We start from the raw sequence: 144,179 nt of genomic DNA, 5'->3' as shown, positions 1-144,179 counted from the left end.
GTGCTGTGGTAAATGCTTGTTTTAGCTCTTAGAGACTTTCTCTGTCTCTGCGGACCATTTAAATAGTTTATTTTTCCGTAGTAAAGAGGTGATTGGGTGGACGATCTGGGAGAACCTGGGAATAAACCGGCGATAAAAGTTGGCGAACCTGAGTACACTCTGTGCTCCCTTTATGGATGTTGGTGAGGGCCAGTTAAGGATAGCATCTACCTTGCGTGTGTCCATGCGTATGTCCGTGGTGTGAGAATAAAGCTGAGGAATTCTACCTCTGTGACATGAAACAAGCATTTCTCCAATTTGGCATATAGCCGGTGTTGCCGCAGTTTCTCCAAAACTGCCCGGACATGGTTGACGTGGTCCTCCTTTGTGGTCTAATAGATAAGATTGTCATCAATATAGACAAGAGCACAGACGTCCAACAGTTCGTGGAGCATGTCATTCATGAAAAACTGGAACACCGCCGGGGCATTACATAGTCCAAAGTGCTCAACCTGTCATGCTCACCTGGTCTCAGCAGGGTCATTGGGGCATGGTTGGAGCCCTCTGTCGACTTGGCTCCCCTGTATCAATTATCTTCTGCAGCTGCTGCAGAGTATGCTGTTGCCCCTGGGAGAAGATGAGAGGCAATGAGAATGGTGTGGCTGTGTCAAGAATTCCCTCGACCCTTTCGTGTCAAAACGTAGTGCGCAATAGTTTTCCCATGCACGCTCTCCTGTTATTTTGTAATGCTGAGCTCTCCATCCTGCTTCCTTCAGCAGGGGTGCGTAGAGTGGACATAGTTGCTTCACTGACCTGCGGAAGTGGCGATCCAGACTGGCTGCGACCAATCCATTTGGAAGGTAAGTCTTTTGTCATGATAATTGTTTGTTTATTGTAATGTCTTTGGCAGTGAGTATGCTGCCTTGATTGTACAATAATAATAATCCTTGCAATGTCTCTTCTCTTCCCAGTAGGTGTGAAGATCGGAATCATGGAGCGGATCCGGGGATTCCCTTGAGGATGATGGGGCTCTCAAATCAACATGCAAGTTGGCCATTATAATGGAATTCTAGACTCAGTTATGGCATGGCCAAGAGTTCATTATTTATAGGATTTGTAACCTGTTGTGTACTTTTTCCCTTGCAGGAGTGGTCTGGCGGAGTAGAGAAGAGTCTGGATGCTCGAAGGCCATTCCACGGTCCCAGAGGAAGATACTGTGACGATGGAGAAAAGAAGAGGAGCTCCTGCATCGCTGGACGTCTGGATCGGGTGAGGAAAGGCTCCGACTCCAATGGAGATGGAATGCAGGTAGGATGCGCGCACAGCTATGGAGCAGCTGGAATCAGGTAAGATGCGCCTTTAGCGATAGAACGGCTGGAATAAGGTAAGATGTGCCTTCCGCAATGGAGTTGCAGGATTCAGGTAAGATGGTCTTCAGCGGTGGAGTAACAGGAATCAAGGTGAGGAAGAGCGGTAAGTGTCACGCTGCAAAGCAGAATAACGCAAAGCAATGACATGTGGTTGGGCTGGCCTTAAATAGGCCTGGCCCTGATGCACGTGCCTTAGACACAGAGTGTGCAAAGCACACTTTTCTATGAGCCTGGTGCCAGAGGCACCAAGACTGGGTCCATTTGGACCATGGGGGTGAGGAAGGCCTGGGCCCTTGTCCAATTGCCATGACATAACCTGATATTCATAAAGGCCATATCTCATGCGAAAGGCCATCTTCCACTTGTCTCCTTTTTTGACTCATACTAGATGGTAGGCCCCTCGGAAGTCTAGTTTTGTATATATCTGAGTGTTTTTGACTTGATCCAAGAGCTCGGGGATAAGCGGTAACGGGTACCGTTTTTTTACTGTGATCTGTTTTAGTGCTCTCTAGTCAATGCAAGTTCTCAGGTCTCCTCCTTTCTAAGCACAAAAATGAGGGGCAAGGATACAGGGGACTTGGACGGACGAATGAAGCAATTTGCCAGATACTGATCGAGGTAGGTTTTTAGATGCTGGTTTTCCTGTTCGGTTAGGACGTAAATCCAGCTGCAGGGAACTTGAGCTCCAGGTACCAGGTCAATTTGGCAGTCATATGGTCTGTGCGGAGGTAGGGTGTTTGTTTGCTCTTTTTGAAAGAAATCTTGGTAATTCCAGTATTTAGGTGATAGTGAACTGGTGAGGCCCAGTATGGTTTCTTTCTTCGACGAACCTGGGCTGGTAAGACCTTTTAATGAGAATCCCTTGCTATAACAGGTGTCGCCACAGTCTTGGGGAAAGGTCAGAACTCGTTCATGCCAGTCAATCCTGTGGGTCTCCAGCCAGGGCATTACCAATATCATCTGGAACTGAGGAGCGCTGATGAGATCGAAGGTGATATCCTCTTGGTGACCGGCCTGACAAAAAAGCGTGACCTTCTCGGTGTAATGTGTCACTGGGCTGGATGATAGCTGAGATTCATCAACTGCTTTGATGTTTTCTGAAACCTGCTTCTGGTGGAGAGGGAGGCCTATCCGGGTAGCCAGATCTTGGTCCATGTAATTTCCCACAGCCCCACTGTCAATGTATGCCTCCAAGGCAAGTTTTTTCGACAGTTGCTTGCGGTTTACCAGGAGAACATGGATGACTAGATGTGAGTTCTGTATAGGTTCCTTTTCACCGCTCGACAAGTGGGCCCTTACGCTTGCTGGGCATTGGAGTTTCCTGAGTCCTGTTCTTCTTCTTCACCCTTGTCAGTTGCTGAACTGCTTTCCGGGGTGGTTTCTGTGCTCTGTGTTTACTTACACAAATAACAAATAACATTAAGACACAAAGAAAACACAGAGAATTGATTCAATTTATAACAACGGGATACATTTATGTATATACACACAGCTAAGCATAATGCATAACAATGCAGGCAGTTCTAATGCTATGTCTAATTTGCACCTTTTATACTTCTGGTGCAAAGCTACTATGCAATAACTATAAGCCTGTGCTGCGAGTGTGTGGTTCTAATGCAATCTAATGCAAGCTTCAATCATCCATCATCCATCACCTTCATGGGTAAATCCACACCTTCAATCCACACCATCCACACTCTCCTCTCCCAAAGCTCTGTGTGTCTGTGTATGTGTGTGTCTGTCTGTTCTTATCAATCAATTTAAGCCTAGGCCAAACCCATACTTCCCATTCTGCTGTCTTTCCAGCAAGGCCTCAATCAGTCAGTGGCAGGCCTCAAGACTGCCAACTGCCAATCTCTCTCTCTGCCTCATCGATCTCATCAAGGCCCATCAGTCTGCTGCACCAAGCACCATCTCCAGCCAACTCTCTCTGTGGCTCTCCCGATCTCTAGTGCAGTCCCCCTCTCGTGCAGTCCTCGAACTCTCTGGCCAACTCTCTCTAACTCCTTTCTCTCCAGCCCTCCTGGTAAATCAACAACTGGAACTCCCCGCAACTCTCTGGCTCTCCCGAACTCCCTCGAACTAGCTCCAGCAAACAACTTCCCGAACTCCATAGCTCTCCTCAGCTCCTCTCGATCTCTAGTGCAGTCTTCCTCTCATACAGTCTAACTCCAGCCCATTCTAGCCTCCTTGGTTATAGTCTCCAATGAGGCACAGATCTCTAAGAATGTCTGTCCCTCAGCATTTAGCAAAATGCCTGCCTGTCTGTGTTATGTGTTCCTGTCGTGTTCTTGTCGCGTGTACTTTCACGGCATGTTCTGTCACTTTGTGTGCTGTCAGCGTGACCTCATATCTTTCTGCCTTGGCCTTGCGAGTCTGTTGCAAAAGACATCATCTATTCCCTGTTTCTCCATTCACTCCACTGTAGGCTCTGTGTGCATTTACAAAAATGCTGTGTTAAGCCCCGTCCCTCTCATGCCAAAGCACTCCCTCCATCTCTCCATGTCACTCCCTTGGCGCAGCCCCCACCTTTGCAGTCTCTCTTCGAAGCACACCAGCCAAGCTGATAAGCTTCCCTTCTCGGACAAGAGTCATATTATCTCTCCCTCTCTGCCAATGTTTACGAATACTTTCTCAGTGTAACTCATAACAATTCTCCGCACTGAGTCTAGTGGCGCAGGCACATCAGAATGGATCCAAATGCCAGCCTAATGCTTTCTAGCGTTTACCACTGTTCTCGCAATGCAAACACTAACATAATGCAAAACTCATTCTAAGTGACTCAACATACATACATACATACATGACAGTCTCTTCATGTGTCTCTACAAAGCATAACAATGTGTGAATGGCTTTACATGCATTTCAAATATGACAGTGTGTGTGTGGTGCAAGCAATGCATTTTCTCTCTCAGCCTAAGTACTATATCTAATGCAAACATAGATGAACAGCAAATCATGGTGAGTATATGTTGTGTCTCTAAAACACTACATGGCACTTCAAATATGTGAAAGTACAAGTGTCATTCTATTTCAAATGGCAAAGTGCAAAGTGGCAGCATGTTTCTCTCCTAATGGTAAGCAAAATATGCATACAGTATCATTCTAAAAGCATATTGCAAATGCATACAAAGGTGACAGTCTAATATGTGATTGGGTAATGGTGTCTACTTCAGCAATATACTAATCAGAACTAAACAGAATGCAATAATGGAATGATTCAATAGCAAAGATTCTAATGACTGGGTAATGGTGTCTCTAATGATTCTCTAACAGTGAGTCTAATAATGGGTAATGGTTCTTCTACAGAGAGTCTTATGATTTCTAATAATGATAACAATTCAGGCTACTCATTTCACCCAATTCCATAGCCTTACCACAGTACAAACAAAGCTGCTGCTGTCTCCTTTTCTCCCTTTCTGCCTTGGTGAGTGGCCTCCTATTTGCATTGGCTCGGACTGATCGTGTGATTTGGTTTGATTCTCACAGGGTCGCACGTAGACCGACCACCCCTCGGCCTTGGCCCGATCCATCTTCTGATCCTGCAATTTGTGATCGAGCTGCACTGTGAGATCGATGTATTCAGCACATCTTTCCGGGGGATTTACTACTTGGGCTAATACGTCCTTAAGTTCCCCTCACAAGCCTCAGTAAAAGAGCGTAGTTCTTTTCTCCTCTGGCCAGTTAGTTTCTGCTATCAGACGATTGAAGGAAGTGATATATGTTAGTAAGTCTTTATAACCCTGCCGTAATGATAACAGTTCATTGTCCAGAGCCCACCCTTGAGTATGCCGTGCAAATAGTTTCTCCATTTCACGCTGGAAACTTCTGAAGTCTCGAAGCAAAGGATCATCCTGGTTTACCAAGGGTATTGACCAGTCCGCTGCACTACCTCCCAAATATGAAAGTACAAATGCCACTCTCGCTTGATCGTTGGGGAATGCCCCTGGTCTGCAAAAGAAATGTAGGCAACATTGATTCATAAAGATGGCATACTTATTTGGATCACCTGTGAAGTGTTCTGGTGGGGCCAGAGGAACCCCCCCAGGAAGTACCACCTTTACTGGCGTGGGCTGTGGAGGCGCAGCAGGAGGGGCATACTCCGGCAGCGGGACCTGTCCTGCCTGTGTCTGGAGCACTTGCCTTGCTAGTTCATCTGTCCGTTCCCGGTTCACAATTAGATCCCTCCTTAAGGCATTGGTTTCCTGTCTTGAGGCATGAGCTTCAGCCCGTAACTCTCCCAGCAATCAGGACAACTGGTCCATTTCAGAAGTTTCCAAAATGCCCAGACAGAGATTCGAAGAGGCTTTGCATTCTGTTATGCTCACCTGGTCTCTGCAGAGGTGTTGGGGCATGGTTACAGCCGTCCCGGGGGTGAGGTCACTCGGGTCCGACTTCGCCCTCTGCGCTTATGTGGTGACCGGTGGTAATAGGTGATGCTGTCCAGGACTGCTCCTGCATGGAGAATAGGGGGCGTGAGTATGTCAGCTTGTGCGCCTGATCCACTTCCAGACCCCTTCTCCCAAACCGTGGTACCCGTGGGATGTGCTGTCACTGGAATGCTCACCTGTTGATTAGTTTTGGCAAGCAGTCTGTGCTGCTGCTTCTGGCAGGGCCGCTTGTATGATCTGGACCGAGTTCCTTCACTGGTCCCTTGCACGTGGTAGTCCAGTCCTGCTGCGACTAAGCCACTATACTTCAGGTAAGTGCTCCTGTTTGCCTTTGTCTTTTCTCAGCTGATTTTGTTGTATTGTAAAGTTTGTTGTCTTGTATTGCTGCCCGTTCCACTTTTGATGTATGCTCTTTTGCTTTCTTCCCTTGCAGGTGATGTTGCCGGCCCGGCAGAAGCTGCAGAGCTCGAGGCGGCAGCCAGAGGGAAGGAGGAACGAAGCTGCAGTGAAACAGTAGCTGGTAAATTGTTAACTAGGGGGCATGCTGGGTTCAAATGTGTGCGGCCCTAGGACGGATGTTCTTACCTTGTCTTTCTTCTTCTTTACAGAAGTCCAAGTTTGTGGATGAGGAGTGCGGTGCTGCAGCATCGGGATCAAGATCACTGGATGTCAGAAGATGAGTCTGCAGATGAAGCACTGGTTTCCTGGAGGTGAGTATGCAGGAGAACGCCTGGTTTCAAAGGTAAGTAAACTGGTCCAAGCGGCGGTGAGCGTCACGTTGCACGCGAGTGCACAGTAACGAGAAGCACCCTTAAGGATGGAGCAATTTATATAGCTGAGCTTCTGAAGCCACACCCATCAGGTTCAGCCTGCCTGCCACACCCAACGAGTCAGCACATGAAGACCAGACCTAGGGAGCCACAACCGATGAGTCAGAACATGAGGATGTTCTCTGGAATAAAGGCTTTCAGCTCCTGAAAAGTTCTTGTAAAATAAAAGCACTCCTGCACTGAAATAAAGTAAAAGCACTCCTGCACTGAAATAAAGTGTTCCTGCTCACATCTCTATATGAGCCTGGTGCCAAAGGTGCCAGGACTGAGTCCAGCCAGGGCCCCTGTGTTTTTTTTTTATTCCAAAAGTTTTTATTATTTTAAAAACAAATAAACAATACAAACCAAGCTAGCAGCATTATTTGCAACAGTCACATGGACATCAATTAATGCACACTACTGCTCCCCCACTCCCTCCCCCCTCAAGAGCTTGTTTGCGTTTCTCATTCTGTATCTGCTGCGTGTGGCCGGGTATCGGTTCCTTCCGAAGCTGCAGAATCCATTATTGTGGCAAACAGTCCTGTTATTAACACTCTCCATGCCATCAGGTTACCCACCTCTTCCTCCCCACACTTGCTACATGCCTCCTGCCATACTACCGTTTTAGCCTCCGCCCATTTTTGCAAATCCTGCCACCATACCTCAACCCGTGGCTTGTGGCACTGCTTCCAGCCCATGGCAATCCTTCTTTTTGCAAGCACATATGCCAGGTCCCTCAGTTTCCCAACATGTTTAGTATTCCGTGGTCTGGGAAACCCTCCCAACAGGCAGGCCCAGGCCGTATCTATGCTGAGCGTGACCCCTTTATCCGCTAGTTTTTGTGCCACTTCCCCCCAAAAACCTTCGATCACTGGGCAAGACCAGTACATGTGTGTCATATCAGCGTCTTCTTTATCTCATTTTGGGCATGCTTGTCTTCCTGCATTTACAAACTTAGATATTCTATTCGGGGTCATATAGGCTCTATGCATTATGTATAGCTGTATTTGTTGCAATCTGGCGTTTCTGGACACCTTCTTGTGGTATCCCATCGGTCATCTGTGCCCCCACCTCCGCTTCCCAGTCCAGCCTCAAATGCTTCAAATCCTTCCCCACCCGGGTCATCACCATCTCATACAATCTAGAGATCTCGTGCCCTCCTTCTGATATGTCATATATTGTCCCCATAATGGCGTCTGGCTCCTCCGCCAGTACAGTCTCTGGCCAGGTTTTACGAATAATCTGCACCAGCCTCGGATACGTGACATATTGGCCTCTGTGCAAGCCTGCTTCTTCCCCCAGTTCTTCGAAATCCTTAATGACCCCCTCTTGCCATACATCTCCCAATGAGACCAGCCCGACCGGTTCTCAATAGGTCCTGATTATCATTCTTAGTTGGTTGTCTCCCCCTGCTAAGGCCACTAGCGGCACTTGTGGGGAACACGGGTACGAGTTCTCCATCAGTCGGCATACTCTACACCACATCTTCCACCCAAGCAACATCATACCCGGGCGTTCTTTCATTTCAAGTCTAGGCAACCAGATAATCTCCTTTAGATAAAATGGAGTGCAGTCCTGTCCAAACAGCCTAAGTTCAGGAGTTACCTCATCAGAAAGCCACTTGGTTACATATTGCAACTGACCAGCTACATAATAGGCCTCGAAATTTGGCAGTTTAATGCCCCCTCTATCATAGAAGTTCTGCAGCTTCCATAGTGCCACTCTATTGCGAGTGCCATGCCATGGGAAGTCTCTGCACATGCTATTCAGTTTGACAAAAAACTTTTTGGGTATCAAGTACGGTACATTACTGAAGAAATGTAACAGCCTGGGCAGGACCACCATTTTGAGCATCGCCCCCCGTCCCATCATCGCCAGCGGCAACTTCTCCCAAAACTTCATACTTGTTTGAATTTTTCCGGACAGTTCTGCATACCTTCCCATAACCTCTACAATATATTGAAGATTTTCCTCCGGATATTTCAGATATAGTAGCAGATCGTCAGCATACAAGGTTATTAGATGTTTCACTCCCTCTACCTCAATACCTATCATGTCATATTGTTGCCTGAGGTACACTGCCAGGGGCTCCAGGGCTAGAATGTATAACATTGGGGACCAGGGGCACCCTTGTCTGATGCCCCTACTAAGTTGCCATCTCTCGGATATCACTGATCCTGTGCGCACCCTGGCCAATGGTTCACTGTATAGTAATTTTGCCCACCTAACATAGCCCGGCCCCATCCCGTACTCCCTCAGGGCCTCATGCAACCATGGCCACCTCACGGAGTCAAAAGCCTTGACTGCATCTAGGGACACTATCGCCATTTCCCCCTCGCTCCTGTTCCTCTCTTCAATCACCCAGTGAAGTCGCCTATGGTTGTGGGTTATATTTCTGCTGGGGACATAACCTGTCTGGTCCGGGTGTATCAGTTTGCTAATAACTCTACGCAGCCTATTGGCCAGGACTGCCGTCAATATTTTGCTTTCGTGGTTCAACATTGACAAAGGCCTATAGGAGCCGAAGCTATGTCCTAGCTTGTCGGGCTTAGGAAGCGGGGCAATTAACGCTTCTCTAAGCGATTCCAGTAGCCGGCCCGTCTCAAAAGACTCATTGAGCATCTCTAGCATAGGGGGGAGTACTTCCTCTCTATATGTTTTATAAAACTCGCCAGGGAATCCGTCCGCGCCCGGGGTCTTGTAGGTGGGCAGCTGCTTCACCACCTCCTCCAATTCCTCTAAGATTATCAGTGCATCCAGCTCCTCCCTTTCTTCAGCGCTGATCTTAGGTAATTCCATGTCTTTTAGAGTTTCTCTTTATCTCCTCTTGATTGGCCCCTCTTCTGTCCTCATATAGTGTCCTATAATAGTCTAGGAATGCCTCGTTGACTCTCTCTTGGGTGTCAACTACCTCCCCATTTTCTCTAGTCATCGTCCTAATCGGGGGCCTAGGGGTTTGGCACTTATATAACCACGCCAACAAGCGGCCAGTTTTATCCCCACCTGCATGTTGCCTCTCAACATACTTCTTATAGTTGAGGTTGCAGAGCCTTTCCCAAAGCTCTGCACACCGCTGCTGTAGTTCGAGTACAAGTTCCGCATCCCCTCCTGCCCTGTTGCTTTCCCGTTCCAATTCCACTTCAGCTTTCTCTAACCCCGTTAGGACCCCACCCTGTAGGCCTTTTGATTTAGCAATAGCTGCACCCCGCAATACCACCGTAAAGGCTTCTCAGAGCATGCACGCTGAGTCCACACTGCCTGTGTTTTCCTCAAAGTACTGTGTGATCGCATCCCTGATATCTTCCCTGAAGTACAGGTCCCGGAGTGCCTCCGCCTGGAGGCGCCACGTCGGTATCCGCGCTCTGGGGCGGCAGTACTGCCAGACCAGAACCAGAGGCGAGTGGTCCGACAGGACCCTCGCTTTGTAGTCTATTTGGGTGGTCTCTATCACCATGTCTTGCGTGGCAAAAAAATAATCAAGTCTCGTATGCAGTTGTTGCGGGGCTGAGTAATGCGAGTACTGTGTTTCATTAGGATGTTTCAGCCTCCAAACATCTGCCAGCCCGAAGTCGTCGAGCAGTGTCTGCAATCCCCTGGCAGCTGGGGTGGGCCTATCAATCTTATCATCGGATCTGTCTACCTTGGGGTTGAGCACACAATTAAAAATCCCCTCCCCAAATAACCGCTCCTCCCATACACGCGCCCAGATGAGTACACAGGGTTCTAAAATATGCTGCAGTATTTTGGTTGGGGGCATACGTATTTATAATGCACACCTCTCTATTCTCCACCAAAGCCTTTAATATGACCAACCTCCCCTCCGTGTCCACCACCTCTTGTGTAAGTCGGAGCGGAACGTGCGGTGCCACCCAGACCAGCACTCCCCTAGCGTAGGCAGAATACGGGGAGCCTACTACAGTACCTCTCCACTTCTTCCCCACCAGTTCCAGTTTTTGCCTGGTCAGATGTGTTTCCGGTAACAACCCAATATCAATCTTCTGTCTTTTCAAGTACATCATGACTTTGTTTCTCTTTAAGTAACTGTTGAGTCTCCCGACATTCCATGTCACGATCTTAAGGTCCCCCATAGCTCATGATTGTCCTCTTCCCTTCCGTGTAGCGAATTCGTTTTGCCCACGTGATACAGATACAGCTCTCCGCCTTTACTTGTGGCTTCTTGTACAAGCTCAAACTGCCCATAACTATGTACAAAACAACTTCCCCACTTCCCTCCCCACCCTCCACCCATCCCTTCCCCCACACCACACACCCCGACTGCTGCCAAGCTCCGTTCTCGGAACTCAGGCACCCCCACATCTAGCCCTGCAAGCACCAAACAATGGCCAGAGCTCAGTAGGGTGAAGTCGCCCTAGGTGTCCAGTCATTATCTCGAAAACAAAATGTCGAATTACAATAATGTCGAAACAATAATGTCGAAAACAAAAATGTCGAATTGTTTTTTTTTTAATTTACATGTTTTTTTTGGGGGTTCCGGTGGTAAAAAAAAAGGGGTAAAACATAAAAAAAAAATTAAAAAAGGGGGGTTGGGGGGGAACCCCCCCATTTCGAATAAAAATCAACAAAAAAAAAGAAATTCGACATTTTTGTTTTCGACTTTATTTTTTCGACATTATGACTTTCGACATATTTGTATTTGAGATTATGACTATAAACCGTTGCCCTATTGGCCACTTAACTAAGATTACTGTGGGGTAAAGAGATCCGCTCTGCAAGGCTCCCATTAATTCAATAATCATTACAGTGCTCCTAACATCTAGTATAACAGTCCGACCTTCTATACTGAAGGCCGCGCAAATGACTATATTCAAGTCCCATGGGTCCGTGCCGCGCCATCTTGTGGCACCCTCCTCGTGCATTACTTATCTCTTTCATGCTCCCTCTCCTTCCGAGCTTCAGACTACTAGGGACATCCCTGCGCATCGAGCCATCCCATGGCATCCTCCGGGGTATCAAAAAACAAAGTTTTGTGTTTATGTATAACTTTCAAATTTGCCAGATACAGCAACATGTATTTGTGGGCCGCTTCTCTCAGTCTCCGCTTTACCGACCCAAAGTTCATGCGGCTACGCTGCACAGACAGGGTGTAGTCAGGGTAGGCTGTGATGTTTGCCGCTCCTCGTATAATCGTTCCTCCCTTGCGGAAGTGTTCCAATATCCTCTCCCGGTCCTGGTAATTAAGAATTTTGGCTATCACCGGCCTAGGCGGGTTTCCTGGCGGCGGCCTCCTTGTTAGAGCCCTATGTGCCCGTTCAACCGCGAATCCTTGAGATAGGGCTCCTCCGGGTATCTCTTGCAGTAGCATGGACTCAATGAACTCCGTGGGATCGTGGCCCTCCAATCCCTCCGGCAGTCCCACGATGCAGATATTGTGTCGTCGGGCGCGTCCTTCCTCCTCCTCCGCTCTGCTCTCCAAGTTGCCCACTCTCTGTATCAGGGCATGCAATTTGGTCCTATGGGAGGCACAATCTGCAGTATTCGGGCTCACTTCCTTCTCAAGGGTCTCTGTGCGCTCTATCAAGGCCCTGACATCCTGCCGGAGTAGATTAACTTCCTCCTGCACCTCTCCGACCTTAAGGTCCAGTGCCGTTTTCAGCCCTGTGACGGCTAGTTCGAGTTTGGCTTCCCAGGCTACCTTTAAGTCTGCAATCGCAGCTAGGACTTCTTGATTAGTGCCCGCTGCCGTCATGCTGCCTGCAGGCGACTTATCCTTGCTCTTAGTATTTTCTTGACCAGTGGACGTCTTAGCGAAGTCGTCCAGGGTGGGCTGCTTCGCCTTCGGCCTCACTGTTCTATTAGATATGACCCAGAGGACCTGTATTCTGCACAAGTGACAAATGCGCACCCAGTACGCCTCTTTCGCTCGATCACCGTGCGGCCTGCTCCTTCTTTTGTTCTGGACATTGGTCGGCCATTTTGTGTCGTTTTTTGTCTCCGGCGCTCCTTGCCTTTTCCGCACAGAACTCTGCCGCCATTCCCCCTACACCTTCTAAAAGTTCGCCAAGCGTGGTCCAGTCATTCACACGTTGACATTTGTATTTTCAGCAGTCGTCGGCCCATCGTTGCGCACTTTTACGCCCGGATCATTTCAGGATCTCGGGAGCTCCTCCAGTTCACGTCCTCCTGCATGGCCCTCGTAGAAACGCCCCCCGCCAGGGCCCCTGTGTTTATGGGTCCCAGAGGGACATAAGTGAGTCAAGTGACCTATTGCCTCATCACTAGATGGTGTGGTTTTTGTGTTCTGGGGCCTGTGGGCATGACAGCCGGTCACTACATCACACATGTATGCTAAGGTTCACACCGTTCTCTGTATTGCATTAATGTCTGCAGCCTTGTTTGAACATCACCCTAGACCCACCCCTCCCTTATGCCCTTGTAATGCCACAAACATAAAATATCATTACTGCCCAGGACAACCTTGCATACACGCTCCCCACACACCCAAACATGCTTTCTTCAGTCTAACGCTACTCTCAGACAGTGCTCCTCAATCCAGTTTACCACTAGCTCACCACGTCTGTAGTGCCACACCAACCTTGGCAACAGAGGTAGACTGCCCCTCTCTGCTGGCCACTCTATTTCTCCCAGTGATAGAAGAGTTGCATCACAGCCCCACGGCTACCCCTCACCCCCCACCAGCCATCAAGTTGCATCATGTAATATATCCCAGAACACTCCATGTACCATCTCCCACAGAACCTGCCCCCCCCCACAACTGGCCAGATAGTAATGACCCGTAAATTGTAAGCATCACACCTTCTAACCTCCTCCTTCATCCCTCATGGCTACAACCCCTGCCTAAAATGATCCCCTCACAGATTGTAGTCAACTCAGCAACTAAGCTATCTCTGCTCCATCTGACCACCTTGCGCCTAGACAAGCCTGCCTTAGTCTGTCAAACTTCCCAAAGCTATATAACACAACCTTCACCATGCCCCCATACACTGCCAAAAAGGACTACCTGCCTTGCAGCCCGTACTAGTCTCCTGTAGCCCTCATCCAGCCCACAGAACATCTCTACATGAATAGCCTTCTCCAACTGTGCACTACCCCAGGGCATATACTTCCATTGTGAGCATCCCAACATCCTCCTGCACCTCCTAAACCTTGACTAGCCCTACTGCCCCCCACCCCCGTCTCTACCTCCTCCAATGCACTCTAATAAACACTAGGGGCTTCATTGCGACCCTGGCCCTGATGGATTGAAGGGGGCCGGTACAGGACCGGCTACCTTCATTTCATCAGGGCCGATTATGAGGTTCCCTTTGCGGGACCTGGATCAGACATCTGGTAAAACCAGACGTCTTTTCTGGGTCCCGTGAGGGGTAGAGGGAGGTAACAATGGGACACATGTAATGTGCCCGTTGTTACCTCCATCCCCATTCCCATTGAGCCCTATGAGGGCTCAAATGGGAATGGGGAATGGTTCCTGAAAAGAGGAATTACCGGGTCCTCCTATGTCAGAATGACCCGGTTATTCCTCATTGCAGGAACCCGGTAATGGAGCCCGGTTTGGAGGCAGCCATGGAGCAAATAGCTCCATGGCTGCCTCCAAACTTGTAATGAGGCCCCAGGTCCCTAGTAGCCCATGCTCATGATATTCATGACCTCATCACTGATGAAAAACTTGATCTCCTACCCCTCACAGGAACCTGGCGAACCCGACATCTGGCCCACTCCTATCGATAGCTATCCCACCAGGTTATTCTATGATACGATGTGATAGATCACTAAAAAAAGGCAGGGGAGTTGCCATCATCTTTAGGACACTCTCCCACTATACACCACCACATCCACCACCCCGCACAACTGTAAGCAACTCTTTGTCAAACTGACGTGCTCCTCCATGGCCTCAATCACCATTCACCTAATTTACTGACCACCAGCCCCCACCCACTCCATCGAAGATGACCTCATCCAAATCATTAGTTCCAGCCTCAAACTATCTACTCATTTCCTCCTCCTCAGCGATCTCAACCTGGTGTTCAATGACCCCACTGATACACAAGCTGCCTCCCTCTCTAACTCACTGGAAGCCCTAGGTTGCACCCAATGTATCACACAACCCAAGCATAGACTCAGCCATACCCTAGACTGGATTGTAGACCACAATAGTGACTTTAATATCCTTGCTGTCAGCCCCTGCTCATGGTCCAGCCACCATACCATTGCCTTCTTCCTACCTGCCCCTACAGCTCCCACCAAGCCAGCACCTAGTGATGCTACCATCTTGGCCCGCAGTTTGCGGAACCTCACACATGACCATCTGGCTCCCCTTCTCAACCAACCACTCCCCTTATATCCGACACTACCACCCTAGTGGAGCACTACAACACCCTGTTACACTTAGCAGTCAACCAACTAGATCCCCTAAAATACTTAAAAGTTAAACATTTTGCACACCTTAACTCATGGTTCACCCCTTGCATCCACACTATTAGAACCAACAAAGAGCAGCTGAAGCCACATGGCGGAAAGAACCCACCACCATTAGGAAGGCCCTCCTCACAAAGATTTCCCATCACAAAAAAAAGCCATCCTAACTTCCAAAGCGGCAATCTACAACGAGAGAATCTCTAAAACTACTTCAAGCCCCTTTGAGCTCTTCTCCATCCTCAAGAAATTAGAGACCCGCATCCCACCTCCCCTTGCCTTTCTCAAAGAGGATACATGGTGCAAAAGCATCTACGACACTCTCATGAGAAATATAACCCAACCGCAAGGAAAAATCAAAATCAAACAAAACACCCTCCCAACCCCTGCACAATCCCCCCTGTCCCCTCCTGCCTGCCATCCCCCCTTTCGAGTTCCAACCCATCAACACCACCTGCCTAAGCCAACATCATAAAAAGCCTTAAGCCATCATGCTGCAAGGGCAACTCCTGTTCTGCCTCGCCAGTCAAAGATTGTGAAGAACCCCTACTAACCCTCATTTCTGCCATCATCAACACCTCCTTCGATCTGGCCTAGTTCCTGTCACTCTTACAGAATCCTGGGTAGCCTTGCTGCTAAAATAAACTACACTTCACCTCGCCATCCTCACCACCTACCGCCCAATTACAACGGTCCCTTTCCCCCTCAAAATCATGGACAGTGTTGCCTATCTGCAAATCCAGTCATTCCAAGAATGCCAGTCAACAGGGGGTACCGGGTAAAGAAGTAGATATGGGGGAGCAAACCTGCCTTAAATACAAATGCTACAAAAAAGAGCTCCCTGTCTCTAGAGGTTTGGTAGTTACAGTTCCTAGTGCATCAGTAATTTACCACTCTTTTGAATCCACCAATTCTATGGGAGCACACAATGCATGGAATATTCAACCAAACACTGTAAAACCCAACATCTTATGTGCAAAATACATTATATATTTAATACATACAAAGGACAAATTAAAAACATTCCAATAAAAACCATCACAAAAGTGGCTAGTGCCGAATAAAGTGTCCCATGCCTGCCACCTGTCAGGTGATTACAGAGTGCAAATGTAGTACAGAACAGTCATATAATCAAAGCACAAAATGTACAATAATAGTATAAAATGTATAAAGAGCACAAGTTTTGTAATACAAAGACCACAATTGTTGTCCACAATAGAGAGTGCCTAACTAGTATGTGACTAAAATGCCTATGTTAGATATGTCGTTATCTTAGTGTATATCACAACACTTGGTCTAGTGTTGTTCTATAACCCAACATGTTTCATTCCTCTTGGACTGAAAAATTCTGATCATTGGGGGAACATCTTCAGGGGTAGAGAACCAATATTATTGACCGAACCGGGTCTAACATGTAGTATCCTAATAACATACACCTCGATGGTAGGCAGTTTCTAACATGGAGGTTATCATCAAGTGGCTTTCCTCAGTCTTGTTTCGCTTAGTGAAATGTTAGACCTGTGTGTAATTTTCAGTAATTCATCAGTATCTACTGAAAAACTTTTTAGTGCAGCAGTCATTATATCCTTGAAGTGCATGTTGTTCAATTAATCATTTCAGGCAGTCAAATCAATGGCATGCCTCATGCAGAGGCTTGTATCTGGGAATATTGGAAACCATAAAGGATCTGTGACACTTTAGTGCATTCTGGCAAAGTATGCGCCGTAGTGAAGAGGACTCGAATGCCACCACATCTTTGGATCCCATCAATCTGGCTTCTGCCCCAAACATGGCACAGAAACAGCCTTCCTTGACCTCAAAAACCAACTTGACATCGCCAATGGCCAGGGCTCACTTTCACTCCTTTTGCTGCTTGACCCCTCTGGTGCTTTTGATCTTGTTGATCACAAGCTCCTTTGCCAAGCACTATCAACGTCAGCCCATTTCTCCTTGGACGCAACTAAATGGATGGCCTCCTTCTTTACCAACAGAACTTCCAGAGTGTTTGTGGGAAAAACCTCAGCTACCCCTGTCCCTACCTCATGTGGAGTTACCCAAGGATCATGTGTTTCCCCTACACTATACAACATGCACACCAAACACCTCTTCAACTACTTAGACGTCCTTGGCATCTCATGCCCCAACTATGCTGACTACACACAAATTATCATACCCCTTTCTGGTGACTATCCTTCCAACTCACGTCGCATCAACATTATCTATGAAACCATCCAATCCTGGATGGCTGGACATAGCCTCTTCCTCAATGAGGAGAAAACCAGGCTCCTCATTACTGGCCTACCTCCTGCATGACCAGATTGGATGACTACTACAAATCCTTCACCATTGACGGTCACAAGATATCAGTAGCTCCCTCTGTCAAAACTCTAGGTGTGTACTCCACCCTCACCATGACTCGCCAAGTCAACCGCATTGCCTCCTCATCGGTGTATGCCATCAAACTCATCAATGCAACCGCACCCTTCCTTTCCTCCCAGAACCATCTCAAAATTACCAGGGCCCTAATAGGCTCAAAAATGGACTACTGCAAATCCCTACTTTATGGAACCTCTGAAAAAACCTGCACAAACTACAAACAATTCAATTCAAAACAATGCTCTCTGAGCAGCTCTCGACATTGGAAGATGCAACCACATCTCAGAGGCTAGGAAAGCCATACACTGATTTCCTGTAAAAGACAGAATATAGTTCAAGACACTCTCAATCACCTACAAAATGTTACACTAATGAGGCACCACAATGCCTCACCGAGACAATTAAAAAACACCCCTCTACCAGGCCTATCAGAGCAGCCTACAAACATTGCCTTACCATGCCAAGATTAAACAGGAAACGAGCAGGGGGGACAAGCTTCACAGCCTGTTTGCCAGCACTCTGGAATGAGCTCCCTCCACACCTGCGAAATGAACCTTCATACTATGCCTTGTAAACAATTATGTATTCAACTATGTATTCAATTATGTAATCCTATCGTTCCCCATCCCCTCTTCTTTGTTTTTTTTTTTTCTGTAACCTGTGCCTAGATTCCTTTGGGTTATGTGCACTACTTATAAATGTACAAATAAATAAAATTAATTTGTGCTACCATTTCATTATGTAGCCCCTCATTCCACCAGCTCTACAACTCTTCACCCCTTCCTCCAATCGGTTATCTACAATAATAAAGCCTTTAAGATTCAGTTGATACGTTCTAGTATAATGTACATTATTTTCCTGCTCCTTAACATCTGTTCTTATACATTCATCTTCATCGACAGAAATTACTGAAGCTTTAACAGACTGCCCTTGAAACTGCCCTCTAACCTGACATGAGACTAGGTGCACCAAACACAGTGATTCTCTTACATTTGGATCACATGTCCTAGGTATGCCAGAAGCATGGAGAATTAGTGAGCAGATATAACAAGATCCAGCAGATTTCTCTCTACCCAACTCCTTCATATGCCCATACCAAACATGCTTGGCAGCAAACACATGCGTGTTTACAATCGTATCAAAATTTGATACATCATACATTTTCACAGATTCTATTTCCAGGTCTCTTGTTGACCATAACAATACTTCAGTAAACTCTATATCCCTAGACAATTCCTGAATATTTACAGTTGTTCTTCCTGATCCGTTAGAACAAAATGGCCTAGTGTTTATTTTACACTTGATATTTTTGTTAACACTTATGAGGCAATATAGTCATAATTTTCATCTATCTTGTACTGGCCGACTGGAGTGAAAGGAAATGTTTTCACCCATACTTAACTTAAATGTGTTTTCTTCTCCTGTGTCAATGGATGGATTCTGCTGTCTTGCCTCATGTCACTTAGGTGGAGCCAGCCCAGATTTCCCTCCACTTTAACTGCTGTCGGAGTTGCGAAAATCATCATATAGGGGTTGTGAAATCTCCTCTTACTTCACCGTCATACAAAAGTTTGAATGAAGATGCGAGCCATGAGGGACAATGGTGGATGCTTCATCTCTTCAGATACATTGTTTCTGTATTTTGTTGCAGTTGACCATTGACGAACAAACTCAATCTGTGAAGATATAAATCTGACAGCTTTGGTGAACCCCCCCATACAGAATCACATACTGACAGTATTTGAAAAAACTGTATTGGAGGACCTCAAGAAACTACCATTCAAAACCAAGAGACAGAACAATTTCTCAAAACAGGAGAGAAAAGTACTTAAAAACCTGCTAGACAACAACGATATAATCTTCAAACCTGCGGACAAGGGGGGAGCATTGGTCCTCATGAACATATCCGATTATCTCGAGGAGATACAGAGACAATTGGCAGACTCTGAAACATACAAGGAGATCCCACATGACCCGACGCCACAGATCCGTACGTTAATTCAACAAGTCCTGGACGAAGGACTAGACCATGAGGTAATCTCTGGAAAAACTTGACTATATCTGGAAAATCAACATCCAATCGTCCCGGTACTATATATTCTACCGAAAATCCATAAAAGACTGGTTAAACCACCAGGGAGGCCGATCATAGCTGCCACAAGCAGTATATTGGAACCATTAGCACAATACCTAGATCGTGTGTTACAACCACTGATCCAGAACACGGAAACCTACATACGTGACACTATGCACTTCCTGAGCAGATTGAAAAACGTCAAGTTTATGGAAGGGAGGGACACACTATTTACGATGGATGTCACATCCCTCTATACGAACATTGTACATGAAGCGGGCCTTGAAGCGGTGGAGTGGCTTTTATTATGCTCACAGAGCCCCCTAGGTGACAGACTATTCATCCTTACCCTTCTGAAACTAGTTCTAATGAATAACTTCTTCAAATTTGGTGACCAGTTTTTTTCTCCAGCTATCTGGCACAAGCATGGGAGCTACAATGGTACCTACCTATGCCAATGCATTTATGTATTACCTAGAATATGAGAACATCCTCAGCACACCTAGATGGGCACAACACCTTCTACTTTATGTTCGATACATTGACGACATCTTCGGGATTTGGTCTGGTCCAAGTGATGAGCTTACCGACTTTTTCAACATGATGAACAACATGCACCACCGCATAAAATTCACAACCTGCACAAGCAAAAGAAATATACATTTTCTTGATGTTGAGGTCTACAGTAAGAATAATTCCTTGGAAACTAAAGTCTACACCAAGACTACTGACCGCAACAGCCTCCTGATGGCCCCAAGCTTCCTCCCCAAACGCACCATCCAAAGTGTGCCATTAATTCAATTGAAGAATATAGGCAACAATCAGTAACCCTGAAGCTAAAATTCAAGAAACGTGGATATAGCCCCACTCTTATCTCGGACATTGCATCAAGAGCAGATACTATTGAGAGAGACACACTGCTTACCCCCAAACCACCTAAGCAAGGAGAAGCATTGGTGTATGTTACAACACACTCTACACAGAGCCACAAGATCAAAGGGATTATTAAAAAAAAAGTGGCCTATGTTGCAGATGGACCCAATACTACAGGCCTTGTTTAGGGAACCACCAACATTTGCATATTGCAACAACAAATCCCTACGGAACAGCTTAATCAAAGCAGATGTTCACACAGTAGATCCCCACAGGAGGGCATTCAAAGGAACACAACCATGTTTTAATTGCCAGCATTGTGGCAACATAATCACGGGCAATACTATCATGCATCCACACTCTGGGAAACCCATCACACTAAGACATTCAACCACATGTGATTCCAGAAACGTAATTTATGCACTGAAATGTCCCTGTGGTTATTATTATGTTGGCATGACCATAAGGAAGGCTAAGACTCGATGGACAGAGCACAAGTCCAACATAAGGACCAGGAATCCAAAATCACCTGCGGCCATGCATTTCTTGGAGGCCCGCCATTCCATTGCCCAACTCAAATGTGTCATCCTAGAACAGGTCACAATAGGGAACAGGGGTGGTGATCTGAACAGGAAGCTTTTACAGAGAGAAGTACTGTGGATAGATCTACTTGATTGTATTTACCCAAGAGGTATGAATCGTGAATCAGATTTTATGTGTTTTGTTTAAATAGCCTCTATGCCTCACAAGAAATTTGGGATATGTACTATGCATGGTGTATCACCAAGGAACACGAAACACTGAGGGTGTACTATATGGACTTGATATCAGTATACCCTTGGCCCTACGAAATCAATGGACACTTTTGAACGTCTGCCTTATTATGCCTCTCAATTGAAGATTAGATTTTGTCATGTGCTGCAATGTGCCAATATGCATCTCTGATTAATTGTATTTCCATCCATCATGAGTTTCACATTTCATGTCTGTTCATCATGACTCATCATTCACTGTGGTCTTCTAGACACACTTACGTTGTGGTTTCACATTAGGTACTGCACTGTTAAATCTTCATTTCTTAACATGTTTAGTAAAGTACTAAATCTAATCTATGAACCTTTATATGCTGAAGAGTTCAGGCAGATGATGTCCAATCTGAACTGTAAAAGCAAAAAGAAATATCGAGGCTGAGTACCCCAAAGGAAATGCACCAAACACGGCTATAAAGATTCACAGATCTTTATTCAAATAACTGTACAGTTTACAAAGAAACAAAGTATCAGATAGCTATCTGGCCCTCAGTACAACAGAGCGAATACCAGCCCTTTCGGTGTGAGAAGTGAGAGGTACTGGACGTCTAAACATTTACATCTTTTATACATGTTCCAATCGTAATGTCCAGCCCCTCTGCAAGTTAATAATTCTCAGTCTAGGGTTGGTGCCGAGTTCACCTCTAGTTTATCCAACTATATGTACGTGGATTATTTCCAGTTTGTACAATAACAAGTCACAATGGCAACAGTATATCTTCGGATTTAACATTAAGCCTTAGTACACGTCCTATACAATGTAGTTCAACAAGTGTTCACGTTTAGTATTTAAACAACATTGTATATGATGTATGTCCGCAGATCGGACTTGTTGGTGCGAGTAATCCTCGATCTACAGGTCAAACGTAGGACAAGATCTCATGACACGGCCCTAACATTTGGCCTACGGGCAGTTTAGACATTAACTTTTGTGCGAAGGTCAGGATGGCTAGGATACAAGCAGGAAACATGTCCACCATTTTAGAACACAGAGTGACTTTGAAATGGAAATCAAAATGGCGGATGGACCTAAAATGGTGGCTAAGTCGATCTAAGATCGGAACTTTGCAACGCGGATTTCTTTGCAGAGCGACTGGGCTTAGGCCAATATATACAATAAAGTAGGCACAATATCATATCCCGTTTAACAGAACGAGTATCAATTGTTGTACTTGGGGAATCTGTCAATTTGCTAATTCAGACATTTGCGGGTTAAGGATAAGCATGGAACAATATTGGGTCGTGGACATAACCGTACACTAATGATTAGATAGGTGCCAGATGACGAGCATGTCACAGGCTCTGCATACACTTTTCTGAATAAGACAGGGTTAGGGGCGCCCGACCGACATTGTTCGGTAGCGAGCCCCACCCCCTGTCACTAGTAATAGATCTATACTTACCGTATACTCTACATATAGCAAGGACCCCTGGGGCACCCGAGTGACAACATATTTTTTTAGTCACAACTCTGTCATGGCGGCATGGGACATTGCCATGGCAGTGGTCCCACACCAAGATGTTTGCCTTGCGACACACCGCGCATGCGCGGGTGTCACTCAGCAACCGCGAGATATACAAACCCATCGGCGCCTGTGAGACAGTTTCACTACTGCAGACGAGCAGTGGAAGCTACAGCAGGTGAGCAGTTTTTCCCTCTTTGAGCACGGATGGGTTTAATATCCAATCCGTATTATAACACAGGGCACTTACAGTTAATCACGAGCCCTGTAGAATCGTGTACTTATTTTCCCACATATGACGGCATTAACATGGCTGCATCGCAATAAATATACTAGTAACGAGTCACGTGTACTAAAACAATCTACTTTTGTTTTGGGTGACTGGCGGAATGACCACGATCGCTCCTTCTCCCGCCATGTGGCTATATGCCACGTACTGCTACTCTACCCAATACGGGTAGACAGCCTATTTTTGCAACCCCGACTAGCAAGTTTGGACCAATAGACCTTGGATCCATACACATGCACTGGCCAAGACCCCAAGGTTAGTGACACGTTGAATTAACATTCTAATAGCAGTTTAAGGCAAACATGTACTATAGTGTGACTAAGAGTCTCCTCAACCTTCATTTTTAGGCTTTAAAGAGTGACAGTACTGAAAACCGAATCGAACTTTACTAGGAACAATAGGCACCAGGCCCTGAAGACGGATCTCATCCGAAACGCGTCGGCATACACATAACACCCTGAGGAGCCTATTTGGATTAGATTCCAGACTTTTGAATATATATGGGAATGTGATTTACATCCTTGTGTGACGATAACACAACTTTGTACCTTACCACTGTAGCTCAAGTGGATTATGTATTCATTCTGTTCTGAGAATTCGTTATGTCAATGGTGTATTAGAATTGATGTTCCTCTTTTTTACTATTGTTTGTTTTGAACACTAAAACATGAAAAAAGAAACATAATCAGTGTGTTGTCTGTTATCTGGTAATACACAACTTCACATCTGTACAACTTATTGCAAAGAATTGTTTGCAACCGAAGGACTACTTAGTAACCTGGTTGAATGTGATTACTCTGATTATATAACATTACCATTTGTTCTGTGGATCATCTGTCCCAGAATACCGTTGTGAAAGTCAATATGGGATTTGTATCCCCATAAGAGTGCACCAGTGCGTCTCATGTTAGCAATTGACAGGTTCTGTTTCTTTCAACTTTGGTGAAGGCCCCAAACTACTCCCTAAAGTCGTTGCCCAGAATCTCTGCAGATTTGTGTACATCTGCTGCAGTACGTACACGGGTAATCCTACGCCCTCTGATTATTTAATATGGGGAAAGGCAATGATCCTTTCCTGGGTTATTCCTCAGATTGAACAATGCCACTGGTAGTCAAGACAGCCAATGTTTCCCCAATTCACTTGTCCTTTCTGAAGCAATGGAAATTGAGTTGCTCTTATTTTTTCAGTTCTTCCGCTTTTACTTGTAACCGCCTTGCAGTGACCACAGTGTGTCCTAAAACCCCATGGTGTGGATTCTGGGACTGCTGCTATGGGGAATGCCAGGGGCTGCTGTGTCCTGAGCTCCCTCTCCAGTCACATCTTCCCAATCCTCATCTTCCTCCTGTATTGCTACACCCATCTTGCTTCCTTCTTTTCAAATCCTAGACCTAAAGCAGCACTATTATTATCAAGGTCTTCCTGAACAACTTTGATGGACGATTTATCAAATCTTAAAAGTACTTATGCATACCTTAATTTCTCCAATCAAATCTCTCCTTCCATTCCATTCCCTTCTTCCCAGCCTTGTTGTTGTAGTCCCAATACCTCCTCTTCTCTTTGTGACACTGTTTCATTCCAATCTCTTTGCCTCTGGTTTTCAAGTTCCCTTCTCAGGCTATCTACTATTCTGGATGTTGAAGGCCCTTCCAGTCCTCTTTCATCTGTCCGACCTATTGAGAACATTGACGTTCCCTCATCTTCCGCTCTTAGTCTTTCGACTAACCTTTCAATCAGCAGCATATCCCCTCGTCATTCTCTCCAATCAGACTTATCCAGAAGCCTCCCCCTTTGGGGCATAAACCTTTCCTTTTCTTCTAGTTGTATCCTCTCTGCTAACCGGCCTGATGACGGTGTTGTTTCTCCTCAATCCCCTATTCTCAATCTTTCATAGCCCCTCTTTCTCTGAAGGTGTCAGTTCTTTCCTTCGTCTATCCATAGCCACTGGAGTAGTTGCTAGGGGCTGGATTGAAGTATCCTTCGGGGGGTGCCAAGGATAACACCCATATTGTGGTTGCGCAGAGAGACCCTCTACACATATAATGGTTGACTCCATTTCCATATTTCTGTGGGTCCTCTTTTTCTCATCAGACATGTTTCATAACTCTAAAATATGACATCACTTTTCTAAGTTAGAACACTTATACCGTGTAGCTAAAAAGGCATGCATATTTTCTAACATCCCTTTATCAAATGTCCCTTCCTCTAGCCATGATTTAAACATTTCCCCCTTAGTTTCTCATACCCATTTAGAATTTGTACTTGATGACCTGGAAAGACCTGGCACAAGTGATCAACAACTGGCACAAGTGATCAAGAGGAGTCTCCATACTTATATTACGCCGGATACAACAATCTATTTCTACCAAAACTTAACAGTTGAACCTGCGGCAAACAAATCGATCCAAAACATCAGCATGAAGCCAATTCTTTCCTCCCAATTTCTTAAAATGTCTCACTAACTTTTTCTAATCATTTACAATACACAAAAGACAGTACGTTATTACACTGCCAAATCTTCCTTATCTCTTCACCTCCTTTACAGTGTTCTCAACTACAGCACTGTCTTTTTCTAACTACAGAAAGATTCCCAACAGTACTTTGACTAATCAAGAAATGTCCCCCTAATCATTTATACACTTCCTAGTCAAACCACCATTGTCTCACTAACTTTTTCTAATCATTTACAATATACAAAAGACAGTACGTTATTACACTGCCAAATCTTCCTTATCTCTTCACCTCCTTTACAGTGTTCTCAACTACAGCACTGTCTTTTTCTAACTACAGAAAGATTCCCAACAGTACTTTGACTAATCAAGAAATTCAATTAATAAACAAAGTAAAAAAGTGGGAATAAGTATTTACATAATATAACAATTCATGTTAAGATGGATTTCTAAACTCTGACCTGGCGTGCAGATGTTTAGGAGGCCACCCTAGTTTAGTGGAACAGGGGAACCTTCTGGAAAAACTAGACCAATCTACGGTAGCTTGGAAGGCAGTCAAGACTAAGGGCCTCATTACGACCTTGGCGGAGGACCATGGCGCTATTAGCACCATGGTCCATGCCGCTAAGGTCCCAACTCCGCCATGGTGGATGGCGGAATTACCGCCCCATTCCAAGGTGAGTGTGCCGGTAATTCCCCATTCACCAATGGCCCCATCCCCATTCCCATTTTTGCCCCATAGGGCATAATGGGAATGGGGAAGGCGATAATTACGGCACCGTAAATTACGGTGCCGTAATTATTGCCAAGGTCCCTTTGCGGCATGGTTTTTAATGCCTGCAAAAAGCAGGCGTTAAAAACACCATCCCGCAAAGGGACCTTGGAATCAGGCGTTAAGGGTCAGCACCGTTTTTGGCGCCGTTAACCCCTTAAGGCCTGACTCGTAATGAGGCCCTAAGTCTCAGGAGGGGGAGAGTGTTCAGAAGCACACAAAGAGCATTCACAGTAAAACTCCACTGATTACTCTTAGACGGATGTATATAAAAAATACATGTATTATAGGCCTTTATAACTAAACACATTTAAACCACAGTAATAATAAAGCAGTTACCACACACACTTTACACTATGTAACATATATCCAAAATGGGGCCTAAAACTAATGAAAGAGGAGAAAATAACCACAACCTCCAACAGAATCGGTAAGTTCAACACAGATATCACATTAGGCAGTTCTTCGAAAGCCAATCCCTATCTTATGCAGTACAGCCCTAAGACGTGAGGAGCCTTATGCTCAAATGTACACCATGTGTTAACAACGCACAGTCATGTGTAAAGTGAAAAGCGGGGCCTCTTCAGGGAGCTGTAGCTGTTCAGGAAGGGGTTTGAGGCAATGAATAATAAAGCCCTATTCCTTGAGGAGGGTTTACCCTTGCAGATAGAGTGACTTTCGGAGTTCGGGAATAACTGGGGAGTCCAGGCTAACCCAGCTAAGGTGAGTATCTTTTCATGGATTCTCGTGCGTAAAACAGAGGCAGGTGCCAGGGGGGCACCGGTAAGTGATGCAAGTACTCCCAGACCCTCGACACAGTCCGGGCCAAACTTTGGCAGTCTATTCCAGTTCACTAATAGGTTTCACCCCTGCATTTACAGGACGCTCCCGCTCTCAGCAGCTGCGGGATGGGACGATCATCTGTGGTGGGACAGTAGTCTTTTCTCAGCTCTCGAAGAAAAGAGAAGGATAGTTCCAGTGCATCATGTGTCAGGACATGTGGGGGGGTGGTCTGCAGGCACTTACAGTGACAGTCATCACAGCGGGATGACACAGGGACCCCAAATGATCACGGTGTGGCACACTCTCGTACATCTTGACCCTGAGGAACAAGGACAATGAGTTTTGTCGAGAGACGGCCCAGGACAACAAGTATGTGATGCCCAAAGTCTTGAGTCTCAACTAGGGACGTCAGTGCTCTTATAGCTACTGCTGGTTCAATCTGGTCACTTCTGAAGAGGCTCTTTGTGAGGGTAGGCAGGAGGTGCCAAGAGTAGTTGGTTCCAATACTCCAAAGGGCTGAAGCGCCCTTGTAGGCCTTCTTGGTACAATACAAAAGCAAGGGTCTGAAGGGACAACAGTGGGGTCAGGGTGCCAAACCTTCCAGCATGTCTCCGGAGGTTCCATGAGTCTGCTCTTTCATTCAGGATACTTGGCTCCTTATTTAGTTCAGTGTGAACTTCAGGTGATCGAACTGGAATGGATGCAGAACCCCTTCTCTTATTCAAGATTCGGTCCGTGCTCAAATCTAGGAATGCCAATGGAAGATCTGATCTCTTGCATGCATGCCAGGCATGGGACAATCATGGCACATGGTGGGTCTAGTCATTCAAGCTTACCAGACATACTGGCACCAATAGTGTGGATTGGGACCGAACAGTCCCAACCCTCTTCCTGGGCACTAGCACACGTGACATACAGGAGCCCGGAAAGATGCAGTTTTTGTGGGAGGCTGCATGCCCAAATAAGGAATACCCAGGTCCGTGCTCAAATCTAGGATAGCCAATGGAAGATCTGATCTCTTGCATGCATGCCAGGCATGGGACAATCATGGCCCATGGTGGGTCTAGTCATTCAAGCTTACCAGACATACTGGCCCCAATAGTGTGGATTGGGACCGAACAGTCCCAACCCTCTTCCTGGGCACTAGCACACGTGACATACAGGAGCCCGCAAAGATGCAGTTTTTGTGGGAAGCTGCATGCCCAAATAAGGAATACCCAGGTCTCTCAACCTGGGGGATGGCAAAGGGATAAAAGAGCCAAAGGACAGAACAAAAGACATCATGGCATGGCCATTTTTGGCACTGGCAACAGGCTTGGGCCAAACGCAGTAAACAAGATATGGTCCATAAAAACAAAGTAGAAATACTTAAAAAGTAAACTGCTGCCAACAGTTTGTCATAGGCACACTTGTACAAACACTAGAAAATCCTTAGAGGGTGGCTAGGGCCATAAAAAAGGACCCCTATGCACGGTACTGTAAGGTACTTGGCACATAGATAAAAATGTACCAAGAAATGGCAACATAGTCGAAGAGTAAGGGAAACATAGTTTCCCAGTACTGACAGCCTGAAGGACGTGTCAGTTTCCCCATAACAGATTAGCAAAAGACCAGAGGAGTGCAGCTGAAGGCTGTGCACCACTGAAACAGGTCAGGTTAGGTAGCAAAACAAAAGCAAAAAGTTTGAGGATCCATAAATGGAAGGAAAATTGCACCTAAGAGAAATCTTTCCAAACACTTCACACCCGCCAAACAATCATCTCCCAAAACCACCCTATCTGACTCTTTACATACGCATCCCCAATTATAATTTCCCAATGCACAACCCTATCAAAATCCCAATTGGTTTTCTGCCAAAGTGCACTCACATAGGCTAGACGTCCTCTGAAGCTCTTCAAAGCGGGGCTCCTCTCAATCGTCCTGCACAGCTGGGCCATGGCACAATGCCTTAGGGAGCAGACAGGCCTTTAACCAACGTGGCACCTGAAACCACTCCTCTTAATGTGCACAATACCTGGTCCCCTCAGAAAAGTGCTTCAGCCAATAGATGCAGACAAGAAAACTCCCAATGTCTTGGGGGTCCTGGAGATCACGTTGGGGTCACAAAATGTCAGGGCTGACCTTGCATCTCTGCACTCTAAAATAGCTCACCTCTCAAGAAGTTTATGCATGTTGTCATTAAGCATGTTTATTTCACAATGGCCACTGGGGAGAGGCGAGACAACTCCTTGGAGATTGAACTAACCTGAGTCTCCCTGAACCACAGAACAGATAAAGTATACATACATTTCCAGACAGTTAATGCACTCCCACATTCCCTTCATGTTCCCTTACAAAGTCATCACCCACAATACAACTGTGTTAGCCCTATACAAGGAAATGTAGTCCCCACAATCTCATTGGCTGCCTTCACTTTAGCACCATCCCCTTAGACATACAATTTCATGATATTGCACATATAAGCCCAGCCCTCTTCTTGGGTTCCTCCTGCTGGACACACAACCCTAACATGAGCATACAATACAGTTTTCTTGCTAATTCCACTTGGTTACAGACTTGCAGCGCTAAACCTGGCACACATGGTTTATGTATGTGCACTTCGCACAAAGCCATTGTGAGCTAACAAAAGGCTCCTTTGATTGAGCACAAACTCTTAGTTTCTCCAAATACTCTGACACCCTGGATATTTATTCTTGGAGTCCTCTCGCACCCTTTTTTATGCGACCACCATTTCACTCCATCGGGCCTCCGGTCACATTATACTCTTTATCATATTAATCTAGTTCACCCACTCATAGCTGCGCAGTCATCTTCCAGTCACTATTCTACAATTTTAGCCGCAAACCCAGATTGACCCTGCCAGATGGCAGATGCTTCTTTGCCCACTTGAGCAGCAAATTCAAAGCTCAGATCCCTGGGCCCATTGCTCTTCATTCTATTTCATGCCTAGAAACACTTGTGAATAGGCACTTTATAAAAGATTTATTATATCCTATCATAACCACTCGCATGTTTTTGCAGCTGTGCCTCTGCCAATCGATACCTTCCCCCTTTGCCAGCAGTCTTCCGAACAAGCAAGAAATCTATTTTACAAACCCAGGCCTCAGCATACACAACCCAAATATTTGGCACCCAATCGCCCCATGTATTTCCCATGTGTGCAAGTTTATATTTATGTATGTGTGTTCAAAACTACTCCATCCCCTCATAATGGGTTTCCCATTCAAGAGCCTTTTCCTACTTTGTATGAAGCTCTAAGCTTTAAATCTCATTGTGCTAAATTGTACAATGTCCTACAAATCTAAAAGTATCATAGTAGACACAAAGTAACACTAAAAGTAACTTTTAACAAACCTTAATTAACTTTTCCAGATACATGCAAAACTGCAGTTCTTTAACAATATTGCATTCATTCTTGTCCCATCATAACATTAATATGGTGGGCGCAATGTGCGCAATGTGCACCTCTCCTTTCTACTGGGCTAAAATCCATCTTTCCCAACAATGTGATTGTGTCTCATGGAGGGATAGCCCCAAAATTGTGTTGCCTGTTTTTTCAGGGGCACAATGTAGTATTGTTCCATAGCCATATTTGGGTATGTATAAAGATTGATGATGTCAAATTTTAAAGAAGAAAGTGGGCACTTTCAAACAACTATTGCAAGCGCAAGGTGTCAAGTGAGAACTGCCTTTGATAGGGCAAGGGTGTGCAAGGATGAAGCCAGCGGACGAGCTCAGGCCTTGTGAAAGGTCATACACATTTCTTGTTTGCAGGTACAGGGCCTTCAACAGGGAGCATGGAGACACAGGGTCTGGGGTGGCCAGCTGTCCCTAGAGGCCAGACCCCTTTGAGTTGTAAATGGTGTTCTGCAAGTTGTGCGTTCCCATACACCCACCCCCATTTCAAGCACATGGTCCCGGGGGAAACTGTCTTTGATACAGTAGGGGGATAGAATTGGATGAAACAAGTGCAATAGACCCAGAACCTTGTCAAAGAACACAGAGATATGTTGATTCCAGGGAAGTGGGTCTTCAAAAGGAAGCATGGAGACACAGGTTCTGTGGTGGACATGTGGCCAATGGTCCCTAGAGGCCAGATCCCTTTGAGTTGTGCATTAATAATTGTATTCTGCGCTCGGTGCCTTCCCATCCACCAAGCCCCATTGCGAGTGCATGAGCCCAGGTGAGACCTGCCTTTGATAAGGGAGGGGGGTGGATAAGGATGAAGCAAGCGTAATAAGCCCGGCACCTTGTCAAAGGACACAAAGATATGTTGATTGCAGTGACCGGATATTCAAAGGGGAGTAAAGAGACACTAGGTCTTAGGTGGGCAATTGTCAATAGATTCAAGAACACCTTGAGTTGTACATTCACTTAGACTCTGTTGAACCTGCTGGCTCAAAACCATATCCAAACGAAAAGGCATGGAAAAAAGAATAACAGTGCATTGATAAGGGAGAAGTGCTTAGATAGAATATGATATAGTGAGAGTGATTTTGAAAATGTATTGATGGCAGTAACAATATGTGTTGATCTCAATTGTATAGCATACTATTTTTATTATTTTACTTGCTGGTGTTGTTGACTTGCACAATCGCTTTCATTCACTTGTCATCAAATTACTTCATTGCTTTTATTTCCAAAGTGTGAACATTGTTAACATTTAATAAAATAATTTTGTACACCTAAATAGGATGGAATAAAATCTAGAGTCACTGAAGCCGAGAAGTAGCATGTGAAGAAATAATGAGAATAAGAAATGCAATTGCCCTTATAATGCAAGTACTGAGTACTTTGTATTTCGACTTTAGGGTTTGTGCCTTGTTGTATGTTGTTGTTGAAACTATGAGAGAACTTTAAATTTGCACAGAAAACTACTTGAAATGAAACACACTAAATTTAAATGATGGAAAATAAACAATGAAAAATTATTACATAAATATATGTTTTATTGAAAATAAAATATGTCAATGCAATGCAAAAAAAATTATAAAACGGTTGATGGTATGTACTAACTACACATTATAATAATCTGGTAGTCGTACTGTCTGTAAAGATCCCTTGTATTGTTCAGAGAAACTAGGAAATTGTTCACGGATGGCTTGAACAACACAGGCAGTTATGACACATTGTACACAGAATCCTTGTCTTCCATGAATTCACCATGTAAATGCTAGATAGGCCACAAGCCTGTACCATCTGTGTAAAAGCGAGAGAAAAAGTTGTGTTGAATGAATCCAATAATTGCATTTATCTTGTTTGGCCTATCTTATAAAATACAAGGCATTGGTATGAATTCAAAATCATACTTTGAAAAGTAAAGTATTCACAGTCCAATCATTTTAAAATAAGGATACTATAATAATTTATTGTCCCTTTTGAAAACTAAAAAAATAATAAGATTATTTGAAAATAATTAAAATGTTATTATTGACGTGCACAATAGTAGATGGAATAGTTTGGCAAATAAAACATACAGACACAGTACTTACTCATTACTCGGAGCACAAGGGCAAACAGTTGCTATAAGTTTGTGCATCAGCACCATTAGCATTCTCAACACTTATCTTGTAAAACGGCTGTCCTGAAGTCATGCAGCTCGGTAACGCATAGTGGTGGAGGCTCTCCTTCGGCTATGGAGATCAAACTGCCAACTTTTTCTTGGCAACAACAGTTCTCCACCAAAGTTGCCATTACCTCGCATCGATGGCAGGCACCCAAAATGGAAACGTCTTGTATGCAAAGAGAGTTCCTGGGAGCAATTGTCACGACTTTCACTCGATTCACCATCTTTTCAACTACTTTCTCTCTCAACCATTTCCTGTTCAGTGTATTCAAGGTCGTAAAGGTATGGCTGAATGGATGCCATAATTATTGAGGATTGAAGAAGTAGAAAATTATCTATGGCAGAAAAATACAAAATTAGTAATTTAGGTAAAGTAATGAATTGAGGTTTTATTTTAAAATGCCATGTAAAAGAAAATGATGAGAAGAAACAGACATCTTATTGTTGTATCGTGCTTGGTGTGAATGAATGTGCTAGGGAATGCATGAGAGAATGTTGGTGCGTTTGAGAGAATGTTTGGTTGTGAGTGAAGGAATGCCTGACTTGAAGGTTCCAGAGTATGTCAGTTGGAGAGGCCTAGGCTGGATGATGGGGCCCAGTGGTTCATGCTTACCAGCTTAAGTGTAACTGGAATAAAGCTTACCTGTGGAACCTGACAGATGTGTCCAAGGTTCTTACTTTTCTACACTGGCGACAAGGATGGGTTTTGAACCCACACATGCATTCCGCCATGCCAGGCAATCAACATACCAATGGGGGCGTCGGAGAAGCTGCAAAGGGGGTTGGGGACCGACTGGAATGCCGAGGGCATTGACGTACTTGCCATCGACATGCCTTGAGCTGGAGATGAATTTTATGAAGCTGGATGCATTTGAGTAAAGAACCTCTCTGTGCATACGTGATGACAAGGTCACGCCGTGTGGAAGTGGTTTTCACAGCGTTATACCTGAAATGTTCCCAGTCAATGATATGTTATGTGTGAAAGATTCATGGAAATAAGTTTGTTACTCTCCAGTTTGCAAAAAGGGCACCCAGCAATCTTTACGTTCTATGCCGTTATCGCGACAGCAGTACAGGAAGGAAGAAATATGTGTGTCCTATTGAGCTGTAGTCATGACGAGCACCGGTGAGACCTGGTTAAAGACGTTGTGGAGTCTTATGTTAGAGGACGTGGGATTTGAATCTGCCGACATGACAATGTAATGTAACATGGAGATCTTGAAAGGAAATTGCTGCATGCATTTGGAAGTTTGGGCAAAGGTTTACATGTGTGTACGTGAGTGTAGCTATGATATGCAGTGTTTGTTTTAAAGCCTGAATTGACATTGAAAGAGGTCTCAACTTCAGTGCTGAGAATGTTTAGCATAAAGGATAATGCAACATTGCAGGAGGTTTATTAGGCAGAGCTGGTCTGCCAGCCATAGACTTTTGGAAATTCTACTGCATCGCAAGAGAAAAGTACACTTGTAAAGCTTGGAATGAGTAGAGAACATGAGAGTATGTATTAGCGTTTAACATTTGAAGAAACGTTAGCCTTATGGTTGCCCCCGCAACATGGACTTTTAGGTGCAGGATCAGCATGGACTTTTAGGTTGTGGGGCAACATGGACTTTCAGGTGTCAGGTTTCAAGTCCCCACAGTGTCTGCTAGGGTAATGCTAATGGAAGCAGGTGCAGTGTGGTATGTGTTAGGTTTGATGTGAAAATAGTCATAGGGACTAACGTGTTTGAAAATTTGCAGATTAGAGTCGATCCCAGCTATGGACATTTAGGATGTAATTCTTTTCTCGTTAAAAGTAGGGAATATAGGACCTTTGAGTAAAAATGTGTGCGTGCAAAGTATGGGTAGTTTGATCTGTTTAAGGAGGTCCAGGTCAACAGAAGTTCCCATTGGGGGACTGTTGGGACAATGCCAATTCAGGCTTCGGGTGTCAGTGTGCAAGCATAGTAGAGTATCGGTAAGGGTATTTTATTGAGGTATGGGTTGTTGCAACACCGCGCCAACTCAATTGGATCTCTCCTCTGGTGTGAGGTTTGGTCAATGGGTATTGTGTATGCATGCAGAGATAAAGTGAAGTGAGGAATGGGTGGAATCGGTACTTTGTTTACATACAGAGTTAAAGTGAGCTGAGGAATGAGTCAGATGTGTATGTGAATAAGAGGGGATGCCTTCCCATTAATTGTGACTAAGAGAGGTAGAGTATGGGTAGATGGGGCGGGGGACGCCTTCCGTAAGAATGAGTGGCTGCTGTTGGGGGCACAGCTAGTATGTTGTGGGGGATGACCTCCATCTTGATACTGAGCTGCATCTCTCATAAAAAAAGATGTCTTGTATGGTTGTTCCCTGTACGTTTCCTTTTGTGGATGTGTTTGTGAGTGAAGGAGGGAGATGTGTTGTATTGTGCTTGGTGTGAATGCAGGTGCTAGGGAATGCATGAGAGAATGTTGGTCTGTTTGAGAGTATGTTTGGTTGTGAGTGAAGTAATGCCTGACATGAAGGTTCCAGAGTATGTCAGTTGGAGAGGCCCAGCCTGGGTGATGGGACACATTGGTTCATGATTACCAGCTTAAGTGTAACTGGAATAAAGCATACCTGTGGAACCTGACAGATATGTCCAAGGAACTTACTTTTCTATATGTATAAAAACCCAAAGTGCAAAGACATCAGGAATTCGCCCAAAGTTCTCATTGGCACTTGAAAAAAAGAACTGATATAAATATACAATTTAAAATTGATTTAGTAAAGACATTTGTCAATTATGTAATAACTAGCTGGGGTACCCGGCTTTGCCTGTGTCCTGATCGAGTGGTGCCTTATGTGCCCTGGAGGAAGTTGCTCTTGTCCTCATGTCAGCAAGTCTTGCTTCAGTTTGCTCTGGTATCTCATTTGCCTGGTGGAAGTTTCTCTGTTCCACTGGTCGGCAATGTGATGCTGTTTGTTGTTGTGTTTCAGAAGCTCTTGATATTGATTTTCGCTTTGCATCAGATGGAGCTTTTCCAAGTGATGTTCGTTTTTTGTGCTGAATGTTTCAGTCTCAGCACATTTGAGAAAATGTCCAAGAAAGATTGACTGAGTGTGCTCTCTTCTCATGAATGAACTTACCTAAACTGTAACCTTGCCATTTCCCATATTTGGAGTGTAGTGATAAGAAAATCAATTTGTTTTTAATTTCCTTTTAAAATGCTTTAATAAACACCTGTATACAGTAGCAATACATTTCAAAGGAATAACCAACACATTGAACATTTTGCTTCAGACACTTTTCTAAATGTTGCCTTCTTCTAGTACCTACTTTAGTGAATTGGCGTGAGCATCAGTAAATTAGGGTGTCTATGGAGTGAATTGTATGCATCCAAACATTGACTATAATCTTGCCCCAGCCAAATAAGGAATCCATACAGAATTTGGTAGCAGTGGGTTCAACGGTGTGGATTTATATAGCCATACATACAGACATTCAGCTTTATATTTAAGATTATTGAAATTGAAAGCGCTTACTGAGTAAATTCATTTGATCTATTTAGTATAAGTGCCTTTTTCAGTTTAGTTCGTCGTACTTGTTGTGTAGCTGAACAGGGCAAAATTAAGTCATGGAGATTTGTTATGAAATAGACAGACACTAAGGCAGCAGAAACTCCAATGTTGTCTGATCAGAAAGGGTTTGTTAATACTTATTGTGGAAAGAAGCATCTTGAATTTCCATGGAGACACATCAATAGATTGTGCACAGAGGACATTCAAATGAGACGTGCTCTGGTGTTGTGACAAGGGGCCTAAGCATCTATTGATGTCAGTTTAAGGGGTAGGTGATATGATTTACTGCCTAGAGGGCACTTGAATTTAGGGCGATGGATCCATGGATAAGATTGTTACAAGAGGGTGATTTATGGCCCGTGATTTTCGAATGGGTAAATGTCTAAAATCAAACGTAAGATGCATTGGAAAATACATTCTGATCGATCGATATACGTTCAAAAAGACATACCCTATTCATTGGGCCAATAACATTGCAGAGAGAACTTTCCTTTTCATGCAATTATAACACATTTTTTTATAACTTTGGTTTGGACCTTGAGCCATTTAACTCTTACCTGTACTGCTTTTGAAAGTCTGATATCTGAATACCACAGCACCTCTGAGAGGGTGAAAGCTTTTGAGTTCAGCCAGTGCCACTGAAGGTGAACCAAAGGGCACACAACAGAAGGCCGTTTACTGTCTTGTGTATTGAGCCTCTGATTGGGTGTTTTGGGAGTCCAGCTAAAGTGCATTATGCTTCTTGCTGCTCCCTAACTCCAGACCTCAAGCAATCAATTATTTATATTTTTACTTGTAATACAATTGTGCAAAAATAGAATGCAGCCACTTCAATTCAGCTAATCGGCTAGGGGATTTAGACCTCAGCAGATTAAAGTGACCAGCTGATTATCAAACCATTGAAGCACAAGAGGCTGCTGAGAGAGAACTAAATTCCCAAGACACTGGGCCTCATCACAGGTTCGGTGGAGTGGTAAACATGCAGCGGTAACCCTATTACCACTACATTACCACTCTGTCCAATCCCGAGTTTGGATGCAAAGATGCAGATTTACCTCCAGATTTTTCCTGGAGGTAAATCTTGCCAATTTGCAGCACTATTACCATGGCGTTATTACCACCGGTGGTGATAGCGGGGATACTGCCGCATAGAGTCCTATGGATTCTAAAAACATGGGGAGTAACAGCATTGACACAACTCAAGATTCGGTGCTAATAGCGCTGGACCGAGTTGCGGTAACACTATTTGGTTGGGTGGTATCCCAGCAGATTTACCACCAGTATACTGCCCAACTCGTGATGAGGCCCGCAGTTGTTAATATGTGTACCTGAAGGTATGGGGTTTGCCCTTGGACAATCTCATAATGGATGTGGGCATAACAAGAAGCAGTTGCGTGCACCACTTTCCTAGTATTGGGAACAGTAAAATCAGCTTCAAAGCCGAATGTGCCGCATGCACCGCACTACAAAACGTCAATAAAAGAAAACACAATCACTATGATTGGTGTCTAGGAAGAGAGTAAACATAAAACAATAACTATTTCTTTCCCCAATTATGCTATTTTCTTTATAATGCTTCTACATAGTTTTTTGTCAGAGTAGACCAATCTTCCCACTTCACTCCACAATCAGTCTTCCCTGCAGTGCCAAGTTTGTCTTATTTTCCATTAGTAAATTGTCTGCAGTTCCCTGAATCCATTCACGATTGCATCCCTTCCCAGTCGCTATTCGCTGATATCCCATTATCTTCACTGCTACTCCTACCTTGGCGTGGTTCACTGCCCCCCACAGAAGCACTTTGAGCTCTTGTTCATGTCTCCTAAGGCAAGCACTTTCTATGATAAACATTCAGCGGGGACTCTATCAGCAAAATGCATTTGTGCCCTGTGTGGAATGGCACAGATTTGGGGCACTGAGACCCCCTCCTTCCATCTCAGCGTTGCTATTTATTTTATTTTAATTGAGCTGATTTTTTAGCTTTATTTTAATTTATTTGTTTCTTATTGTTCTGTATGCGACCTTGTGGCCACTCCAAAATGTTTGCCTGCCTTTTGGGCGGTTCTTTAGTGGAAATCTTGGCTCATGTTGATTGGTCAGTATGATTCTCTGATTGGCTGATGGGTTATTTTATCTGGAGTTTGAAGGAGACAGACCAGCAGAGAGCTCTCTGGTGTCAGGATATGCTCCCTCGACTGGGGAGTGGGCGGTCTTGGTGAAAGCTGCTGCTGTTGGGTGAAAGCTATGCTTCCGTTCCCACGTATACAAAAGCCAGAAACTCTTGGATATTGGCAGCTTGCCAGTAGGATTTCTAAATATCTCACCATGCATTGCCGTGAGCCTTATCCCAGGAGAAAGTAAATACCCTGCTTCTTCTCCAAATGGGTAAAAATGTCAGGGTTATACAGACAGGGAAAGGGGCGTAATTACAACACTCTAGGAGCAATGCTCTGGACGGATAGCCCTATCTGAAAGTTTTTGATGCCTCTTAGGAAACTTGTGGGGAAGGCCATGGTGGTGCAACAGGCTGAATCACTAGTGGACTAAGGTTGGACTCTTCCGGGAGTTATCTCCATTTAAGTAAAAGAGGCCCCCCCTGTTGTTCTTGGGTCCCACAGTGGTGTTGATGCACCATACCAGTAGTGTCCTGAGCAGGCCCAGCTCCAGCAATTTTCAACTGGGTGGCCCAGGTTTGTGATCAGGGGAGCAGTGGGTGGTGCAACTTCCACTGGGGATGTGTGTGTAAAAGTACCCTAAACAAAGTGTTGTAGTTTAGCCAGATTTCTCAGATCTGTAATCCAGCAAATACATGTCTTTCCGGGTCTCGAATAATCCAATCACACCCTTCAATTGATTTAGTCTGTGAGGCTGCTTTAAAGGGTGCAGAAGTCTGGATTCACACCCAAGTTGTTAGGGCCAGGAGTGGCACATTTACCCACAAGACTATTTGCATGTCTGATAAAGATGCATGTTATGAGTGCACTCTGGGGGAGATTTAAGGCAAAGGGATTCTTCATCATTGCTGACTGATGGCCCTTGGTAGGCAGGGCATGGATGTGGTAGTAATAGTAGTTTGTCATTTATATAGTGCCTTTATCCCATTAGTATGGCCTCAATGCGCTTGTGGGGGGGGGGGCGCCCTGGGGGACCCAAATCCAAGGTATGGCAAAATTGTCAGAATGATTAGAATGTGTGCACACATTTTTCCAAATAGGACATTGGGGAGGTGGCCAAGACCCAGTAAGCTACCCATGATGGTCATGCATGTGAATGGGTGCTGAGAGGTGGTTAGGCGAGTGTGCGAGTGTGAGAGACTTGTTATGTGTACAGCTAGACCAGATTTGTGTCATGGGAACTAGCTGCATTAAGATGGCAGAGATGTTGTGCTTTGTGTTTTATTCTGGTGTATGGAGGCAAATGCGTGCGGCGGGCGGCCATGCCTGCGGCTGATATCCACCAAAGTGGTGTGTAAATATGTACCTTGAGCCTCCGTTGGAACTTTGCTTTTGATGTGGCCATGGAATCAGTTTGTCCGGTCTGCTCCGAATGTATATAGTACCTTGCACTGGATAATATACTGGGGAGGCACAAACAGTTTCAAGGCCTTGGTGTCATGAATGTAAGCGTGAAATGGGGGAAGTTTGCCAGGTTTCTGGGGGGAATAGCCAGGTTTTGAGGGCCTTCCTGAAGGAGAGGCGGTCCTCTTTGTGGTGGATGCTGAGTGGAAGGGAATTCCAGAGGGTGGGAGCTTTGATGAACAGAAGAGGATGCAGCGATTACCTCAGCAGTAGTTAATGGCTGTCACTAGGGCAACACATGTTACATGTTTTTTTTAAGCTTTCTCTAAGTTGTCCTTTAAGTTTTTCTACTATTCAGTGTTTAGGCATATGACTCTGGCTGTAAACAGCCTGGTCACCACACCAGGCTTTGCTGACAAAAATTGATTATTCCAGTATCACTCAATGTGTTCAAATGAGTAATCTGCTCACTCCTTACATCCCCTTATACCTTTCAAAAGCATGTACCCTCCAGTGCCTCTTACAAAGTCTTATGCTGCCTTCATTTATCTACTGCTTTGTTTCCTTCCATTAGTTTGCTCACTACTTTGGCCTGACATTGGCCACTCATGTCAGCTTCCCACTGCTCCCATATCTCCATAAGGAACACTATTGCCAAAACATACAAAATAAAAACTCTATACTGCAGAGCCTTGAACAAGAGCCTGAAAGATGAATCCTAATTAACTATGACCTAAAACCAAAAGTTGTGAATCCTTTTTTAACATAATGCTATAGTTGAGCTATATAAAAATCAGTACAGTGCAAAAGAGAAGCAGTACATATAGTGTGGCAATACTAATTCACCTCTCATCCTTTCCCAACTTCTCCCCGCTTTCTATTCTATCCACTCCTCGTTCACCTTTGACACCCTAGTCACTTTCCATCAGCCCACCGATCACCATTGCCATTTAACAACACTCCCACCTCCACCATCCTACCACCACCATATCGTCTTGTCCTGCCTGGGGGGAATCAAGGATGATGCCTCCCCGATCGCCTCTGCCAGGGCTGAGCAGCGAGACTCCCAGTTCTTATTCTATGTCAGATGGTGAGCGCTCAACAATGCCTTGCTGAACACTGCGACTACTCCCAGCAGGCTAAAGAGGAGGTGGTTGTGGTCCCATCATCTTGTTGTGAAAGACAAACCACCCTCTCCCCCCTCCTGAATACTGAAGCAAGGAATAAAACATGTTGGTTCTTACAAAATGGTTGTATACGAATTGTTTGTTTTACAACTGTTCGAATTACAATTGACCTTGTCACAATTGACCGAATTGTGAAGGTCAATTGTAACATATATGTGGGGGGAAACCCCCCACAGCCCCCCACCCAACGCCAACCCAAAACCCATATATATATATATATATATATATATATATATATATATATATATATATATACGGTCAATTGTGAAAAGGTCAATTGTGACCCTTTAAATTCGGTCAATTGTTCATTCGAACAATTGTAAACGAACAATTTGGGTAATACCTACAAAATGACATTTTGAAGCACAAAATTGCTTTGTGTTGCAATTTTATAGCAGCTCACTTTAATTGAGTTGGGAAAGTGAGGGTGTGGGGGAGTGCTAATATGCAGGAGAGAGAGCCAGGGTGGGGAGCAGGATCATGAGGTAGACAGTGCAGGTTGAGGGGTTGGCAGCCTGTGGGTATCACTGCCGGTGGGGCCTGGCAGGGAGGAGGGGCCACTGCTCCCATGCCACTCCTCATACGTCATTGTCTGCTACCTGGTACATACTGGATAAAATATGCAATTGTTCATGACGACTTCCTTTTTGACATCTCTACTTCGATTTGCAATTGAAAGTCAGAATGTTGTTCAGAATGTTGTTCAATAAATGTGGGCTTATATTTTCCAAATTTCCATATTAAGAAGTGTGTGTGTGTGTCTCTTTGGCGGGTTCTGATCCTTGTGCTGCCAATCTATTAAACCATGAGAGAGGCTTCTGTTTAATAGCGCATACTACAAACTCAATCACTTTTAGGGGCACCTAATTTTGGCAGCTAGGGCACAGTGAGATTAAATGATTTGCCCAGGATCAGACATTTTGGTTAAGTGGTAAAGCCTGAATTTGAGTCTAGCCTGAAATGTAGGTACTTGACCACACATCCTACCGGCTCAAGTTGGTACAAATATGTGTTGAAGTTTGGTTTTGAATGCATAAAAGAATACTCCATTTAATACAGATAATTTTAAAAATGGACAAACCTTATATATTTTAAAGAAAACAGTGCCACTGCAATGGTAACTGGCAGTTTTTCAGACATGTTAAAATGATAACGCCTGACTGGGTGGGCCTTTGCAGCCATGGCGGACTTTGAGGGGAGAAAGACAGAGCAGGGACCCACAAAGCACATAATGTTTTCTGTTTGCATACAAATACTGTTAATACTTACTCAAACAGTATGATATTATCGAGTCAGTACTTAACAGTTCAACTCATGAAAAGTCTGGCTGGGCAGGCTCGGCTTTCACACAGAGATATATTCTACGTAGGTTAGAACCCCACTGGTAAGTATGCATGAGAAGATCTGGAGTTGACACATGCTTGCTATCCTTGCCTTGACATGCTCAGATAGGACTTTGTTGGAGCAATGCAGTGAAGTGCAGCTTGATTCCCTATGTGTAACAAGCAAGCTACCCATCCGGGCATGTACACTTTCACTTAGGGAGACAAACTGAAATCAACAAGCATCAACAATGCCAACAGCTTGGGCTTTTGAGTGCATTTGGGATAGGCATGTGCCAGGCACTGAGTACCTAGTCAGATGATGTCATTGTCTGGCAAACATCTGTCTAATAATTATACACAAGCCACAACTGTTGGCTTTGCAATTGCTTGTTTTAGATAAGACTCCAGTGCAAGTAACAGATGTGAGGGAACTCATATTGCTTATAAATCAACTGGATTTTTATTACAACAGGAGCTCATTTACAGAGGCAATTGAGTAATTAAACACCGAAAAGAATGTTTAGCTATAACACTAGCAGGCCCTACACAGCAGAGAGTATGGTGTTACTTGGTGATAGTGCTAGCTCAAAGAGTACTCAAGAGAGTATGTTTCAGCGGGGAGGTGCAGTTAGGAACTTGGTGGGACTGCCATAGGGATTCACATGGCAGTGGGTGGGTAAAGGGCCAAATGCACCCATACAATGGGCCTCATTACGACCCAGGCGGAGGACCATGGTGCTATTAGCACCATGGTCCATGCCAGTGTCTGCCATGGCGGAATGGGGAATTACCACCCCATTCCGAGGTTGGCGGGGCGGTAATTCCCCATGCCACCATGGCCCTTCCCCATTCCCATTTTTGCCCCATAGGGCTCAATGGGAATGGGGAAGGCGCTAAGTGCGGTGCCGCAAATTGCGGCACCGTACTTAGCACCAAGGTCCCTTTGCGGGTCCCTACTTTAACGGCTGGTAAAACCAGCCGTTAAGGTTGGGTCCCGCAAAGGGACCTCGTAATTAGGTGCTAATAGGTTAACGGTGCTGCAGCCTTTTACGGTGTCGTTAACCCATTAGCGCCTGGGTCGTAATGAGGCCCAATGTGTGTCCCACTTAACATCCCATATCCACCCTATATGCGTTCCAATGCAATTGTTATGTCTTATACCTAATAACCCAATTCAAAGTCTTGCATCAAATCACTTTTGATCCCACTACACTTTCCCCTCCAGATTTACATTTGTCATACTACAATGCTTATTTTTTCACTTATACTCAAGTAGTTAATACAGCACAACATATACTTTTGATATAATTTGTAAGTGCCCTAAGTCTGATATATGTAAGTCTCTGAGTCAGCCATAACCACTGGCATTAGATTGGTCAGCCTTCCATACCTTTGTTTGCAAATCAGCCATGGCCGTGCCACAAATGTACATTTTCTTCCTAAATTTCTATTGGTTAGATGAGAGGAATTTGCTGTTTCAATTAAGTTACTGTTTGGGAAAGGATTTTCTACGATGGATCATTGCCTACAATTAAATGTTCTTATTGCAAAGTATTGTTTGGTTAGGGTTGGGAAGATGAGTGTGGCCTTCAGTGATTTTCAAAAAAGCCTTTGATTCCATCCCAGAAATCTGATGCGAATATGCTCCTATCAGGCGTTCGAAGGAAATGTGACAAGGGCCATAGGGACAAGAAATATTACTGTAAAATGGGAGTTTCAGGGGACATATGCCATTTTTTCCTGTTTTGCAAAAATGACTCTGATTTGTGTAGCAAATGTTTACAGCCCTATTTTAGGTTATAAAATACTTGGATGCATTGTCATTTCTAATGTACTGTAGTGAATCAAGTTGTATTCATAGGTTAGATGAATGTGTTAGAAAAGCACTTTTTCAGCGGTCTAATTCTTTGTGTAGTATTTAGATTTTATGATTTGTGATGTGTTGGGGTCTGTACTTTTCTATTAAGGTGTTAAGGGAATTACAGTGTGATGTTTTTTATTCCTTGTGTGAACTGATTGTATGTGCATAATTTTATTAATGGATGAATCCGATTTGTGTTAAAGATTGATTGACTCCAGCTAACGAAATGTCATAAAAACCTCTACGAAGCAAACATAACGCCCCTGCTGAAACAACCGAGAGAGGACCTACATAGGTGGGACACCCAGGAACTATACTGGTTTGCACGCATTGCAGCACTCAAAATTACCCTGTTACTACGTCTGCTATATACGGTAAGCTTGCTTCCAATAGAGGTCCCCCCCAAGATAAGCAAAGCACTACAGGGTGATATGACTGCCTTCATATGGCACAAAGGGAAAGCTAGAATACAACGAAGAATCCTAACTAGGCCACTGTGCCTGGGGGTCCCTGAGGTGGAGAGATATGCCCTGGCCGCACAAATAGCACCAATGTTATCCTGGAAAAGAGAGGACATGTCAAAGAGATGGGTGGGAATCGAGCAAGAGGTGATCCCGATCCCATTGGGGGCTCTACACAGGTTGCGGATGGGTGATAGGGAAGCAGAGGGACGTCTGCTTAAAGCAACCAAGATCTCATTGAAAGGCTGGGACTGAGCAATGAAAAAACGGAACATCACCCCGGGGTTGGGTCCCTTCACCCCAATGGCGCACAACCTAAATTTCACACCAGGTAAACGGCTCAGTTTCTGGAAGAACTGGGGACAGGAACAAACTTTATATCTGAAGGACTTCTTTCAGGAGGGGATCCCATTGCAGTTCGAAGAGTGCAAACAGAAATTTGGGGTAGGGGAAGCACACAGATACACCTACATTCAGATCGGGCACTGGATAACGCATAAGGAATTCAAGAAAGCAGCTACTAGGGGACCGATGGGCCTGGAACTAACGTTCCACAAAGGGGACGAGGCAGGAACCATCTCCAAAATATATAAACTCCTGGACAGTGCACAATAGAGTGACTCCTTCCCATATATGGACAACTGGGCAAAAGACATAGGCAACCCCATCACCAAGAAGGAGTGGATGCAAATCTGAGTGCAGAAATCCTCCAGATGCACAGCCATTTGGGAGACCACATATAAGATTTGTTTTAGGTGGTACTTTACCCCTCATAGGTTACACAAAATGAACCCCAATTACCCACCTACATGCTGGAGAAACTGCAGAGGTAAAGGAGATCTATACCACATGTGGTGGTCCTGCCCTAAAGCGACCATGTACTAGAAGTAAGTCCTGGACCACATAAAGGATATCACAGGGAAGCAGCTGCCAGCAGCACCTAAGGTTATATTCCTGGGTACAGCGGTCGAGGACATATATGCGGCATCTGGCAACAATGCAACACCTATCACTCATCTGTTGATGGCAGCAAAGATGACCCTGGCACAAGCGTGGAAAAACCCAGAAGGCCCAATAACAGCATGCTGGTGGGTGAAAACCTGGAATATAATGGCCATGGAGAAGGTAGGGGCTCTGAAGGACGGCAAGTACCTGCATTCAGGGCAACCTGGGACCCCTTCTTCGACTATGTCAGAGATAGAGAAGCATACTTTTTTAGGCCAAACCTGTTGAGTGTGTTTCAAACCTGAGCTCTGGCAAACTGAGTACAAATGCTTTGCCTTAGTGCAGAAACCATCTAACCAGAACACAATGATCTCATTTGAAAGCAGAAAGACTGGTCCATGTCACTGGGAACCGGGAGGGGGTAGGGGGACAGGGGAAGGGTTGTTGAACGGTTGCAGATGAAGTTAAGTTAATGTTCATAGCTTTACCTAATAATTGTAAAAGCAAAGGATAACATGTGGCCTTATCAAATGATATGTGTTAAAATTATTTAAATCTTTGGCCTATACAGTCTCTGACTATGATGATATTTGAATAAATAAAGCTGGTTAAAAAAAGGGATTGATTGACAATGTGGGTAGACCTGCCCAAACTGCTAGACCAGAGTAACTAAAAATGCTTGCAGTGACTTGTGTTCCAGTGCAGAGGGGATATGGCCTTCCAATTAAGATTGAACTGCGCTGTTTGGTGGCAAACATGAGACCAATGGAGTGTCCCCTTCTGTAATGGCACAGACATACTAAAGAATTATGGAATGGAAGACTGGCCAGAGAAATTATAGTGGTAATGTTTAACTGAAAGCCTTGATACCTGGCCATTTTTATATTCACTGCGAATGCTACCGCAAGTCCTGCCGTTCATTGGGGTGCTCTATGCTAATTTATCCATAGGCATGATGTGTGTGCACCATCTTATTTGTTACCAGTCCCTGATAACAGCTGCACCATTATACAGTTAAATCCGTCCTGAGCGCGTTATGAATATCCAAAATCAAATCAAATCTGTCAACATTATGTTTTCACTTCTACACAAGTAGATGCAGCAGAATATAGGATTTTAATGTAATTTGTCGGGGTCCTCTGCTGTGTATACACCTGAAGCTGAAATCTGTGTCCAAGCATCACCTGTCATTTATTGTTTGATACAGTTAACAACCTAATAAACACACTTTAAATTAAAGATATCAGCTTGATAGGTTTGAAAGAATAGCTCACTACCTTGCAACTGAGAGGTTGGAAATGTTAGATGAACAGCGCTGTTACAGAAAGCAACACAGGATTGCAGGCAATCTGCTTGAGCAAGTGTACTACCTCACTTAGAGGTGTGAATGACCCTTCATCTCCCTGGTCATTTGTGTTTTCAAGGCTGTGGGGAATACACTATTGTCCAAAGCAGGCAAACACATCCTGTCTGGGCCTCCTACAGTGCAGCCACTCAGAATGCTAAACGCTCTGAAGTTTAGAGTGAAATCCCCCCTGCCTGCAAACCCCTCCCCCACACCCCTGGGTCTCCATGATGGTTAATGACACTAGCAAGGACTCCATTTTAAGGGGCAGGGCAAGGCCTTGTCTGGGTCTGGGTCGCCTGCTGTAGCTGCAGCTGGTCCTGAGCAGGGGTATATACAGTCTCGTAAACTGCTCAAAAGGAACCGAATGCCACTTTTTAAATGCTTTTTCTTGTGTAGATTTCGCCTTTGTTACAGTTTTTCTAGGGGAATATCTTTACATGGCTTAATTTCTCAAGGATGCAATTATAAATGTGAATTAGTAATGCTTCTCGTGTCGTGTCTGTGTGTTCCACCAACAAAGCATGTGACAGTCAATACTAAAATGCAGCAAGTTACTTGTCTGTAGCTATGTTTTTCCAGCATTGATAGCTTTCATCATTTTATCCAGCCCCCCACCCATTCTTTCCTGGACTGCGTGGTGGCTCTTGTTCACGCGAACGTCATGCAATCTAAAATGGCTGACAGACGCAGGCTTTTTTACAGCCCACCAGTCTTTTCTGGATTATCATTGTCTCCAACATCGATGTGGGCTACAAACATAAGAGTGTAAATGCACATGTCTCCAAATCTCAACCCAATTTTCGCGGATTTCTGTACACAAAAAGTTGCTGGAAGGGTTGATTAATTACAGCTTTGAAGCATGCACTAGGTAGTGAATCGACGTTAACCAAGTCTCTGAAGGGTTTTAGTGGCAGACAGCGAAAGGTACAGATAAAGAGCTAATGTGTGCACATACTGTACACACCCTGAATACATGTGTACTGGTCGCATTGAGCAGTTGTGGTTGGGAGTGGGAGTTGCTGGCCTACGTTTGTGATATAATTGCCTTTACACAAACCTTCACCTTCCTACAACGATCTGATCCCCATCTTTTAGAGAGTGACAACCTCCTTGGACTCAATGTCATCCTCCAAGCCAGCCAAATGTTCTCACAAACTTCAATTAGATAACCCTTCCAAGAAGAAAACCTATGCGGGTCATTACGAGTTTGCCGGTAGCCCCTTTTGTAATACTGGCGAGTTACTGGCAAACCCACCTTACCGTTACTGGTGTCCGATATCCCAGTATTACCGGGATATTATCAGGGCTGGCAATGGCGGTAAGCTCCCATTCACTCCATGGAATCAGTGTGCAGCAATCACTGGCACCGGTAGTACCAGTGCCAGTGATTGGGGAAAATCTTTGCCAGTAGGACCTGAGCGCACAGCAGTTCAGGCCTGCCGGTAGTTCAATGCCCCAACTGGGAAACTCCGAGTGTGACGGTCTGGTAAAAATTCTGGAGCCAGCGCTACCAGCATTTTTTCCAGCATTTTTACCGAACTGGCACAACCGTCAAGAGGCCCTATATGTAATGAACAAGCATGCATCCATGCTAATGCAAGCATTTAGCCCCACCTAACTCCCTCAATGCATCTGCAAACTCCTTTTACCCTTTCCCCATACCTGCCTAACCTCTGGGTTTAGCCGGGAGATTCTGGGTTTTCACCCTCTTCTCCAGGTCTCAGGTGGAAGATCGTCGAGTCTGCAGGTTTTGAGAGTAGTGCCATCTGCTGAAAAGCTGCAGTACTGCACACATCCAGTGTGAGGCCTGGCCTATGCCCGTTGTGAGATCCCTGAGGGAAGCCAATGCTTGTCACACTGCTTTCCCATTTAAACACCATAGAAGCAGTCGAGGAGGAAGAAAAAATAGGAGAAAAAAATCAAGGCGTAGAAACAAGAGCACAAAGACAAGGGAGGAGAAGATGAACCTTATCATAAATCTATCGAAATATGAAATTACACCAGCACTTACCACAGCTTTAAGCAAAGGACTTTCGTTTAGTCCGACATACAAAGGAGATTATTTCCAGCAACAACTTGATTTGTACAAATTTTGCAGAAAATTAAAGTTGAAAAAACACTTTGAAGAAACAACTTTTAAAAAATCTATTCATCAAAATAGTATGCCATCTAAACTCACAGTCAAAATGGTCGAAGATACAGTGGATTTACTGAATATTGAAGAAGAAGAATACTATACCCAAGAAACTTTTCTGGAGGAACAAGGTATTCAAACAGATTTAATGGAAGAAACCAGCTTAAAACCAAAATCAACATTTATGCCAACTCTATCTTCGGAAAATGTCATTGATGTATTTCATAAAACAGTCAGCAACAGTTTACGGAAAGACTATTTAAACAAAAAACACATCAAGACAAGTTATAATCTAACAAAAGAAGAAAAACAGGCAATAAAATAATTATCTAAAGACAAATCAATAATAATTAAAGCTGCAGATAAAGGAGGCAAAATTGTCCTCTTTAATAGAATTGACTATATAAGAGAAGGATTAAAACAACTGAATGTGAAAGAATGTTATGAGAAGATGAACAACAACCCTATCCCCAATTTGGAAATCTTGTGGAATGCAAAGATAAAAGCCTGGCATGAACTTAGCCTTCTAGGTGATAAGGAATCTCAAAGCTTAATCAGCAAAAATTCCATTATGGCAACAATATATTTTCTACCAAAAATCCACAAAAGCTATAAAGACTTTCCACCACTTCGACCTATCATTAATGGCATTGGCTCAATAACAGAAAGAACCTCACAATACATCGACTCCCACCTACAACCATTGGTAGCAAATTTAGCCTCATACGTTAAAGATTCAAAACATATCATTCAGCAACTAAACTCAATACCATGGGAATTAAACTACTACTTTGTTACATTGGATGTAGTTCAATTATACACAAGTATACAACATCAAAAAGGTTTGGAAAGCACAATGTTTTTTCTCAAAACTCGATCTGTTTCATTTCTTGAACAAAACAAAATGATAATTGAAATGTTACATTTTTGTTTGCACAATAACATATTCATCTTCAATAACAACATTTATAAACAACTTCAAGGAACTGCTATGGGGTCAAAATTTGCCCCTTCCTATGCAAATCTTTTTATGGATTTTTTTGAACTACAGCATGCTTGGAAACATCCTTTCTTTGAACAAAATATCAGATTTTGGGGACGCTTCATAGATGATATTTTAATAATCTGGGAAGGTAACTTACAAGATCTTGACATTTATGTTAATCATCTTAATAACAATTCTTTCAACCTGTCATTTACCAAATCAGCCAGTGCCATAAATATAGAATATTTGGATCTTGAACTTTTTGTTGAAAATTCACAAATACAAACTAAATTATTCACAAAACCTACAGCCGGAAACAGTCTTCTTCATGCAACATCCTATCATCCTAAACATACTATTCACAGTATTCCATGTGGAGAAATACTAAGAATAAAAAGAAATTGTAGCACTATTTCAACCTTTCAAGACAATCTTCATCGAATCAATCAAAAATTTTTACAGAGAGGGTATGGAATGAAAACTATCAAAAAAGCAATTACTAAAGCGGAATTGGTATCAAGAGACTCTCTATTGGAAGACAAGCCAAAATCAGTAAAGACAAATCCCAAAACTCCATTTGTCACCACATTCAGCACAAAAACTTGCAGGATCAAAAAAATACTCAGAAAGCATTGGAACATTCTTTTGACAGATTCAAGTCTACAAAAACATCTGGATAATCATCCTAACATTTGCTTTAGAAAAGCACCAACAATCAAGAATATGATTAGCCCAAGCTTCATGGGTCCACTATCCGATGAAAGGTAAATCTTTTTTCATATGGCAAACAATGGTACCTTCAAATGTGGGCACTGTAAATTATGCCCGTTCATAAAACAAGGAATTAAAGTAATCACACTACCAAATGGTGAAATAAACCATATTAATCAAATGATTAATTGCCACTCAACTTTTGTCATTTATGGAATGGAATGTATTTGCAAGAAGTTATACATTGGGAGTACTGTCAGAAAATTGAAAATAAGGATATTTGAACATATTAGAGCTATCAGAAATAAAGACTTGAGATCTCCCATCTCAGTACATGTTATTATGAACCATCCTGACTTTGATATCTCCAAATTGAGAATTTTTGGTCTAGAGAAAGTAATGTTATCTCCAAGAGGAGGAAATAAGGAAGACCTACTAAGAAAAAAGGAATGCAGATGGATTTGCAAAATGGACACATGTATTACAGGTCTGAACTGTGACACGGAAATGTATAATTGGCTTTAGATTAACTATATCGTTTATGCTGTACTTCTAATTTGGTTCATCTAACAAAAAAGTTAGAATGGAGTTGTTGGACTTATTTTAACTCATCCCAAAATGGCCGCCGGGTCGTAAATACGTGCGTGATGACGTCATCGCGTCACGTAAAATCACGTGGGCGCGGCGTGATGACGTCATCATGGCACGATCGCGGCATAAATAGTTGGAATCAGCCAAAGTTAGACATCCTTACACTTGGATGCTTATCACGGCACAGGATCAAAAATATAAAAGAAAACAAGGTAAGCGAATGAGAAGCCTGTACTCTCCCTGGATTTAGCTTTACTAGAACTTGTATTTAAACTATGACCATGTTTTCCTTTTTTATAGACTATTAACAAGAAGTATTATCTTGCCTTTTTCCTTTATTCTCCCCCTTATAGCTTTAACCTGGAACCTTTCCTAAAAATTAAATTAGGAAAAATATCCTGATGAATATTAGCGAGACTCGAGTATATAAAATTTGGAAAAACAAGCAGGATACATGCTAACAATAAGAAAATTAGAAGGGTGAGTCATTGTAGCAAATATTATATTTACTTCTTTTGAGAAAAAATATTAAGGCATTACTCAAAATGAGAATTTGGCTTTTTCTTTTTAGTACAAACACTTCCTCTCCTGAAGAACCATTGAGAGAGTCAATGGGGAAACACGTGTCGAGAGAGAGAAACATTTGAATTAGAATATATTGGTGTGAAGCAAAAACAAATGAAAAAAGTGACATCTAACAGAAATGTCTCTTTATCTGGAATGTTTTTTTGAAACCTTTTATGAAAAATAAAAATTATTAGTGTGAAAAAACACTAATAAAATTTAAAAGACTGTAAAGACTCGCCTGTATACATTTATTTAAGGGGCTAGCGCATTTGAGTCTATTTTCCCAAATTTCTTTTCTTTTTTCAATGTTACATCTGTGCAGCAGCCACACAGTATTGGGAAATTCTCATGCAGATAACCCAACATAACTACTAAGACCTATTTTTTCTACTAAGAGAAAAAGCAGTCGCCAAGGAATTACTTCTTTATCAAAGGCTTATGGCAATTAACCCTATGGGACTACAGGAGTATATATGGAGCCTGGTAAGACCAAGTGTGACTAATATATTGGAAACATAGCACAGCACGACCATGTAGAAATCATATTATAAGTCTAAGGAAAATTACAGAAGGCCTCAAGCCACAGAACACGAAACAAGATGAGCTGGCTCAAGTTGCACGAAATGCAGATCAAGCTCACAGCCAAAGTCAGTGATAAACAGTCACATTCCAAACTCCAAACGACAAGGGTACCAGCTGCAGAAAAATTAAATACATCCCCATAAATGCAGACCAAAGATCCCGATTTTGTGGTCCATAACAATTTGATGCAGCCGTACTAGACAATCAGCATTCACCCATGGTGGGAAGGCAAGCTGTTCTCAGCAGGCCAGATGGAAGGTGAAAAAAGTGTTGCAACGTGGAGATGCACTCTCATAGGCAAAGGTGGTATACTACCATATATAATTCAGACACATAGTCGTTTCACATCACCTTGAAGAGGTGCACAGAAGGCTGAGAACCGAGTCGGGTCCCAGACTTCAGGAGACCAGCTCCAGCCAATCACGAGACAGAAATCCAGGGTTGGATGGCAAGGGGCAAGGGCGAATGGTAAGTCCACTACTCTGATACAATGTAATAGATAGATTCATGGGGACAGGGTAGGTCCACCACCAAACATGCGAGGGCCAGTAGAATAAGTTATATGGGGATTACTATATGGGTTACCACTCTCAGCACCCAATCAGCAGTGGGAATAGGTTTTTGGGGAAGGGCCCAGGTGATGAGGACATCTACCAACAAAACTGGGGAGCACACATTGTAAAGTTGAGATGTACTGGAAAATCCTGATTGTCTTGTTTGATCCCTGTTGGTTTTTGTAATAAACCACAGTACTGACTTTACCAATGGCTGAGTCCTCTGTTTATTCTGGGGAAGGGTTGTTGGGCCCTTGGGAGTTGGACTATCCCCCAGATGACCTCTGGCATACCCAGGAACCTTCCCAATAGGGTGGTAGCAGAGTCAATGGTTGAGCTATTCTAATCCAGCATGAAGCCAACTATCCCACCACAGAGCCTGGAGGGCTGTGGGATGCCTGGAGGGCTGCGGGACGCCTAGCGGTTTTTGAGACAATGGAGAAAATGCAACCCATGTAAAGGCCATCAGGAGCCAGCCTGCGAAATATCCTGCCCACGGTTCGGGAGGAGTCCAGCAGACCAGACAGGTGACGTGGCAGCCTCGGGGGACACGGCAGCTGAGCAGCATCAGCAAATCACAGAGTGTAGATATTGACCCAGCCACAGAGCAACTAACTTGAAAGGGCAAGTACCAGGGGGTGCAATGGTGGTATCGAGCATTGTTGACTATCATAGAGTATTATCAAGTATTGTTTAGTATTGTCAAGGTTAGTAGGGAGAGGAGCGGAGGTAGATGTCGTTTTCTGTGGTTAGGGCACATTCGATTTCGAGGTAAAAGGTTCTGCTGAACAACCTAGACAATTGACTCGAGGGTACAGATGACAGAAGTTATGTAAATATTGGATTTCCTGTCGGTTGGGTGTTTTAGCTTGGGTCAAAGATGACAGTATCCCCGTAAGTTTCAGCTAAGGGAGCTGGCCTAGATTGCAGAAGGTGATGTGTCTGGTTAAGTCTCAAGGAGGCAGTTACTTACAAGGCGACGCTATTGGTACAGATCGAACACAAGTAAATATTGGTGTACTCAGCTAGGAGGCAGGAGACAGGAAGACAGCTGTAGGGTTTGTGTTAGGGTTGTGTGTATTTTTTGGGCAATGGGATTTGTGCGTGATGTAAGTGATTTGTAGAACTACCTTGCTTAGTGAATTGGTGATGTCACCCGTAAGTTTGTGCATAGTACTTGGAGAGCACAAGGTGTTGTTTTGCGCACAGTAGTGAGAGACTTGTAATTGATAGAGAAGGTTGTCCAGTGGCGGAGCGCAGAAGGTGCATGCACAGAATTTGTGGACAGTACTGAGGAGGCGGAGAACTGTGCAAGGGCAGTACATGGAGCACGCCTGACAGGTTGTTGTGGAGCCAGAGAGGCTCAAAGTAAATTGAAAGAATTGCCATTACACTGTGCCCCCCCAACAGCGGATTGTCGAAAACCTCCACTTGAAGTCAAGTAATAATAAACACAATGTATCAAGGGATGTTCGGGGCTGATATGCCCCTACAACACTTATGTAAGACTCTTCTGCCCTATAAGGACAAGATTTGTAAATATAGCATGTAATGGACAAAAAGTATCTAGGGTAAATTGACTAAATCATGGCCACGGTATGGATGCTTCTCCAAGGATGTGCAGCAATCACTACTAACATACTGACAGGGCACCTTTAAGGGGAAGAAGTTAGCAAACTGCACAGCAATATTCCTGTTGTGTATGATGTTCCAGGTGGGCGAGTGGGATGCCACAAGCCTTCAATGGATACTGACCCAGCAGGAGGAGCAGGGGTCAACGCCCCCACCCTCCGCTCCCCCACCCGCTCCTTCGAGCGAAATCTCCAAGGACACAGACGATGAGCAGGGGATGTACCCGCTACGGGAGCTAAAAGCAGCAGAGGGGTATTCAAACCCGATATTGAAGCCACTGCCATATATCAAGGAGGAGCGACAGAAAGGAATTTGGCAACCGATCAGCAAAAAGGGAGTGAGTAGTGAAGTGTAGAGGAGCACAAAGGAGGGGCAAGAGGGCATAGCAACAAATGAGTGGTTAGGGGGTCAGATTCCTCTAAAGCTAGAAGGGAAGACAACGGAAGAGGCAGAAGGGCTAAACAAAGAAATAGGGGGCCTTAAGAGGAGCAGTGAAGCAAGGGACTGGGCTGAAATAATGGAAGAATAAGACAGAAGGGGGAGGAAAGCAGAAGAGAGGCATGAGAGAGCACACAGAGATAGGCAAAAGGAAGAAGAGAAAAAGCAGGAGCAGCAAGAAAGGAGTTGGAAGGAGCAAGAAGAGCTTGAGAAGCAAAGGGAAGAAGATGAAAAGGAAAAGTAAGTGTTAGTGGACAGGGAACATAGGAAGTGGCAGATAGAGCAGATCATGAGAGAACACAATTGAAAGGAGGAGGAGGAGCATGCAATCAGAGACATAAGAGCATGATGTGCACTGAGCACAGGAGATATCATGAGCATGGGAGGAGGAGGTAGGCAAGCGGAGCCAGACAAGACAACACTGCTGAGCAGGACCACTACAGTATCAGACAGAATGGGAATTGGGTTCTATCGGGATAGGGATGGCATTAACTTCATCGATTCCAGAGGGAAGCCTGGGGAAGATGCGACTTCTAGGAGACTGAGCTTCATGGACTATTTTTGCAGCGATATGGAGACAGATTCATGAGAGGACGCAGGGAGAAGTGGGGACGTGAAAAGAGTCTGACCAAAGTATTGGTCTCTGGGGCAATACGCGGAAAGGAACATGACATGGGAAGGGGGAAGAAATACAGAAACGACTAAACATGAAAGGGACGATCAGATGCCACAGACCAGAGTTGCATCACACAACTCTGACAGTTTGCTCCCATATGTTGAGAGACCTAGGGACCTCCCAGGACAAAGGAAGGGGGAGACGGCTATAGCATGTTCTAACACTAGGATCAGGGGGGATCAGACAGGTGTTTGTGATTGAGTAGAGGAGTGCCAGTAGATGTATACACTGACATAAGAGACACTGACAAGTTGATTAGACTCTACATCTACAGATTTCTACATGCTCATGCTGTGCTATGTTTCCCATATATTAGTCACACGTGGTCTTACCAAACTCCATATATACTCCAGTAGTCCCATAGGGTTAATTGCCATAAGCACCTGCAAGTTTACTCAGGATATCGTGTTGCCTTGTGTTTCTGCGTTACTGCATTTGGCTAATGAGAAAAATAATAAAAGCTTTGACAGTATGTATATGTATCTGTAGGGTTTACACAGCTGCCCCTGTTGGAAAAGGTAGGGGGCGACAGCAAGATATACCATGGAAACACATTGACAAGGAAAACATGAGGTATAGGCTACCCTTGTTAACAGCGGGTGTGGGGAAATGGATATGTTAATGTTAATGTTAAAGGATATTTGTACCATGCACTATCACCCCCGGAGTGTCCCCTTGCTCTCTGGCAGATCTGGAAAGGAAAGGGGTGGGTGGTGAGTTAGTGGGAACTAGCTGGATAAGTGCAAGAGAGCACTGATGTGCTGCTGGCAGCTCCAGTTTGGTTCAGACCATTTGCTGAGCTTGGTGGTGCTTTCCGTTCGGTAGCCGTTGTGTACAGTTGTGCGAAGCTATGTGTGGTTTGTTTTGTTGTTGCAGTGTAGTGAAGGTTGTGCGGTTTGTTTTGCTTTAGGGTTGTGGTTGTGTTTAGTTAGAGTTTTAGAGGTGCATGCAGAGGGGTGAATTTGTTAGTGGGTTGGTTATTGGCCTCACTATCTAGAAGTGCTATGTGCTAAATTTTTATTTAGTATTTTTTTTATTTGTTTAGCGCGCCTGGCCAAAGAGCATCTGGGCGCATTTCTTAAAGGTTACAGTTACAAGAATTTACAGTCAAACATATACAAAACATTTCACTTATCCATTTACATACAATAGGTATTTACAAGGGTGTTCCACTGGAAAGCAAAGCATACATCATAATAACAGCGTAGGTTGTTGTGATCACTGTGTCTGGGGTTGGATCTAATGGTCTTGCTTTCCATTCCAAGTTTTAGCTTTGCTTCTGAAGGAGTGGAATGATAATTCTGATCTGAGTGGGTTAGTTAGCGAGTTCCACAGCTTTGCAGCGAGCACCGGGAAACTAAAACCCCTTGCTTTCTGAAGTCGGAACCTTCGTAATACAAGGCAATGTGGTTGGTCTGCTATATGAGGGCGATCAGAGTATTTGAATCAGTTAGACAGATATTTCGGTGCCTGATTGGCAAGTCATTTATGTGTAAGTGACAGTGATTTGAGGGTGATTCTTTGAGTGACCGATTGCCAATGTAGGCTACATCTGGTGTCAGAAATATGATGATTTCTTGGGATATTTAATGCTGCCCGGATGGCATTGATTTGTGTTACTTGTAATTTATTGGCAGTAGTAAGGAATGGTTGACAAGTGATTATGAGTTTACACAGTGCGTTGAAGAGGTTATGGCATTAGTTTGTCTTGTTCAGGATAGTGTAGAGTCTAGATATATGCCAAGGGTTTTTGTGTTATTTGATACCTTGATGGTATTGCCATCAATGATGAAAGAGTTAAAGGCTGGATCTAGTTTAGTGAGTCTTGGTTGGGATCCAAGGAGGAGTAGCTCTGTCTTAGAGCCTGTGTTGTGCCATCCAGTCCTGGATGACCAGATAGATGTTGTTTAGTGCTTTGGAATCAGCTTTGTGATCTCTAGTGATTGGGATGAGTATGTGGCTATCACCTGCATAATTAGTGTAAGTGACACCCAAATAATCAAGAAGAGGGCTTCGTAAAAACATTAAGAGTGTTGGTGATACACATGATCCTTGAGGGACCCCATACAGAACTGGTGTCTATTCTCCAAGAATGATCTGATCCAGGTGGTGGCTTTGTCAGATAAGTGGGCTGTGGATTTGAGATGTTGGCAGAGTATTTGGTGATTGACCAGATCAAATGCTGCTGTCAAATCGAGTAGTAGTAAAGGGGGGCCAACTTGCCGTTATCTTTTTGGGTTTTTAAATCAATTAAGGCCGTTTCGGTTCCATGCCTTGGTCGGAAGCCAGATTGTCTGAGGCCAAGGAGTTTATTAGATTCTAGGTAGTCCTGGATCTGCAGGTAAACTGCACTATCCAGGATTTTGAGTAAGAAGGGGATGGTAGTGACGGGCCTATACTTGGTAGGGGTGCTCGGGTCTAATTACGTTTTTTTAAGTAGGGAAGGATCCAGGCATCTTTGAGGGTGTTAGGCACGATGCCTGTGTTAAATGAGGCATTTATTAAGGCATTGATGAATGGTGCTAGTTAATTAGTGACTTCCTTAATGATGTGGGCTGGACGTGTTTCGCCCTGGCAGTTAGATGGTTTGAGTTTGAGGATGATATTTTCTAGCTCGTTGATCGAGAGTGCTGCAAAGTTAAATGGTTTTTGGGTGTGTTGAGGGAGGTCAGAGGCTATGGGGGAGTACTATACTGTGGGTCAGTGGACAAACTACTTTTTTGGCATTCATTTGGTTTGTAGAATGATGGTTTTATCTAGGAGTGCTTTTTGGATATTAGAGCACCAAATACTATCTTTGACACAGGAAACTGGGGGAACAGGAGGAGATTCTAGTTCTTTAAGTATCTTGAAGAGGTCTTTGGTATTCGACTTAGCTTGCTAGATTCAATAGATTTTTTGGCTTGGAAGATTGCCTATTTGTAATTGAGGGATGCTAGTATGATTCTGTCCTTATTTGCGGCTGATGGTAGGCTTTTCCAATGGGCTTCTGCATTTCTTTTTTCCTTACGTAGTGTTCTAAGGTGTGGTGTAAACCAAGAGTTAAGGTGTGCTTGTGGTTTGGATTCCCTTAGTTTAAGTGGGACAATGGTATGAATTGCTTTGAGTATGGTTTGATTGTACATGTCCACTAGGGCTGTATGGTCAGCGCACGACTTAGTTGCATTGTTTAGTAAGGGTAATATTAGTCGGAGCAGTTTCTCACTCGTTATTTCCCTTTTATTTCCTGATGCTAATAGGTGGTGCAATGTTCTGTTTAGAACATTTGTTGTCAGATTTGATATTGAAAGTTATCATATGGTGATCTGACCAAGCACAGGGTGTATTGGACACGATGTTGATGCTGCAGTTAAGGCATACGAGCCAATCAAGGGTTCTTCCTTTGATGTTGGTGGGTTGCATGATGCGATGTGAGAAGCCCAGTTCAGTTGTAGTGCTTGCCATGTCTAGAGCTTTATGGTCATAGGCATCTTGAAAGCCAAGATTGGGATCACCTAATAGGATGATTTGTGAGTTGGGCTTTGTGTTAGATGATAAGAGAGCGGTAATGTTTTCTGCAAAGGTGGAAACTGGACCCAATGGCCAATAGATGAGGTGCTTGGTAATGGGTTGTGTGGCTGAGATAGGCATCGTGACAGACAATAGCCCAGCTGATGGGATATGCTGATTTGGAATAGGTCTAAGGCCAAGGGAGCTTCTGGACATAAAGGCGACACCCCCGCCTTTGGATTGGTTAGAGTCTCTGTCGCATCTTGTAATGGAGTAACCGTTGGGGATGGCGAGTGAGAGTGTAAGTCCTGCAGCTGCGTGTAGCCAGATCTAAGAAATCTAGGTCATGGACTGTGATATAGTCTGTAATATTCAAAGCATGTGCAGGAAGTGACCTTGCTTTGATTAAAGCACCGTTAATGGTTGAAGCTTTGGCAAGGGAGTGATTGGTATCAGTGATTGTAAGAGGAGCCTTGGGTGGGGTATTCTTGGTAGATATGATCTTAGGAGTGTATGTGTGTTTACTAGAGATATAGTAGATTTTGGTGTTGGTAGTAGGATTGTATGAACGCAGGGCTGCACGTGGGAATCTAGTGCCTAGTCTAGAGTTCCTGATATGCAAAGTGAATGGTTGATTGGGTGTAGGTTTGGCGGCAAAGTGTTCCAACCATAGGGCTGGAGAGTTCAAATACGAGTTTGGTGGTGACGCATCAGGGGTGGGAGTGGTGCTGGTGATGGGCTGTAGGCAGGAGGGCAGGAAGGTGGAAGGAGGAATCCTCTCTTCTGGAGGGAGATTGCGGCTAGTGGTAAATGTTGTGCAGGACATATTGGGCACATTATTAAGAATCATGATGGGCTGTATTTGAAGGTCCCTGCTGAATCTGGGAAGGGTCCACGCAGATGTGAGTAGGTTGCAAGATCACAGTATTATATAGCGTATTATGTGGGGCATGCAGATACTGAAGTAGGGGCTTGGTAACAATGCAAAGAATTATGGTGTTTAGACTAGTGTAGTGTGAGGAGATGCTGGGCAATGGGTGTGTGAGGCAGTTGGTGCAGGTAGAACAGATAGCACACTCAACAGCATTTTAACTGGGGCGTGTTGCTGCTGATTGGAGTTCAAGAGGCAGCAATACAATCAAGTATGGCATATAGGGATGGGGTGGGGGAAATCTAATCAAAATAGCGCAATAAGGTGTGCCACACGCAATGCAATGGGTGCACAAAAAGATACAGTAGTTGCAGTTGAATCAAAATAATGCAATCGGGTAAGACATACAGAATACAATGGATGTACAAAAAATGCAGTAGGGGCAGTTGAATTAAGATAATTCTATCAGGTAAGGCATACAAAATACAATAGGTGCATGAAAGATACAGTGGGGGCAGTTCAAGTCAAGGTAACGTAATTGAATATGACACACAAAATGCAATGGGTGAGCAAAGAAGCAGTGGGGCAATTTCAATCAAGATAATGCAAACAGGTGTAGCACTCAGGATGCAATGGTAGAATTCAAATTTGTTCGCAAGGCGAGTTGCGATAGAATAAGGTGTGCATGGGATGCAGCGGGGATCAGTTCAAATTGGCAGTTGAAGTTGCAAGGTAATCATATAGAGGGACGTCGCAATAGTAGGAATACTTGGGCCATCTCTGTGAATGAGTCTGGGATGTATAGGTAAGCGACCAGGCCACCAGGTATAGATAGATGAGCCTTAGACGGCCCGGCATACAGTCTTATAGACTTGGTGCACAATAGTAGATTGCACTGGAGGGCAGAGATATGCTGCTATATTTAAGGATCAGTAGGCGGAACCACAAGTAATTGAATGAGGGGGCAGGTTTAGGCAAGGTATGCACAGCAGCGCAGTTCAGGCAAGTGGTGCTCTATTAGTTACGTAGTGTTGGTAGGGTGTGACAGATAGAATGCAGCTGATGATGGCGCGTAGCGATATGCATAAAGCAGTGCAGCTGCAAAGTTACAAAGTGTATCGACGTCGAATGTTAGCATGAACATTAATGGTCAGGAGTCACGGACAGGTGTGTCGTGAATCGTTTTACCCTAAATAGAGTGCTAGTGCTCGTGGCTGACACCGTGCCCCACGAGCCCCATCGTGTCCCCATCCGGCACCGACAGGTACGGGCAGGTAGGGCCTTGTTCTGTGGACCTTAGTCGTGTGGGGCCACATGCAATTGGATAAGTAGCCCCTCCATTAAGGTTGCAACCAGCAAAAACATAAATCATGATCGTCGGGCGGCAGCCATCTTATGATGCATGCCACGGAATGCAGGCTCCACGTGGGGGTATGGTACTGCAATGGTCACAGCTGCCCAGTAATAAGGTTGAAAAGCAGCGTATTTTCAATCAAATGTTGTCATCAAACACAGCACACACATCGGGACATTGTGTGGGACCGGCTTCCACTTCCGGTCACAGGCAATTGAATAAGTAGCCTCTCCAGTATGGTAGCTAGGCGACCGGCATGAACATAAAGCATGATCATCGGGCGACGGCCATTTTATGATGCAGGCCACGGAGTGCAGGATCCATATGGGGGTACCGTACTGCAATGGTCACTTTCCATGTTCTTTCGAGATGTGGCGCGTGAATGTCTCTGCATTTCTATCTAGATCTGGCACTAGCCAATATTCACAATCCTGTTTACATGTGATGCAGCCAATATTCACAATTATATCCAAATGTTGCACTGGCCCACCTTCACAATCCTGTCCAGATGTGAAGCAAGCCAGCACTCACAATTCTATCTAAATGAGGCATTGGTAATATTCCCACTGCAGTCTGGATGTGGCAGTGGCTAACATTTTCTATTCTATCTAAATGTGCACTGGCCGCCATACACAATCCTGTCTAGTTGTGACACAGGCCAATATTCACAATTTTATCTAAGTGCGACACGTGCTAATATTCACAGTCCTAAGTATGACACTTGCTAACATTCACAATCCTATATAGATGTTACACGGGCCAATGTTCACAATTCCATCTAAATGTGGCACGTCCTATTATTCACAGTTCTAAGTGTGGCACTTGCTAACATTCACAATCCTATCTAGATGCGATGCAGGATAATGTTCACAATTCTACCTAAATGCAGCACTTGCCGGCATTCATAATCTAGATGTGATGCAGGTGAATGTTCACAAAGCTATCTAAGTGTGGGACTTGCTAACATTCACAATCCTATCTAAAAGTGGTACTTGTTGACATTCACAAATCTAAGAATGGCACTTGCTAACATTCACAATCATATCTCAATGCAACGCAGGCTAATGTCCACACTTCTATGTAAATGTGGCACGTGGTAATATTCACAGTTCTAAGTGTGGCACGTGCTAACATTGTCAGTTCTAAGTGTGGCACTTGCTAACATTCACCATCCTATCTAGCAGCGACGCAGGCTAATGTTCACAATTCTATCTAAATGCGGCACATGCTGATATTCACAGCTCTAAGTGTGGCACTTGCTAACATTCACAGTTATAAGTGTGGCACTTGCTAACATTCACAATCCTATCTAGATGCGACGCAGGCTAATGTTCACAATTGTACCTAAATGCAGCACTTGCTGGCTTTCAAAATCCTGTCTTGATGTGACACAGGATAATGTTCACAAAGCTATCTAAGTGTGGCTCTTGCTAACATTCACAGTCCTATCTTGATGGAGGCTATACCTAAATTTGAGAGTCCTGTATAGTGGGAGAGAGGGCTGTGTTTTTCACATTACAGAAGGTTTCATGTGACACAGGCTCATAATCAAAAAGATATAACTAAGATGTGGCAATGGCTAACATTTGCAATCATGACTAGAAGCGACGCAAAACAACATTCAGAATGCTGTCCAGATGTGACGCAAGCCGACATTCACAGTCAGAAATACATGTGGCACTGGCCAACACTCACAATCCCGTCTAGATATGATGCAAGCCAATATCTACAGTCAGAGCTACATGTGGCAATGGCTGACATTCACAATGAGGTCTGGTTGTTAAGGTGGTTGGTACTAACATTCTGGCCTGGTATGTTTAAGGGTGAATAGAGTGACAGGGCTTCTAGAGTACAGCAATTGCTGTGCTCCTCACCCAGGCCACACCTACCTGGGTAGTCGCTGCTGGTTGACGGCTGGCCACGGCTTCCCCTGCTGACACCTGCAGACACTTCCTGGAGCCGCCAATGTAGGAGCCACCCTTTGCCTTTGGGCTGTTGGCCGCAGAGTCTGCTGGCCAGAAGCCTGCCCCGGTCAGGTCAGGATAAGGAGGGGGTGGACCAATAAGGTCCAGAGGGAGGTTGCGGGAGGTGCGACTAGAGGGGGAAGCTGGAATGCGGGTTTGGTGCCCGCAAGGGTCAGGCTCGCAGAAGCAGCACCATGATATTAGGATGGGGAGCAGGAGGTCCAGACTCTATGGACTCACCTGTTGCCAAAATGGAAAATGGCACAAGGAGCCGGTGTGCAGAGGGTTAGGCTCTTGGAGCACACCAGGAACCATTTTGACCAATAAGGTCCAGGGGGAGGTTGCGGGAGGCGGGACAGAGGTGGGGGAAGCTGGGATGCAGGTTTGTGGTCCGCGAGGGTCGCGCTAGCCGAAGCAGCACCATGATGTTAGGATGGGGTCAGGGGGACGAGACTATATGGACTCACCTGTTGCCAAGATGGAAAATGGCACAGGGAGCCGGCGTGCAGAGGGATAGGCCCTCGGAGCATACCAGGAACCATATCGAACAATAAGGTCCAGGGGGAGGTCACGGGAGGCAGGACTGAGGGGGGGGCTGGGACGCAGGTTCGCAGCCTGCAAGAATCGCGCTCGCAGAAGCAGCGCCATGATGTTAGGATGGGGGGCAGAGGCACCAAACTATACAGACTCACCTGCTGCCAAGATGGAAAATTGCACAGGGAGCCGGCTTGCAGATGGTTAGGCCCTCGCAGCACTCCAGGAACCATTTCGACCAATAAGGTCCAAGGGGAGGTTGCGGGAGGTGGGACTGAGGAGGGGGGAAGATTGGACATGGGTTTGCGGTCCAAGAGGGTCCAGCTCACAGAAGCAGTGCCATGATGTTAGGATGGGGGGAAGAGGGACCATACTATATGGACTCTCCTGTTGCCAAGATGGAAAATGGCACAGGGAGCCAGTGTGCAGAGGGTTAGGCCCTCGGAGCACAACAGCAACCATTTGGACCAATAAGGTCCAGGGGGAGATCACAGGAGGTGGGACTGAGGAGCGGGAAAACTTGGACGCAGGTTTGCCATCCGCAAGGGTCGTGTTTGCAGAAGCAGCGCCATGATGTTAGGATGGGGGGCAAGGGAACTGGACTATATGGACTCACCTGTTGCCAAGATGGAAAATGGCACAGGGAGCCGGCATTCAGAGGGTTAGGCCATCGGAGCACACCAGGAACCCTTTTTACCAATAAGGTCCAGTGGGAGGTTGTGGGAGGCAGGACTGCGGAGGGGGGAAGCTAGGACGTGGGTTTGCGGCCCACGAGGGTGGCGCTTGCAGAAGGAGTGCCATGATGTTAGGATGAGGGTCAGGGGGGCCTGACTATATGGACTCACCTGTTGCCAAGATGGAAAATGTAACAGGGAGCCGGCATGCAGAGGGTTAGGCCCTTCGGAGCAAACCAGGAACCATTTCGACAAATAAGGTCCAAGAGGAGGTTACAGGAGGTGGGACTGAGGAGGGGGGAAGCTGGGACGCGGGTTTGCAGCTCGCAGGGGTCACACTCACAGAAGCAGTGCCATGATGTTAGGATGGGGGGCAGGGGTACCAGACTATACAGACTCACCTGTTGCCAACATGGAAAATGGCACAGGGAGCCGGTGTGCAGAGGGTTAGACACTCAGAGCACACGAGGAACCATTTTGACCAATAAGGTCCAGGGGGAGGTCGCAGGAAGCGGGACTGAGGAGGGGGAATCTGGGACTCAGGTTTGCCATCCATGAGGGTCGCTCTCGCAGAAGCAGCACCATGATGTTAGGAAGGGGGGGACAGGGGAACCAGACTATATAGACTCACCTGTTGCCAAGATGGAAAATGAAAAGAATGACAGCAGGACAGAGATTAGCAGTGGGGGACGTATAGGGACTACTAGTGGTGATTCTCAGGGAGGCCACTGATGATGTGTGGAGAAGGTCGGGGTTCCCAGTAGTGACCATCCAGGACACAGCACATGATAGTTTGCCATTTGCAAACTGCCAAGCAACCGTATGCATATGGCAAGCTCTAAGGACACAATACCCAGACACATCAGACATTAGTGCGATTATGGCCTGCAAGATGGGGGAATCCGAAGACCCCTTACATTATATTCAGGTGATCTAAGAGCTTTGGGTCCTCGAAACGCGAGAACCGTGGGACAAAACCGTAGCTTTACTTTACCATAGAATGTGCCAACGGTTGCCAGAACCGGTACAGAAGCAGCTTAAACTAGTAGGCATGGAGGCAAAACCTTGGACAGAAAGGCAGCTCATGATAGTACAGCATTGTAGGCAATTGCAAGAGAAGATGAGGAAAAAGCATGAGGAAAGGGAGAAAATGGAAGCAAAGTTAGTACAGAAGAAAGTATGGAAGTATGCCTTGGAAGATGAGGTACTGACAAGCGCTGGGGGAAAGGGAACACAACAACAGTATGCACCACCGCCTGCAGGGGAGGGTTCATGGGGCAGTGGAACATGGAGCACAGGTTTCGAGGAAGAGGGGGGGCACCCAGGGGACACGAATATGGGCCAAAGATACATCACAACCAGGGGGATTTCCTAGAGGATTTTGAGGATATGGCCAGTAGGTGCAGCAGGGCCCTGGGGATTATTCTGGGGGTTTTCAAGGGCAAGGGAGGAAGGCACCACAGTGCTGGTTGTGCGGCCAGATAGGGCACATTCCGAGGGTATGCAGAAACAGGGGTGGGCAGCAGAATGGGAGGGATCAATAACAGTCAAGATAATAAAGGGGAACAGGATAAGTATTACACACAAGACCAAGCACAATAACAAGGACCAACACTGCGCACATACCCGCACCAGCCCATGACTCAGATACAACAGATGCAAGCACCTATACTACAGTAGTTGCAATCACCCAAGATTTAAGGTAGCACACAGCAGGTACCACAGATACAGAACAACAAACAGCCAAGCAACGGGACAGTGTCACGCACAGACTCCATAGCAATGACCCCCATTAGAAACTTTGGATGGGTCACCATGGTGGCTAACAATCCATTTTCGGGAGTGGGATGTCTTTATACCCTTAATAGGACAGCCCACAGATGGACTTGATGTGTTCCATCCTGTTGATTACACCCAACCATGTGGAGGAACCATGCATAGGGGTGTTGATAGGTGACAAAATATGTTCATTTCTTATAGACACACGGGCGACTAAATCCTGCATTCGGGAGGGAAGTTACAGGTTGTCAGGCGATGCCATGAATATTCAAGGATTCTCTGGGGCGACGCAAGTGGTTCCATTCACAGACAATATTTCCCTTTCTATAAGGGAACATGATTTATCTTTGCCTTTACTTTACTCTTGATAGACACCTGTAAACATATTGGGGAGACACATTATGAGCAGATTTAACATGACAATCTCATTCACAGAAAAGGGAATAGTGTGCTCCACATCAGGAATACATTTTCTCAATGTAAAGGAAATAATTCAAGCATATTGTGGACGGAAAGGTACAAAGAGGGGTGCCAGTGGACGAGGAGCAGTTTCAATACAGGACTGAGATTGAAATTGCATGGCTCCCATGGATTCAGGGGAAGATGTGGGAAATTCCAAATGAGTATTCAGACCAGAGATACCATTGGATGAGGGACAGTAGTGCCACTAGAATTGGAGGCAGTGATTGTGGGGCATGAGTGGTTAACAGTACATGGGATGGACAACACAGGAAGATCATGGCGAGCAGTAATAACCGTAGCTGAAGGATACAGGTTGACCACAGTGACAGACGAAGAATTATTCTGAGACAACAGATCAGACCATGAGATGGTGTTCAAAATGTGTGTGACATATTGGATAAAGACACATTACAGAGAGGTACCACAGAGGATGGAGATGTCACTAAAAGCACCACCATCCTTCTGCGAGAAGGATCTGGACAAGGTGCCCAGCATCTTATGGAACACTAGTCCCTATGATGTTGGGCTTTTGAAGAGGGTGGGTGGAGTGAAGATCAAGCTGAAGTCAGGAGCAATTTTACCCAGTGTCAAACAATACCCAGTCACAAGGGAAGCAGACAAGGGCATTTATGAGGCAATTGCAGCACTAGTGAAACAGGGCATCCTAGTACCATCAGAATCACCATGCAACATGGCTCTGTACCCTGTTAAGAAGGCAAAGGGGGGTCATGGCATTTTATACAGGACTTGCACCCTCATAATCATATTGTAGAAGCAGAGTATCCTTTGGTTCTGAATCCTGCAACAGTTTTGTGCAGCATTCCAGCGGTCATAGACTTGAATAATGCATTCTTCTCTATACCACTACACCCAGACTCATAAGACTTGACTTCTGTTCTGTATAGAAACAAGAAGTAGAAACATACAAGACTTCCTCAAGGGTAATGTGAATCACCCTCCATATTCAATACCCAGGCAACGTACAGATGGAGAGCGCAGTCATACAGGACGTAGATTAGATTTTGATCTGCAGCACGACAGAAGAACAGTGTAGAAATTACACTGTGCACATGCTGACGGTGTTAGCTGACAAAGGATATAAAGTGGACAAGGCCAAACTACATTATTGTCAGAAAGAAGTGCTATACATTGGACAGATGATCTTTGATCTTCCAAAATGGCCATCAGGTTACGCCAGAAAGGGCAGGGGCAATACGCAGGACAGCAAATTCCACGACAGTAAGAGAGATGCAGCAATTGTTGGGGTTATGCAATTACTGTAGGGCATGGGTCTTTGACTAGAGTACTTACACCAGACCACTACTGAGTGCACTGAAGGAGACACAAAAAGGAGGCACGATAATAGGATGGACAACAGAGATGACTGGAGCATTCAATGAGCTGAAAGAAGCAATATGCACAGTTCCGGTGTTAGGGATCGCAGATTATAAAAATGAATTCTTTTTGTTTTCACGCTCCAATGGGGTAGTGATGACAGCAGTACTGACACAGAAGACAAGCTTGGGGCAGAAGCCACTAGCATACTACAGAGGAATGCTAGACCCAGTAATGAGAGGACATTATCCGTGCGAACAAGCTTTTGCTGCAGCTACATTCATAGAGGACAAGTCAACGAGTGTTACCATGGGCTGCAGCACCACTCTTTATGTGGAGCATGCCCTCTTTGCAATACTGGAGAGACCAAAAAACACACTGATAACCCAAAGAGCATCAAGGTACGAGGTGCTACCAACCTTTCTCACCAACATCTTACAAGAATATGAATAAGCACATGACTGCACCGACAACTTACAGGAAATCAGTGACACCCACCAGGTACAGGAGGACAGACTTCAGGGGGGAGATGTGGTCTACATTGATGGTACATCAACAATTGACCAGCCAGATGGGGTCAGACATACAGGGACAGCAGTGGTGAGGCTCAGGCAGGATGAACCAGTGAGATAGTGTTTAGTGCACAATTTCCATCACATTATTTAGCACAGGGAGCTGGACTCGTGGCCTTAATATTGGCATTGGAGCACAGCAAGAAGAGGGAGGTGACATTTTACTCAGATTCAGCATACTTAATGTCAACAGTACACTCGGGACTGTTACAATGCATGAGAAGGGGGTTCAGAAGGGCTCAGGGGTCACCAGTACAGCATGGACTCCTAATGGACAGATTGACTTCACTGCATCCTTGTGTTGCAGCCGCCCTACAACATGGGGTTAGACTCCTTGAAGTTGCCCATATGATTTGACTTCACTGCATCTTTGTGTCAGAGCCCCCCTGCATCATGGGGTTTGGCCCCTCAAATGTGCCCAACTGGACCATTTTTGTGTCACAGTCACCCTGCAACATGGGGACAGGCTCCATGAATATGCCCACTTGAACTCTTTTGCACTTGTGTGGTGTGATTACTGTCTGTTTGCTCGTACCTGTAACCACTTCAACTGCTCTCTGTATCGTATTTACTCACTGCTCATTCTGACCTGTAGCCATAAGCACTGTAACCATTTTCTTAAGCATAAGCCCCTAGATACCTATGGGTTTTGTGTGCTATATAAATAAATAAATAAATACATGGATGACACACACTATCCTGAGCAACTAGCAATAGTTAAATGCCAAGCACGCACACAAGGGGAGGACCCTGTCTCAAGGTCAAATGAAGCAGCAGACACAGAAGAAAAGTGCACCGCCTATTTTGGAGAACTCCTGGAAATGGAGGCCTTGTCACATGCCTGTGACTATGCAAACACAATGATACTAAAATAAGGGTACAATGTATTTCCAACAACACAAAAAATGGAGCTCCAGGAAGCTGCACCCAGGGAAGAAAATGATCCGTGGACTGGGAGGGGGTGTCCAGTATCTCCAACAGATGCCCTGTGGCTGCAGAATAACACAGGGAAAGTGGTTATGCTACTCACATTGTTGCACACAGCACTGACACAGTTACATTACCCAACACATACAGGGAAGGAGGTGTTTACCGCCCATATTGGAGATACATAGTTCTTTCCTAATTTGGCAGAACAAGTGGCCCAGTTTATGAGTAATTGTATGACATGCAAGCAGTTTACTGCAGGACATGCATTAAGAGTTGTGAGAGGAGCCATACCTAACCCAGCTGATCCATTTAAGCACCTCCATGTTGACTATGTCGACATGATCCAAGTCTGCTAAGGATACCGGTACATGATAGTAGTTGTGTGCCCATTCTCTGGGTAGATTGAGGCAGGCCCCTGTTCACATCCTGATGCCCTCAGAGCTGTGACATTTCTGGTCAGGCAAGTGTTCTTACGATGGGGTGTATGTGAGGTCCTGCGGTCTGACAATGGCTCTCGCTTCACCTATGAAATGTTCAAGTACTTCACAACATTGCTGGGCATTCAACACAACTTCTCCTATGCTTATCACCCAAAATAAAACGGTATGTGTGAATGCCTCAATGGCCTTCTGAAAGAGTGCATTGCCAAAACTAAATAGAGTACCAACAATAACTGGCTACATTGTTTACCCTAAGCACTGTTTGCATTGCTCAACAAGCCTGGGTCCAACCATCATTTAACCCCACATGTGGTGGTGACAGGACGGCGCATGCAACTTGCCCTGGCTCCTCCCACTAGGGCGCTCAAAGATACAGACAGTAGTGCAACTGTTTTAGATCAGGAAATGACCAATTATGTTACTTCCTTGATTGGAAGGGCCTCTTTTATCTCTCGCCCGATACATCAACACCATGGAGGCCCTGAAGGCAACGGAGAAAGTGACAGTGCCAACACCACAGAGAACTTAGTTAAGCAACAGCCTATATTTCCTGGGGACCATATCATCCTACGAAATTTTGTTCACCACTGGGATGCACCCAGATTCACAGGCCCTGGTACCGTTGAAGCCGTGACTGAAAGTGTGCTGAAGCTTGAGGGAAAGTCAGCCTGGAACTATATGCATGACGTCAAGCCCTAAAAAGCTGTGACCTCACCTGGCAATGACTTTGACAGGGCCAACTATCATCAGCTAGAGGAACAACGAGATAAATCAGAATTTACACTGCGGAACAGAGGACACACAATGATTACTCGCTCAAGGGCAGCAGAGTTAGGGCAAGGACTTCCTACACATCCAGAGTGAGGATACACTGCCTGTTTGTTATTTTGTTCTCTACATACATTCTTTGAGACCCACAACTTGAATGAGGAAACCTATCTGTCCTCGCAGTACTTCAAGTCCCTAGAATTAGAACTGTGTGGGAACACCTACTTGTGTTTGCCATGAGTGACTATATGACCCCGGGGGCTTGAGACTAATCTAACACTAACAAATGAATGCACAGTCTTTGCACATTTTAGGCGGGAAACTGATATCTTCAAGCTGCACAAGGATCCAGCAGCACAGGTAAACGGGTGAAATTATTAAAAATATGCTTATCTTGTAATGTCTTGTATTCCCATTCGCGGTCCTGGCATTCATTTTTTTGTGAATATCTCTTGCGTCTAGTTTAAATGCTGTGTCCTCTACTAACATTATCCCAACCCTGGCAGGTGGAACAACCCTGTCAGATGGACAAGGGAGCACTGTAACCATGGTAAGAAGAGGTAAGTGCAGTGCTGACACAGATGTGGGTGGGCTGAACCTTTATTTCACTGACACTGCTTGAGTGTCTAATAACATGTGGTATAAACACATGACCAAAGTAGGCAAGGAAACCACTGGGGAGAGCTGTTATGTCTGCTCTCTGATACCCTATGCCATGAGTGCCTCGAGAACGTTCATAGCAACTGAAATACTAACAGCAAGAGCCCAATGCCTCATGTAACTGTCCATGGTTACCACCAGAGGAAGATTCCAAGGGAAAAGAGTGACACTGATGGATGTCTCAAACAACATTCCCATATGAAGATAGTTACATAAAGACTCTTGACATGATGAACAATTACTGGCAATTAGATCAAGATATACAATACATAACTGATGGGCTTCAAAAAGGTGACACAGAAACAATAATACTGAAGGATCTGTCCTGCTGGAAGAAGGGGTAAAAGAAATAGGAGGCGAACCAGGATGTTGGGAAAGACTGCAGATGGTCGTGTATGGCCAAGTATACAGAGAGAAAGGATGGAAAGATGGAGTGGTAGGAAGCAAAGCACACACCCTAGTACAGTCATCAGTGAATACAGTACAAGGAGAGAATGACAAGTGCCCAAAGGAATGGATTGCAAGTGCCAAACAGTATACATGGGTAGACAACGAATCTGGACTGATGCCTATAATACCTCTGAAGAAACCAGCATTGTGCTACAAGAATGAAGGAGCAGTAAGAGTTGGAGATAACACAGAATGTCGGTACACAGAAAAGCATCCAGCAATGAAGACAGACACTGCAGTACTGATGGATCATTATTGGGTGTGCAGATCCAAGGCATATGAGAAGCTGCCACCCAACTAGGGAGGAGTTTGTTTGCTGGTACACACCAATATGTCCTGGTTGGTAGTGTGCCAGAAGGATATAAAGCTTGATGACTTCCTGAAGATGGACACAACACAAGAGCGAAAAGGTCCATGAAGTCCAAAGTAAAGGAAATAATGAAATATTCTGTGGAAGTGAGCAAAGTGAAAAGAGACAACTATTTCTCATCAGAGTCAGAAACATGCATGGTTGATGTACCACCCGACCATAGGTTATTCAGCAGGACGGAAATGTTCATCGCGTCAGTGGAACCAGCAGTTCAGACATATGCAAATGCAAAATGGTTACAAATAATCAGGTGGGAGTTGATGCTGACAATAAACTCCATGGTGAATGGCTTCAAGGCTATACAAGAAGAGCTCCGAGCAGTAAGGTTGATGACGCTTCAGAATAAATATTTATTTATTTTGCATTTTTAAAGTGCTCACACAGCCCACGGGTATCGAGGCGCTGTTACAGGAATTGTTTGTTTTTTTAATTGCGTAATTGTTTTTTTTATCTTAGTTGCATATTTATAACGCGCTTAAACACCCAGAGGTTTCTAAGCGCAGACCCAGGGATTGAACCTGTGTTGCTTCGTGTCGTCTTGCTTCCAAGGCGCGCACGTTGCCGTTAAGCTATCCTCCATGTCCTGGACCTTCTCCCAGCAATGGAAGGAGGAGTTTGCACAAAAATTGGGAGTTCCTGTTGCACATTCATACCTGCCAATGATTGAGAGAATGTAAGCAGTGACACAACTGTCCAAGCAAGATGCATGAAAAAATGGAGGAAGAAGCCAGAAGGACTGGAAAAGACCAGAGCTGGATAGCGTACCTCTGGTCATGGATGCTGTCATTGCTGGCGGATGGACTGAAAGTATTACTAGGGGTGCTAACAGTGGTACTAGTAGGACAGTGTGTGATAAAGATTTGCACCACTCAATGCTGCAACACTACAGAGAAATCAATAGGAGTGAAGGTGATGATGGATGTGAATATAGGAGGTGAAAAGGACAAGATAGTGGAAGAAAGAGATAAGCTGAGGAACTGAAGCGAGGGTCCCCGGAATGCCCCTCCTCACCCTCATGAATATGACGGGACAAAGAGCCAGGAATGCTCGAAGTCACCCATCCTATTTCAGATGAACCAGAAGTGCATGCCTGCCTGACTCATATGCAGGAAGGTATCCCCTCCGACAGCATTACCACCCTATGCAGTGCATATCCTTACAGATCCAGAGAATACGACAGAGATCGCGGACCTGAACACCATAATGGACTATGTAGATTAGGTACCAAGCAACCATTGTGCTGACATCATTAGTGACACTGCACCATAGCAACGTTGGTCATGAAGAATACTCGCAGCCCTGCATAGCATTACACGAACACACAGTTCTGAAGGTAGAGAACAGATACATGTACATACTGTCACAGTTTTTATTATTTTTCTCATTAGCCAAATGCAGTAACGCAGACACACAAGGCAACAATAGATCTTGAGCAAGCTTGCAGATGCTTATGGCAATTAACCATATAGGACTACAGGAGTATATATGGAGTCTGGTAGGACCATGTGTGACTTATATATAGGATACATATCACAGCACGAGCATGTAGAAATCATATGATAAGTCTAAGGAAAATTACATAAGACCTCAAGCCACAAGCCACAGAACACGAGACAAGAGTAGCTGGCTCTGGCTGCACGAAGCTTAGATTGAGCTCACAGCCAAGGTCAGAGATACACAGTCGCATTCCAAACTCCAGACAACAAGGTGCTGAAAAATTGTGCTCCCCTGCTGTGGTTAGCTCTGGTAATTTAATGTACCTGGGCCTGGCAGTGGTGATTGATAACCACCTGAGGCTTGCGATGATTCTGGCGCTTGCCTGATTGTCAGGGGTGCTTACAGGGCCCAGGCAGCGGCCATTACAGGTGCTAAGCAAAGCACTGCCAACCCTCTTAAAGGGTTTTTCTGTCAACTGGTGCTCCCCTCGCACCCGGCAACAGTTATTTTTTCATAGAAGAGTAAAGGGACCCTTCGGTGACCACATGCGAGGGTCCCTTACTCTAATTATGTCTTTCTGGGATCTTTCTCTTGCTCCCCGCAAGGGGGTTACATGTATGTTGGAGTATGTGTTGTGTGAGTATTTGCATGTCAGAGTAAGTGTGTGTGTGCATTGTGATGAATCAAGGACATGACTGTGAGAGATTCCCCCCTGTGGGGACAAGGACTCCCATTCCTGTGAGGAACTCCCTAAGCCATGTCCCATGCTGGCATACACAGGCCTATCAGATCGGAAGAATAGCATAAAACTAAAATGTACTGTTATGAACAAGAAGTGGATCTGTCTCTTTAAAAAGAGAACTCCACTTAACTCAGACGAGGAGACTACCATAGGAGGATACAGCGAGGCGAGGCAGAGAGTCACGTACACAAGCATGGGAGGCCCCCTGGCAGCGTAACACCTGAGAGAGGAGGAGTCAGAGAGGGTCACGGAGCCCACAACTTTCGAGACTACTACGTGAGGAAGAGCAAAGCACCGGTCACTCAGAGTTCCTATGGACATAGAGACGGAGATGAGAAGACGATGGTGGCATGACCACAACAATTTGTGGTGGACACCATGCCCACACAACAACACTGAAACCACTAGGCTGCGAAGGCAGCACACCATCCTGATACCCCAGCATTGCCAGATTGCCCAGAGAGAGCATGGAGAGCGGGACACCAGAGAACAGCTTAGAAAGCGAGGAACCTAAGAGACCCTGAGTGAACACAGGCCGGGATACATTCCTCCATAGAATCCGAGGTAACGGGGAGAGTGGGAGAACCAGAGGCCATCGGGGGATCATTATGAAATAGCAGGAACTCGTCTCAGAAGAATTGACGAGCCAGAGGAATTAAAGTCGATAAAGTGGAACTATAATAATGAGAAAGAGCAAATCACGATCAAAGCTGTTAAAGATATCAGTAAGACTGAGAAAAAATAACCTTGGAAGAGGGGAATGTACTACATATGTTAAGAGGCAGAGACTGCAAATCAGAAGGAGAATCCTATGAAGAGAAGGCAATAGAGGCCCACAAGAGTAAGGAGAAGCTAGTCATGCTATCCCAGGAGAGGGGCAACCTTAGCTACCAAGAAAGCATATCACAGCTAAGGAAGTATATGTTACAGAAGTGCAAAACTTCATTCTGGATAAGACAGAGAGACAAAAGGGGTACCTGGAAAACAATCCCTAAAGAGGAGGGAAAACCCAAAGAGTATGTGAAAGAGTTACAGGAACTTATACAGAGAGTGACAAGAGACTAATTGAAATTCACCTGCTAATAAGAAGTTTAAATCCAATGAGAAATCTTGAGAGAAAAGGCAATCAGGAGAAGGGAGACATTCTTCTGACCTTATATTTGTTAGAATAGTGGTAGGGTCAGTTAGGAATAGTTTTTGGACAGCTGACCTTTTTATCATTTTATGACTTCTTGACGACAGACGTGCACCTTAGTTATATACATAGGTAGGGAACACCCACATAGCAAAAGGGACAAATCCTAATAAAAGCAGACGTAAAGCTCAATTTTGTGGTCCATAAACATGTGATGCAGTCAAACTAGACAATAGGCATTCACCCGTGAAGGCAAGCCGTTCACAGCAGCCCAGAAAGAAGGTGAAGCAAGTGTTGAACTATCATGGGCAAAGGTGGTATACTACCAGATACAATTCAGACACATAGTCGCTTCAGATCAACTTGAAGAGGTGCACAGAGGGCTGACAACTGAGTCAGTCCCAGGCCTGGGGAGACCAGCTCCAGTCTATAATGAGACAGAAATCGAGGGGTGGATGGCAAGGGGTAAGGGCCAATGGTAAATCCACTACTCTGCAACAATGTAATAGAAAGTTTCTTGGGGACGGGGCAGGTCCACCACCTGACGTGTAAGGGCCAGTAGAATAACCTTTATAGAGGATTACAATATGGGTTACCATTCTCAGCACCCAATCAGCAGTGGTAATAGGTTTTTGGGGAAGTGCCCACGTGATGACATCTATCAACAAAACTGGGGATCATGCATTGTAAAGTTGAGATGTATTGGAGAATCCTGATTGTCTTGCATGATCCCTTTTGGTTTTTGTAATAAACCACATTACTAGCTTGCTATTGGCTGAATCCTCCGTTTATTCTGGGGAAGGGTGGTTGTTGGGCCCTTGGAAGTTGGACTATCACCCAGATGACTGTTGTTTTATGAGAAAGTTGCAGTTCTTGTCGGCTTTGTGTTCATATTCAGGCGATATCTTTTGTGCCTGTACGATAATAGTTATTACCAAGATCTGCTCCCTGGGTGTTAATATTGTGACTGCTACAATATTTAATTTGATATTTGTATTAGGAAAAGCACTTGTAATGGTTGCGCTCCTGGTATACACTGTTTAATCACACTTTTGTTGTTTTTCAAGATATTTATTGTTGTATATACATTTCTTCCCCAAAATCATATTTGCATTAATTTGCATGCATTTTTCATATCATGATTAACAATTTTCTCTCATTTGTATTAATTTGCATGCATTCAACATTCAATTTTTTGGGATTTTCCTCTTAACTTGGTTGCATTAATATTTATGCAATTTCTGTATCTTGTGTTTAAGTTTTCTCTCAACACGTGTTTCCCCACAGTACTTAACTGTGGTTCTTCAGGAGAGATACCTTTTGTTTTTCTGTGATTTCTTTTTTCTGCTCGGTTCATTTGCCATGCATGCCACACTTCCCGGACCAGAAATCTTAAGACTAATCATTAAAAACAAGCAATACTACAAATCAGACATTTCATGGAAATATTACATGAAGTCAAAAACTGAGATAATCACCCACACTAGGAAGGTAGTACCACAGAACAACAAAAGGTACCTCTCCTGAAGAACCACGGTTAAGTACTGTGGGGAAGCACGTGTTTAGAGAAAACTTAAACACAAGATATGGAAATTGCATGAATATTAATGCAACCAAGTTAAGAGGAAAATCCAAATAAATGGAATGTTCAATGCATGAAAATTAATGCAAATGAGAGAAAATTGTTAATCATGATATGAAAAATGCATGGAAATTAATACAAACATGATTTTGGGGAAAAACATTTATACACAACAATAAATATCTTGAAAAACAACAACAGTGTGATTAAACGGTATATACCAGGAGCACAACCATTACAAGTGCTTTTCCTAATACAAATATCACCCAGATGACCCCTGGCATACCCGGGAACCATCCCAGCACTGGTTTGGTGATACGCTCTGTGAGGTACTGGGGAGCAATCTTATTGATGCAGCGGTGGGTCAAGGTCAGAATTTTGAAGGAGATACGGCCTTCAATGTCAGCCAATGGGCGTCTCTCCTGGCTCGAGAGTTAAGGTCTAATTCTTTTAGGCCAGGGCCACGCAGAGGGTGTTGTTTTGAACAGTTGGTAGTTCATGCAGGATACGTTTGGAGGTGCCAGCGAGGGTGGATTTGCAGTACTCCAGATTGAAGCAGATGCTAACGATGTTGATGCAATTGTCGGTGGAGAGGTACGAGCTGTGAGGAATTCGACCATCCACACGGAGAGAGTGCACTCTCCTGGGCTTTTTTGATTTTTTAATAATGAAAAGGAATGATGGCAGACCAACCTCCGAAGACAGTGTGAGGCCATTCCAAACACAGTGCATCTGCTTCCCACACAAAATGCATAGTCACATATACTCTGGGAAGACCCAGCCTACAGGCAACATCTTCCCCTGTCATATTCAGCTGGAATGTGACATCCCCCGGTCCATCAAAGCATCTCCAGGAGGGGCAAACTACACCTTCCTCCAACATGGGCAGCCTAATTTAAATATCAAATGCGCCATGGATCTGCTTTCTTTTGTCCTCCAGCTGGTAGCAGTGCATACTAATGAGAGATAATTGAAGCAAGCCTGAAGTGGCTTGTATGACGGAATATACTACAGCCAAGGCGGGGCTAGCACCCCTTTGATATGCAATGGGTCAACTTGAAGCTAGTTCCCACCCCTCTGTATGAAAGGCAGTGAAATGCATGTCTGGGTCCACTATTTACCATAGGCAACCCCCTGCAGAGCTGACCCTTTTCAGAGGAGAGAAGTATGTGGTTTGGGGGAGAGATGAAGTCTGCTCCCATGTAACGCTCACCTGATTCCCGCAGAGGTGCCGGTCTTGACTGGGCGAACACCGTATCTTCAAAGGTGATGTGTAACACACGGTTGGCTTTTTGGGCTGGACCTCTGTGCACTGTATGTCTGACTCGAAGAGTAAGATGTCTGCAGATAGAAAATATGGGATTAATGAACTGGGGTTATTGGGTGTCTCTCTCTTCTTCCCTTTCTCTTCTCCTGTAGAACCCCAAAGGTTAACGCTCTCACCTTAGGTAAGTGAACGCCGAGCTCTCCATCTGCCTCGGGGCAGGGTGCCGTAACCAGTTTCTTCACTGGATAAGGGTGCAGGCCTCTTGACCTCAGAGGACTGCTGTCCGTCGTTTACTGCACGAACGGTAAGTTCCGAGTATTTCAAATGTCTTTAAAAGTCTTTTGTAATGATGTCTCTTGTTTTGCAGGGTTCCGGCGATGGCGGATGACAGGCTGAAGTGAGTTGAGGATGGAACCCGTGTGAGGAATAGAAGCGCCTGGAAGCACGTAAGTAAGCGCTTGTTGCCTGCTTCACGATGCGCACTAACTGTCCTTTTATCTTGCAGGTACAAGTTCAGAGCTGCCGAAGGGTGCCGGAATACCCACTGGGTTTGGCGTGGGAAGGAGTAATGGCACGTGAGTAATAAAGTTACCCAATGTCTTTAACCGCACCTTCTTTTGTCTTTCAGATGCGGGATGCAGCGCCGAAGGCCTCCGGAGCGTGCGAAGAGTTGGTAAGCTTTTGTCTTTCAGATGCCGGTATGCAGAGCGAAGACCTCCGGAGCACGCGAAGAGTAGGTAAGCCTTTGTCTTTCAGATGCCGGAATGCAGCGCGAGGCGTTGGTGACAGCCGATGGACCAGGTAAGAGAAGTGCTGTCACTGAAGACCGTAGTGCTAACCTGTTCTTTCTTGTCTTTATAGGTGTTGCTGAAGACTGGATTCAGGATGGTAAGCCTTTTTCCCTTAGGCCCAGGATCAGATGCAGAAGACACGATGAGCGTTCTGCTGCAGAGGATGCAGAATAACGCAAAGCAAGATCCATCCATCGGGTGTGGTTTAAATAGCCTCCTGTAGTGCTTAGGTGTCTCCTTCCACAGCCACGCCTAGGTAAGAAAAGAGTTCCTGCTTTCTAGAAGAGTTCCAGTGTTCTGAACCTAGGGAGTGGCTCCTGCCCCACCCAACAGGAAAAGTAGTCCCAAACAGAAGAGGATCAGGGGCTCAACTGGCAGGTAAGTAAGCAGCATGGTCTGCTGCAGGTAAGTCCACCCAAGCATTATGAGCCCGGCGCTTCCAGCGCTGGGACTGGGCATCTTTATGAGCCTGGTGCCACTGGCGCCAGGACAGGGTCCAAAAGGTCCCAATTGGGACTGGCTGGCACTCGGAACCGGGGTTATAGGTCTGCTTCCAAGGGAGTCGGGCAAGTCCTGATCTTTTGGAAGCAGAGATCATGACAGTACCCCCCCTCAAGGCCCCTCCCAAACCGGGCTTCTCCGGGGGTTTGGGCTTGTTAGAAAATGTTCGATGAAATCTTTTGATTAGACGAGGCGCATGAACATATTCTGCAGGTTCCCAGGATCTTTCTTGGGGACCGTAGCCTTTCCAGTCAATCAGGTAAAATAGTTTTGATTTGGAGATCTTGGAATCCAGGATGCTTTTGACTTCAAACTCGAGTTCTCCGTCAACTAGAATAGGTTTTGGAGATTTAGGTAGTCGGGTTTGAGGTTGCACGGGTTTTAATAGAGAGACGTGGAAGACCGGATGTATCTTCATGTGAAGGGGCAAGTCCAACTTGACCGCTACTGGATTTACTATGGTAGTGATGGAATAGGGACCAAGATATCTTGGGTTGAATGTGCGTGGTCCTTTTAGAGGTAGATATTTGGTGGATAACCAGACTTGATCTCCTACTTGATACTGGGGGGCTTCCTTCCGATGTTGGTCTGCGCCTTTCTTGTATTGTTCTTTAGCCCTTTGAAGGTGAGAAACGGCTTCCTTAAAGGCTTGGGTGATTGTAGAATGCAGGTGGTCTACTGCTGGTGTTCCAAGATCTTGGAGTGGATCCAACTCCGAGGTTCGAGGGTGACTACCGTATAAAAGAAAAAACGGGGTCTTCCCAGTTCCCGAGTGGACAGAATTATTGTAGGCATATTCGGCTATCCAAAGGATATCTTTCCAAGTTTTTTCAGTTTGTTGTAGCATGCAGCGCAAATGCTGTTCCAGAGTTTGATTGGTCCTCTCGGTTTGTCCGTCGGTTTGAGGGTGGTGGCTGGTCGAAAGTCTCACATCAATTTGAGCCGACCGACAGCAACTTCGCCAAAAATGAGAAATAAATTGACTCCCTCGATCTGAAATTAGAACTGAAGGAAAACCATGCAGTCAGACGATGTTTTCGAGAAATTCTCGGGCCAGAGTTGCTGCTGTTGGTAAGCCTTTGAGTGGAATGAAATGCGCCATCTTGGAGAATAGGTCCACGATTACTAGGATCGTATTGTATCCGGAGCATGGAGGTAGATCGGTGATGAAGTCCATAGAAAGCGTATGCCAAGGGCGAGGTGGGATGTCAATAGGGCGTAAGAGGCCGGCTGGTTTTTCCTTTTGACTCTTGTTTTGGGCGCATACTCCACAGGATATTATAAAGTCTCTGATATCTTTTTTCCAAGACGGCCACCAGAAGTAGCGCTTGATCTTTTCCGAGGTTTTGGCCATACCGGGATGTCCTTCCATTAAAGAATCGTGATAACAAGAGATTACCTTTTTCTGTAAATCTGTGCTGGGCAGGTATAACCGTTCTTGGAAATATAATAGGTTGTCCTTCACCGTAAAGTCCTTTACCTGCAGATGCCAATTCTGTATGTCTGCTGGAGTTACCAGTAGCCTGGCTTTATCCTTAACTTCCTCTATGGATTGTGTGCGATTACACCCAGAATTCTTTGTTCGGGAATGATAGGTACAGGTTTAGGATTGATCAAATGTTCTTCCACTCCCATCCGAGAAAGGGCATCAGCTTTACCGTTTTTTGTACCAGGTCGATTGGTGATTATGAAGTCAAACTCGGCAAAGAATAGTGCCCAACGGAGTTGCCTAGAGGATTGAGCTTTTGCGGTTTTCAAATATTGCAGGTTTCGGTGATCCGTAATCACAGTAACGGTGTGTCGGGCCCCCAGAAGATAATGCCGCCAAGCCTTAAAGGCGGACTTGATAGCTAGAAGTTCCTTATCAGTAATAGTGTAATTGATTTCAGGAGGCGAGAATTTGCGGGACCAAAATGCCACGGGATGCAACTGATTGGTTACTGGGTCCTTTTGTGATAGAACTGCCCCCATGGCAAGGCTCGAAGCATCAATTTCAACGATGTAGGGGAGTTCTGGGCGAGGATGTTTTAAGATCGGTGCAGAGATAAATCTAGTCTTCAAATCCTGGAAAGCTTGTTCCGCCTCGGTAGACCATTCAAAACGTTTGTTTTTCTTTAACAAGGCGGTGATGGGCTGGACTATTCGAGAGAATTCAGGGATAAACCTGCGGTAAAAGTTAGCGAAGCCTAACATGCTTTGAACACCTTTTACAGAGGATGGCGATGGCCATTTGAGAATTGCATCTACCTTCTTTGAATCCATACGCATTCCGCTAGGTGATAATATGAATCCCAAGAATTCAACTTCAGTCACGTTGAAAACACATTTTTCCAACTTAGCGAAAAGTTTGTGTTGACGCAATCTCTCGAGGACCATTTTCACATGTTTCCGATGTTCAGTTTCCGATGAAGAATAAACGAGGATGTCGTCAATGTAAACAACAACACACACATCTATGAGCTCTCTGAGGACATCGTTCATAAAATATTGAAAGGCGGCCGGGGCATTGCAAAGTCCGAAGGGCATGACCTGATATTCAAATAGCCCATACTTGGTGCGGAAGGCCGTCTTCCATTCATCGCCCTCTTTTACTCGTACCAAGTGGTAGGCTCCTCTAAGATCCAGCTTGGTATATATGCATGCTTTTCTGACTTGGTCCAGGAGTTCAGGGATCAAAGGTAACGGATATCTATTCTTAACCGTGATCTGGTTCAGGGCGCAATAATCTATACAAGTTCTAAGGTCCCCTTCTTTTTTTGGAACGAAGAACAAAGCTGAGGAAGCAGGGGACTTGGAAGGACGAATAAACCCATTCGCTAGGTATTGATCCAGGTATTGTCGGAGGTGAAGATTCTCAGGCTCGGTGAGGGCATAAATTCTACTACAAGGAGGAGTAGATCCAGGTATCATGTCTATCTGGCAGTCATAAGACCTATGAGGAGGTAGAGAGTTAGCCTGATCCTTCCGGAAAACATCTTGGAATTCAAGGTATTCAGGAGGTAACTGGGGAGCCTCCGAGGAAATTGCTGCCAGTGCAACACCAGGTCGAGGGTGACAAGTAGAGACACATTCTGGAAACTGAACCGTTCTTGCTTGCCAATCGATCTGAGGATTGTGCTTTTCTAACCAAGGAATTCCTAGAATAATCTGGAACTGAGGGGCCTTGATCACATCGAACACGATCTTCTCCTGGTGTCCATCTTGACTTATTAGCGTCACTTCTTGGGTGGTATGCGTTACTGGTCCGGAGGCTATCTCCGTACCATCCACCGTAGTAATGACGTCCTTTACAGCCTTGGGACAAAGAGTTAGATTTATCCTCAAAACCATTTCATTATCCACATAATTGCCGATGACACCGCTGTCGACGTAAGCTTCAATCGCATGTAATCGATCCGGATGATCAGGGCTAATGAGGACCATAGGTATCACGAAATGCGAGGTCACGGAACTGGTTTTAACGCTCGGCAAGAGGACCTCTTTTCTTGTCAGGCGAGGTCGTTTCCCTGCTCAGAGTTTGTGACCTTGGTAACTGCAGCTCCTACTGCCTTCTTGGCTGGTTTCACCGGACAGTCTCGAAGAAAGTGCCCTGAGTTTCCGCAATAGAGGCATAATTGCAACTGTTTTCTCCTTTCCCGCTCCTTTTGTGTTAGTGGTCCTTTCAGGACCCCTATTTGCATGGGTTCCCCGGAGTCTACTCCTTTGGAAGGAGTTGGTGGTTTGGAAAATACTCGAGCATCAAACTTGGAACGATCGGCCTTCCTGTTCTGCAGTCTGTGATCTATTTGAACGACTAAGTCTATATAGTCCGAACAGTCTTGCGGGGGATTCACTACTTGGGCTAACACATCTTTGAGCTCTCCACGTAGACCTCTATAAAACAGTGTAATCCTTTTGTCCTCAGGCCATTGAGTTTCCACTATCAGTCTGTTGAAATACGCAATATAAGCCAAAAGGTCTTGATTACCCTGTTGCAACGAAAGAAGCTCATTGTCCAAGGCCTGCCCCTGTGAATGTCTTGCGAACAGTTTTTCCATACTGAGCTGAAAAGCTTGAAAATCATGGAGAACCGGATCATCTTGATTAACTAGAGGGATCGACCAGTCTGCCGCATTGCCACTAAGGTACGAAAGCACGAAAGCTACTTTAGCTTGATCAGTTGGAAAGGCTGCTGGCCGGCATAAGAAATGCAACCGGCACTGATTAATAAATACTGCAAACCTCTTTGGGTCACCAGAAAATCGTTCGGGCGGAGCCAGAGGTACATTCCCAGGTAGGTTGATTTGCACTGGATTCATAGAGGATGTTGAAGGAAGATTTGCCCCTGATGCGGGTAATGGGGTCTGTCCGGCTTGTGACTGTAGCAATTGTCTAGCGAGATCGTCTGTTCGCTCCTTGGAAATAATCAGTTCCCTTCTTAGAGCGTTCGTTTCCTGACGGGCTGCATGCACTTCTGCTCTTAGTTCCCCAAGTAACTTGGCTAGCTGGTCGGTATCCGAGGTTTCCATAGCGCCTGGGCGGGAGTTTTGCGGTAGGCTTTGCGTTCTGTAACGCTCACCTGATTCCCGCAGAGGCGCCGGTCTTGACTGGGCGAACACCGTATCTTCAAAGGTGATGTGTAACACACGGTTGGCTCTTTGGGCTGGACCTCTGTGCACTGTATGTCTGACTCGAAGAGTAAGATGTCTGCAGATAGAAAATATGGGATTAATGAACTGGGGTTATTGGGTGTCTCTCTCTTCTTCCTTTTCTCTTCTCCTGTAGAACCCCAAAGGTTAACGCTCTCACCTTAGGTAAGTGAACGCCGAGCTCTCCATCTGCCTCGGGGCATGGTGCCGTAACCAGTTTCTTCACTGGATAAGGGTGCAGGCCTCTTGACCTCAGAGGACTGCTGTCCGTCGTTTACTGCACGAACGGTAAGTTCCGAGTATTTCAAATGTCTTTAAAAGTCTTTTGTAATGATGTCTCTTGTTTTGCAGGGTTCCGGCGATGGCGGATGACGGGCTGAAGTGAGTTGAGGATGGAACCCGTGTGAGGAGTAGAAGCACCTGGAAGCACGTAAGTAAGCGCTTGTTGCCTGCTTCACGATGCGCACTAACTGTCCTTTTATCTTGCAGGTACAAGTTCGGAGCTGCCGGAGGGTGCCGGAATACCCACTGGGTTCGGCGTGGGAAGGAGTAATGGCACGTGAGTAATAAAGTTACCCAATGTCTTTAACCGCACCTTCTTTTGTCTTTCAGATGCGGGATGCAGCGCCGAAGGCCTCCGGAGCGTGCGAAGAGTTGGTAAGCTTTTGTCTTTCAGATGCCGGTATGCAGAGCGAAGACCTCCGGAGCACGCGAAGAGTAGGTAAGCCTTTGTCTTTCAGATGCCGGAATGCAGCGCGAGGCGTTGGTGACAGCCGATGGACCAGGTAAGAGAAGCGCTGTCACTGAAGACCGTAGTGCTAACCTGTTCTTTTTTTTCTTTATAGGTGTTGCTGAAGACTGGATTCAGGATGGTAAGCCTTTTTCTCTTAGGCCCAGGATCAGATGCAGAAGACACGATGAGCGTTCTGCTGCAGAGGATGCAGAATAACGCAAAGCAAGATCCATCCATCGGGTGTGGTTTAAATAGCCTCCTGTAGTGCTTAGATGTCTCCTTCCACAGCCACGCCTAGGTAAGAAAAGAGTTCCTGCTTTCTAGAAGAGTTCCAGTGTTCTGAACCTAGGGAGTGGCTCCTGCCCCACCCAACAGGAAAAGTAGTCCCAAACAGAAGAGGATCAGGGGCTCAACTGGCAGGTAAGTAAGCAGCATGGTCTGCTGCAGGTAAGTCCACCCAAGCATTATGAGCCCGGTGCTTCCAGCGCTGGGACTGGGCATCTTTATGAGCCTGGTGCCACTGGTGCCAGGACAGGGTCCAAAAGGTCCCAATTGGGACTGGCTGGCACTCGGAACCGGGGTTATAGGTCTGCTTCCAAGGGAGTCGGGCAAGTCCTGATCTTTTGGAAGCAGAGATCATGACATCCAAGCACAGATTTCAAGGGAACCCTGCACTTTAATCAAGAGTCATGGAGGGCTCAGTTAACCAGAGATAGACTTTAATCTACATAGACAGGGAGATGGGTAGGTCTTAGTTGTATTTTGTCACCCCCTTGTCTGTCCTGTTGCAGAACACTCTGGTCCTGACATCATACTTAAAAGAGGATTGCTAGTGGGGACCCAGGATTGGTTAATTAAGGTAGGCTTAGCCTACACCAATCACTGGGGCCCATTTGGCTCTAAAAGAGGGCTGAACCCCTCACTTAGCAGATCATATGAAGACTTCAAAAGGTGTTAGAAGGACTCATTTGGACCCCAGCTGAAGGTACAGTCTACCTTTCATCTTTCGCCATGGAAGGAAGGCTAGGAGTTCCAAGTGGGAACCAAGATCCTTCCGTTAAACATCTCCCAGGGAACAGAGGGAGATACCAGACTCAGAGGACCCGTCCAGCAGCTACAGATCAGGTACCCAGCATACTTCCTAGGTGGGAAGTGTGGGAGAGTTTCTGGACAAAGGACAAGGCTGTTGCCTTGAAATGACACAAGCCCATTTGGCTTCAAAAGAGGACTGAACCCCTCACTTAGCAGATCATCTGAAGACTTTGAAAGGAGTACAAAGAAGGACTTATTTGGACCCGAGCTGAAGCTATAGTCTACCTTACATCTTCTGCCAGTGAAGGAAGGACATGAATTCCAAGAGGGAAGCAAGATCCCTCCTCCCCTAAACATCTCCCAGGGAACAGAGGGAGGTCGCGGACTCAGAGGACCCGTCCAGCAGCTCCAGAACTGGTACCCAGCCAGCACACAGCGTGCGTGCTAGGTTCAGCCAGCAAGCTTCCTAGGTGGGAAGTGCCAGAGAGTTTCCGGCCAAAGGACAAGGCCGTTGCCAGCAAACACTCTCTTGAGCTTTGGGCCGTATGCCTTGAAAGGACACCAGTTCTGCGAAGAAGCTAGGAGGAGTGCCACACAAGCATTATGCAGCGTACATCTTTTAAGGACATTTTCGAGACAGTCAAATCTTCGAACTGCATCAGGCTGCACCTCTGACTGTTGTCACGCCGTAGTCACAAGAGCGGTCCGAACCACCTCAACCAGCATTCCAGATTCGCCAACCAGCACAGAGACACCGATTCTTGGCCCTGAGCTGCTGCGCCAGACAGCCTGCAGATGTCTGTCCAGCCTTACTTGCCGAACTGCCTGCCGCCTGGTACCAGCAGCTATCTTCCACCTTTATCTCTGTCTCAAGGGCTGCAAAGCACCCTGGAACCGCCTCAATGCTGTTTAGTGGCAAGAACTTCTTCAGCACTAGGTACATTGTGGTTCTGCCCGCTGGTCCTTCTCCAAAGGTCCCTAGAGAAAGTTACGACCATTTGCCCCCTTTGTGCTGAAACTGAAAAACCTTGAACAGTAAGACTGATTACTTAACCAACGACTCTCCTGTCAGTATCCAGAGTGCACCCCTTTCCCTCATGAAACTGTCTGTCCTCTGTGTTCCTTTACAGGGTGGATTGTATTTTGTCGTGTGCTAGAACTGTCTGTTGTAGTAATAATAAAGTAGATATATTTATACAACCTTGACTTGACAGCCCCTTTTATCATTGAGTAATAATTATAAATAAAATTTCCCGAAAAGAAACGCAGAGTGATCATTATAAAATACAGTCCAAATCAGTTCCCCACTCGGGAAAATTTGAGCATACGAGAAGTAGCAAGTTCAACTTCCTTGTTATGCAGACTCTGTGGAAATGATACAGAAACCTTAAAACATCTTACATTATTATGTCCCAATTTGAATAAAGAACATACAAAGCACTTGGGAAGGTTTATAATGGCAAAAGCATCAATGACTATGGAAGAATGGTGGAGATATTCTTTTCAAGAAGACGCGGACCGCAGATTAACAATTGAGTTAACGTTTTTCTTGGAATCCTTAGAAAAAAAATTGTTAAAGGCAGAAGCGAAATAAGAAATCAAATAGCGCGAATGTTCGAACAAAAATGTCCTGTGCAAAAATGAGTAGAGTGGTCATTTTGCGCTTCACTTCACTCCAACTTTAAGCTAAGCTCTTGGTTCCTTCCTTCTGTATTTATTGATCTAAAATCTCCTTCTTATTTCAGAAATTTGATTGCCAGTATAATGTTTGTTGGTTTCATGGCATGGTTCTTTTTTCTATTCTTTGTTCTCTTTTTTAAAGGTTTGTAACAAACCAATAAAAAAAAAAAAAAAAAAAAAAAAAATGGAGTAATAATTGTATGTTCGCTGTGTTGCAACTAACCAATGATCCACAACCGGGTGCACTAGAGGTGTGGGCTTGATTGATGGTTTAGTAACCAATATTCATCCCTGGACCACTGGTGCCCCGGAAGTTGATTTTTCGCATGGGCGGCAGCATTTAATGAATTTGGCGGTATAAGCTGATGAAGAGGCGATGGAGTTCACATGTTTGGTGAGTGAGAGAGTCGGGTCCAGGTGGACACGCAAGGTCTTGACTACTGGGGAGACCGGGACAGTGCTGTTGTCAATGGTGAAGTGGGAATATTCAGCAGGCGTGCCGAAATGTTGGCAGGTACGATTTTCCGTCTCTCTTATTTCGCACCTTCTCGTGTTATTTTTACCTGAAGACTAAGGAACAATGATTCCACGTTTTGCATCTACTACAGTGGTGTTTAGGCCCAGTGAGGAAGTCTAGCAACACAACTTGAGGTAACATACTCTGCACCATCCATAAATCACAGACTTGGGGGCTCGGCAAGTTGAGGTGAATGGATTCCTGGTTCGAGTGAGTCGTCAACTCCCAAGGAACACTGGGGTATTTGGGTGCTAAAGGGTGCAAGTTTTTAAGCACCAAAATTGAAGGCATTTTACAAAGTAAGATGCGGAAACAGGACCCAGATACAAGAACTGTGGCAGTAACAGCAGAAATCCAAGCGGGTTGCGCAGACACTCACTTACATTTCTCGCTCTGATTTCTTTGCGGCTGGGTGAATGAGACCATACATTTTCATCAAATAACAAGGCAGTTTTTACTTCGGGAAGTAGTGACTCCCGACTGGTGTGCACGAAGCGTACATATACGCCAGGTGTAGTTAAGTTTGGGATAGCGAGAGGACCGGCGTGACAAATAACTGCGTGTCTCTTGCGCGATGGCGAGGCTTAAATCTGCCATTTTGATTCTCAGCGCCGCCTCATTAGATGTGGCAGAAGGACGGGGTTTAGTGGGAGCGGATGGAACGCTTGTCCCTTGGCTATTTCCCGGAGATGATGGTGACAGGAACTCGAGTTCAGGTGATTTGCTCCTTGCTGTGTCCTGTTCAAGGCCGACTGAGCAGGGAAAGTGAGCATGTCCTGCCCTGGAGCGGACGCTAATAGAGAAGTCTCCCTGGGAGGACTGGTGTTCAGAAATGCATCCACACCCCATCCCTCCGCCCCGCAGAGCAACTCTCTTAGCCATACCATCATGTATTTATAGTCACGTGTGTCCGTCTTCAATGTTTTGTTTTCCCATGTGCTGTTGTAATCTGCGTATGTTCACCTTTTCAATATATTGGGTGTCTCCCCAACATATTGGGTGTTTTTGCTGTTACTTTTTTTTATTTTTTATTTTATTTTATTGTGTAATTTGTTTTGTACAAACTTTAAGCACAATTATATTTCTAATACGATTCATTATAAAAGCTCAACGCACTACATCATCAGAAAATGACACCCCATAGTCCAGTAAAATTCATTAAACTATTTAATACTCACTTCCATGTATATGACATTAATAGTATTACATCTAAAATAGTTTTCAACCACTTTCAATCTTTTTTTTTTTTTTCTAAAAAGGATTTCCATATGTAATAAGCTGAGGTGGTTATCACTAAAGACTCTCCAGAGAATATAGAGGCCCAGAACTGGTCACCTCTTATATTCCCCCTTGTGTTCACCAGCAATGTATGTGCTTTGAATCACCGGGCAATTGGTTACAACATGGTGAATGGTTTCTACGCTGCCTTTGTGCATTCTACAAAGCCTGCGCTGGTGTGATATTCCATCCCAAGCACCAAACAGCTCGTATGTCTTGAATTGATTAAAATGCATCCTCAATATCAAATCTCTAACCGTCACATTTTGGGGTTTAGTCAAATACCTGAACGGGTCAGGGAAACAAAAGCCTTGTTTCACATACTCTAAATATATGTTTCGTTTGCTGTTACATTAAGTCACAAGGTGTCCGATCAGGAATCGTTTGGCGACTGGCCAAATAAAATGCAGTAAATCCTTACCTAATAGGCCATGGAGCTAAGGGTTATCACACAAAGTTATCCTCGGTACAATAGAAAGGGTTTTAAGTGCCCTTCGAGCCCTCGCTCTAAGACAACACACAGACAAGGTATGGAAGGGACAGCTTGGTCTTTGGAATTAAGAATGAGAACTAGGTCCATGTTGCATGTAGGCAGAGGGTAGCGCCTGAGCGGGCAAGGCCCACTCAAAATCTCTAAATGCCCACTCAGCAGCGCTGCGATGGAACTTACAGATGAACATGTCACGGAGGTGGTCCCAACTGCATTAGCTTCAGGCCCTACCTGTTAGACCCTCCCGGTTAAGCCTCTGCACGTAGTAACCTCCAGTGGCTTCAAGTGGAGCAGAGACTCCAATTCCAAACTCGGCGCATAATTTTTGAATGCATCCTTGGGTCCGCATTCTGTATCTAGAGGACACCGCCTTGGTAGGGCCCAGGATGCACGCCTTGGTATGTGGGACACAAGCTACAGGACATTTCTAGAACCTCTGCGCATCTAGAGGAGACCAAATGGTTCCACAGCACAGGGGCTGCGGAATGGGCTAATTCCATCCCTGCTATCCAGCGCCAGGGCCCAGATGTAGGCGCATCTGCTCAGATAAGAGCTGCCCAGTGTCAGGAGGAGTTAAGACGACCGGCTCCAGGCGAATGACTTGGCAAGGGTACAATACAGATATTACAATTGATTGCCCGCCTGCCTGACTGATGGGGGGACTGCTGCAGAGAGCTTGTCCAGGCCCATTTGATAAAACAACAGCCATTTTTTAAAATCTTAATAAAGTATGTTTATTTTTTATTTATTTTGATTTATTTATTTAGTAAAGTATGTTAACAATAATGCACAACAAGGACTGTGTGGAAGACTTTCGATGCAGATCCAATGTTCACACTGGGGTGAGATGCCTTGTGATGGTGGTTTTAGCACTGGGGTGACGTGCCAAATTCATGTTCTTTACGTTAACATTGCTTAATACAATTGTATGCATGCATGATTAGGATGTGTGAAGCGCAAACCTAGCTGGAAAGCAATACTGCACTGTGCACTGGCGATGCAACACAAGATTGCAGGAAGGGTTCAAGTAGGGCGTAGGAGCAGCAGAAGCAGCTTAGATGGGTAGGTGGGGCAGGGAAGGGAGGGCAATTAAGTAAAAGGAAGAGATGCACTGATCGTGACAACACATTTTCAAAGGATGCACACTGTGACAACCAGTACCAGGCAAGTTGGTGACTACTAACTGCAGCGCATCCAACTTTCTCTTGTTTGCTACAAAATCCTGTCACTACTACCTCAAACTTCTCAGACACATTTTTCCCTACCTCTCCTACCCTAACAGACTTGCCGCAGTTATGTATACCAACTCAACAAACTACAAAGAGCCCAAAATGCTGCTGCAAAACTGCTCCTGGCCCTGTGCCCAGGAGACCACATCTCACCCGCTCTCCGAAACCTCCACTGGCTCCCAGTCGGAACAAAGGGCCACCTTCAAGACCCTATGCACCACGCACCAAGCAGTGCACAAGACTTGCCCATTATACCTACAGAATAAGATAAAACCTTACCCCCCTTCCTACACCCTAAGATCAAGAGCTGCCCTCCTTCCTGTGATTCCAACCTCTAACTCTGTCAGGATCGGAGGATCCACCTTCTCAACCCTGGCCCCAACTCTGTGGAACTCGCTTCCCCCTCACATTCGACACACCAAAGACTATACGACGTTCCGCAAAGCTCTAAAAATGTGGCTCTTTCCGCAATACCAACCTCGTCCTTCTGAAGCAATTGAATCATAGCATCCAATGACTAATTGCTCAATGAGATCCCGAACAATGTCCTCCTTGTCATCCCGTATTAATTCGCTAAGAAGCAACCACATAACTGAAATGCAGAATATCGATCTCCTTAGATCATAAATCCACGCAAACACTCTCCTCCCATATCACTATGCCTACTCTATTCTCTACACCACCACTCACATAGAGCGCAGCTATACCCCTCGATCAATTTTGGCCTAGCTGCTCACATACGAACATTACCCCTTGAACACCCCATCACTCTAATAAAACGCAGCTATATCGCATGACAAACCGGCCTGGCTGCACACATAAGCGTCCTACAGGCCTAACACAGCCAGAACCTAGTCTAGGTGTTCACCCGCCAGATTGCACACATTCAACCGATATCAATACACCACACCTAATGCTAGGATGCATCTTCCACCAGGCAATTACATCATCTGCACACATAACTGCACCCAAGCACCCCCGACACTCTACTCTTTCAACTGACCTGGACTACGGTCCCCGAGGGCTTTCAACCTACCAGCGCTTTGAGGTCATACCAATGATATATAGATGCCAAATAACATAACATAACATACAATTATATCTTGCGTCTTATGAAGTGAGTCAAAAGGGGGTATAGTTAAGGCTCCCGAGTTTGAGGATATTTATTTTTACATCATTATCAACATCAGTCAACATTTTTCAACATTATCATATTATTTAGTAGTCATTGATTTGTGTTTATCCACACTTATATTTGCTCTTTAAAAAAATAATGTGCAACTAGTGCTTTTTCCATAGTAATTCAAATGAAATTTATGCCTATAAGCAGAATCTCCTGCTGCTGGGTCCTTCTTGCACATCAAGTCAAGATCCTGTGTGACCTTCAAAACAAAAAGCTGCTCCTTATGCTGATGTGATAAGCATCTCTGTAACCCAACAGCAACTCAATTCTATGACAAGACAGGAGGCTTCATATTATGCATTAATTCTTTCCTTCTGACAACCACAGCAGCAAAGAAAACATTTACAAAATAATAATAATAATAAAAGAAGTTTAAACAACAAACTTAAAACAGAGCTTAAAGTCAGTGTATGGGGAGTTCCCCAATCCAACATGGAAGGCAGGTCATGCCCTGTAGATGACCAATGAGCTCAGACCCACCCCCATAAAAGTCCTTTACTCTAACTCCTACTCCTCTTTCTTTGCTGCTGACGTCACAAGCTAAGTCACTCCTTCTTGTTGTGCCTTTGTTGCTAGTCAGTAGTGGGCCTGTCATACAGTGTTGCTACTTTATATCCGTTAATCAGTAGCACAGTCACGTCATACTGCTTTTTCAGTAAGGGTTTCCTTTTGTATATTACCTACTTTTGGATACTTTATTTGAAGTGTTCTGTTACGAAGCGTGAAACCACCGCTGTCTATTAGCAGGTTTGGTTTCACTCGCTGCGAGCTCTGACTGCTGTCAGAGTTACATTGTATCCAGAAACCAGCGCGCGCGGGCCTGTCAGAAGCTTTCACTTCAGGCCCGGCATGCGTGGGTCTTTATTGTTTCCGTTCCTTTTAGGAACTTTCAGCAGAGTCTAGGCCCGACACGCGGGGGTTGTCAGGAGTTTTACTTCACACCTGATGCGCAGGCCTTTTCTCTCCCTCATTATAATTACCTCAGCACCCCACACACTCTTCAGGCCCGACGGGTGCAATCCTGTCAGAAGCTTTTGCTTCAGGCGTTGCGCGCAGCGGCCTCTTTCCTTTTATTAATATTCTAGGTGTACGTTGCCTCAGGAAAATAATTTTGGCACAAGCACTCTAAACACGCTAGAGGTGTGCCTTGGCCTGCTCGGCTTCAGGTTTCACCTGAGTAATATTGCGAGTTTACTCCCGTGCGTGCTGTGCTGTGCCATCTTGGGATACACTTGCTCGGTGTGTTCCCTTTGTCCTGGCAGTAGTATAAGGCGTGTAAGAAATATATTAACCCTTGCTGGGCTATATATATAAATATATCTTTATTGTACCACGTTACGTGTTTGGGGCTGTAATGGCGGCAAAAGGGTCAGAAGTACCCTCTTCCATGGATGCCAGCACTCAGGCGAGGCCTTCAAAAAAAAGTGAGAGGGGGAAAGGTTAACAGACCTGTAGGGGAATCTTCCTTTCCTATCCAGTCATCAGTAGCTCATGTTATTCATTCCTCTCTATACAACTTTCATCCTTCCCATGATGTGGTTTTGTCCCTTCCTGAACAAGCTTCCTGTAAGTGCACTAAAAAGTCCAATCATATTCAAGGACAACTCAGTCCGTCCACTGTCCCTTGTCATGTCTCTTCCCAGGAAGGGTTCAGAAGCGCAGTTTGAAGGAGTCTCAACAGTCCCAGTCTGGTCCTCCTTGGTCGGGTAGCTCCCAGCTTCCTGCTTCTGCTCCTGCAATCCCTATTTCTTCTACTGATAGTTCAGAGCTATCTGATTTGCCTCCAAAAAGGCGCAAGAGGAAGTTAGACCCGTCCCTCCAGAAAGAAGGCCAGTTCTTGATGTTAATGGGGTTCCATTCTTCGATCCTGCCCTTATTCAACACCCCAGATCTGCCGAATGGCATCCTTTGGATGAAGTGGCATCCTTCTTGAATCATTGGGTCAGACGTCCCTTGCCTAAAGAGGACAGAAACAAGTTGCGTTCGGAGTGCCCTAGGCTGGTGGTTCCTGATAAAGTGGCCCTCACTTCAGAAATTGACCAGTCCATGGTATCCTTTCTGTCCCAAAAAGGGAAAGACCCCAAGAAGGGGGTAGATAAAGCTAGGTGGAGTTGTCAGGACAAGTTGTTGGATGTGTTGGGTCTGGTAACCCAGATTTTTGAACTAGCGGAGGAGGCAGCAACTTCTAACCTTCCTGTTGATGTACAAGTCCTGCGGGGCTGGATACAAAGAATGGTTTGCCTGCTCGGCAATGCTAACGCCTCCATCTCTAAAGAGAGATGCAGGGCCCTCCTCATGTGACTTGATCCCAAATTGGCAGATATGGCATAGAGAGAAGGGGGTCCTTCGGCCCAAGGCAATCTGTTTGGGGACAGAGGATAGGCAGAGGATCTCTCTGCCTAAGTTCACACACATTTATGGCATTAGACAAGGCTCAAGCTAATATTCAAAAGGTCTTTGCCCTTAAGGTTTTCGATAAGGCTGGAAGTTTTAGGACCTTTCAGCAGAGTCTAGGCCCGACACGCAGGGGTTGTCAGGAGTTTTACTTCACACCTGAGGCGCGCAGACCTTTTCTCTCCCTCATTATAATTACCTTAGCGCCCCACACACTCTTCAGGCCCGACGGGCGCAAGCCTGTCAAGCTTTTGCTTCAGGTGTTGCGCGCGCGGTGGTCTCTTTCCTTTTATTAATATTCTAGGTGTACGTTGCCTCAGGAAAATAATTTTGGCACAACACTCTATACACGCTAGAGGTGTGCCTTGGCCTGCTCAGCTTCAGGTTTCACCTGAGTAATTTACTCCCTCGCATGCTGTTGCTGTTGTGTGCCATCTTGGGATACGCCTGCTCGATGTGTTCCCTTTGTCATGGCAGTAGTATAAGCCGTGAAAGAAATATATTAAGCCTTGCTCCTCTGGCCATTTCTCCCCGGGCTCTACCCATCCCCGCCAATACGCATCAAGAGGTGTGCACAATTCCTCCTCTGCTAGGGGAGCGCAAGCCCAGTTTTACCTTTAAAGGAGTTTCCATTAGAGAGGACGTGCCGGCAGGGTTGCTGGTAGATTGAGAGCAGTGCCAGGTAATGCCTCATGTGTTAAAGGTTTCTTCCCACAAAATTGTAGGGGGCAGGCTGGCCAGGTTTCTTCCGCAGTGGGAGGCTCTCACCTCGGACCCTTGAGTGTTGCAGACAGTGCAGGGGTTTCAAATAGAGTTGTATTCCCCCCTTGCCTGCTCTCCTTGCCTCGTCCCCTAGTGCTCGACAAGGTAAAATGAGATTTGATAGATGTGGAGGTCAGGGACCTCATTTTCAAAGGAGCGGTGGTTCCAGCATCCTTCACAGCCTCTCAATTTCTGAGCACAATTTTTCTGGTCCCAAAGCCCGAGGAGGGTTTCCACCCTGTCATAAACCTAAGAGCTCTAAACTCATTTGTAGTGTATCATCACTTCAAAATGGAGGGTATTCATATGCTCAAGGACACCCTTCTTCCAGTGGACTAGATGGTCAAGTTAGACCTCAAGGGCGCGTACCTTGTGGTCCCCGTCTTCCCTCCCCACCAAGAATTTCTTCAGTTCCAGTGGGGGCTCGCACTTGGCAGTTTGCCTCCCTTGCGTTTGGCCTGTTGTCAGCTCCCTGGTGTTTCACCAAGTTAATGAAACCGGTGATTGCTCACCTCAGGTCCAAAGGGATTCAAATAATAATTTACCTAGACAATATGCTTACTTTAGCTCAGAGCTCTCAGACTCTTCGGACTCATCATCTGGAGTTAAAAGTATCCCTTCTACAGAGGTTTGTCATAAATGTAAAGAAGTCCATATCGAAGCCTACGCAATGTATCCAATTCCTGGGCCTCAATATAGATTCCAAGCTCTGCCTCCTTCTCCTTCCGGACTGCAGACTCTCCAAGATAAGGAAGGAAATCTGTCTTCTCCTCGGGAAGGGGAAGGTCTCCCTCAGGCAGCTGGCCAGGGTTGTGTGGATGTTTTCAGCTTCCATCCAAGCTATCTTTCCAGCCCCCTCCATTACAGAGCGTTGCAACGCGTCAAGGTCAAACATCTGCTCAAGAGTCTGTCTTACACGCAGTTGGTGGTGATGTCCCCCAAAGCCAGGTTAGAACTCCTTTGGTGGCTCAGGCACGTGGATTCCTGGAATGGCAGAGCAATTTTTGGTCCCTCTCCGGATGTCATTCTGGAGTCAGATGCCAGCAGAGCGGGCTGGGTAGTCAGGATAGGACAGGTATCCACAGGGGGGAAGTGGTACGATTCAGAGAAGCAAATGCATATCAACTGTCTGGAGCTATTAGCGGGCTCTTTGAAGTCAAAAGCCTTCTCAAAGATCAGGGGAATTGTGTCCTCCTCCGTTTGGACAATGGTTCAGTGGTATGATACATCAATCACCTGGGATCGGGGTATTGTGTTGTAAGTGGAATATCTTTCCGGGGTCAGAAACATGGTTGCAGACTGGAACTCCGGGCATTTCCAGGCCAGAAGCAACTGGATGTTAGAGAGGGCGTTCTTTGCCAAGATATTGTCACTGGTCTGATTCAAGTGGATCTCTTTGCCTCGAGACTCAACTGCCATGTTCCGTAGTTCTACAGTTGGAGACCAGATCCCAGTGCACTAGCTACCAAAGCTTTACTCCAGGTTTTGTCAGGCCCTCTTTCATATGCCTTTCCTCCCTCTGCCATGATAGCCAGAATCCTAGTTCAAGTGCGCAGGCAGGTGGCAACTCTGGTGTTGGTTGCCCCCTTTTGGCCTTCCCAGGTGTGGTTCCCAGTCCTTCTGGAATTGGCGGAGGATATTCCTCGTCTTCTTCCCCTCCACCTGCAGCTGCTATCAAATCCGGCGGGTCTCCCTCACAAGCTGGAGCTTCAGGGGCACCTCTCCCTTATGGCTTGGAAGATTTCAGCTCTTCCTGGCGCTTCCAGGGACTTTTGCAGGTCTCTATCTGTGTCATCAAAGACTCCTGGGTGGCCTCTACTAAGTCAGGGTACTCTTCAGCATGGAACCGCTGGGTTGGCTGGTGTGTGGCTAGACACTTTGATCCTGTTTCTGCCCCTCCAGTGGAGGTAGTTAACATTCTGGTGAAATTGTTTAGAGACGGCAAGGCTTACAGGATTATAAACGGCTTCAGATCTGCTATTTCAGCAGGTCATGTTTTGGTTAAGGGGGAACCAGTTGGTAGGCATTTTCTGGTGCATAGGGCCCTAAAATACATTTGTATTAAGGTTCCACCTAAAGTGAGGTATTCTGTTCTCTGGGATGTTAACATGGTGTTGGATCTTTTCCGCACTTGGCCTCCTAATGAAAATCTGTCTTTGCAGCAACTGTTTCCAAGTTAGCCATAGCCATGCTGTTATGTCTTGAATTTTACGAGACCTTGTATGCTTCGCAACACCCCTGCGGCCAGGCCCAGGAGAAATTCCTGGAAATGGTTACCCTGCGTAAAATTGAGGGGGATGCCCAGATTGGTCTACAACAAAAGATAGCGGAGGAGGAAATGAGGGGTGTTATTCGGAAGCTGCCCGCAGGTAAGGCCCCTGGCCCTGCTGGGTACTCTGCGTCCTTCTATAAGACCTTTGCCGGGGTGCTGGTTCCACAGTTGACTTACCTTTTCAACTCTTTTATAGATAATGGGCAAATCACTCCGTCCATGAAAGAATCCAAGATCTCTCTGATTCTGAAAGCGGGCAAGGACCCTCTCGAAAGATCCTCCTATAGGCCAATAGCACTTATTAATGTGGACGCTAAAATCTACACAAAAATCCTGGCGAATAGGCTCGAGGGGCTTCTCCCAGATCTGATCCATCAGGATCAGGCGGGATTCATGAAGGGGAGGAAGACAGCGGACAATATTAGAAGGGTGGCCCATCTGGTTGAAAAGGCAGAAAAGACTCTTACCCCGGCAGCACTTCTGTCCTTAGATGCTGAAAAAGCGTTCGACCGGGTGGAATGGTCCTTCCTTTTCAAGGCCATGGAAAAAAGATGGGGTTAGGAGGCGCTTATTTACAGATGGTCATGGCGAACTATGAGGGTCAGCGAGCGAGGGTGGTGGTTAATGGGACCTTATCTAGATCATTCCAACTCCAAAGAGGTACAAATCAGGGATGTCCCTTATCGCCCCTGCTCTATGCGATCTACTTGGAGCCTCTCCTGCAGGCAATTCGATAATCGGAGGGAATACAGGGAATACCGTTTGGGGGTAGACAGCACAAAGTGGCGGCCTTCGCGGACGACATGTTGCTTGCCCTGACAGCTGGGGGGCAGGTGTAAGTGGATCTAGGTCACCTGGCCTAAGCCCCACGCACCTGTTGCCTTCCTGCTTGCCGCTCCTTTTCACCACTTAGCAAGCCCCACCCACCTGGTGCCTTCCTGCTTGCCGCTCTTTTCCCAACTTAAGGAGCCCTCCAGCCTCTTTTCCTTTGCAGCTGGGGAGCAGGTGAAAGTGGATCTAGGTCACCTGGCCTAAACCCCGCCCACCTGGTGACTTCCTGCTTGCCGCTCCTTTTCACCACTTAGCAAGCCCCACCCACCTGGTGCCTTCCTGCTTGCCGCTCTTTTCCCAACTTAAGGAGCCCTCCAGCCTCTTTTCCTTTGCAGCTGGGGAGCAGGTGTAAGTGGATCTAGGTCACCTGGCCTAAGCCCCGCCCACCTTGTGCCTTCCTGCTTGCCGCTCCTTTTCACCACTTAGCAAGCCCCGCCCACCTGGTGCCTTCCTGCTTGCCGCTCTTTTTCCTACTTAAGGAGCCCTCCAGCCTCTTTTCCTTTGCAGCTGGTGAGCAGGTGTAAGTGAATCTAGGTCAACTGGCCTAAGCCCCGCCCACCTTGTGCCTTCCTGCTTGCCGCTCCTTTTTACCACTTAGCAAGCCCTGCCCACCGGGTGCCTTCCTGCTTGCCGCTCTTTTCCCTACTTAAGGAGCCCTCCAGCCTATTTTCCTTTGCAGCTGGGGAGCAGGTGTAAGTGGATCTAGGTCACCTGGCCTAAGCCCCGCCCACCTTCTTAGCCCTGCCTCTTCCTTCCTGCTCTTAACTCTTAGATGAAGGGCGTCTCTCGCCCGGGCGTCCAAAGTGAAGGGCAGTCAAAGAAAAGGGCTATTGCTGTTTGGACCTGTTCGGACCAGGAGGATCCAGGGTCCGACCCCCTGCTAAGACAGCAGGTAAGCATGCACCAACATGTGTTTACACCCTCTGTCCCAACAGGCCATCCCCACCCTCTTTGGTCCCCCCGTGTTGTTCCCTTGTGCACCCCCCCCCTTCCTGCACACAGGAGTCTGTCCTGATAAATTCTGGTTTCATCATCACCGTCTTGTGGCCAATGCTGGATTTTACTTTTATGGGCTTCATTGATTCACGGTGTGTCACCCTTTCTCAACTCTCATGCTGGACTTCCTTTGCATCTTGTACTCATGGTGGCCCTGAATCATGCTGTTCCATCTTCATCTTGTATCCTGGCTTGCAACATTATGTGTTACTACTGACTTCTGCAATTGTATTCGCTCTCCTCTCTTGCTTCTCCACTCTTTTTGACTGCTTACTCTCTGTTCTCTCCTCCCCTCCCCTCCCCCTTTTCCTATCTCCTCCCCTCCTCCCTTTCTTCCATGCACTTACTCTATCAGAATTGTCCCTGGACCTACTATGATAGCAACCTCATCTGTCGCTCCCCTATCCCCTTACTGTTGCCCCCCTCCCTCCAGCACTATCTAATGTCAGGCCTAGTACGATATCACTTGTTTTGTTCGTCCCCTCCCTTTCTGCACCCCTCTCCCTCACCTTTTGTTTTCCTCCAGCTCTACCAGAAATGTCGTCAGGCCTAGTACAGTAGTCGCCTGTCTGTTTCCATTTCCTTCCCACTCTCCCCCTCCCTTCCTTATCTATGTTTTAGCACTTGCACTATCTGAAATGTCGTCAGGCCGAGTACGATAGTTAATTTCACATCCTTACTGTTCATGGCCTGTAAGAATGTCCTTGTATTTTCCCTTGTTCCTTTCCTTGCCTTGAAGCGCTTTGAAACACATTGTGTATAGGCGCTATATAAATAAACTATCATATCAAACTATCATAATCCCATAAAAGTCGAGTATGCAATGCAGGCTACTACTAGAGGACTTTGGGGAAGCACCCGGATTACGCATTAACATGCATAAGTCCGAATTGATGGACCTGACGTTGGCAAGGGAGGAGAGGGAGGAATTAAAGGGGACAACGCCCTTCGCCTGGCAACCGGGGGGAATTACGTACTTGGGGGTGAGAATCACTCCGGCTCTTCAAGGATGGTACACAGCAAACTACCCCCCACTTCTGAAAAGAATTAAAAAGGACCTCCTTAAGTGGTGGAACTTGTGGATCTCCTGGTTGGGGAGGCTAGAGGCACTTAAAATGGTCACCCTGCCGAGGTTGCTCTACCTCTTCCAGGCTATTCCTCAAGCAGTCCCAGCAAGCTTCTTCAAGTATCTGAGTTCTATCACCAACCTAGTTGCAGATAACTGGGACAGACTGGTCCAACGCAAGGAAATCACAACCTACCCATCCCCCTTCACCCCCATCTTCAATAATAAAGACTTTACCCCAGGGTTGGAAAGAGGGGCATTCCGGTACTGGCGGGAGGGAGGCTGCCGTTGGATGCGGGACATGTTTATAGGAGGGGAGATCAGCATTTTTGTACAATGTAAAAGGGATTTCGCACTGGGGGAAGGTGAAAGGCTGAGATACTCACGACATTGGCTCCTACACCCCACAAACAAGGAGGCGGCTACTAGATCACCAACCCTTTTTGAGAAATTCCTGATGACCAATGATGGCTCGAAAGGCCTTATCTCGCAGCTTTATAAGATCTTGAATGAAGCTACGCCGAGGCCGCAATGGGCATATATGGGAAGATGGGAAAAAATTCTGGGCAGGGAAATAGAGAAGACGGAGTGGGAAAGACTACGGAGCAAGATCCCTAAACTAGCGAGAGACTCACAAACCCGAGAGGCCTGGTATAAGACACTGTATGGGTGGCACTATACTCCAGCTCGGCTGCGTAGGATCTACCCAGAGTTGTCGGGAACTTGCTGGAGGGGATGTGGCCAGGAGGGCACTGCGGAACATATTTGGTGGAGATGCCCAAAAATAGCCCCGTTCTGGGGAGACATTAAACAGGCGATGGAACAAGTGTTTGGGTCAGAGGGAGGCATACCCCCGGAATGGTCGCTATTAGGCCTGAGGCCAGCAGAAGGGTCGGCTGGTTCAAGGGGCAGGGAAAGAGCGAGGGTGATGCTCACTCTGGCAGCAATGACAATCATCGCCCAGAGATGGAAGAGCTTGAACATACTGATGTTTCAAGACTGGTTGCATAAAGTCTGGGAGATAGTAGCGATGGAATGGGCCTCCAACGCAATGAACAATGTAATACAGAACTTTGCAGGCGAGTGGGGTGAGGTCCTCACCTTTCTCAGAGACTTTTTCAGGATCGGGTGGCGCCCGCAACGTTTAAGACTTTTGGACCTGGAATGATCCCGAATAGACACTTTTTGGTCACGGGGAGCCACGGAAACTTTGGAAGCAGCACCAAGGGGGAAGGGGGAGGGGAGGGAGGGGGCAGTTATGTGGATTGTTAAATTTGTTGAAAAATTCAATAAAGAGAATTTGAAAAAAAAAAGAAAAGGGTTTCTGATATCAGAGCTTTGGATGTGGACAATAAAATGTTCACCCCTCAGGTGGTCACTTTCTTTATTTCCAGACAAACTAAATATTTAATTTCCTCAATTTCTTATCCAGCTTTTCCAGAAGATTCTAGGCTATGTGTCATTCAGTGTTTAAAATGTTTTGAGTTGAAGACCTCCTAATACCTCTCAGCTGCTTATTTCCTATAGGAAGCACCGTAAGCTGGTGTCCCCTTCCACTTTGGCCAGATGGATTAAGTGAGTTATGCTGGAGGTGGGAGTTGACACGTCCTCCTTTGGTCCTCATTCAGTTAGGGATGCTACGGCATCTAAAGCCGCTTTCCTAGGGGGTAGTCTGGAACAAATCTTGAAAGCAGCTGAATGGTCAAGAGAATCAACATTCAAAACATTTTATCATAAGCGTATTTATTATGTTGCAATGTGATGCAAGGGCTTTGAACTTGCATAATATGAAGCCTCCTGTCTTGTCATAGAATGGTTAATATCCCTCATTAACGTGAGAGGGGATTTAGAGACAAGGAGGCGAGTATTATCCCACCCAGCCACCCTTTGTTTGTTGTTCTTAACTTTGGGGTGAGGCAATCTGTTCAGAAGGATTTCGTTGCAGTTTAAGGTTGCGGAGAGGTTGAGATCCCCCCAGTTTCGTTTGGATCCTTTTCTCCGCGCTACATTCTTTGCAGTGGGCGTCTGATGCAAGACAGCTGCAGAAAGAGGAGCTGAAGTTTGAGAAAACAACTTTTATGGGGGTGGGTCTCAGCTCATTGGCCATCTACAGGGCATGACCTGCCTTCCATGTTGGATTGGGGAACTCCCCATAGGCCGACTTTAAACTCTGTTTTAAGTTTGTTGTTTAAACTTTTTTATTTTAATTTTAATTTTTTGTAAACGTTTTCTTTGCTGCTGTGGTGGTCAGAAGTAAAGACTGAATGCATAATACTCGCCTCCTTGTCTTTAACAGAATCTAAACACCCTCTCATGTTAGTGAGGAGGATTAACCATTGTGTTACTTTGCAAAGCCGTTGGACTGCAAGGCATAACTGCAACCTAAAGAGCTAATCTTGACACATGGATTTCCGTTTCTTTGCCATTTTTTTCCAAATAAATACAGAAAGAACACAGAGTGATTGTCGTCTGTATTATATACGACTATATGAAGCAAACAGTGGAAGAGGGGGAGAAGTGAGGCAAGAGAGGATGGCTGGCACCATGTAATATGAAATAAAGATAACAAAATCAGCACTAGAATTAAACATTATACTGAATAGTGGAGACCTCGGAGCACTTCATAAGGTCTTAATGGTTTAATGACCAAGTTACCTCGTCACTGAGGCGACCGGAAGCAGCAGCGCGTCTCTTCACTCACGCGGAAACAGGCGTGCGTGCATTCTATGACGCGCACGTTCTGATCCCCTTTTTGAAAATGTCTGTGCAAGAGGCAAACCCGCGAGTGTGAGGCACAGACATCTTAAAGACTTGATTTGCCCCAGTGCACAGAAGTATTCACGGCCACTCGAAATATGTTGGTGAAAGGGAAATTCAAAACTCACGAAAAACTACAAGCACTTCCACAAACATAAGAATACATAATAACTGTTGACACACATGTAAAAGCTGTAGGCCAGCATCACGTGACTAGGCAAAACGCACACTTCTCATCTCAATGTTAGTTGCAATTCGGAAAAGGTCACTATCTTTGGAACAATAATAATTCGACTTAATGATTAGACAAATGTCTCCTTTTTAGCCCCGTCTTCACCATCTCCATCCAGGTTCTTTTTCTTTTTATTTCATCAGGTACACTCTAAACTTTTTGAATGTGTCATTAGTTTAGAGTGAGTGCTGCCATGCACGCCTATATATGAATGCATCAAGAACCACATTTTAACACATCGATATGCTGTCCCTGCTTTAAACATGTAAAGCCATCTATGACACCACTATGACACCACTATGACACCACTTTCCTCAATCCCTTTCCCAACTTGCTGGCAGTGATTCACATTTATTGTAGAAGAATCTACATCTTGTGAGGCTTAGAAATATGAGTCAAGTGTAAGAAGTAATGTGCAGACTTACTTTAACACACAGAACAACATGTCAAGGATTTAAACACCGAGCTGGAGACACATTTGGCGTAGTATTGTTCCACAAAATCACCATCTTGTACCTTCAAGGAATCCCTCTTCCTCAGCCTGACCCTTCGTGATGTCTTTAGAAATACGTCTTGATGAAATCGTGTCCAGGAGGAAGTGCCCTCCAACTTCGATCAACACCATAGGTTTACAAAAGATCCCTCAAACAAGCTTTGCTTTTACTTTTGATAAATACCACCAAAGAGGGCACAAACACTCCTCAAACCAAAAGGAAATAGTTTAGATTTAGCACCACAGTCCCTCCCTTGATCAAGTGGGCTAAGGAAGCTTACTTAACAGCAAGCAGCGTGCAAGTGGCTAAGCCATCTAAAAGGACATTCAGCATTGTCTGTGAAACAACAGACCAAGAGTGATCGAAGCCCACTGAGTATGGTCCGAGACATACTGCACAGACATCCAGGCCTTCTTCACAGAAAATATAGATAATAACTGTACCAGCATCAGTGAAAATGTAACCTCACATGTTCTATCAATCTCATCACTAAGGAATTAATACATACTCCACTCTGATTATTGGCTCTCTATCTGAAGGTGAAGTGTCCAATGTCCGTACAACACATGACTATGATGTCACTACTGGAAAAAAAACCTCTATAGACCGAAAGGACCAAACCAACTATAGCCCTATATCAAACCCACCCTTCTTACGAACTATCCTAGAGAGAAGTGACAAAAGAGATAAAGCAGCACTTGCAAATCCACAGCACTCCACAGGATCATCAATCACACTTTTCAAATTCTATGCAGACACACAGAGCTCCACGAGGGTCTCTTTTGTGCTAGACCTCCAAAGAGTCCTATTGTTCTTACCAAAATGCCTTTCAGACTGAGTAGATACTGATTAAGCTCTAGAATGGGTTAAACTCTGACATGTCACTATGGACCCTTGAGGTGAAATTACCAGATGTTCCCCCAGGTAAGAACTCCTTTATTTACACGGATGATACAATGATATGTGCACGTGTAATGGAGCCCCCAGTTACCTCCAGTTTCTCCCCTCCTCTCTCAACTCCCTCTCCTTCTAGATCTTACCACGTATCTCTGTCAACACTCTCCCTGCAAGGTTATATGTTGGAACCCTTTCTCATAACACATAAGTGTGTTACCTAATCAAACCTGTCCTAGTTCTGTATCAAACAACATAGCACACCTCCCCCGAAGTACATGAAGTCAACTTCCTCCTGCATGCAACCTCTCTGAACTGAGTTAACATGCCCAACTCTTGCTACTCTCTCCCCCTTCACCATGAGATAACCTTCACTTGTTCCATACTGGCCTTTCCTCCAACACCCTCCTGATATTCTCATGTCCCCAAAATCTTCGATCACATTCAGGCACCTTCCCTGGCTTTCTCACAAACACGTTACCACTCTTCTCTTCAACTGCTTCTACACATCATACCTCTCCTTCATGCTAATGCCCTTTCAAGATACTCTCACCCTCAAATCCTGATCATCCCATTCCACAAAGCTAGTTCTCCCCAACCACAGTGGATTGGTCGATGTGTGTGGTTTCCTTTTCTGCCGGGATAAGACCCAGGGTGGCATGCGGTGCTAGGCGGTACACACACACACAAACACACACACACACAGACACACACACACAGACACACACACACACAAACACACACACACATACATACACACCCTCGCATCACCAGCCTCAGTTGCCATTCTGAACTCCTGCATCAAAGTGTGATTAAGTCTTTGTACAGCTCAATTTGTTTGAGGGTGATATAACGAAGTAGGGTGATGGGAAGCCCCTATGCCTTCCAGACATTATTCTGTGACCCTTGAGCTCATCTGAACTCCATTGTCAGTGAGCAGTTTCCTGGGAAACCCCTACTTCTAAAACACACTGTCCAAAATTCTGACCACTGTCCTTGAGTCAGCTTCATGAACTACCTGACCCTCTAACCACTTGGAGAACAGGTCCATCAATACAATTATATATTTCGTAAGTCCTCGCTCACTATTGATGGGGCCTAGAATGTCCATAGCAACAAACTGCCATGTCATGCTGGGCAATTCTATTGGGCTCAACGGTCGTACATGATTCCTGAGTGTTTTATCCGCCTTTATCAAGCGTACTGCCTTAAATAGGTACTCCCCTTCCAAACACAATTCATCTTTGGCCTTGTAGTACACCGACAAACCATTTGCCGGCACCCACCCACTCCATCCCATGCTAGCATAGTTGGTAACCTGTTGCAGATCCAAGTCCCGTTCTGCAGCTTCTGCCCACTCTCGTTCTGTGATGGCTCCCTCACAGACTAGAAATACTTGTCCTCCTACCTCTTCACATTCAGTGCCATCTTGCTCAACTTGGATCTGACAACTCCCTCTCAACAAATAATCAGACATAACATTCTCCTTTCCTGGCATGTTTCAAATTAAATTCTTGTCCCTGCATGGACATGACACATCTCATTATTCTTCTTGAGATCCCTTCCAACCCTTTGTTCATAACTAGCCCCACTGGGGCTTGTGGTCCGTGTACATTGTAAATGTCCTGCCCCACAGAAATGTTCTAAACATCCTTACTGCCCAAACCACATTGAGAGCTTCTTTCTCGGTCACAGTATAGCTCCCTTTTTCAGTCGCAAAATGAAGGCAATTACTCTCTCAACAACATTTTGTTTCTGTAAGAGAATTGCACCCAAACCAAAATCGCTCGCATCCATCATCACATATGTCTCACAAGCAGTGCCAAAACTGCCTTATGCCAGCACGCTCGCAATGGCACCCTTGATGTATTCAAATTATAATTGTCTGGCACTACTCTATTCAAACTCACAACAATTTTTGGCCATGTCTCTAATTGTTTTGCACCTGTCCGCAAAGTGTCTTACAAATCTCGACTAGTACTCTACCAGACCAAGAAATGACATAACTCCCTGCTTATCCTTGGGAGGTTCCACATTCACTATTGCTGTCACCAACTCCTCTCTTGTTTCCAGTCCACAGTCACTTAATTTACGAACCAAATAGTCAATGAACCCTACCCTGAAGCGTCACTTCACATTTCTAAGAGTGAGACCAGCATGTGACAATATCTCTAATACTCAAAACAGCTTCTGGTCATGCTCCACTTCATTCTTCCTCGTGATTAAGACATCATATTGAAAGTAGACCACACCCTTAATACCTTTCTGGAGACTAGGCATTACCCTCTTGAATCTAAAAGTCCCTTTGTGCATGACAAACGTGGTGTAGTCTTTTGAGCCTGGATGAAGTCTAACTTGGTGATAAGCCAAGGCCAATTCGAGTGTATTGAATACTTTGGCACCTGCAGCTAAACTTACCTACTCTCAGACATTTGGAAGAGGGCATTTTTCTACCCCCACCACCATACTGAGTCCTCTGAGATCGACACACAATCTCATCAGTGCATTTCATTTTCACACTTCAACCACAGGCTCTACTGCTGATACATCTACTGCTTCAATTACACCTTCCTTCATCAACTTACAAATCTCCTGTTTCACTTCTTCCCATAATGAAATGGGAATATTCCTTACACTTGGTACAGTTGGCTCTGCCCCTTTTGGATTTGTATTTTATGGTGGTATACACCTCTTTTTGTCCAACTCCTCAACACATGCCATCATGTGTCCCAGATTCTCTGCCAAGTCTAGCACATCCTCCAAACTGGAATCCCTCTTTGTCCAAATCTCTTATCTCATTGTATTCGCCCGCAGATTCAACCTGAACTGATCCCTGAGATGTGCCTTGTACATCATTCCAAAGCTGAATTTATTGGCCAGACCACGCAGGCCTGTAATGAAATCTTCAACGGATTCTCTTACACCTTTTTCATGAATGCCATAGTAGTACCTTTCCAAGATTATGCTGGACTTTTTCTTAAAGTGGAGATCCATTTTGCATAAAATGGCTTCATAAGGGCTTAGTGTCTCCCCAATGGCTTGTCCTTCACCTTCCCCACTACCAGTGGTACCTCCTGGTCCCAGGAGGCTCTTTACAATCCTGTGCCCTTTCAAAGCTAAGCTGTGCTTTAGAAGCGCACATTTCCTATCTACACTAAATGATGGGCCATGGATTGCCAGAACATAATCTTGAAAATCCTCCTTCCAAGTATCCAAACCACTGAGGATTCTCCAGGGTATGGGAGAAACTGAGGTGGTAAGTGCGCCATTATCCACACATTTTACGTTTCTTTTATGTATTTAATTGGTGATACCGACCATAAGTCTCTGTGCGGCACTGTAATTTAGTAATTTAAGTAATGTCTGACTCAGTAATGTTCGCCAACGTTACTCTGAATAGGCACGTCTATATTGTGCCTGAGCTCAAGATGGCTGCCTCCTCCTGTTGCCCTTGCCGGTTTCAGCGCGAGCAAGGGAGGCCCTATGCCGGTGTACTGAAACATCTGTTGGCCCTTCCAGCAGAGTACCCCACAGACTCAATTCTCCACACCTTACCATGTACCCAGGCAGCAAAACTCTCCACTCTCATCCGTTGGAGTTATTTATAGTACTCTGGTGCCCCTCCAGAACCAATGGCTCACATGGCAGTTTCCCTCAACACATGTCCGCCGACTCCAGTGACCACTGCAGCACCTTGACAGCATATTGTTTTCCCCTTGAGCACAGCAACACCGCTCAGTGAGAGAAGCCTAGTGCTGTGAGGGCACAAAGTTTATGACCCAGGATCTCTGCGGGTCAGCTCATCGCCACTGATGTGAAATGACCACATGTTCATCCAGATGAAAACTCCTTTATTTACACTGGTGATACAATGATAGCTGCATGGGTAATGGGGCCCTAACCACCTCAAGCTCTTCTCTCCTCCTCTCTCAGCTCCCTCTGCTCCTATATCTTTATACATATCTCTCTCAGCAGTCTCCCTGTTGGAACCCCACCCAATAACACATTAGTACGTTACTTAATAAAACATGTCCTTGTTTATTATCAACCAATATAACAGCCCTAATCAATGCAGCATTTTGAGGCTTGCGTATGCCACCCCCAAGAATACTCACTTTCCACAATGCCATTAAACATGTGTGAGCTCGCACATGCTCAGCATATCAGATCACACGACCTCTGACCCTTATGTGTGCTGATGATGCCCAAATAGAGAATAGTCTTTGGGAACCAAAGCAAACTTCAAAATGCCCCCGCCCCAGTGATAAAAGAAAGTGTCTTGTCTGAACAAGTCCAAAACAGATGTGTTGAAATGTCCACTGTAGCACCAACGCCCCCTCTCTCTCTCTCTCTCTCTCTCTCTCTCTCTCTCCTCTCTCTCTCTCTCTCTCTCTCTCTCTCTCTCTCTCTCTCTCTCTCTCTTTCTCTCTGCCCCCCCTCTCTCTTCACTCCTTTTGCATGTGTCCATCACTGTTATATATATGTCTGCCACCAATTAAACATGCTTATTAAGGTGTCCATATTGTTGAACTCCGAAAACACACAAAACAGCCGTCTTGGCCACGTATAATATCAAAACCATATTCCTACCACTTCTTGTGCTCAGAAAACCCACAGTTCTCATCGAAAAACAGGAACAGGTTCAAATAACAGGAGCAGATCATGGTACACCCATGAACTTGAAAAAGGGTAAAATACGAGTCAAATGGGGCAAGGAAGCTACACACGGAGAGAAGAAAAGTTTACCTAAGTGAAAGCCTACGGTCACAACACCCTCTCCCGCCGTCTCTCCATTTCCTACCCACAGTACTGTAGAAGGAGTGAGAAGCGAGCATCACAAACAGACCAAGAAAAGGATAATGCAGCACAACATTGTTGCTATCAAGATGTCTGCACATTTTCTGACAACGTTCAATCATTCCATGATGATTGATACACAGACCTTTAATTTGGAGGTCTGATTTGCAGTACTCAGAAGGAAAGAACGGTAATTACTTCACATCATAATTACACCGACACTGAGATTTTAGTATTGGGTCAAACATCTTGGCAAACCACTGGATGCACCTTCTTTTCTCCTTGTCCAAAAAGCTCTTATATTGGCACCCCGACACACTTTCAAGAGAGTGAGCTACTCAACCATCACTGACCTAGAAGTTAAAAAACTAGGATAGAGTCCCAGGTCAGTCAGACCCACAGTAATGTGTTGCATCAGAAAATAAGTTCAGAAGACTGAGGTCTGTTAGATGCCCAGCAGCTACGCTATAGACCATGTAATCTGTCATCCCGTCAGCTTGCCCCCAGAAAAAACTAAAGCGATGCCCTGAAAAGGAGAAAACTAAATCCAGGTTTCCAACTGGTTCTCCTTGGGGAGGCTCGTTTAATGTGCTAGTTCATTAAATATATGTAAGTTGTTCACCACTTTATTGGTACACACTTCCAAGCAATTCATGGCCTGCATGATGACAACATGCTAATTACTGGTGTGGTCCAAACAGTGGGAGCCTATCCTGCCAAGTAATTTCTGCATAGAATCAGAAAGTAAATTAATGGAGAAAGCGCAAGATCTGTTGATGCGGTTTTTAAAAAAAAAATGACATTGGGCATCTAACTTGAACTTGAGACTTAAAATACTGTTGTAGCTGGATTGCTTCAGAAAATCGTAAATGGTTTGTTATTGCTGGTGGTACATAGTATCTGTAACAGTCATGTGAAAACCAAACCCCCTTGATTGTATGATTTCTGAGGCAGTTTAAATGGGAGGATCACAATGTTAATGTTAAAGATATTTGTGCCGCACACTGTCACTGCGGGAGTGGTACCCAGGCACTCTGGCGGAGCTGAAAAGGGAAGAGGGTAGGAGGGTTAGTAGGATTGAGCGGGAGAAAGGTAAGAGAGTGGTGATGTGATGTGCTGTTGGCAGCCTCAGTTCGGTTTTCACCATTTGCTTAGCTTAGGTGTGCTTTTCGGTTGTGAGCCATTGTGTGAGGCTATGTGTAGTATATTTTGTTGTTGCAGTGTGGTGAAGTGTGTGCGGTTTGTTGTGCATTAGAGGTATGGTTGTGTTTAGTGAGAGTTTGAGATGTGTATGTATAGGGGTGAGATTGTTTAGTGGGGTTGGTTAGTGGCATAGCTATTTAAAAGAGACACATGCTAATCTTCATAATCCTGTCTAGATGTGGCGCAATGCTAATCTTTACAGTTCTATCTAGATGTGATGCAAGCTGACTTCACAATTCTGTCTCGATGTGACACAAGCTAATCTTCACAAGTCTGTCTAGATGTGATGCAAGTTAGTATTACAGTTGTCTAGATATGATGCAATGCTAATGTTCACAATTCTGTCTAGATGTGACGCAATGCTAGTCTTCACAATTCTGTTTAGATGTGATGCGAGCTAGCATTACAATTCTCTCTAGATGTGACAGAGGCTAATCTTCACAATTCTGTCTAGATGTGACGCAATGCTAGTCTTCACAATTCTGTTTAGATGTGACACAAGCTAGTATTACAATTCTGTCTAGATGTGACTGGGGCTAATTTTCACAATTCTGTCCAGATATGATGCAACCTCATCTTTACAATCCTGTCGAGGTGTGGTGCAAGCTGACATTAACGATTCTGACTAGATGTGACGCAAGCTGACATTCACAATTCTGTCTAGATGTGACGCAAGCTAATCTTCACAATTCTGTCTAGATAGGACGCAAGCTAGTATTACAGTTCTGTCTAGATATGACATAATGCCAATCTTCCCAAGTCTGTCGAGATATGACTCAAACTAATCTTCACAATTCTGTCTAGATATGTATTACCAACATGAATCTTGCTTTCTGGTATTGTCGACACTTTCTAGATTCCCTGCCGTTTCAGCATGTGCTCCTCTAATCTGCGCTGTCTTCCCGTCTTCCTTAGCTCTGTCGCGCTTCCGGAAGCTGCGCGATGTAGCACACGTTCAGCTGCCCTCACCAGTTAGAAACTGGCCTGCAATCCATCCAGAGTAATTCCAGACTTCACAGTGCCAACAACACATTAATGCAAATCACTATAGGAGATACATTTTTTTAAATAACCGCCTTTGGGTGCTGTGTCATCTTGGAGCCTTTTCTTGTCGTGTTAATTGATCTGGCTGCCGGTTTTGCTTTGATCTTCCAGGGGAGCAGAAGCTGCTAATGAACCCTCTTAGCAACTGCCAGTGATGAGACGCTGCTTCATTTAGCTCTGTCGCCTCTTTCAGCTTAAAGCGAGACTTTCGCTTCACACTCAACAAGAGTTGTCACCAGGGGGTTTGCCGGAGCCGTCCGGCTCTCCCCGCGTGATCACAACCTCCACGCTTAAACATGATATTTCCTTTCTTCCCAGTTTTAGAGAATTCCTGAAGCGTAAACGATTAGAAAGGTTTGTGCTTTGTCGTCTTGTTCCCCCTTCTTCCATCCAGTTGGGATCCCTGCTGCACGCAGGCCAGGCGGAAGCTGCTCTTGAAAAGAAAGCGGTCACATCCATGTTTTTAATTGGGCACCTCTTGCAGTTACATATGGTTCCACGTGCCAAGCGCACTAACTCCCGCGTGTGCCCCATTTAGTCTCCTTAGTTACTGTTTCCATCACGTGACCTGGACAGGAACTGCTGTGTTGAAGCTGAGGCATTGGTTTGCCAGAAGTATTGTTTTTAGTTGAACGGTTCTGTTCATTTGTTATAATACGCATACACGAATTATGTCACCCAAACTTACATTATGTGTATGAGACGAGAAAAATAACATAAAACGCCAAATCTTTTCTGGTATCGACATAGGTCAAATCAACGGAATGGTGAACTTTCTCTCAGTGCATAGGATTTGGCGTTAGCAGAATCCTACTGTTATTTTAGCAGTAGCACCTCGGCTGATGCACGGGCCAATCAGATTGCTTGAATTGTAATTACTGGTACATGTCCGTGTTCTGAGCAAGCTCACATCTGTTCAATCTCTCCTTGCCCCTGGCAGTCCAACACTTCTCCCCACTCCTGGCTCCCACCTGCACCTTTCAATATTAAAAAAATGAATATTACTTAAACACTTTTTTTTTATAAAGGTCCCCTGTTTTTTTTTAATGGTTGCCAATCTTGCCATCAAAGAAAACCACTACCATAAATGTGGTTAGAACTCCGGATGCTCTGCCAATTCCAAGACCCATATATGAACATTAAAGCATGCCAGGCGGTGAAGGCGGACAGCAAATCACAAGTCCCTCAATGTAGGCCCACTCTCGGCCACCCTAACATGCTAGTTGTTGCTAAAGACATAAATAAGCCCTATATCAACAATACATGCCAGCATTTGCTTTTTAAACACATTTTACATTTTCATGGCGTCTGTGCCAAAAGAATATCATGAGGCCTGTCTAACAACATATGCCAGCAGCGTGTCTCTTTCATGCTAGTTGTGTCCCAACAAAAATGACATGAGACCTCTTTCAGTGTGGGTTGCTGCATTCCCACTGTAAAACACATCGGGCTTCATTACGAGTTTGCTGGTCCGGAAATAATGGTGCCGGTAAGCTCACTGGCATCCTTGTTTACGTACCGGCAAACTGTGAGTCTGCCTGTCGTGGCCGCTGTGCCCAACAGGTCTGACCCTGCCGGGCGCAGCGGCCACGGAAGGCAGACTGGTCACGGAGAACCGGCACCATTAGCAACGGTGCCAGTGCTTCCGTGTCCCCACTCCTATGGGCATGGGGAATTACAATTTGCTAGCGCCTGACTTCCTGGGCCGCCAGACTCGTTATGAGCCGGTGGCAACAGGAAGTCAGGCGCCGGTAAATTGTGACGGGTCCGGCCGAAACCCACCGGTAACACCGGCAGGGTAACTGCCGGTCCCATACTAAGGACCAGTGTCATGCTTCTGGTGCCCAAGAAGAAGATCATGATGCCTGTTTCAATAATATATGCCAGTGCGCTCCCCCCTTTCATTCTGGTTGTGCCCAAAGAAAATGAAATGAGGCCAATATCAACAATATATGCCAGCGCTAGCCCCCTTGCCATGATGGTTCTGGCCAAAGACAATTATGAGGCCTTTCTCTGCAATGTATGCCACTATTGCCACTGCAAAATACATTTTTATTCTGTGTATGCTCTGAGAATATGGTTAGGCCTACCTCAATGATGCATTCAACGCTACCTGCCTTTCATGCTGGTTGTTCCCAAAGAAAATCACATGGCACCTGTCTTAAAATATTTTCCAATGCTGGCCCTCCATCATGATGCTTGGCCCCAAATAAAATTATGGAGCATGGCTCAACAATACCAGCGGTACCCATGTAAAACACATTTTCAAGCTTCTTCCCCCCTCCCCCAACTGTGGCCCATGTCACTCATTATAAAGACTGTTTCATTTATTTTTAACAATTTTAATATGAGCTGCCATGCATCCGCTGCTAACACCTGAAATGTTGTCTAATAGTAAGCCAATAAGCCAACCAGTACTCAATACAGAATACACAAGATTACCTGGGAGAACAGACTCTCCAAAAAAGACCTCTCATCAGAACAGTTACAATAGTGAGAAAATACATAGATTGATGCAGAGGTCCTTTTTTCCAAAAAAGCAATAACTTGGGAAATCTTAAAATTAACATTTTAAAGATATTATTTTAACTCGTTGTCCGGTGGTTTAGATCTTGTATGTTAGCCTTGTTACTGTCCACCGTTCTGCTAGACACTTGCTTCAGGCTGTTTGGGAAGCTGGGTGTCAGCGCCCTATGTCTGATAGTCCAATTTAAAGTCTCTACCTCGGTGATCTGACAAATTGGACTTCAGTTCCCAGTATGCATTTTGTTGTAGAGCTTTTTTTTGTTTTTAACTTGACTGTCTTACTCTCTTTCTCTGAATTTTTATTCTTTTTTTGTTTCAGTTTATTCAAGTTTCTATAGCCCTAACGTTCACCTTTTGATATGATATGATATTGATATGATCTTTTATTTATAACGCACACATACACAAGTGTATCTTGGCATTAAATTGCATGAGCCACAGCGAGTTTTCATTTTATGTTAACGTTTAGTTAGACAGGATAATACACTTGTTAAGGAGGGAATGTAAGTTAATGATATCCGTAGTTGCTCTGATGCTTTACCGCAGAATGCCCTGCCCCCCTTTGGACACAGTGAAAACAAGTGGAAATCGATAGTTTTTTGTTTGTAGTGCATATTGCCTGATAGGGAATAGCCAAGTGGATTTTATTTGCAAGGAAACTGGGAGCGAGGCAGTAGATAGCTCTATGGACCGTAGGGAAAGCATTATAAACTCCAGATTTTACAGGAAACAGGTGAAATCATGGAAGGACAGGATATACATGAGCCAGTGGGCCTCGTTCATAAAGTAAACAAGTTGGCAGTTTCCACACACGCTGTAATTTATATATGGGAAACATCAGAAAGGCATAGGTTGACTGACTTCAGAAAGTCACTCCTGGAAGACACAAGTGCTTATACACGGGTAATCTGAGCACTGGGTGACACCTATTGGAAGATTAGTCGCAGCAGTTTGAATTCCATGTTAGCAATAGAGCCTTCAACTCCCACACTGCAGATTGTATTTATCCTGAAATGTCTGCAGGCAGCCTCTTCTTCAGAGGTAATGGGAAACTAGAGTTCAAGTTCCACAGTACACCACTTCATCACTTTGGGTACACAATCTCACATTTAGGTGCATTTGGGCATATGAGCATTAGTTAGCACAAAGCCACACTCCTTCACTTTCTTATCTTCTTTTATTAGTATTATTATTATTATTGTTAGTAGTAGTATTAGTAGTAGTAGTATTTATTGAGCACATTATATTCACTCATGACAATCTCATGGCAGATGTATAATCCAGATGTATAATCCACCGAAAGAAAAACTCAAACTTCCAGAACTGACCATAAACATGAAGCTAACCAGACTAAAGATCACAAATACAAATTTGAGAAAACGGTCAGACCAAATAAACAGTAACCTATTGTCAGACGCTCAACGGCTGAGTTATCCTCAACTACTGAATCATTTCGAGAGACCTCGAACATCACCAAAGCAAGCGACCCAATTCCATACACACGCATATTCAATCATAATTGCGAACAAGAAAAAGGAGCTGAGACGCAAAGTCAAAAAGATCCAACAGCTGCCACAAATAAACCACGAAAAAATAAGACTATTAAAACATCCACACAAAAACTGGATGAAGAGCCACCGAGTTCTGCAATATGAAAATGATGCTGAAACAATACTGACCACATTAAATAAATGCAATACCAGAGACTTGTGGAGACTATTGAACCCTCAAACGGTCTCAACAACCACCATGCCATCAAATGTGCATGAACAGAGCTGGAAACTGCATTTTCTAGCCTGTATAAGGATAACACGAATGAAGGAAATCAAAACAATTACCAACAAGAAGCTTCCTGGACTTTCATTTGGGAGACTGAAGATACTGAGAGACCGATTACCAAACTTAATCTGTCATGGGCGCCAGGACCTGATGGCCTCGCTAATGAAATCATTAAATCCAACAAAAATACTTGGACACAAATCTGCTCCCACATTTTCACAGAAACTGATAAAACTAAATCCATCCCCCCATCATGGCAAAAAGCAGTTCTGCTACCAATCTATAAAAAGGGCGACTCAAAAGACCCTTGCAACTATAGACCTATCGCCCTCCTAGATCCTTTGAGAAAGATTGTTGCCAACATACTTCAAGAGCAACTAAATACCTGTCTGCACTTTTTAGGCTAGCACCCAGTTTGGAATCACATTTACCTGTATGCCACATAAACAACTCCTCACTTATATAATTCTCCTTCAACATTCCCAAGTCTTAAATACACATTTCCCAGCATGCAACGGAAATAACTCCTCACTAATTAACAATAATATTTTAGATGAGTCTTTGTACTACTCTTCCTAGAGTGCACCTCAAATGACTTCTTATTCTTTGAATTCTTCTAACACTGTATCCGGAGCTTGGAACTACTATTCCCAGCATGCATCACTATGGACTCCTTCTCTTCAAACAGTTTCACAGCAGGGCCCTTCATTTCCATCTCGCAGCTCGATCGGTCACCTCCTTGGCATCTGTCTCGTGCTCATCTTCTTTACAGACTTCGAAATCTGGCCAACACTGTCCTTTGAGTGGTCTCTTGGAACCCTCCTTGATTCACTCCGGATTCTCTCCTTGCTTTCTAATCACTCTATGTGTCCCATGCTCCTTTTCCAGTAGCTTCCTTCTGTTTAGCTGGAGAGTGTCTGGATTCTTGCAATGGCTGAATTCTTGCAAAAGCATCACAATCTATCTGCTGTTCTGCCTCCCTGTGTATCTCCTCGGCTTCCTCATTCCAAGTTATCTCTTGCACAGAGTAGCCTGCTCCATTTCTGAACATGGACCAATGGCAATTGCATTGCTGGCTGCAACTGCTCTGATGGTATCTCTCCTCCCTGCAGCACACCTCTGAGGGACTTCCAGCAAAGATGCTGTGGCTCTGCAACTCTCAGCAATTACAAGTAGCTTAGCACCTGAAACCATGGGATATTCCAGGGTCTTCCTGGAACTTCAGCCACTCTTGATTCTCCCAACACGCCCTCGTCCTCAGGTCTTCTCTGATTTTAACAGTCTGCACCCCCTGGCTCATGAAAAACAAAAGTGAAGACAGACTGTTCTAAATTCTCTTGTTCTTCACCAGCCATGACTTGATTAACAAATTCTCCTTCAGAGGTATCTGGAATATAGAAATCAATTCCCACAATGCAACATTCCATCTGTTTAGTCAGTCTCTGAGGTTCACTGCTTCTCTGCTTATGTTTTTGCTTTCTAGCTCTCCCTCTCCCTACTGGACTTGAAACTTCAACTCTTGCAAGTCCTGGGGTCTCTCATGCCAGCTTCTCACTTTGGCATATTAGTCAAGGTCTGCTTCTCAAGGCAGCACGTCCATCTCTGTTATGGTCATGGGCCATCACTATGTTCTGCTTTCCCTTTCTTCTTTTCAGTAATGCTCTCCCAGTGTAGGCTCAGCAACTGGAAGTCTTTGGCAAGGTACACAGCATTTATTTATTTCATTTGTAAAACCCGGAGGCATTGAGACACTGTTGCAGGTACAAGTCAAGGAGGCAAGCTTAGTCATACAGTAAGGTATTTGTTACGTAGACACAAATATGCAAGGGTGATATCACAGTTGCATAGAGACAAAGCATTCTCATACATATTGGTCATACTGTTCATACTGTAAGGTGGCATAGTATGGTTAAATTGCTGACATGATGTGGAGGGTCGGTAGAAGGGGCGGGTTAGGAGAAGAGCTGAGTTTTGAGAGCTTTACGTAAGATCCAGTAGGATTTCTCAGCAGTCAGGGAGGGAAAGCGTTCATTCCAGAGTTTGGCAGCGCGATAGGGGAAGCTGGAGCCTCCAGCTTTACATCTCCTCAATTTGGGCACTAGACATCAGTCCGTGTATGGGGTCCTAGTGGGCCTTGTTGAATGGGCTATGGTCATTCTTTGTGTGAGGTAAAGAGGCGTTGTATTGGAGAGGTACTTGTGGGCAATGGGAAGCCTTTTAAAGGTGATCCGCTCTTGGATTGGCAACCAATTAGCTTCTCTTTGGAGATGTGTTCACATTTTGGGATATTGAGGATTGCTCTCAAGGCATTCTTTTGTATAAAGTGCAGTTTTTTAATTTTTCCATCCGAGGTGCCTGTAAATAGGATGTTCCAAAAGTGGATCGTAGAGCCAAAAATGGCCTGGCAATGGTGAGGCAGTTGTTTTTAGTGAGCAAGGGTCTGGCTGCGTTGAGCACCTTAGTGGCTTAAGCTGCTTAGGAGGCAATGGCGCTTACCTGTCTGGACAAGGTGGGTGAGGTAGACTCTTAGTGTCTTTACTGTAGTTGAGACAGGAGTCACACACTGCTGGATCTGGAAGGATGTGTATTGAATGTTAAGCGACTTGTGGGCATTGGGTGTGCCGACAATTAAGATTTTTGTCATGTCACTGTTGAGGCAAAGGTACCTGTCATCCATGTCTGAAATGTGGAAAAGATGTTGTTGAGGGTAATGGAGTTATCAGTGTAATTGCCTGAGAGTGGGATCATGATTTGCATGTCGTCGGCATAGTTGGAGTAAGCTCCTCTTTGTCTGCGGGTGGTGGCTCCAGATCTTGCTAGTCTGCTGGGTTGTATAGGGTTGGTGAGAAGAGGGGATTAGAGGGGGCACTAATTGTTCATTGAATTTTCATTACTCTCTTAGTTTCAATCAAGTTTTCAGATTCACGTGACTTCAGGTGCAGATGGGGGAAAAAGAGTCTCAAGGCCACCTGAGACAGAAGGATAAATAACTAACCACAAGCCAGTTACTGCCAACCGGTGCCCCCACTTTTTTCCCCCATTCCAGAGTATTCTATTTACCATCCCTACATACTTATTTCCTGCTTCTCTGACCATTAGTCGGGTAAGTGTTGCCTCATCTTTTTTAATCTCTATTCATTTCACCTATTACTCTAATCATGCTAGATTATCGTTTCACTTGTGGAGTTACATAACTCATTGGGTAATTTCCTGTATTTACAGGTCCTTTGAGTGACCTGGAGAGTCACTAGGAACTGGCAATGAGGTCAGTTTTTGACTTTGATTTAGTTTTTCTTCACATGTGTATCTATTTCTGAGCCTCATATTGACATGCATTATTTTGCATTACTTTATAGATACATTGCTGAAATATGTTGTATCAAGCCTAGGAAGTTTAGTACCCCCAAGCCCTGAAGAAGGATTCTGTTGTTATCCGAAACGGGTTGGCAAACTTTTGTTACCATCATTGGAGTGTATTAGGAGATACAACTATATGTGATTGAACTCATGTACCAGTAGCTTTTGAAGTATAGAAGTGTACATGAAAGTGCAACATAATTGTTTACCTTGTTTGAACTACTGTTTGTGAAGAAACATATTATACTTTGAATGCTTTGTTTCTAGTTTTGTTTTGTGTTTGCAATGAATTTACGGATGGCAGTGAGTTCCCTAAACTGTACTTAATTAGACTTTCTTCTTACGAAACACAGATTTATGTGTGCCTGTCTGCTTCTTTGGACTTAACAATCATATACACCTGTATGTATGTAACCGTGAACTGTAGGGTTGTCCACGAGGGATCACCTATGACAGGGCTTTAAGTGGGCCGGGGCCTGCCGGGGCTGGGCCCCGGCAGGCTCCGAAATTTCGTTTTGAGGCGGGGCCCTGCCGGGGCCCACTAATCTCCCCTGGCAGCCCCAGCCACTCCACGAAAAGGCATTTTTTTCTACAGCCTGAAGCTCTCGCTCGTGTGCGAGAGCTTCAGGCTTCAGAAAAAAATGCCTTTCAGCCATAATGGTGGCGCCTCACCTACAAAGCATCCCTTTAATCAAGTGATGCACGTGGGCCGGCGCCACCATTATGAAGAAAACGTGAGGCCGCTGGAAGCAGAGGCCTTGCTTTCTAAATGCTGAAGCTCCCGCGGATTCGCGGGAGTTTCAGTCGTAAGGAACAGGGCCTCTGCTTCCAGTGGCCTCACCCTTTCAGCCTTAATGGTGACGCTGCCCCTCCCCAGCTGGCGAGGAGCAGCACCACCATTAAGGCTGAATAGGGAGGCGCTGTCCCTTGCCAGGCAAGCCTATAGAATATAAATGCAGAGATTATCACCCTCTCCCCCATAGGGGAGAGGGTGCTAATCTCTACAACAGGCTGCCTGGCAGGGGTGCCAGTAGCCCATTGAGCCGGGGCTCGTCAAGGGGGCGTGGCCTAACGGGTCATCAAGGCCCCTGCTGTTAGGCCACGCCCCCTCGATGAGCCCCGGCTCGATTTGTAGTGCCACTTAAGGCACTGACCTATGATTTACTATTGACTATATATTTATTTTTACTATATCACTAGTTGTAACCAATACTTGAATACGTGGGGTTTTTACCACTTAGGAGTGCATTAAAGGGGGCGCCGGTTTGCAGCAACTGGCTTGTGGTTAGTTGTATAGGGTTGTGAAAGACCAAAGACATATCGAGGCTGGGTACCATGAATGAAATACACCAATCACGGGCTGAAAAGATACAAGTATCTTTTATTACTGTACAGTTTACAAAGCAAAACAGATAGCTATCTGGCTCCCAACACCTCACAGTGTGTACCAGCCGACACAGTTAGGAGAGAGAGTGCTGGACATCTAAACACAGGCATATTTATACAATTTCTACAATATTGTCCAGCCTCTCTTCAGGTTAATATTTCACGTGCTAGAGTTGGTGCCTAGTTCGCATGACAGATGTTACAATATTATACAAAGGATTAAAACAAGTGTACATGTCCATGAAAATACAATGATATTGTTGGTTCTCGGATCTGGGGTAAGTCTTATTTTAAGAGTCACTACAATGCAGTTCAGCTAAAGCATACAATCGATGTTTACTCTTCATTGTTCCGGTGTTTATACGAGGATGAGGCTTGTGAGCGCAGACAACACTTGAATGGCAGTTTGTATGAAGCACAAGGCTTCTTTACATATGTTAAACCGTCGGCTCTCGTTCAACCTAAACATTAACGAAGCTCAAAGGTTGTTCGGCTCGACTGCAAGTAGAAAACACAGTCCACCATTTTAGAACATGGAACATGAGTTGAAATCAAAATGGTGGATGAGTCTCAAAATGGCGGCAAAGTTAACCCAAAATCGGAACTTTACTACGCAGTTTTCTGCATAACGCGAATGGGTTTAGGCCAATATTCATAATAAGGAGGCACTACATGATTACGGCTTAACAGTTGGTGCCACCTTGCAACCTCTCAAAGCTTCAGTCTTGGATGTAGAGGAATGTCTTGCCTCCCCTGTGCAACTCTCTGAACAGCATGATTCAGGCTCTACTTGGTCCGCACAGAGCGTAGTGGTTTTGGCTTCTTCTAGATTCACCCTTTTCCTACTAACTATAATTTCTCTGTGGGCCTCACACTTTTAGTGTATTCCTTTTATGATTCATGGCCATCTCATGACAGCAGAGATGGAAGAAAGACTCTTGCTTGTGCTGGTGATCCCTCGATTTGTGATGGCATGTCACCACAGTCCTGTACAACTTTACATGTTTGAAGACATACTATAAATATTTAATCCCAGATGCGTCATGTCAAAAGGTATAGTGGATATTGGTTCTAGTGGTGCATTAGAAGTTGGTACCCCACACTAAGAGCCACATTTTGACTATGGGGATAACACTCAAAACGTGTATTTTAAATAAATCCTATTCTTAAAATACCACATAATGGACAAAAGGCAGAGTTCCACAAGGAGGTTGGAGCAGAGCCTGAGTTTGAATCTGAGTAAATGGAGTAGCAGCGGAATTTGCAACTGTTTAATCAGGCTCATTAGGTGTTTGCCGGAATCCAGCTAGTAATTCTGGCCGGATACAGGCAAACGGTAATACCGTTCCCGCTGCCTGATATCCCAGAATTTGCAGGATATTACAAGGGACGGGAATACAGGTAATTCCCATTGCATGGAGTCTCATAGATATTAATGTGGGGAATTACAGGTATTACCGGCACCAGTAATATTGGATTTCTTTTGCTAGTGGAGGGCAGATTTACCCTCTGCTCTTGGCTGGAGGTTTATCAGGTTAACTCCCAATAGCAAACTTGTAGTTTGGTGTTGCGAGAAATGTGGCGGTCACGGAATTACCAACACTTTTTTCCTGCAATGCCAAACTTATAATAAGACCCATAGATGGCTGTTCAGGCAGCAGAAAAATGACTGCCAATGGTATGACTATAATACTGAAGGCGGTAGCATCAGAGCCATTACAGAAGAGCTGCGATCTACCATTAATAGGCAGGAAAAAAAGTAAATCAATTGTAATTCCACAGTTTCCAGAGAACAGCTGCCGAACATTCAGAAAAATCACAGCTAGGCTGCACCTCTCCTTTCATCACATGATACAGGAAATAACTTGCAGGCTGCGGGCATTCTTTCCTATGGTATGTGCAATACCTTTAGGCCACCAACATAATCCTTTGAGAACCGTCAAACAACCCACATGTGACAACACGTAAGGGCCCTTACTGTCTGGGCCTCATCATTGGAAAAGGAAGAAGCAGGACGACTGCTGCACCGGGAACCAGCTCCCTCCACACCTGGCTCTGAGACCGACCCTCTGGTCCCGAATACAAACAAAGAGCGTTTCATCTCAGAAATGGCTGCCTCTGCAAAGCCCTCTGCTGGGGATGCATGCTGTGACCTTCTATCCACAAATGCAGCATCTATGGCTCCTATAACCAATAGGAAGGCTTCCCATGCATGATCAAGCTCAGAAGTATGCCGGCAGGCGAAGCCGGGCCACGCCGAAGGACCACACATAAGGGCCCTTCCTATCCTGGCATGTCAGGGCATGGAGAATATGAAAAAAATATGATATGATATGATATTTTATTTATAGCGCACCTATACATAAGTGTTTCAAGGTGCGATAAATACTGAGGCCCCAGTGAGATAGGAAAGGCCCCCCTCTTGCCGACCCGCTCATCCAAAGCAAGATCTGATGTATGCTCCTATGCCTCTACACCCATGGTAAGACTGTGCAACCACCTACAGTTGTTAAATTGTTTTGCTCACCTTTGATTCCCACCCCAAACCCTACACGCTTCCTCCCACCCTTGCGACTAACCCACTACCACTATAAGCACCTCACGAGTTGCATGCCTACAAGGCTAGCGCTCCATGGCCTCTACACCCATGGTAAGACTATGCAACCGCCTAAAGTTGTTAAATTGTTTTGCTCACCTTTGATTCCCACCCCAAACCCTACACGCTTCCTCCCATCCTTGCGACTAACCCACTACCACTATAAGCACCTCACGAGTTCCATGCCTGCAATGCTAGTGCTCCATGGCTGTGCTAACTCCACACATCTCAGCCCTATCCCACCCCTGACTACCACATATGGTTGCACTATGCATTATAGCACGGACAGCATACCTCCCCTTCAGAAAAGGATGTGTAAATGTGAAGGATGATGGGCGAGTGGTCGATGAATCACCCAGAGGGATGAGTGTAGAGAAGGAGCCAAATACCCCCTCCTCAAGCATCACGTCCATGTTGCCTATATGCTGGGAAACAGAATGTGAAACATGTTCAGTGCTAGTGAAGATACCGATACCAAGGAGAATCCTGGAAGAAAGGTTCCCATGAAAGATTCCCATTAAGAAAGCCATACCTGCATACAGGATAATATGACGGCCATTTGAATGAAATACCAGAAGAAGTGTGAAAAAGTGAGCAAAAGAGCAAATTGGTGACATCACACGAAGCAAGACTGACGCACCCAGAAGAGATGCAGAGACAAGAGAACATAGATATTCTATAGGCATCGAGAAAGTATCAAAGACCAGTACCAATTCGGGATCAAGATGAATAAGGTTATGTTATAAAAAACGATGAAGATATCAAGTCATGTGTATTTTTAAGACTTGCTATGTAGCTATGTAGTGAATATATTGTGACATGCGCTAATGTGTGTATATATATATATATATATATATGTATATAAGTGAGTGAACTATGGACGATTCCACTACGCATTATAGCAGAGCTTGACCAGAAAAGAAAGGTTTTTCTAGTGTGTCACAGTTGAAAAGCAATCGAATTACAGAAGTCAATCAAAGAAGGGCGAGGCTGGACCAGCCCCAGGAATCCAAGGCCGCTCTGGGCCGGAATGATCAGACGGTACAAACGTGTGAAAGAACAAACTCCTGTTCAGAAGACGTCAGAGGTTCATTCAATAATAGTATTTTAAAACTCACTAAAAGCTCAAAACCATAGTCTTCAGTCACGTGGATGTCTGAAAATCGACAATCGTGATGTGCTATGCCTACACAATGAGATAGTGTATGCTATACTCCCTTTTATTCTCAGGCATGAAGAACAAACTCAAGGCCAATCTTCAAAGGGCTAATTGACTGGCAGACACCAGTGATGATGGATAGTATACTAATTGGTGGGAAGCTATGGTCAAGACCAACCCACCAGCACCTGTGGGCCAGCCTGCAACACCTTCTTGTGTGCCCTCATTAATGTATGTTACCTCTGCTCTCATGCCTCTGCCATCCATGACCTAATACTCACAACTATTTAGACCTGCTTGCAGTCATTGAAAACCTGGCTACATGAAACTGTCCCCCTTCTCTCACTAGCTATCCCCACAGACTACACGATCCTCAGATCTGATAGAGCTGAGAAATAAGGAGGTGGAGTTGCTCTCACCATTAATAGAAATCCTTGCCCATCAGAGCCTCTCCACTACCACCTATCCAAGGTTACAAACTCCTGCTAGCTAATCTTGAACCTAACACTTAAACCACCATCAACATCCTTGTCCTCTACCGCCACCCCAATAATCAGAACACATCCAACATAGACATCCCACTCCTTCTCACCCCCTTTATCAAGCCTAACACCAAATTCATTTTGCTTGGAGATTTTACCCTAGGCTTTATTGATGCCTCAGATGACAAATCATTCGGCTCACTCTGGACCTTAGCTTTACACAATCCGTCCTTACACCTACACATGCCAAAGTCACAGAATCCTCAACTGATCTTTTACCACAACACACCAGTTGATATCACCTCAGTTTACCCCTTTCCTTGGACTGATCACTCCCTGGTTCTTTTCAACCTCCCTCATGATTCCACCAACATCCCTAAAGAGACAAAACAATGCACCATAACGTCTAGACACAATCGCAAATTTACCACAGAATTGCTTGACCCATCATCCTGACCTTTGTCTCTTCACTAATAGCAACAACCCTGACACCATCATTTCCAACTACAATACCACTCTACTCCATACTCTTAACCTACATGCACCTCTAAAAACCACATTGCAGAAAAATAACCCCAGCAACAGATGGTTTTCAAAGCCCTGCTTACCCTTCGTAGACAAAATCGATCTCTTGAACATCTTTGGAGAAATAAACACTCCCATCCAACAAAGAAACCTTTCTATTCTCGAGTATAAACTACAAAGAAGCCATAATCACCACCAAATCTGGGATCTTCAACACCAGAATTCTGGAAGCCAGTTCCAACACAAAAGAGCTATTCAAAATCTTCAGACAGCTTGAATCCCTGTACCTCCTGCCTCTAGCTTCACCAAAGACAGAATTTGGTGCCCCATGAACCAAACAGCACTAGCAGACAAAACACTTAACCTTAGAGATAAAACCATTTTGAAGAAATCCCTACTCACCAAAGCATCTCCACCCCTCTCATTGACTCCACCACCACCACCTTTCCCCCTTCCACTTTTCTCGAGTCTCAAGTACAGAAGTACAAACCATTATACAACACCTCAAACTGTCTAACTGCAAAGGCGACACATGCCCCTCCAACATTGTTAACTTCTGCACTACCTCACTTGCACCCATTATCACTCAATTTATTAATACCTCCTTCGTGACTAGTTCTGTCCCCATCACCATCAAAGAAGCGTGGGGTACACCCCTACTGATGAAACCTTTCCTAGACCCCTCTCTACCCACCAACTATCGCCCCATCACCGCTGTGCCCAACTTAATTAAAATTGTTGAGCGGACTGCCTATACACAACTGCAAGCTCACCTAGAACACCAATGCCTTCTTAGTATCTGCCAATCGGGATTCAGACCCAGACATAGCACCGAAGCTGCCCTCTTGTGACATAAAGATCCAACTTGACTGCATCTGGGACACAGAGACACCAGTTCAGCCCGGTGGGCCCTGTTGGACGCTACCATGCCCAGCCTGAGTGACCGGCATGTGGACTGTGTTGTCTAATGCTGGAGCTCCACCTGCCTATCAGGGGGACAATGGAAACAGCCATACGTACCATGCCTTGAGCCAATACCTCAATTGCTCCCCCCTGTTGCTGTGCAATGGCAGAGGGGAACAGCGGGGCCGCCCGAGGTATCAGCGACAACAATTTGGGCCGGGCATGCGCACAAGCCAGTGCTACTCAAACCAGTGAAGGTAGATAACTTTCCTATTTTTAATCTATCATAATATCCTCTGTCTGATATTGAACATAAGGTTCTATCGCGTGGCCTGTCATTTTTCCCAGTAACAAAAGCAAATCATTTTCAGTGTGAAATGGAGCTCCAGCATTTTTTTAGGAACATTAGACTCAAACATTTTTTTGAGATATATTTACCTATGCAAAAATCTGGCACAGAAGCCATACGAAATGATGAAGAGATGCTCAATGTAACCGGCATAAAGAACAAATCCCTGTACTACCCTCCAACCCACACATGCCCACCAGAAATACTGGTATTTGAGAAAATTGTGACTGAACAGGTACAAGAGGCCCTTAGAAACAAAAATTTCCATAGGGACAATTTCAGCAAAATAGAACGAGATAGCCTAAAAAATCTGTGTGAGAACACAGACATCACAATCAAACCAGCAGATAAGGGCGGTGGAATCATGGTTATGGATACTGGCAAATATGAAAATGAATGCCTAAGACTGCTAGGTGATACTAATGCCTATAAGAGGCTAGATAGAGATCCTATCCCAAGACTATGTGAGGAAATAAGTAGCCTTATGAGACATGCGTTTGAAGAAAACTGGCTTAATAGGGAGGAATGCCTTTTCTTGGTCAAGACCCATCCCGAGATAGGGGCCTTCTATACTTTGCCCAAAATACATAAAAAACCCACTAAGTCCACCAGGGAGCCCAATAGTATCGGCTATAGATTCTCTTTTGGAACCACTCTCGATCTATAGTGAGTTTTTTTCTAAAATCATTTGTCCTTAATATGGCAAGTTATATTAAGGACACTACAGATATGTTAAATATGCTGAAAACACTGACCATCAATGATGGGGATATTCTAGTGACCATGGATGTGGAATCACTTTATACATCCATTCCACAATTGGAGTGTATGACAGTACTATGTATGTACTTTGACCAAAGACCACAATCGCATGTACCACCAACGGGTTTCATCCTTGAGTGCATATGCATAGCTATGTGTGGGAATGTTTTCTTATTCAAAAGACAGATGTATAAACAGCTGAAGGGTGTGTGTATGGGTGCGACATTAGTACCGGATGTAGCGATGGAATATAATGACACCAAAATCAGTTTCCTAGATCTACTGATTTCCAAATCAGGGGACAAGATAGAAACAAGCCTATATAGAAAAACTACAGATACAAATTATTTGTTGCATTTCCAAAGTATCCATCCTGAAGGCCTTAAAAAAAACTTACCGTACGGGCAATTTCTCCGTATCTGGAGAAATTACTCCGAGAAAGAAACATATTTAGAGCATGCAAAAATTTTGAAGGTAAGACTGACAGATCGAGGTTATCCGAAAAGGCTGGTAAAGCAGAATATGAAACGGGCATTGAACACACATAGGGATGTATGCCTGTGAAAGAAAGAAAAAACAAAGAAAGATCAACTAGTCTGTGTGTCGACTTTTTCACCATTTAGTAATGTTTTTAAAAAAAGCATCCCACGAAGCTGGCACCTCGTTAGACATCCTGGTAGCCTTGATAAGAAGCCCCTGTTTGCCTTCAAAAGGATCTCTAATTTGCGACAAAAGTTGGTATACACCTACTTGGAGACACAGCATGATGAGCCTACTGACTGAACCAATGGGGGCTTCCCCCTCTGACAGGCCATTATAAGTGTGGACATTGTGCAGCATGCCCCTATACAGAAACACGGCATACTTTTGAATATGGAAGAATTAAATGGACCCTAAGGGGCCACACCAACTGTTTCACAAAAAACGCACTGTATGTAATACTACGCCCATGTGATTTGATCTATGTCGGTAAGACAATGCGCCAGATGCACATGAGGATTTCCGAACATAGGTCATGTGTTAGAAATCAGGTGAAGGACAAACCATTGGTTGAGCACTTTATAAGGGCAAAACATAATGAAAACGACCTGAGATGTTTTGTTTTACAGACTGTGAAAGTTCCCACCAGAGGGGGTGATCTGAGTGGTCTACTACACAAACTGGAACAGAGATGGATCCATTCATTTGATTCAGTGAATCACGGGATGAATGTGGCAGTAGAATGGAATAGGCTATTATGAATGTAGATAGCTGTGATTGCACTTTCTCAAGGGTGATAATAGTAACACACTAGTGAGGCCCCAGTAGAGATAGATCTATATATCACACTTGCGTGTGAGATATATATTTAGGGGAATAGAGATGGATTAGTATCCTGCATCTCTATTATATGAATTTTCACCCTATTACTCTCGGCTTTTAACTGCTATGGATATACGAGTCATCCCACTCTTCTTTGACAAGAGCAAACAATTTTCCACTCTTCCAGCGGTCCTTGATATCGTGATCCACTTTTGACAGTGTGGGTCATGTAAATATTGGCTGATGTGTCAGGCATACATGGATTTAGCTCTTCTAGTGGCCCCTGATATAGTGATATGCTTTTGCAAGTTTGAGTCATGTAAATATTGGCTGTTGTGTCAGCCATACACGGATTTAGCTTTTTACCGTGTAGTCCCATTTCTATGACATTGAAGGGACTCTATTTAAATAAGTCTGTCATTAGTTTCCACAGAATCTGACACAGTCATAATCCGAATCAGACACTGACTGGCTCGGCAATGTGGCGGAGCATTTGGAGACCCAAGGAACAAGGAGACCCTCCTTAAAGGTAAGGAATGACTACGCATCTTCTTTTACTAGCACCACACGGTTCCGCAGACCCGCGTCGAGTGTATCTCTGTATTGAGCCATATACAAATAAGCGGCGAAGTCGGCGATATATGACTCACGGGCTTGTTCTGTTTAGAGATTCCATAAACTCTGCTCCAAAAATGATGCGGGGTCCCTAATGGTGTGTGGCCGTGTGGAGCACGTGAAACAGCCATTTTTCTTTGACTGATCCAAGTAAGTGGCCCCTAGCATGGTTCACTTTTGAGATTTGGTGATTATGTGATTTAAGATCTTGTGAGAGAGGAGTGAGAAACACTTTCTTTTTCTGTGATGATGGGTACCAACGCAAAAATCACCTGGCGGCACATTTTGGGTTTGTGATATGCCGAGGATTGAGGAAATTGTAGGTACTAAGAGGAGCGGTCTTTCTTTTTAGACACTGCTCAGAAAACACAGCGTTCTTTACCTTTTCAACAGAGTTGCGATTCTGACTCTCAAATGGGTGAGTGCTACCTCCCTCATCTATAATAGTGAATGTACATACACTATTAGCATAATCATTCTAATTAGTCCACCTTGTTATAGGTTAATGACCAGCTATCTTTACCCACATCAGATGACCGAGCTGCCGTCATCCTTTGACATCTAGAGGAAGTAAGTTGCCTTTTGATGTCATGTTACATGCAATGTAGATATTGGCCCTCATTACGAGTTCGGCGGTAACCATGTCGCTATTGGCGGCATGGCTGCTGCCGAAATCGCGTCGAGGTCCGGGTCCTCGGAATGAGGACTTACCGGGCCATTCCGAGTTGGGAAGGCCCGGTAATTCCTCCCTCCGAGGACCCGGACACGGTCCTTCCCCATTCCCATTTCAGCCCCCGTAGGGCTCAATGGGAATGGGAGAGGGAGCAAACAACGGGCCATTACGAGATGGGCCGTTATTTGCTCCCTCTTCCCCTGACGGGACCCGGTAAGCACGCCTGGTTTTTCCAGGCGTGCTTACCGTGTCCCGCGAGGGGAACTCGTAATGCGGCGGTACGGAGTGAACGGCACCGGCACCTTTTACGGTGCCGTTTACTCCGTACCGCCAGGGTCGTAATGAGGCCCATTATGTGTGTATCATTCGGCCCATGGGCCATGTATAAAACTAGGAGAGTTTACTCTGGACCTATGTTTTTGTAGATCATTTCTGAGATCCTAATGTGAAGGTTTCATGGGGTTCCAAGACCACTACGGGGTCTGTGAGAACCAGAGGGACAGCGTTGCCGATACACACAAGCCCCCTGCAAATACTAGCCGGAGGTGAGTCTGATAGAACACAACAGGTTGATTTACGGTTCTGCTGCATAAATTTAAATATGCCATGAATAAGAAATAGAGGTTGGTTGGTAGTCAGTGTGCTCTGCTTTTTTTATTACTTTTAGGAGACGGAGAACTGTATATACCTGTGAAAAACATCTATCACTAACAGTTTGGCACGAGCAGAAATATTTCATTACTGTTCTGTATATTACATTTTCTCCTAAAGAAGGTCCTGAAAATCAGGGACAATAACTGTGCCATTTGAGGACTGAAACATATGTAGACAAGGGCCACCAGTATAGAAATGTGCCTCGAGGAAAGGCAACTAATTGTAAAAGAAAATATAAAGCCGAAATTAACATTTTTTGTCAATAAAAGTATTACATTGTATAGTACACTGATGATATGTGCTAGAAAAGTGTGGATAACATGGGAATATGAGATGGTATGAAAGTGTATGAAAGGTGGTTATGAAAGGTGTGGTCTAAACCAGTTGGACATATATAGTTTCTATGGTTGTTTTATATTGCACAAGTGTATATTGAAAATAAAAAGAATATATTTTTTCTTTAGACCCAAATTTCAGTGGAGTTTATTTCATTTTAGGATACCTATCCAACCTCATTTCTCCCAACCCATGTGTCTGATTTAAGCTGTGCAATGGCATACATGGATTGCTCCACCCAGTGTTCCCTGGTGGTGAACGGCCACTGCGTTGCTGGTCACCACGCCTGCGGGGCCCAAGGAGACATGGACCTTGCTGTGCCGGCAGAGCCTGTGGCTGCAGGACAGAATTCCTCCGTCGATCTGCTGCCCCAGGAACAGGAGCAACTGGTGTGGAGTGTGACTCTGCACCCGTAACCACCACAAGCCGACATACCAACACTGACTGGCCCCTTGAGGGGTCTACCCCCATTGCAGGTGTGGCAGACAGAAGAGAATCCATTGCAGAATCACCCACCGTCGACGGCATGGATTCATGAGCATCTGATTCAACATCAGAGTCAGAGAGATCCTCAGAGCCATATCCAGAGGCAGGCCTGGACAGGATGGCCTGAAGCACCGAGGGATGTTCGTGGCCTACCACCCCACGACCACCACTGGTGCTGGGATGGTGACCTGAACCCTCCTCCCTGTCTGCCATCTCCTCCTCCATTGCTTCTGGTGCAACATAACCTGTAAATAAATTAAAATAGTACACATGTCAGCGCACATAACACACACATATACAACACTATATTGAGGACAAACACATGCGGCAGCCATTTCACACACAACACAAACTCTGGCATGCATGCAGTGACAATGAAATGGAAGGGGACCCTGAAAGCAGACATGGATGTGTGTCAAATGCAAAACCCACACATGTACTGCATGTTGCATATCAACTGCATCACACACATCCTTCTGGCAGGCATATATCTTTGCCAAAATGTACAGATGTCATCTAGTCATCTAAGAGATGGCAGGTAGCATAGCCATGGCACAATTTCCAAATAGCCACAGCAGTAGGTCAAATAGAAGTGTCCATGACACATGCAAAATTCATGTCAACATGCTCTACAAGAACATTAATATAAATAAAAGCACACGTGTCACAGGATGCAACAATGCAAGTGCCTTGAAATACAGTGAAGGGAGGCAAATGGATACATACATGGCAGGTCACTTTGACAACACACCAGTGAATAGGCAGGTTGAAGGGTGAAAAATGGCTCAGAAGTGTGTGAGTGCAGTGCAACACATGTGTACATCCTCAACTATCAACAGAACCCAAAATGTAGTGATGTCAATCTTGTAACATGACGACACTGTAAGGGCAATCATCATGTGCAAAGTGTTGGCACTGGGTTGTAGGGATGCACTGCACCCTCCATAGCCCCCTGGGGAATGGCAGGGAGCCAGTGCATGGCTCTAAATGACTGACCACAGTACTGTGAAGTAGCAGACACTGTATACAGGTGTCAATTGCATCATCTGAGACAAATGAGACTAGAACAGATGAGAGGGGGACAGAAAGCAGAACACATGAGGAACCATCACAAGTACATCTATGCAGGCAGAAGCCACAACACCAGTCACCTGGAAGCAGAGCGGCTGTAACAGAGGGAGGCCTGTGCCTGACACAGACACGGGCACCATAAACATGTGCATGAGGATGAAGTGACCCTGAGTGAGCATGACATGGATGAGCAAATACCATGAGACGGATAAAATACTGGAGATGTGGTACAATGAGCATTCTGCCACGGACCCTTAGGGGCTTGCAGGGAATGCAATGGTCCATGAATTATCACTCACGTGCACTCTGAGCCTGTGCCATCTGCACGGTCCAAATGAGACACCCTGCATCAAGGACAAAGAATGTACCCCACAGCACAGGTATGGCAGGGTTGCACAGGGAACTGTGCCTGTACACAGGCAAGGGGAACAGCCCATAGCAGTAGTCCAACACAGAAACCGCCAGTACCATGGAGACAGTGAACTGCAGGGTGGTGGAGAGGCAAGGATGCATGCCCGAGAGGAGGAGCAGCTTGCAGGGTGACCTCACATAGCCGTCAGTCATGTGACGACATAGGCTGAGTCTTGGGTGGAACTACAGCACAGGCTATATGCAAACATGTCAGTGAGCTTGAGCATGGACAGGAGAGGCCACCGAGTGACTTGCATGTAGGTAGAGTGCAGGTGTGGTGATGAGGACTGCCCCCATGTGCAGCACATGTCCTGCATGCAGACTGCATTACGACAATCACATATCATCAAAGCATTGCATGTGTCACACATGTCACTCATCAATACATAGCCTGAACTGGCAGTCAATTACAACACATCACTCAAGCAAAACACACATGGGCTAAACAGACATGCATCAAGACTCACCGGACGTTGCGTCATAATTCTGCATCTCTCCCACTCCCTGGATAAGTCCCTGATCGATGAACTCTGCAACGATTCCCTCATGCAAAGTGATTTCATCCTCCTCTGGTGCTGGCCCACCGCCAGTCACCAGAGTCAGGGAGTAATTAGAGGCCCGCTTTTGTTTTTCACAGCGTCGGAAGTCAGTCCAACGCTTGTGGCAATCCTGAGCTGTGCACCTCTCATATCCCATTGCATTCACATCATCCGCAATGAACTGCCAGTGGACCTGACGCTGGGCAGGAATAGTATAGCACCCTGAGCCCACCAGCATATCGCGGTTGTGTGCTGACACATAGTCCACAAGGAAGTCCAGCTTCTCTTTATTGAAAGGGCTCTTCCTTGCCGTGCCGGAGGCCAATGCTGTGTCTGGGGTCCCAGCCTCATGCGCAGAAGCACACTTCCTCCTCTTGGTCGGTTGTGCGGACCCTGAGAGGCAAAAGCCGCTCAGGTCAGTTGGAGCAGTGGCGATGGTGGACTGGCCAATGGGAGTTGGAAATGGCATGAGGACGGAAGGCCTGGCTTATGCGATTGGCTGCTGGGTGCTGTTGCCAGGACCCAGCAGCACAACTGCATCAGTGCCAAGGTCTGTGACCGACTGCCCATGCAGCTCCCACCACCTGGCTGCTTGGGGCAGCAGATGTCAAAACTGCCCAGGAACATGTGCCTTGGTCACAGTGACCTTGGACACACGTGGCTTGGCCATCCTTCCCTGAAAATCTGCCTGGGAGTCCTGTGGCAAGGCAGCCTGCGCTGGGTGGTGGCTGCCACAGCTGCACCTGCAGCTTCCACCAACTGGTGGACTGTACCAGCAGATGACATTGCCTCTGAGGTGAGATGTGCGCTGGGGATGACTGCAGCAGCAACATCTCCCTGAGGTGCTGGGGGTGGTGGCATGGCTGTTCCAGCAAGTTGCTGGACATCCTGCCCTGGTGGTACACCCTGGCCACGTCTTCCTCCATGTCCACCTTGGCCTCCCTGTACTCCCTGGACTCCCTGCACACACAGGGGCAACCAGGGGCAACCACAGTGAGAAAAATAAGTGTGCGCGACTCACCGGCTGCCTTGCGTGGAAAAGAAAAACACACACGCGTAGGCAACTCCTCCGCCAAAACAAGAAGTACGAACTTTAAGCGCTGTGAAGTAATCACATGTGAACTCAAAAGAAGAAGAAATACACACGTTCGGTCTCCAGGAAAAGCAAGTACAGCAAACTGCTCACCCGCGGAGACCTTTAACCCGTGGCGAAGGCAACACCCGCGTGCGTCATGTCACTTACGCACTTACGCGCTAAGGGCCTGTCCTCAGATTACACGCTCACATGCTGATTTTTCACATGCGGACTCACTCTGCATCAAGCTGGACACGCGACAACACACAAAATACCACGCTCCTGCTCATAAGGCCATTTACCTGCCCCCAGAACTACGAGCAGCCTCCTACGAGCCATCTGCTGCTGCCAGCCTGCCTGCTGCCAACGTGCCCTGCTATTTGGTGACTGCACAGAAGCCATTGCCAGGGATCCTGTTCCTGAGACCACCCCTGCAGACCGAGAAGACTCCCGACTGGTGTACCATTACTCCACAGCCCAGCCCCAGGAACCAGTTGCCCACCCATACCTGACTTGGGGGTTGCCATGTCGGACCAAACACCATCCCAGGCCAGTGGCAACCCCCCGGCAGACAGACAGAGGGCTGTCAGCTTCACTCCAAATGAACTTGGCATCCTAGTGGAGGAAGTCCTCTTCTCACCAACATTGCGCCTTGACAAGGAAGGACGGAGGAGGATCTGGTTGGACATTGTGAATGCCATCAACGCAGAGGGGGTGGCATCCCACAACTACCAACGCATCCTGAAGCGCTGGGAGGACTCAGGTCCAGGAGCCAGAGCAAGGCCCGGCGCGACCATAGGAGCTTGTGGAGAAGTGGGGCCCCGGGACCAGTTGTCCAACATCCAAACGCGGGTCCTGGAGCGCACCACCAGGTCCTCGAGCTGCAGACCCGTCTGGAGTCGAGTGGTAAGTGTCCATGTGTTCTTGTCCATCGAAATGCATGTTGAGGTGTGGCAGGAGTGTGCACCTTGGCCTCATGTCTAGCATGCCCCATGTATGACTGTGTGCAGTGCCATGACACTGCTGCACGTGAGTCCACTGAAGCATGTTCCACGTCAATGGTGTCTGTGTTGCAATGCATGATGTGCACCAGCATGTGACGATGCAGAAATGTTTGCATGCCTGTGTCTGTTCATGGCCATGTTTGGGGTGTGAGACATGGATGCTGATGTCACCGTCATGGTCATGCACGGTGTACATGTGCGTGTTTCTGAGAAGTGTGTGTGTGACTGGGAAACGCCATGGATGCATGACACATGACCATCACGATGTGTGAAAACACAGATGCGGCCTAGTTGTCCATGATTCCACTGTGTCAGGAGGTAGACATGGCCAGATGCATGACTGTCCGGTGGTATGTGTGCATGTGGTCAGCATGTCCCATGATGCATGTGATGGGATGTTCCAACGGTGCCATGGACATGGATGCAAATGTCTGTTGCATGTGCCATGCCTATTTCTGCATGTGTGTTGCTTGCACTGACCCATGTGTTGTGGAGGGTGATGATGGAAGTGACGTTTGACAGTGACACTCATGTGCAATTGCTTTGTGTCTAGAAGACTATTTTTCAGTGTGTTCAATCTCTGCCTAGCTACAGCGGCGACTGAGTAAGGAGACGGCGATGTGGAGCAGAGCGGCGGGGATGCCTCCACCAGGCGGGGACATATGGCCCTGTCACCATCCCAGGACATGTCATCTTCCAGGAGCGAGGGGACTGGTGCCGCGTCCAAGGCCGGACCTGCCGAGGGGATGCCCTAGAGGCAGAGGTCAGAATTGTGCTCCTCAGCAGTGGTATGGCCAGGTGGGCCCCCACAGGGGCTGTCCAGAGAAGAAGATGGTGTGGAGCCACCCAGGTTGGTGGTGGGTGAGGAGGAGTAGGAGGCCGCATTAGACCCACACATGGGGTCTTGTAGGGGTCATTCCACTGGTGCAAGTGGTGCAGTCCAGCGGCAGGAGGCAGCGCAGGTCGCCACGGAGGGGCCTGTGCCTAATCTTGTCCCTGCTCCTGAGACTGCATCACCATGCACCAGCAAGGATACTCTGTCCCAGTCCCATCCACAGGTAGGGGGGAGGTCCACGTCATCTGACACTCCTCTACCTGTGGACGTGGCGTTCCATGACATGGTTGAGCCCGGCCCAATCGGTAACACATTGAGCACACACTCGATTCGTGATGCTGTGCGTGCTTCCTGGAGGGACTACGCAAGTTATCACGAACAGGTGTGTGCCAACATGAACCGGTTAGGAGGGTTCACTGTTGGGGGTTTCACCATGTGCTGGGAGCTATTGGGACTCTCTCCTCCTCTTTACGCACTATGCGCCAGTCGTATTAAATGCCGTCTTCCGGCCCACATGCCACCAGGGCCCCCTGTGGATCTGCCCAAGCCACCACGGCCATGCAGGTGGAGATACCATCCCTGCCACAGTCGGGAGTCGGAGGTCCAGCAGAGGTGGCAACCCAAGTAACTGGACCCCTGGTAACGGAGGTTGTGCAGGCACCATCAAGCAGGGCACGTGCACGACGGCCCCGGGTGTTGCCATCTTTCTGGAGGCAGTTGTGATGGCACAGACAGATGTCATCAAGGCAACAGCAGGCTCGACGTGGGAGGCGTCATGACTCAGGGCTGACTACATCACGGGGGGCAGGCATCGGCCGAAGGGCAGGAGGACCCTGGACAAAGTGTGTCTTCTGTGTGGCAGCAGTTGGGCCAGCAGATAGGTGCAGAGCAGCGGCGGGCAGAGAGGGCACGGCTCACCATGGTCAGGGCGGAGAACTCCATGCGGCGAGCCTTGAGGTGGGCAGAGTTCCTCGTGGAAACTCGCAGGGAGCTGGAGGAAAGCATGGCAGCGTCCCTGCGAGACCTCGAGGACAGAGCACAGTCCCGCCTCCAGGCCACAAACTCAGAGTTCAATGATGCCCTGCCCAGGACTTTTGGCAAGAACGGTGAGCCGTAGGAGTAGCCCACCGCCATTGTATATAGTTTATTAAGCTTAGGTTTAATTTCATTTTATTTTTATTTTGGAGTTGGTGGACATTGCTCCACTTTTTGTACATAGTTGTATTTTTGTAGGGTTTTTACTAGGTTTCATTTGGTTTTGGGATCATGGACACTAAGTACTTTCATTATTAATAGTACTGGAACAGCGCATCTTTTTCTTTTATGTTTTTCACAACACCCATGATGTAATGGTTTTCTTTTATTTACCCTTTGGATTCCGATTTTCTGTGTGTGGCTATGGACCACTTTGAGGATTTACTTTGTTTTGGGATCTCACTTTTTATAGATTTAGCATTTCAGCTATGTTCACATTCATTTATTCTTCCTTGGCATGGTTGCATTTCGTTTGGTTGATTTCATTTTTTAATACATTTTCATTAGTTCACATATTTGTGTTGTCTGCTCTCATTAGTTTGGTGCATGTGTTAGTAGTCATTGCCTCAGTAATGTGTCGCTGCTGTGTGGCCATGTTGAGCATGTCTTTGTGTGCATGCATGTGTGCTTCTGTGAATGACATGCCATGGGGCCTGTACTGGGAAGTGGGGACAATGGATGGGTGTCAAGTTGCACTGTGGGGGGGCAGCGTGGGGTGGGATTTGGGTGGACATTTGCTACATGCATGTATGTTGTGACAATGTGTTGGTTGGGTGGACAAGAGTCGGGGTCTGCTGGTAGGTGCCTATCACGGGTTGGGGGTTGCTGGCAGGGGCCCATCACTGGTGGGGGGGGAGATGAGTCGGGGCCTGCTGGCAGGTGCCCATCACTGGTAGGGGGAACATGAGTCGGGGCTTGCATGTGCATGATGCCATGGGGGCTGCCTGCGGGGCATGGCCAGGTTTGATGGGCTGCCTGCGGGTCATGGTCAGGGGTGATGGGCTGCCTGCGGGGCATGGACAGGTGTGTTGGGAGATTCACTATGGCGTGTGCTGCCTGTGAGTCATGGACAGGTGTGTTGTGTGGGTGGTCCCCTGTGGTGTGGGCTGCCTGTGGGTCAGGGGTGTTCGGTGGTCCCCTGTGGTGTGGGCTGCCTGTGGGTTATGGTCAGGGGTGATTGGTGGTCCCCTGTGGTGTAGCCTGCCTGCAGGTCATGATCAGGGGTGATGGGTGGCCCCCTGTGGTGTGGGCTGCCTGCGGCCAAAGTCAGGGATGATGGGCTGCCTGTGGGGCATGGGGAGGAGGGGAGGGGCCAACCCACAGCCAAATTGCGTGAAAAGCACACTTGCGTACCCCGGAATATACGTACCCCGCTCTCGCCAGCCTAATGGCGTGTAAAGCACACTTGCGTATCCCGGAAAACACGTACCCCGCTCACGCCAGCCAAATAGCGTGAAAAGCGCACTCGCATATCCCGGAATACATGTACCCCGCTTGCGCCAGCCAAATCGCATGAAAAGCACATTTGCGTACATCGCGCCAGCCAATTCCAGTGAAAAGCACACTTGCGTACCTGCAGGCATCCCACACCACAGGGGAACACCCAACACCCCTGACCATGATCCACAGTCAGCCCACACCACAGGGGGGACCCCCCAACACCTGTCACCACATGCACAGCCCTTTGCACGCATTTAGGCTGCCGCATGAGGGGTACGCGTATTCAAGGGGGTACGCAGGGATATTTTGGCTGCCGCGAGTGGGGTACACATGCTTTTTCACGTGATTACAGTGTAGGGGGCCTGTAAGCTGGTCCAGGGTTAACGTGGCCCTTTGCGCCATATTGGGGATTTCTGTGCCTTTTTCTGGTGTAAGGGGCATTCTTGGGGGGTAACTGGTGCTGCTGGATGTTCGCCGCACCACGGCTGCAAATGGCTTGGGAAATCCAGGAATACGCAGTGCGCCTGAATGTTGTTTGGCGCACGCGGCTAGCACACGCTCCCTCTCTTTGCGCCAATCGCGTGCACTTCACCTGCGCCAGATTCTAGGAATTGGCCTCATAATGTCTTCAAATTTGTAATTTGTATGTATTTTGAAACCAGAACACAATAAAAAAATAAAACAATAGTTGTTACAGTTGAGTTGAGACGTCACAATACCTGCTGCTTGAGCCAGAACAAAGCAGAATTCCAGCTGCTCCTGCAGCACTTCATTACAGCCGTGACACGTTTTTCAAATGTCTTTCATCTAAATATATTTCTGCAACACTTTATGCCATTCATTGATATGGAACTTGTTATCGTATTATGATTATCTCAACAAAGGAGATCAAGAACCTTAGCACAGTTTTTCATTTATTTTGAAACACAAAATGTTTTTAGATGCATTTTTGTACACTGCTGAAACTGTGTTTTGCAAGATATTTCAAGAAAATAGGGGTTGTTTTACTCAACTGCAGGATCAACTACATTAGATTAAGCAAGAGGCCAGGTATTAAAGGGGGTGACAGTGGGTGGCCATGAATTATAAGGAATAAAATACCCACTACCCTACATAAAAAGTATACTTCAAGTCATCTTGGAGTTCCGTGATCCAAAAGAGGACTGACTTGCAATTTCCTTATGACATATGTTAACGGGTACTTTATCGCATGTATAGCTTACACGTGTCTTGTGTCTTTCTCCAACAGAATTGAGACATGACTGGCATTGAAACACTACTTGTTAATGATGATTAAACGGAAAGCATCATTCTTTTCTTACTCATCATTACCAGTGTATAACATGGACAAATGTGTGACAATAGCAAAACTCAGGTGCAGTATTAGGTGCGATATGAAAAAAAAATAACAATGAATAAATAAATAAATAGCCGCTTTTTGCTTGACAGAGGTAAAAGCCTTGCATACATGTCACACAAATGTAAAATTACCTTGAACACACACCAGCTCACAAGGACACGGGGCACATGACACATACACGGCATGAATCAGTACTTAATGAAACCTATGATGTCATTCCCAGACCCTGGACATAAGAGTGTGATACACTCTACATGGGACAATTAAACAAGGCTCTGTCAATGCAGTCGGGATATCAATGATAATCAGACTCCTGTTCTTTCCCTTGGGGCATCAATGAACATACAACTGTTCATTCTGGTTCTCCTCATACCTTTCTCAGCACATTCATCATGAGCACATAGTGCACACAATGCCACCTTTCAGGGGTGCACAATGGCTGTTCTAAGAACTGACTTGGACATTATTCATGTTCACTCTAGAACTGTCTCCACTATGTTACTCTCTGAAAAAGAGAATCTGTTATCTTTGGAGTATAATTTATTGTAATACACTGACAGACAGGTCCATGAAAAATCATCCAAAACAAGGTTGTTAACTTATGGGAAAACATCAATGAACCTTGTCTCGTGGTCAGGGCTGTGTCCTCTAAGAAGCTGCTATTTCAGTTCAGTAACAACTCCCATATGTCGAAAGTGATCCTTGTGGATTGGTCTTGCTTACCTACAAGCTTAAGCCAACACAACAAAAGTAACATACCACCATATACCTATAGCTCTTAGGGACAAGAGCTAAACATTCTATCTTGGAACACCAGAGGATTTAAGCACCTTTTTAGGGCCCCTCCTTTGTGGCCATCTTCTGGTCGCTTTTTAAATGTGATTAAAGACAATATGGGGCCTGGCTGCTGACAATGGCATGTTAATCATCTCGGTTTATTAGTAGTAGAACTCGAGAAAGTCAGTCACAAGAAAGACGAATCCTGGTGCTCCATCATACAGGCAGCCCTGTTAAACAAAATGACTCTTCTCCAAGACAAAACACAAACGCAACACAAAGCACTTCCCAATGCTGTCTGTCAAGCCATGCCTAACTCCCCCTGAACAAGCTTTCCAGCCCTCTCTTCTCTTTCAGAGACCTCCTCCAACACCTTAAACCCTCCACGTGCAAAGGTGATATCTGTCCTCCCAACATTATCAAAGACTGTGCTGACGCCCTAGCTCCTCTCATCACAGCATTCATTAATGCTTCCTTTACCACAGGGGCTGTCCTATCTAGCCTAAAAGAAGCTTGGGTCATCCCCCTTCTAAAAAAAACAAATCCCTAGATCCCTCTTATCCTAATAACTACCGTCCCATTACCACTGTCCCATTCCTCCTCAAAATCCTAGATAAAGCTGCCCAGATCGCCGTGTGCAGCGCGGTGCCCCACGTGCATTTCTCTTCAATTGGATGGACCTGCACCTGCCTGCTTCCAAGATGGCGGCCGCATCACAACGCCACAACGAGGCTGGCTTTCTCCATTGCTAGGAGACCAGGACCTTTCTTCCTTATTCCGCATTCGTTGGCAGGCGGAAACGCCGGTGCAGCAGAAGGCCAGCAAAAGGCCCTGTTTGCCCCTGTTCGCCGCTGGACGGCCCATGTTGAACACCACGAGACCCTTCCATAAGGCACTACCCTACTGTGAGTAAGCACAATGGCGCTTAAGCGGCCATTGAATCGCCCCGCCACGTTTTTTCTCACACTGCTATGCACCGTTCTAGTCTTGGCGGCCTCCGCCGCCAATCGCCTTTTTTCTTCGCTTCCACCCGGAAGCCTGCGCGTTGCAACCCTTTGCGCTAGGCTTCCGGGTGAAACGCTCCTCAGTTTTCCTCTGTTCTGTTTCCCTCCGTGCTTTCTCTTTTTAGTTTTTGTCACCCCTGGCCCTGCTGGTCATTATATTTCTGCTTATCTTTCTCACTCGCTCTTCTCCCCTCAGCTTGCTAGCTTTCTGCTCTTTCCCTGGGCTACTTTTCTGTATCTGTGGCTTCCCCCCTGTGCTTTCCTCGTCGCAAGGCTCTCCTCCAGGCGGCATCTCCAGGCTCTCCTCCAGGCTGCATTTCCAAGGCTCCCACGTACTTCACTCAGAGGGGGGTTTTTATGCCTAAGGCTTTTTCCCCCAATAGTTTGTTCCGGTAGAGGGGCCCCCCTTCACCTCTTTGATTTAGGTCAGGGTGGCTTCCTATCGAGGCAGACCCTATCCGCCTCAGAAGAAAAAGGCCCTGTGGAAGAAAAGACTCCAACAACCCACGGACACTGAGAAACCAGGTGAGGAGTGGGCGGAAGGGCTGGATCAGGAAGGAGGGTTGAATCCTACTAGCACTGACACTCAGCCTTGACACTGCCACAACATAGTTTGAATAGTCTCTTTGCTTGACTCACGTAGACTACAGTGCCACCCCCTAAGTGTGTTGTGTTCATACTGCTCCCTAGCTGGTTTTGCATATGTACACATTAACTTGCCTACCACCAACAATTAGGTTCGCTGTAACGTTTTTTTAGCCTCAGCCCTACCTTAAAACTACCAACTGTAGCTTACCATGCTGTGCCATGCTGCACCACTCTAGTCTGACCTTGCCTGAGCTTCTATTTTACTAAGCGTCAGTTTGCCCCCTCTACCTCCTTCGCCACCTGGTGTGACTTATCTTGCACCTAGGTGTCGTGCACTACGACCATGCTCTTTAGGATGCTCCTTATACTGTTCCACATTCTGCCCCTTCAGGCAGCCATTGCCACTCAGATACTCACACCTCTCCCACGGCCGATAATGAATCAGCCATTTGACACCCTGATTCACTTAAGCCCCTTCCACCTGACCCTTTCTAGTGAGATCCCTACAATGGGCCCCACAACCACCACCATAGGCCTACACTACAACAACAACTACACCAACCTATATCTCAATGACCAGGCCCTATGGCTGGAACACTTCGCTAGGAAACCTACTCCCAATCAACCTTGCTCCTTAGTTCTCAGAAACAAGAGATTAGGCACTAGATTCCGCATACAACCTACCCGCAGTAACATCTCCAAGCGAACACTACACACACCACCATGCTCACCCTCTCTAACCACTACTACTAAATCGCCTCTCATCAAGGGTGCCCTTATCAATGCCAGATCTCTTACATCTGAAACTTGGCTACATGCCGCATCCGGCCCCTCACTGTCCCTTGCCTTACCACCGGACTACGGTATCACGCGCTGTGACCGTACCACTGCCCAAACCAGAGGTGGTGGCGTGGCCATCATTCACAAAAACACTCTTGATTTAAGAGTGTCAACCAACTCCAAACTTGAATCAGATTAATTACTATCAGTTAAACTATCACTAACGCCCAATCAAACAGCCACCCTCCACCTTATCTACAGGCCCCCAGGCCCTGCACCATCCTTCATCGGTGAATTATCTACACTCCTCCT

Source organism: Ambystoma mexicanum, chromosome 1p (genome assembly GCF_040938575.1).
Source record: "Ambystoma mexicanum isolate Mex_15411 chromosome 1p, UKY_AmexF1_1, whole genome shotgun sequence".
NCBI classification, from domain to species: Eukaryota; Metazoa; Chordata; class Amphibia; order Caudata; family Ambystomatidae; genus Ambystoma; species Ambystoma mexicanum.
This window is presented reverse-complemented; position numbering follows the sequence as displayed.